This window comes from Mauremys reevesii, unplaced genomic scaffold (assembly GCF_016161935.1).
Source record: "Mauremys reevesii isolate NIE-2019 unplaced genomic scaffold, ASM1616193v1 Contig70, whole genome shotgun sequence".
NCBI classification, from domain to species: Eukaryota; Metazoa; Chordata; order Testudines; family Geoemydidae; genus Mauremys; species Mauremys reevesii.
Genome location: NW_024100885.1, coordinates 129,374 through 268,932, shown reverse-complemented (window position 1 = coordinate 268,932; position 139,559 = coordinate 129,374). Strand labels below are relative to the sequence as shown.

Here is a 139,559-nt window from a genome sequence, read left to right as displayed (position 1 = left end):
ACAGTGGGCAGCCCCTGCGTGAACCCAGAATACAGGGAGGGCAAAGACAGCTTAATGCCCGGCCCCCTGTTCGCCCACAGGAACAGAGTAACTGGCCCTCGGGAGCCGATGTTAACAATATTCTACCACAGCAATGAACTGGGCTGGAACGCTTCCTGATTGATTATATAACATTTAGATTCTGTTAGCGCCTGGAGGCCAAGCAGCTCAGGGACCCTTTGTGTCAAGGACAGGCCCTGCTCCAGAAAGCTCACTGTTAAATGGTGCACAAACTACGGTTCTGATTCTCAGTCTCTTTTTTTCCCCAGTGGAATTGGCTCCAGAATTGGGTCCTCTTGAAAACATCTCGTCTGAGGTTCAGGGACAAGTGAGTGGTGAAGACCCGACGGAGGATGTGCCTGACAGCCCTAAAGAAGAGGACACTTCTGTTTGCCTGCTGGATTGGGAGGTATTGTATTCTGTGGCCGTTCGGGGAGCTGGGTGCCAGGAATGGGCTTTAGTGGTCGGCAGAGTGGATTGAAGTCAGTGGCGTTACAATGATCTACACCAGCCGAGGATCTGCCCTTTGAGTCCACTAGGGACGTCACCAGTGTAAATCAATTTTGTGGGAGGTGATAAGATACTTCATGTGGCCCTTAGAAATGTTAGCGTAAGGTTGAGTGAAAGTCAGTATTTCTGTTTGATAGTTCCACATTTGTTTTCCTCTTGAATCGAGACAGTCAAAATATCGAATTTTTTTTCACCAAATGGAAAGTTCTGAAAAATTTTCATTTGGAAATCTCCAAACGTTTCGCGTCAGTTTTGACATTAAATTGCATCTGCCTTTGACTGCAGTGCCTCATGGGAACTGTAGTTTGGGTGTTTCATGCCCCCATTCTCCCTTATGGGCCTGATCCTCTTTTTGGACTACGTCTCATGATGCACCATGTGGCTCAGTCAGAGGGGGGAATGCAGTGCCTCATGGGAGATGTAGTCCAACCAAGGTGCCTGGCCCATAGGTGAGAACATGGGCATGAGGCAACTGAACTACAGCTCCCATAAGGAATCAAAGCATGGTAGGAAGATGCAGTTCAATGTCAAACTGACTCAAAATAAAATGTTTTGATTCAATTCACCAAACAGAAGTGGTTCAAGTTGGGTCAAACCAACCCAAAACAAAATATTTCATTGTGATTTCCCAATAGAAAATTGAAATATAATGTAGATAGAAAATTCCCAACCAGAGGTACCAAACAATGTATAATTTCCTATAACAATTGACCTGGGAATAGAGATGCAGATCACAAGGGGATCTCCATAGAGTGACTTGTTTTCTTTCCCTTCTAGGATGACAAACTCAACTCAGACAGGTAAGTGTCTTCTCCTCTCTGTCACACACATACTTCACTACAGGGTGGATCCAATGCTCTTGAAATCAACATGAGTCCTTCCATTGACACCAGTGAGCTGTGGGTGAGCCCTACGTTGGAAAGAGGTGTTAGGAATTGATTGAGGATAGGACTGCTCCAGCACACAGTGGCTAAGAGGGTCAATCCATAGGGTCTTCCAAACCTCTAATTCCTATATAAATCATAGCTCATCCATCCTTCCTGTACCAAACCTGGACAATTCAGGTTCATTCCCTACAGTCTGTTCTCAAGGGCTTTGTCCAGTTGGACTTCTGTAATGGGGCTCCGATCCCTTCTCCCGGAGAGATGATTCCTCACCAATGTGCCAAGAATTCCCATCTCACCACACACGCTTTCCTGTTACTTGTATACTCCCTCCTACTCTTAAACAATACTTTTATGCCATAGAATCATAGAACTGGAAGGGTCCTTGAGAGGTCGTCTAGTCCAGTCCCTTGCACTCAAGACAAGACTAAGGATTATCTAGACCACCCCTGACAGATATTTGTCCAACCTGCTTTTACAAATCCCCAATGATGGAGTTTCCACAACCTGCCTAGGCAATTTATTCCAGTGCTTAACCACCCGGACAGTTAGGAAGTTTTCCCTAATGTCCAACCTAAACCTCCCTTGCTGCAATTTAAGCCCATTACTTCTTGTCCTATCATCAGAGATTAAGAAAAACTATTTTACTCCTCCTTGTAACAACCTTATATACTTCAAAACTTATTTCATATCCCCTCTCAGTCTTCTCTTCTCCAGGCTAAACAAACCCAGTTTTTTCAATCTTCCCTCATAGGTCATGTTTTCTAGACTTTTAATCATTTTTGTTGCTCTTCTCTGGACTTTCTCCAATTTGTTCACATCTTTCCTGAAATGTGGCACCCAGAACTCGACACAATACTCCAGTTGAGGCCTAATCAGCACGGAGTAGAGCGGAAGAATTACTTCTCGTGTGTTGCGTACAATAATCCTGCTAATACATCCCGGAATTATGTGATTCTGCAGTATATTATAAATAAAATGCAAAATTTCAATCATTCCCATAGAAAATTTTGACAAAATCAACACAGTCCTGTAAAATACTTTGATTTTGTTGAATCAGCATTTTCCAGGTTGTTCAGTTGGAAAACTTTTGACCAATTCTACTTATGTCCCTTCCCTGCACTGCTGAGTCTTGCTGGATGCACAACTGGCCTTAACCTTTTGGAGTGAACAGGTTTTTCAGCCTCTCACATACTTTGGTTGACTGCATGAAACAACGTAGATCTAGTTGAAAAACGGGGTAAAAATTGTGTGTGGCAGGGGATTGCTCTGGGACTTTTTTTTGTCAACATTCCAAGCAAAGTTTTCATCAAGTCTTTAAAATATTTTGACCAGCTCTAAATTTAATTGAAAATTGGGAGGAAAACAACAAACGTCATCAATTCTCCCCTGACCCCCCCCCCCCCACACGCACACTTTATTGTCAAAATTTGAATTCTCAACCAGCTGTCACAGAATAAGAAATAACAGGAATGTATCTATGTATTTTTTTTTCTCTACAGCTGTCAGAAGCAAGAAGCTGTCCCTACTGAGAGACAGAATAATGTAACTGACTTCATAAATGTTGAGCCAGAGGGAGACGTAGGTAATGATCTTTGGGGTATTTTGGTACTAAATTGTTATGCTGAAAGCTGCTAATGGTTCCCATCAAGTGAGTCTTTGATCCAAAGACAATCACAGACCTTGTTTGCCAAGCACCTTCCTTCAGGCTCAACAAAAGGAGCAATCAAGTCCCTTTATGAAGTGGAGAGATGCACATAATTGTAGGCATTGTCCATGGGATTAGGCACCTGGCCCTCCACAGCTGAACTGTGTGAGCTGAGGGCTTCCCTGTTTGCAAACACAGGGACTAGCAAGCATATCGGTTGCAGCCTGGGTGTGCTGGAAGCAGGAAACTTGGAGAAGTGAGAGTGACCCTGAGAGGGAGCAGAGAGACAGAGCTTTCTGGGCACGGAGCTCGCTGGAGGGGCAGACATGGGGATTTCTGAGCAAGGAGAAGGCCTGCTGCTGTTTGTTGCTACAGTGTTTGGAGAGACAGGACTGTGGGAGCCTTCTTTGTAAACAGACAAGATTAATTATCTCCAGCTTTTATCCAGGGCTGTACAAAGGAGGTCACGATCATTATATGATTTTATAGCTGGGGAAACTGAGGAACAGAGTTTTGAAGTGACTTGTCCAAGGTCACCTGACAGGCCACTATAGGGTGATCAGACGTTCCGATTTTATTGGGAGTGTCCCAATATTAGGGGCTTTGTTTCCTATGGGTATGTCTACACTGCGAAGTTGTCGACAAAACTTTTGTCTTTCACGGGTACTTAAAGCCCCTCCGCAAAAGACAAAAGTTTTGCGGACGTAAGTGGCAGTGTGAACGCAGCTTTGTCGGCAAGAGTGCTCTCCTGCTGACAAAGCTAACACCGCTCATGGGTCTGGAAGTATTTTTGTAAGCAAAAGTGACAACAAAGAGCGTTTACACGTGCTGACTTTTAGCGACAGGGCTGTGTCAACACAGCCGTGTCGTCTACACCACGCAGTTTTTAGCAAGCCCTATTACCCTTCACGCCCCCATCCCAATTTTACACTCTTGTTATCTAGTCACCCTAGGCCAGTAGCAGCTCCAAGAATTGACCCTAGGTGGTGGTCGAGGGCGCTCTCCGATAAGCCACACCGATTGCTCCGTAGTGCATCTGACTTGTATCATTGATTTCTCCTCCTCCTAACGGAAACATCACTCCAAGCCCACGAATATTGGTATATCGCTCAGGCCAAAGGAGCCACCATATTTACTGATGTCGAATAAGACATTTCACAGGTATAAGGACTAAGGAGAGCGCAATTACCCGTTTAGTTCAGTACCTCCCTCCCCCTAGGCAGGGCCTATCACCTCCCCCTCTTCACTAATAGCTGGGTCAGGGAGGCTGATCTTTGCACAAATAGCTAAATACTTGCTTTACAAATGTTTGTTTTAGATGCTGAATATTTAGTGTCTGAGCCTGTTCCAGACATTTCATTCATGAGTGGGGGTGGTACCTTAAATCTGCTTGACAAGAAACGGGTGGGACATCGTGGTCCAGGTAAGCCCTTTTCTTCTGTATATTGCAGAGTTTTATTTTGTATTATAATTGCTCCCCCACACGCAAGTCAGCAGTGGGTCTTGAACTTGGGATCTTCAGCACTAAGGCCCTGTCCTGCAAAGCTCTCAGGCACATGCGTAACATTAGCCTTGGCAGAATTTGATTTTTGTTTTTTTATGATTGTGGTGGATGATATCGATGTTTATTTTTAAGCATTTTTAAAATTTTAATCCATTTTTAAATTTCCGTGTTGCGGGAAACGATGGGGCAGTCAGACACTTAGTGAATGTAGGTGCTGAGACCAGAGGCGACACGTAACTGTTGATAGTGTGTGGTGGGGGCACAATTTAAAAGCTGGGGGTCACATGACCACCCCACACGTTGCCTCTTTTGCACTTAGCTGTAAGGGGGTGGAGCGTGGACAGGCAGCCTAGATGTACCTACATTTAAGATGCAAGACAGGCACAGTGCAGTCCTCCTATAGGCTCTGCAACCTTCCCTTCCCAGCTCCATCCCTGAAGATCTGGGAGGAGGGTCATGCCTGCCCATGGCACTCATGAAAATCCTGAGTGGGTTAAAGACCCCCTGAGCCCACAGAAGGTCAAAGTGGGTGGGGAATGGTCAGAGCCCTGCCTCTGCGAGGGGAGAGGGGAGACTGTCCCAATTTCAAAGCAGGGTTACTTCTAGAAACGGGTCAGGCTTCGTGGTGGTGGTGTCTTAACTTTACGAGGCTGGTTTGTCCATCTCTTCTGCTTCAGGGCTAAAGGCAGCTTCTAACTAATGGGGCCAGGAATTGTCCCTGGGGGCACCTTGTTGTCTCAGATCTCCTACCGCGGGGTCTTGCAGCTGGTGTCGGCCGTGGTCAGAGATAGGACACCAGGCGAGATGGACCTGATAGTCTGATCCATCTGGCAGTTCCTATGTTCCTATCCCCAGTGACCCACCTTTACCTCTAGAGCAGCCCAGTGAGTATTGTTGGCTTGTTCTTCTTTTTTAGGTCACTGGTTTGACTCCAAGCTCAGGAGACGTGGTGCATGGAAGATCGTAGCTGCTGTCGTAGCTGCAGTTCTACTTGCAGTTCTCCTTACCGCGGTGATTGCTTGGTCAGGTGAGTGTGTAACCCAGCTCTGTGCTTTCCATTCCGACCTAGAACTGTCCCGATGACGTGCCCTGACCTCTCTGGCGTCACGCATATCAGCTGCCTGCAGTTACTTACAAGGCCACAGCCTCGCTGCGGGGCCTCCTGCTCCTTCTATTGCCAGTCCAGCCAGAACAGAGCCTCAGAGGGTTAAACGTGCACAATCAGAGCAATATAGAGACCACTGGTCTGATCCAGTCTGTGCCCCGCCTCTGTGAAGTCCTCTTGCATCGTATGTTTACAGCCAGGCAACAGTGACACCTAGCGATTGATTATCTAAACTGCATGCTAAAGGCAGGGCTGTCAAACTCTTTGGCAGAAGAGAGCCAAATGCCATTTTTAATTATGGTCTGTAACTGGTCTCTCAATGACATCAGTGGTAGGTCTGAACAGAGATCGAGGTGGAATCTGGCCTTTTTGTACTAACTAAGCACTTGATTATTCTCATGCTGTATTGCTAAGTCAGTCACTTACTGCCACATTCAGCAGCACTGAGCGGGGGAACTTGCTTTTCTCTGGTTTCAGAGCAGGAGCCGTGTTAGTCTGTATCCGCAGAAAGAACAGGGGTCCTTGTGGCACCTTAGAGACTAACACATTTATTTGGGCATAAGCTTTCGTGGGCTAGAACCCACTTCATCAGATGCTGTAGCCCACGAAAGCTTCTGCCCAAATAAATGTGTTAGTCTCTAAGGTGCCACAAGGACCCCTGTTCTTTTTGCTTTTCTCTGGGACCCTGTTGCTGTTCCTGCTCTTTGTTGCTTTTCCTCTCCCATCCTCTTTTCTGTTTCCCTTCCTCTTCCCTGTTGTTTTTCTGCTCCTTTCCCCTCTGCAATTCCTCCCCTGCAGCAGTTCAGATCAAAAGAACCCAGGGGTGGTTCTTCGAGCGCTGTCCCTGTGAGTGCTCCGCTCCAGGTGACGGTGCGTCCCGGCGCTGTTGATTGGAGATCTTCAGTAGCAATGCCTGGTCAGGACACACGTGCTCAGCTGCTGTCTCGTGGTCTTGTTAGAGTCTGTCTAGGAGTGCGGTTCCCATACCCCCCCCTCAGTTCCTTCTCTACCGTCCTCGGCTGAAGACCGGACTCGGGGCAGTGCTGATCCTCTTCCCTGTTCTCTGAAGGAAACGAGTACAAAGACATAGAATTAGAAATAGTTATTGCACTATTAGAGCCTCACTCCCACACAGCAGATTCCTCGCTATCATACACATGCTCTCTGTTCGTCCCGGGATACAGGCAAGAATTTGCCTACAGCTCCTTGGACACATGGCAGCCACCACCTTCGTGGTCAAGTACGCCAGGCTGCACATGAGATGTCGTCAGGGCTGGCTCAACGCCAACAACAAACCCAGCAGACACAGCTTCTGTATGACGCTAACTCCTCCAGCCAATGTTCTAGCTTCCCCACAATAGTGGACACGACCAGAGAACCTCTGCATGGGCGTTCCCTTCCAGCAACTCTCCCCAATGCTCATGCTCACCACGGACGCTTCCCTGATCAGTTGGGGAGCACATCTGGGGGGGACACACGGCACAAGGCTGCTGGTCCGTGCCTGAGACGCGTCTGCCCATAAATCTCCTAGAGCTCAGAGCAGTAAGACAAGCCTGCCTTCACCTTCTCCCCGTCATAAAAAACAAATCTATCCGGGTCCTAACGGACAATACAGCATGTATGTTCTACATCAACAGACGGGGGAGCACGATCGCACTCCCTATGCATGGAGGCCATCCGGTTATGTAACTGGTGCATACAACACCACATAGAAATTACCGCTTCATACCTACCCAGATGTCACAACACTACCGCCGACACTCTTAGCTGACACTTCTCCAAAGAACATGAATGGGAATTACATCCCACGATACTACAACAGCTCTTCTCCCACCGGGGCACCTCGTCGATAGACCTCTTTGCCACAACCCAGAATTGCAAATGCCACCTATTTTGCTCCAGAGCGGGACTTGGGACTGCATCCCTAGGAGACGTGTTCCTCATCCTGTGGAACAACTCTCTCATGTACGTCTTTCCACCGATCTCTCTGATACACGGGGTCCTGTGCAAGATCAGAGACGACAAGTCCCGGGTTATACTTATTGCCCCTGCTTGGCCAAGACAGACATGGCATCCTTACCTGCTCCATATGTCCATCCGTTCTCCACAGACTCTCCCCAACAGACCAGATCTGCTTTCTCAGGACAACGGCCGGCTTCTTCACCCGCAGCTCCAGAAACTCCACCTGACAGCTTGGTTCCTTCATGCTTCCAGAACCACGAACTAGCCTGTTCTGAGCAAGTCCGGTATGTCCTGCTGCAGAGTAGAAAAGACTCCACCCATAAGACTTACCTGCAAAAGTGGAAACGCTTCTCCATGTGGTGCTCCCATAAACACTTGACACTCCATACCGGGACAGGTCGTGTGAATAAATCTGGTAGATGGGCATTTTCGCTGTACAGTCCAGGGGGTTCTGTCACCCGACCTGATTTCAGAGTGGGAGCTTGACGTTGATTTGGGGCTCGTTTCTCTCTCTATAAATCTCACCCTGTTTTATTGCTGATGCTTTTAGTCCCTCGCAGCAGCCACCAGACATTCTGGAGCCTGTGTCTGAAGGGTTCTTGCCCTCTGATTCCCAGCGGATACAGAGGTGGGGTGGGAGAAAGATGCTCTTACCGCTTTTTACTTTTCAGCGTCAAAGGCCAGTGTGACTCCTCCCGACAGCCCTGCCGCCTGCTGCCCTGAAGAGTGGATCGGGTACCAAGGAAAATGTTACCTTTTCTCTGAGGATGAAGCAGACTGGACCTCGAGCCAACATTTCTGCTCTTCCCACGGTGCCTCCTTGGCTTGGCTTGACACCCGGCAGGAAAAGGTGATGAAATAAAAAAATGATTTTCAGTACAAATTAAAGTTGTCTCAGCCCAGGAGGAAAAAGAGTAAAACCCCTTTGAATGAGGCAGCTGCTAACGTCCAAAACAGGGCGAAGCCATTTCTGAATGCAAAATAAAAATTATACTTATTTGCTCTGTAACAGTGAGACTCAACTCAGATCAGGGCCCCGTCATGCCGGGTGCTGCCCAGACACACAGGGAGAGACAGTCCCTATGGTCGTGAGCTACACTCTAAATATGCACAACAGACAGAGGAGATTATTATCCCCATTTTACAGATGAGCGACTGAGGCCCAGGGGGAATATGGGCAGGCTCTTTGAAAGGGCTCAGGGTTGGCCTTATCTATACAGGGAGAGAATATCGGGCACTAGAACAGTCCAGCAGGCAAAGGAAGAGGAAGACCCAGAGGTGTTGACACTAGATACAGTCAACCTGGAAGAAAGGCACAACATTCTGTCAGTGGTTAATTACCCCTGGGAGCAGCTTCTAGAGGGAGGTCGTGGATTCTCCGTCCCTTGCAGTCTTTAAATCACGTGTGGGTAACTTTCTGACTGACACACTCTAGCTCACCCAGAAGTTAGGGGCTGGATGCAGGAGTCACTGGGTCACTCCTGGTCCTTGTTGTGCAGGAGGTCAGGCTGGGTCATCTGATGGTCCCTTTCGGATCTAGGGTCTGAGTTCTCTGTGATGCAGAGGCCCTGTCACGCTGCCCTGCCTTAGCATCAGGGAGAATCAGGCCCTGTGACTCTGAGGAGGGAGGGAAGGATGAGTCCCAGAGGGTCGGTTCATAATGTCTATTTCCCCTTTACATTCTTTAACAGGATTTCTTGATGCGACACAAGGGCTACCTTGATCCCTGGATCGGCCTCAGGCGGGAACTGGGCCAGCCCTGGAAGTGGCCCAATGGCTCAGTATTCAACCACCCGTGAGTCACTTTCTGTTCACTCCCGTGGGTCACAGGCAGCTGTGGTGGGGGCTCCCCTGTCTGTGGGTCGGTTCTGAATTCCCAGCCCTTGCTGTGGGACGGATGGAGACCCCCCTACAGTCCTGGGGGAGGCAGGAGTTCCCCCGGAAATCACTCCAGCACCTTCACTGGCAAATGCCCAATCCCAGTGCCCCTCCGGCATCAGTCAGAGCATTTCCTTCCCTTTGGGCTCTGGCTGATTCTCAAAGGCCTTGCAGGCTCACAGAGACCAGAGCTGCTCCCTTAGCAGGAAGGATGGACCAGTGGTTACAGCGCTGACCTGACACTAGGAGACCTGGGCTTAATTCTTTGCTCTGCCACAGACTCCTTGTATGACCTTGATGTCATTTTCAGGTTGACCTGGAATTATTCATTTTTTTTTTTTTTTTTTTTTGGAATCGCCAGTGAACTGAAAAATCCATTATTCACCCTCTACACGTAATGGCCTCCTACACAGGGGTCAATTTCATCCTCTCGGAAACCCTCTGAGACGAGAAGGAAGGGTCTGATCCCTGACTGATTGTAGCTTCGTTGCTCTTATGTTTTTGCAGGGTTGAAACAGGAGGAGGAGGAGGAGAATGCGCCTATATGTACCAGATCACTATCAGCAGTTCAGAGTGCTACAGACGGAGGAACTGGATCTGTAGCAAACCTGATGAGTTTGCAAAGAGAAAGATTGCTTAAGAACTAGGAACATGGGCCATTTTTATTTCACTGCTTCCTGGGGTACCAAGAAAAAGACTTTTTTGGTTTTTGTTTTTCCCTGTTTGGTTTGTTACTCTCACAATGTTGGGAAATATGCTGTTAAATCTTGTCTCCCCAGTGTGAAGCTGATGCAAATGAGAACAGAATCAGTCCTGCTAGTCTTGTACATTTCTATCCCTTAACCCACTTCTAGCACACAGTGAAGCAAAGGACAGAGCTACCTAATGTAACCAAACAAGCCCTTCCCAGAGCTCCCCTCTCCTGCATCATGCATGCCAGAGGCGGAGTGCTGGGACCGGCTTGATCCCTCAGGAGACGAGAAGAGATCCTGGCTCACCAAATTACCAGACGTCCCTCATCCTCCAATTCCACTTCCTTGTCCACCACTTCGTCCTTCGGGTTGAGTCAGCCGGCTTCTGACTCCAGCCACCCCCTGCCCAAAGTACCTATGGGGCTCTCGGGCGGAGGTGAGGTCACTGCTGAGGATGACGTCCAGCTCCTTGTAGAAGTGGCAGGTCTTTGGCGCAACACCAGAGTGACAGTTCACGTCCCTTGCCTGCCTCAGCTCCTTTATCTTCGCACGGCACTGCTGTGTGTCCCATTCGTGGCCCTTCGTGGAGCGGGGCTGGAACTGCAGTTTCCTCTCCCCACAGACCCAGCAGATCCAACAATTCCAGTGTATCTAAGTGTGAGTGTTTGGTGCATGGAGCCACCATGTGATGTGAGCTCTCTGCACCATCCTCAGCAGTGACTAATAACTAGTGCAGTGACAGCGCTGAGCCAGGGACTGAATGGAAGTGGGGGTGCAGGGTCACCTGGGGTGGGGGCAGGGGCTGCAGGGCCACAGGGGGATGGGTTGGAGAACTCCAGGGACACATGGGAACAGGGTAGATGTGTCTGACTGAACGGAAGAGGCTCAGGGTCTGCATGGGGGAGATTCCCCAACTTCCTAACAATCCCTGCCCCCCTCCCCCAAAAGAAACTGTTCCGTAATTCTCCCACCCACACCCAACAACCCTCCAGGTTCCCAGTGTGGAGGCCAAGAAATGATTAATAAAGGTTTGAAGAGATCTTAATGTATGTTAGCTAATTTAGCAGGAGTTAGACTGTGATCCTAACTGCTGTGAGATATGTAGAAATAAGATAATGTGGTACAGAGTGAATTGTGTGAAAAGTCATTACGACCTTGTAAAATGCAGTCTTGTTTTTGTTCTAGTATTGAAGACAAATAAGATAGCGAATAGGCTTATGTATAAACAAATGCAAATGTTTTCCTTTAATGACTCCAGGATTGATAGCCATTGTCTATTACAAAGGTATAAATGATTGTTATGATTGTTTACTAATTGAGAGAGATCCGTCCGGGACTAGGGGCAACCCAGTTTCCTATGACACTCTCTCTCCCTCTTGTGAGCACTAGAGAAAGTTAATAAAGTATTTGATTTTGCTGTACCCAAACAAAAAGCGAGAACTTAGTTTTTCTTCGACACCTCCCAGGGTCCTTCCCTCTCCCTTAGCTCCTCCCTGACCCCCCCAAGCCTTTGCACTGCTTCTGAGGGGTGCAGGAAATACGGTTCTGCATTGTAGCTTGAATGAATTACTGAAAGTTCGGTATTAATATGCCTAGTAAGGAAACTATTGGTCCAAAAAAACTTTCTGATTTTTTTATTTGTATTGTTACAGACATAATTGCTGACAGATTTATTTGAAATAAATTACCAAAATAATTGAAACGGGTGTGATTATATTATCTTGACAAATAAAATACGTGGAATTTTGCAGAATTTTAGAATATGGTGCACAGAATGTTTATTTTTTTGGTGCAGAATTCCCCCAGGAGCAGTTACAGCGATATAAGCCACTTGTGTGTAGAGAAGCAAACCAGAAGTGAGGAGAAGAGGTGATGACAGAGAGCACTGAGCGTGCCTGTTTGGGTGAGAGGCAGGAGAAGTAGCTGATAGTCAGTGGATGTTAATTAAGGTGACAGCAGGGCACTGACACCACAAGGCATTTAGACTGAATGTCATTTCCTGGGAGAACTCGGGTCAAGCTGGGGGCAGTTTTCCTCAAGTGGCAAAGTTATAAGGGCCAGTGGCAGATTACAGCAAAGGCCGATGGGGCCCGGGCCCTGCAGGAGCAGCCAGACCTCTGCCTCCTGCCCCTCTCCTCCTGCCCCGCTCCTCCTCTCCCCCTGAGGCCCCGCCTCCAGCCCAGCCCACAGCTTGTGGGTCAGGGTGGTGAGCAATTTTCCCCTGCCCCCAGGCAGAGCTGGCTGAGTGACTCGGGGAGCCCCATGCTAAACTGGCCCGAGCCTCCCCCCTGCCACGCACGGCATAGAGCTCGCTCACCCAAGCCCCTCGCCCTGGCTCCCAGCCGCCCCAGAGAGGGACAAGCCCCTCCGGGTGCCCAAGTGGGCGGAGCCGCTGGAGCCTGTGCCTGCCCCCCAGAGGTCACGGCACAGGGCAGGAAGTATAAAAGCCCAGCCCCAGGGCTCAGAAGGGGCTGGACCGCCGGAGAGGCCGGACGCTGGTGCCCCAGCTCCCGCTGGGGAGACTCCCGCCGCCTGCGACTGCCCCGAGGACTGGCCGTACCCGCTGAGGCCGGACGCCGCCGGAGGAGCCGGTCAGCCGGAAGGGACCCAGAGCAGCTGCCCAGCACACCGCCGGCAGAGTGCCCCGAGGAGCCCGTGGTGCTAGACACCGACCAGACGCCAGAGGAGCCAGTCAGCCGGAAGGGACCCAGAGGCGCTGCCCAGCTCACCGCCGGCAGAGTGCCCCGAGGAGCCCATGGTGCTAGACGCCGACCAGACGCGGGTACTGCTAGAGGGGGGTCGGAAGTGGCTCGGGGGCAGCCGACCCCAGTCTGGCTGCGGCACACGCAGTGGAGTGGGTGGGTCTGCGTCCCCCCTGCCACCCCACTCCCGGGTGGCATCTCCCCCTCGCCCCGACACTCAGGACCGGGGCCTGGGCATGTTACTGAACTCTGTGCTCTGCCCCTGCCCCACCAGGCGAATTCCCCGACTCACCGGACATGGGCAGTGAGGCGGCCTGGCCCCCAGCCACCCCAGAGGGGGGCGACCCCAACAGCACACGCCTACAGGGACATACGCTCATCCTAGGCCAGGGGTCCCCAAACATTCTCAGTTGTGCCCCCAGCTTACCAGGTCTGCGCCCCCCCCCCCCCAGGAGATGCCCCTGTAGTTGGGGGCTGTGACTTGGGTGTGGCCGGGAGCAGAGCCACAGCTGGGGCTGGAGGCAGGGCTGGGGTGGGGCCGGAACAGAGCTGGGGGCAGGGCTGGGCCCACTGTGCTCCCCGCAAACGTTCCTCCCTGCCCCCCATGGGTTGTGCCCCACAGTTTGGGGAGCACCACCCTAGGGTGTGGTAAGAGCCACCCAGGGAGCTTGGGCAGCTGTGAGGAGCCCCTGACCCTGCACCTGCCTTGGGTGGGGGCCTGGGGGCCCAAGAGCAGCCCCCGGCCTGTGTCCCTGCCCTCCAGGGAGCACCGCCCCCAGCAGGGAGAGGGCCCAGGGCTCCCCACAGTGATCTGGGCTCCCTGGACAGCTCTTACCATGGCCCGTCTTCTGGCCAGGCCAGGGGGCGGGAGACCTTGGGGGATGGGGGAGGGGAGCAGGGGGCAGGGCCCCATGGCAGGGGAGGATGTGAGGGGCCCAAATGTTCTTTATACCTAGGGCTCCAATAAATCCTAATCCGCCTCCGATAGGAGCTGTATTTTGATTGATTGATTGATTGGCCTGTTTGTAATCTTTCCCAGGTTGGAGTTTTGAACAATTAGAGTGGGAGAGAAAAGAATTAGAACCCACACCACTACCACCAATCCTAAACTTCATTCAGCTAATTACAATCAGAGATTTCAAATAAATTAAATAACTACGATGGGGGGAGGGAATGGAAAGGGGAGAAAAGGAAAAAAACAAAAATCCAAAATTTTGTAATGGTTGAGGTTAGAAAAACAAAATGAACATTTTAGTTAGAAGCAAAGCAAAATTTAGTTAGGCTGATTTTCTAACAAGTAGGTCCTAGATTTGGGATTTTTGTTTGCCCAGTTTGATACTCTGCAAAAAGACCCAATTTTTAGAGGGCGGGTAGGCGTTCCGCAGCTCCTTCACTTTGACCCTGCACTGCAGTGTCCCGGTCACGGCCCCTTTCCGTCAGCATCGTGAAATCCGTCCGTAGGCATCATAATTCCTATGGCTGGAGCGCAGCTGGGACCGGACAGCCTCCTCTCCCCAAATGCTGATGTGGTCCAGCAGCTCGGTATTGCTCCAAGCGGGGGATCGCCTGGTGCGTGGAGCAGGCATGGTGGCCAGTGTAGATGGGGTCTGGGGGTTAGGTCGGTATAGCTACATCTCTCAGGGATATGGATTTTTCACACCCTGGAGTAACAAGCTATACAACAGTAAATTCTAGTGTAGACCAGGCCTAAGTAATTCCTAACTTGTTCTTTCCTTATTTTAGCTGCCAATCTCACTCCATTTACATGATCTTCACTATGTTAGTTGTTGGATTGTTAATTTAATTATTTAGATAACTCCAAGGAAGTTTTGAAATGTTGCAACATACAGTAATAATCACATCTGTTATTATTTGTATTAGAAATGGATCTGATTAGACTGAGAACACCAGAATGTTGGCGAAGTTCCAGTCCCAATCAAACTAACATTGCGACTCTGATCTATTTCTAATTCACATCAGATCCTGTTTTGAATTTATTAAAATAATAATTTCTAACTATGATGGCTGAAGGAAAGTACCGTATAATGGCATAGTTTGGGCATAATTCTGCCAACACTGTTGGCCTCTACAAAGTTTTTGTGGGCGTGGAATGAGGGATTTTATGATCGGCTCTTTTATTTGGAAAATGCTTGTATCTCTTCAGTGACTTGATTTACTTAATGCTGTTTAGGACAGCAGGGGGAAATATTTGTTTAAAGTCCAATCTGTACAAAGGTAGGAGTTCAATATAGTCATTATTTTACGTCTATATCTCCTTATGTTTTCTCCTTTCCAGAACTGAAGGATCCCAGGCCCAGCGAACACATTCACATCAGATCAGGCAGGAGGCAGCTGGTGCAGGAAGGGCGGAGACCAGCTTCAATCCGGGATAGAGACATTGCTAAGCGAAGTGAAAGTGAAAGTTACTTTCCTCTTTCTTGTAGGTGCCATGGCCGCAAAAGGGGGGATAGAAGAGCTGCAGGAGGCTGTGATCTGTTCCGTTTGCCTGGCTTATTTTAACGATCCGATGATTCTCAAGTGTGGACACAACTTCTGCCGACCCTGCATCACTCAGTACTGCAAGGAGTCCAAAACCTCACCCCCGTATCGCTGCCCTCAGTGCAGGGAACCCTTCCGGGAAGGGGAGTTTCAGCCTAACCGGGTGCTCAGGAACGTGGTGGAAATAGCCAAAAAAATCCCAGCGCCAAGCGGGGAGCGAGCGTGTGAAAAACATAAGGCGCTTTTGCAACTCTTCTGTGAAGTGGATCAAACCCCGATCTGCCTGGTGTGCAGAGAGTCCCGCAGCCACAGAGACCACCCCGTGCTTCCTATCGAGGAGGCAGCCCAGGATTACCAGGTAATTTTTGCATCTCGGAAATAGAAAACCAGCAAGGTCCTAAAACGAGCTTCCTACAGTCACAAGGGAGAGAAACAAGGGATTTCATACAGGAAGATGCTGAGGAGACACGTTTTTAAGGCCTGCTCTGCATATAGTTTTGGTACTGATCTGTGCTGGGGGGGGGGATTTATTTTTTTAACGAGTTATGTCAGCAACCCCCCAGTGCGGATACAAGTTGTGCTGGTATAAAGGTGCCTGATGCCAGGAAGGCCTGTTCCCCTTTCCATACAGGACTAGGCGATACACCGTTATAGAGGTGTAACTACACCCACGCCAGCAGGGCCGTACGGCTGTAATAGCACCAGGATGTGTAAAGCAGGGTATGACTTGTGCACCCTAGAGCGAGGGCATCCCCTGTGCAGGGGGAAATCCATGCAGGGGGCAGGAAACTCCCCCGTTCCAGCTCACACAGTTTCCTTTTACTCCTTGCAGGGTGGGGGCAGCAGGGTTTGCTTCTCATACAGGATGGACATCGGCTGGGGGCCTGGCCCATTCCAGCAGATTGCTTGAAATCTGCGGCGGCAGGGGCAGGGCACCCATATTTTCAAAATGAAGATCCAGGGTCCTGTTTTCCGGGGGAAGGAGGGGGAGGATCAGGGAGGAGAACTCGTCGGCTTCGGGAACTGGGGAAGGATTATGTCTGTTCCTTGCCGTCTTTTCCTCCCCAGCCAAGCAACACCCCCCTTGCTCCCTCTGGTCCCCCTCCATAGTAAAACCCGAGCCACGTTAAATATCCTTTCTAGCAGGGAGTCTTGAGAATCTCACTGATGTACCGTAATCACTGAGGTTGCAGGGCTCAAGCTCGGCTGCCCTTTTTGGGTAGGGGGTGGGGCGGTAAAGAATTAAAGCTGCCACGTGCCCCCAGTGTCTGTGTGTCACTGGGTTAGATCTGTTTGGACGGTGTCCCAGTGACTCATCTCACTGACTCTCCCCGACATTCTCCGGCAATCCCAGCGCTTAGTGGGGAGGGGGGGGGGTCAGGAATGATTATGCGTAGGGGGAGGGAGGGGAGATTATTTCTCACGCCCACTTAGAAATGCCAAGGCCGGTGATATATCAAAACATGCCCTGGATGAGAATGTGGTTCGGAGACTGCTCAGAAAAGTCGCAGTGAGCATGAGCGGAGTGTGAACACCTGTGCAGTGAGGAGTGAAGCCTCCGTCCAGCCCGTCCTTAGCTCAGTTTCCCTGTCCGGGAGGCCTAGATTCACAGTATTTACTTAGGTGCCTAAACCCCAGTTGGAGCCTCCACTGCAATTCACAAAACTCCTGCTGAGCCCTGGAGGTGCCTAAACTCCCTCGGCGTCTGTGTGTTCAGTAACTAGTTCCCTCAGCACCTGTGTTTCTGCTTCTGGCCCTGCTCACTGCATCCCGATGCCCGTCTCCCACCTGAGCCCCAGGGAAGATCAGTGTTAGGGCACCGAACTCCTGTGTGGGGCCTGGCCTGGTAGGTGGCCTGAGGCCCCTCAGGTGAGCTCACACACAGAGAGCTCTCCCTTTAGCCCAGTGTTTAGAGCACTCATCTGGGACATAGGAGGCCACAGGTTCAAGTCCCTCTTCCACCTGGTGAGGAGAAGGGATTGGAACAGGGACCTGCCACCTCTCTATGGGATGTTCCTGTTGATGCTGTTCCACTGGGGATAAATACTGAGTCATTTGTGGGAGAGAGAGAGACCGTGAGCGTGAGAAGGACTGTACAGTCATGTGGCTAGAGCTCTCACCCATTTTATTATGCATTTAATATTCTTGAAAATATAAATAAATGGGGAAAAACCCTCCAAAGGCAACCGAAACTAAACCCGTTTTTCTTTTGTTAGGAACAAATTCAGAGACATTTGGAGAGTCTGAAAAAAGAGAGAGACGAGATTCTGTCGTATAAATCGAGTGGGGAAAATACAAGCCAGGAACTGCTGGTAGGTGCCGTTCTTACTCAGAGGCAACCGTGCACTGGGACGTTATTGATACTCTGCTTAGTCTAAGGGAAGAAGAACAGTGAGAAACATCTTCCCTTCCATGGAAGATTATTGCTTATTTATTCTCCTTGTAAAGAAAAACTGTTCGGCTTTAATCGAGTGTAAACAGGAAAATGGAGCATTAAGGAAAGAATTTTAATAACCCAAATATTTTTCCATTGATAATGTGAATATAACTTGTTTAGCTGACAGTAGTTTCTCCTTTAGTCTTTCAGCTAGAGCTGGTCGAAATTTACCAACCACAAAAATGTCCTGTAGCAAAATGGGATTTAGTAGAAAACACTTTTTTTTCCCCTGGGAAACTGTCTTTTGCAAATAAATAAATAAATAAAAATCAGTTTTTTGAAAGGAAATTTCAGAATGAACAAAATGTTTATTTTCATTTCAAATTGAAGTTTTCATTTTGCTTGTAAAAAGCTGAAAATTTTTCAAAATTGTAAATGTTTTTTATTGCTTTGTTTCCCCATTTACTCCTTTTTGCCACTGATACAATCACATGAATAATTTCCAGGTTTTTTCTCCTAGTTTTTCCTTTTTCTTTTTGACAATTTTTCTAAAATGGGAGAACTTTTGAAGAGTTCCAGACAGAATGGAATAAAAGGAACAAGTGGGGTGGTGGAAATGGACATTATTTTATCACATTTTAGAAAAAAGGGGAAACAGAAATGTGAATTTTTTCAAGTTATTTCATGATATTTTTCAAACAAATTAAAAGTCCCATTTTGAACACTGAAAAATGGAAACAACTTTGACATTTCAAAAATTTTTGCAAATTCCTCCCCCAGTTTTTGGCTTTACTGTCAACAGACAGAACTGTTGGCATATGAGCCTGTTTGTGAACCTGAGATAGAATTTTGGGGTGGACTTGTGATACTCTGATATCCTCACTAATGTGTGTGAAGGACAAAGGACAAAGACACGGTGTGTGGCTTCTGCCTGGCTGGCTGGGTTTGTTAGTATAATGGGAATGGATATGAACAGATAAAGTGTTACAGGGTAGGTGGGAGTGTAACATGAGGACACACACTGGAAGGCTGCCTGGCTCCTCTCTCAAGCCAAGGTCAAGCACAACCTCACTCCTCATCCCTCCCGTGGGGAACAGAAGAAATGGGATGAGGACCCCAGACTCAAGATCCTCCAGAACGGAACAGGACCATAAGTTGTAAGGGGTGTGACTAGGGGCGCGCACTGCAGGTATATGTGGACCTGCTAAGAAGGAGGAATGGGGAACGGGGACACAGGCAAGGCTCTGCGGCGTCAGAGCCAGGAAAGGGGACGCGGGGTGAAGGCTCTGTGGCATCAGAGCTGGGAAGGGCGATACGGGGTGAAGAGCTCTGGATATGCTGGCGTGTGGAGCTCTGGATATCCTTGCTTGGAACTAACCCCAGTAAGCGTCACATTTCCTGCACTTTGGACTTTTGGTCTCCTGCTTTCTGTCTGCGAGACAAGAACCAGGGGAGGGGTTAAGGGAAACCCTCGAACAATAACCACAACAGAACAGTGCAGGCAGCCGCTATAGAAATCTGCTGCCCGGAGAAGGCTGGTCACTTAACACCTGACCAAACCCTGCTGAAGTCATTGGAAAGACTCCTGTTGATTGTGGTGAGCTTTGGAACAGGCCCTAGCGATAGCGCTGCTGGACGTTGCCATGAAGATGATCTGGGTTCGAAATATGATATAAGTTTCTTGCTCCTGGGGTACCAGGTGCTAGAGAGCTCCAGAAAGAGCATGACTTGGTGGGCTTCTGTCCCGTTCACACGCACGTTTCTAAGTGCCCTACAAACTCAGATTTGCACCTGCAAATGGGTGTCTTGCCAGACACCCAATTTGTGCTCAGAATCCCTGTGTGGGTTAAAATTGGAGATTTATGATGTGACCAAATGTTTGTATCCTAAACTGTGCATTCAAAACTCGTCAGAGCAATTGTTGGGGCTCTGATTTTGAAGCCAGTTTTAGAAACACGGCCCTATTCATCTAGCACTTCTGAGTTTGGGTTCTACTGTTTGCTCCCCAGAAGTAATCCTTGCCTGTCCCATTCTGGATCCCACACCTGCTGTCCTTCCTGTTATTTGAAGGATCTGGTTTTCTAGAGACCACTGATAACAAAATATCCTAATAATGCAAGATAGATTCATAGTCTAACCACCAGTTAGGGTTCCTCAGAATTCATTGGAAAATCATCTGTCTGCTGAGCACAGAGTTTGTTCTCCATAACATATCAGGAGTTAAATTCTACGGGGTTGCAATGACATGCTCCCATGTGCATACACAAGGCTATAAAATGTCCCATAACTCACTCCATGGTCCTGTCCTTGACCCATGATTTCTCTGTTTCTATCTCTTCATTTCAGAAACAGCTAAAAACTGGGAGGCAAAAGATTGTGGCTGAATTTCAGCAACTGCGCCAGTTTTTGGAGGAACAAGAGCGACTCCTGCTGGCCCAGCTGGAAGAGCTGAATAAGGAAATTGAAAAGAGGAGGGATGAATATGTTGCCAAACTATCTGAGGAACTATCCTCTTTCAGTTCCCTGATCAGTGAGATGGAGCAGAAGTGCCAGCTGCCAGCGAGTGAATTCCTGCAGGTGAGATGGTGTTAGAAACACCCCAGAACCTTTCTCAGGGCAAGAAAGTCTCCTAAGCCTTCACTTTTGGAGTGTAGGAGTGTGTGACGTTCCCCTGGTGTTATCTGGACCAGTGATCTGCTAGGTCACTCCAGTCCTCGACTCTGGGATCCAGCCTTACCCTGCTCTGCTGTGAGACCCCCACTCCTGGGCTGTTCACGCACAGCCGCTGGCATGTAAGCTGCTCTCAGCTACGTGAGGGAGCACTTTTGGCCAGCCACTGCTTGGATTGTGCAACCGAATGACACTAGCCAATATCTCTGGTCCCAGACACAACCCTAGGAACCTCCATCTTACAGTGTCCAGTTAAACTCGTTGTTCTCCCTGTCTCAGAATGCAAGAACAAAGAGAAATTCAATAAAATTACAAGGTGATAAATTAAAAAACTGATCCATTGAACACTTTTTTTCACACATCACGTAATTAGACTGTGGAACTCATTGCCACTGGATGCTGTTGAGACCAAGCATTTAGCAAAACTCAAAGTGAGAGGATATTTCTGTGGATAACACAATATCCAGAGTGATGCTTCATTGCTTCAGCCAGTTGCTTAAAGAGAAGGATGAGAATGTGGGGGCAGATTCTTACACCTTCCTCTGAAGCATCTGGCACTGTCCACCTTTCGAGACAGAATAGTGATTAGATGGACGTCCAGTCTGAGCCAGTCTGGCATTTCCTGTGTTCTAAACACTAACACCAAAAGATGAAAGATGGAACCAGTCTTTAATTATAGAAATAGCTAAGATTGAGGCTAAGATTGCATTTAAAGCCTGATTTTGCCACTTTTCCTACATATCACAAAAAGGGAAAATATTGGCCTTAAAACTGATACATGGGGTCTGAGGCTGTGGTGATTTTCTCTGCCAGAACTGAAGTTAGACAGGGAAGCTGTTCATTACTTATGGCAGCCTGAACGTGTAAGTAGTCGTTAGAATTCCAAAAGCCTTCTGATTTTATTTTTCAAAAAAAGGCTCTAACTAGCGAGAAAAAAAAAAAGAAAAAAAAAAAAAGAAAAGGGAAAAAACAGGTGAGAAGTAAAACGTAGCATCCTGGATGTCTCTAGCTGATATCTAGGGTCAGATTCTATATTGCGACCAGTATCTGCTGTGGGCAGCATTCTTCACTCCTCAGGTGTCCTGCATTGATCCTGGGGTGTAGGATAGTGATTGGCCCTGTGTTACTCTGTACCCCACACCCACTGCTCTCACCCAGCCCCACCTTCCTGTGCATGTCAGAGTGTTTGTGGGCAAGTGGGGAGAGAGTTTATAGCATGGGGGCATCCCTCCCTCTGGCCCCACTGGAGTCTGCAGGAGGGGATCTTCCCCACACCTGTGAGTGTTAGGAGGATCCTCGTTCAGCACATCACAAGACTGAGCCCTCTGGTCCCATGTGCCGGGTGGTTATGCAAATATCACTACACAGAGAGCCTGTGTGCCTCTGTATATAAACTTCTTGGGCCCAGCTCCTGCAGTCAGAGCACTTCCCCGAAAGAGCAAAGGCAGCACATTGAATGTTTTTCTTTGCATTAATAAGTAACAAATAATTTCTCTCTGAACTTCCAACTGTAAAGACCAAGTGAGTCCCCTGCAGAGCAGGAGGGATCCTTAGTGTGAGAGCTGGGACTGAATTTCCTTTTCTCTCTCCCCTCTAGGACATCAAAGGCACCTTGAGCAGGTAGGTGGCTCCTTCTCACTCTCCCTTTCACTTCCCAGGGCAGGGAAGGGATTTTGGACATGAGACCTGGCTCCCCACGGCCCAGCAGTGCAGAGTGTGGGGCTGGTTCCCAATCTCCCTCCGTTACATCTAATCTCGGGGCTGTTGTGATTGTGACCAGACTCCAGAATAGAACAGCCTGAGAAAAGAGTGATTGACCCACAGACAGGGGTGTTGTTTGTAGTGTGGCTGGTGGAACGGAGACCTCAGGAGATCGGGGATGGAGAATGGGTCTCTCATTTCTAGGTCATAGACTCCAAACCCCACCCAGGTTGGTAGGGATGGAAAGTCAGGGCCAGCTGATGACTGTTCAATGAGCTGTTTGTTAATTGTTTCTAATTGTGCAGTGAGCTCTAGCCGTGTGCTGGGCGTGGCAGGAGATACGATGGAAGAGACGTTCCCTGCTCTGAGGAGTTTATAACGTGCTGTTATCAGTAGCGCTATGGCAGTGCCTGGAGGCTCAAGGCAAAACCAGGGCCCAACGTGCCGGGTGCTGCACAGACACAGACAGAGACAGTCCCTGCCCCAGGGAGGTTACAGTCTAAATAGACACAAGAGACACAGGGCAGAGGGAGGAAGGATTAACATCAGTTGAAAGGAACATTCAATGGAGACAAAGTGCTGCACGTTGGGAGGAAAAATCAAACCTACAACTAGGAAATGGGGAATCACTGGGGAGGCAGCAGGACTGCGGGAAAAGCTCTGGGGGTGGCAGTGGGTCACACAGTGAAGGAGGCGGCAGTGAGATGCTCTTGTGAAAAAGGCAGATGTCACTGTGGGATGCTGTCCCAGGTTGCTGTATTCACCGCAGGTGCTGCCCCCTCCTGGCTGCTCTGGGGATTAGCTCTTCCAGGGCCAACCCCTCCCCTGGCGTCTCTCCCCCGTTGTGTCTCTCTCACTCTGCAGCCTCATCTCTCCCCCCAGGAGCTGCAGCTTCCTCTGCGTGTCTCAGCCCCCAGCCAGGTCACTGAATGGTTCCCCTGCTGGGGGGCAGAGTCTCGCTGGCCCCACTGCCCAGGCAATGCCGCTCCAGCCGGGGCTGGGTGGGGAACTCGAGCCGCCCACTGCTCCAGGGTCCAGCCCAGGGATCCTGCCACATGCAGGCACCGTCTGCTCCTCCCTGGGCTGCTCCCCACTCCCCTCCCACAGGCCTTCGTCTCCCCCCTGCTCTCTGACGGGGGTTAGACCAGGTGACCCTGGCAGCCCCCTCTGGCCCTGTGAGTCTAACACTCCCTCCCCCAGGGCCCGGCTCCCAGCAGCCTGTTCTCTGCCTGGGCCCTCTCCTGCCCTGTCGAGTGCACAGGGGGGCTGCAGACTCCTCACTGCAGCCATTTCTGCTGCCACCTTCCTGGCTTTGCACGAGCCCAGCCCCCACCTGCTCAGCTGAGCTTCATCGTCCAGCCAGGGGTCACTGCTCTGGCCTGAACCCCCCGTGTGTGGCCTGTCTCCCCAATCTCCTCGTCCTTCCTTCACCCTTTCCGGGGCTGATGTGGGGTGAGCACGCAGCACAGGTGTGTTAACAGGAGTGTCAGGGTCAGACACAGGAGGACGTTGTTCCCCCCTTCTCGCCACGGGGAGGCCTCAGCTGGAATCCTGTGTCCAGTTCTGGGCACCGCCCTGTGAGAAGGACGTGGAGAAATTGGGGAGAGTTCAGAGCAGAGCAACAGAAGTGACCCGAGGTTTAGACTGGACGAGCTGTGAGGAAGGTTGCAATAAATGGGTGTGTTCAGTCTAGAGAAGAGGAGACTGAGGCAGGGCCTGATAACAGTCTCCAGATCTGCCTGAGGCTGTTCTGCAGCGAGCGGTGACCAGTTGTTCTTCACGTCCCCTGAGGGCAGAACAAGGAGGAATCGGTTTAATTGGCCACAAGGGAGATTTACATCAGTGTGACGGGGTCCCGGGGCGCAGCCTGGCCTGTGGCACTGCTGAGCCCCCCAGATCCCCAGCCTGGGCTGCCTCTCGCCCCGTGATGCTGATGTCGAGCTACAGGCCTGACAGGCCCTGCGCTGACACAGACACCTGCGGGCAGGGACCCGCCCGGCCGTGTTACATGGCTCATCCCCCAGCCATTGACGAACCAGCAATAGAAGGCGCCAGCCAGTTCCCCCAGCTCCAGCCCTGCCCCCCAGAACTGCACCGACTCCCACTGCTCCCGGCTCCCTGGGCAGTGCCGGTTCATTCAGTCATTTGCCGTCCCCCAGTGCGGGGTGGACACACACTGGCCTTTGTGTGTGTGTGAGAACCCCGGAGCTAGTGGACTGACCATCGTATGTATCCAAAGAGCTAGATAAGAACATAAATTATCTTTGAAATGGGTTAGTGGGTCTCACTCCAGGTCCTGGTACGATGGGCATCTACATCACCACAAGGATTGTCACTAATTATCTCCCTTCCATGAAGTGCAGGATACGTCAGGATCCTGCTTCCACACTCACAATATCAGCGGGGAGCCGTGTTCGTCTGGATCTGTAAAAGCAGCAGAGAGCCCTGTGGCACCTTGTAGACTGACAGACGTATTGGAGCAGGACGAAGTGGGGATTCGCCCACGAAAGCTCATGCTCCGATACGTCTGTTAGTCTATCAGGTGCCACAGGACTCTTTGCTACACTCACAATACAAGACCGAGGGGACGTTCAGTGCAGCTGAAAGGCAGCTAGTGTAAAGCTGGGGGCGGGGGGGAGAACGGTGGAAGCTGATCTGTGGGGCTGCTGCTGGGTGCTGAGCACCCACTATTTTTGTTCCACGGGTGCTCCAGCCCCGGAGCCCCCACAGAGTCGGTGCTGACGTGTGTCAGGTCCTTAAACTTCACCCAGTTATTCCTGTGCTCAGCCCAATAACTTATATTTGACTAAATCCTAATGTGTGTTGACTAAAGCACCTTCCAGAAAGCCAGTCAGTCCTGATTTACCGACATCAACAGACAGTAACACCTGAGGCTGCCTAGAAGTGGGGGGGCCATTGGTGCCCAAACCATGGCCCCACCCCTGCTCCGCCTCTTCCCTGAGACCCCACCCCTCACTCCTCTCCATCCCCTCCCCCATCACTCACCTTTCAGGCAGGTACCCAGGCAGAGAGCAGAGCTCGCCCACCTTTAAAAGTGATGGGGCCACGGCCCCCCTGTTCTGGTGCCCTGTCAGGAGATGGAGAATCCACCACTTCCCTGGGCAGTTTCTGCCAATGGTTAATGCACCCGCACTGCTAACAATGTCTGTCTGATTCCCATGGGCATTTCTCTGCCTTAGGCTTCCAGCCATTGGTCCTTGTGCTGCCTTTGTTTGCTAAACTGAGGAGCCCTTTAGTGCCAAGTCTGTTCTCCCCAGGACGGTTGTCCCGGAGGGTGGGGGGAGTCAGGGCCCTGCACCCACCACTTCCTGCGATTCACCGTGACTCTCACCCAGCCAGTAGAACAGAAGGTTTATTGGGCGACAGGAACACGGCCCCAAACAGAGCTTGTAGGTACAACCAGGACCCCTCAGTCAAGTCCTTCTGTGGGGCTGGGAGCTTAGACCCCAGTCCTGGGGCTCCCTCCGTTTCCCCAGCCAGCTCTAAACTGAACCCCGCTCCCGCCGTCTCCCCCAGCCTCCCCCCAGCTCCTTCTCCAGCCTTTGGCCCGTTTCCTGGGCAGAAGGTGTCTCCTGGCCCCAAACCCTCTCCTGGGCTCTCATGTTACGCCCAGGTATCTTCCCTCAAGGAACGTCTCCCATCCCCAATGCAGACAGTCCCAGTGAAACTCCCTGCAACATTCCCAGGTCAATGCTCCCAGTCCCTGCTGCGTCACATCGGCATTTATACCCCATACTCAAGTGCCAGGGATCTCTCAGGACAAGGCATTTTCACCAGCCCTCACATCAGATTTGTGGGTCTTCTCTGCACCGGCTTCACATTTTCAACGTCCATTTTAAACTGGGGACCCCAGAACTGGATGCAGTTTTCCAGTATCGGTCTCACCAAAACGAAGGGGAAACTTGTAGGATCAAAGCTGGGATTGGATCTGTTCCTGGGGCAACAGAGAATTTAACCTCCAGGGTCTGCTGAGCTACAGCCATTCACTAGAGTAAAATACATGTTAGTAAAACACAAACATGACCGAACTCCACAGCGAGTAACACTGGGTTGTTCTTCAGATGCGAGAGGGAGAAGTTTCAGAACCCAGTGGCCTTTTCTTCTGAACTGAAATGGAGACTCTGGGAATCTTCTCAAAGAAATGCATCTCTGGAGACCAGAATGAAGGAATTCACAGGTAATAACCAGTCACCTGAGAAATTTTCTCACCTATGTTACAGTGATAACTGACAGAGCTGGGGAAATCTCTTGGGGACAATGATTGTGGATGGAGATCGTCAGGTAATCATTTGGAAGCTATGAATTCCCTACCCAGCTCTCAGTACGGCCCACACACACTGGGTTAGGGGGCTGCATTCGGACCCCCTGGGGGTTTCCTTTCTTAGCAGCTGTGAACATTAACCTGAGCTTGAGCTTCCTGCTGAATTCACTGTTTCAGGAGTATGTTTGTTTGGATTTTTTGTCTGCAAGGCCTCCGGTGTCACCACAGTCCCTCTCTTGCTTCAGAGCAGGGCTGGGGAACCTTTTTTCTATCACGGGCCATTGAGCCACAGAAAAAATCAGTCGCTGACCACTCACCTGCAGGGGGACAGAGAGGGGGTGTGGAGGCTCGGGGCTCCCCCCCCGCAGCAGGCCGAGCTGGCGTGCGTGGCTCCAGCCGCGCAGGGATTGCAGAGGCAGTGGCGCTGGAAGAATTTTTACAGTGGGGGAGCTGAAAGCCAGTGGTCCCCAAACATTTTACCTGACACCCCTGTTACCCCATCTGTGCCCCCTCTCCCCAGAGCGGGGACCAAGACTGGGCCGTGGCTCCGGGAGGGGAGGGGCAGGATGGGGTAAGGGGGCTGAGGCTGGGACCACACCTGGGGGCTGGGGCAGAGTCCTGGGTACGGGGCCAGCAAATGGGATCCCCCCACGTTCCTAGTTCCCGCAGCTCTTCGCAGAGGTAGGTTCCCCACCCCTGCTTTAGAGATTCTCCACCTTTTACCCTCCTGAGCTGGAGAGAATGAGACCCCCAAAGGATGAGCCAGATTTACTGAGTACTAATGATTGAATGCTAATCAGTGACACAGTATCTGTGTGTTGGTCTGGCTGTGAATGATGTGTTGGTTTCAGAGGGTTTCTCTACACAGCAATTAAACACCTGTGACTGGCCTGTGTCTGCTGACTCACGAGGTTCGGGCTCGGGCTGGAGCCTGGCTCTGCGACCCTCTCCCGTCACAGGGTCCCACAGCCCAGGCCTTTGCCCAAGCCCCAGCATCTACCCCGCAATGAAACAGCCCCAGTGCCTGAGCCCTGTGACCCCACGCCAGCTGTCATGGGCCAGCCACAGCTGTGTAATTGCTGGTAAAACATCTCTGGTCTGCCATGTCACCTTAGGTCGGGTCCTTAGTTTTTAATGTTTGGGGTTATTTTTTAGTGAGGTGTGGAATAGGTAATAATTGGAGATATACCAATCTCCTAGAACTGGAAAGGACTTTGAAAGGTCATCAAGTCCAGCCCCCTGCCTTCACTAGCAGGACCAGTTTTTGCCCCAGATCCCTAAGTGGCCTCCTCAAGGGTTGAGCTCACAACCTTGGGTTTAGCAGGCCAATGCTCAAACCACTGAGCTATCCCTCCCCCCTGATTTGCATGGCTGGGTTGAATGGTTTGTACTGGCCTGAATTGCACTTAACCTACTTCACTAGAACTTCATAAAGTTTGTTTTCTTTTCATTTTGCTTTTGTGTTAGAACATTAGGGATATATTCACATTGTTAAACACGACAACCTGACATTTCCTCTCTTTCACCCATTTCTTCCTCTAGACTCACTCTCGTCTAGACAGCGATTTGACAAAGGTAAATTTCTCCTATCAAAGGGGGAGTGAAAACTTTCCTATGAATTATGGTGGCTCATTGACAGCACCATAGTTCAGGTTTCTTTTCACTTTTGCATTTGACAGGAGCTGAGCAACATATTCCTGGTGGCTGCCCAGATCTTTCCTAAAAACAGAAAAGTCGATTCTTTTCTCTGTTAGAATTTAGAATTTGTAACTAGCGGTTGGGTTACCCAGATGGGCTGGGGTGCGGGAGAGGGGGCGAGCAGTGGATCTCCGCAGAGATCTAAGAGTTTAAAAATGAGCCTTTTGGAAAGTCAGAGAGGAACATCTCACCTCATTCTCAGAACTCTTTATGCGCATACATCACATCCCCTGGCCATATTATTAGTATTAGCAAATGCACAAGTGTTACAATGAAGAATGGGAAAATCCAACATACAAAAATAGACATTTCTGTTTTCTCTCTACTTTATAGGTCAAAAGAAAAAATGTTAAAAATGTCAGAAGGGGTTCGGTAGACATCACCTGTTCGCAGACAGGCCAACTCTCATGAATGAATCGTGAGAGATGTGATTTCTCAGTAAAATTAAGCCTCGCTCATGATCTCACCATAGAGCCGCGGCTTAAAAAAAAATCCCGACATTTGAGAGCTCTAAAAATTAGGCTGAATTTTACTTAGAAATCCTGTCAGGTGCCCTGGGCGCGGCTGGGGCTCCCGCTGTCACCCCCCCAGTGCGGCTGCTCCCCTGCCAGCCTGGGAAGTGGGAGGGGGCCCCCACTGCAGCCCCCAGGCCTAGGCAGGGTGAAGGGCCCTAGGAGGAGCAGAGGTGGGGCTGGGAGGCGTTATTATGGCCTGGGGGCTGCAGGGGCCTGAAGTGATTGGGGCTGATGGGCTGGGGGGGCGGTAGTGCTGGGGGGTTCTGCGCCGCGAGGGTGCGGGCTGGGAGGGTGAACTGAGGGCGGTGGGGGAGGGGTGCTGAACTGATGGGGGGTGATGATGGGGCTGGGGGACTGAATTGAGGGGGTCGGATGGGGACAGAGCTGATGGGGGCTGGGGACAGGATTAATTGCTGGGCAGGAGATGGGCAGATGGGGGGTGAGAGCTCCTGCAGCAGGAGCCAAAATCCCCTTCTCCAGGACATGCGGGAGAGTGGGCAGCACTGACTGTCACATGCGCAGCCCTGGGGAGGGGCCAGGGGGGTTCAAACATCAGGCGACTGAGCTAAAACCCACAACAGAATCCTTTAAAATGTGCTGATTGCTGGGCCCTGTGATCTGCTGGGAGCCTCCTGTGCTGCCAGGGTCTCTGATCACGTCTGTGGGGAGAGGTGTGGGCAGGTGGGGAAGGTTCCAGGGCCTGACTGTCAGGCCCGTTCGTGCTGCTCTGTCAGAGCAAAGGGGCCTTGATGTGCCTGGAAACAGACCCCAGAAAATAGCTCCGGTGCCAGGGAGCCCCCCCCCCCCCGTCCATGTGAAGTTGGCACAGGGGCTCCACAGCAACTGTGCCCCCAGCCGTTATTGTAGCAGTGGGCTGGGGCCATGCTGGGGGCCAGGGCCGGCCCTAGGGGGTCCAGGGCGGAAGTGACAGATTCGTCTCTTCTGGGACCGACCGCACCAGCCAATCGCACCAGCCCGCGGGGCCCCCAAAGCGCAGGGCCCGGCGCGGTCGCCCCGATTCGTCCTCCCCAGGGGCGGCTCTGCTGGGGGCACAGACAGGAGGCATCACACTCTGGCTGCTCTCTGCTTCGCAGCCCTGAGGCCCCTGGAGCGAGGGGCCAGGCAGACTGAAGGAAGGACAAAGGTGGCTTAAACCAGCTCCCTCTGACCCCCCTCGTCTCCCCCCCAGCACAAGGATGGAGTCACTGAGACTCCGACTCGGGGTCTGGGGCCTGGCTCAGCCGAGCTGATCCTTTCGCTCTGTCCCTGAACTGGCTCTGTCAGGGTGTGAATCCCCCCGGCCCATGGCTGAGATCTCAGCGCTGCTCCCCGTGCAGAGCTGGGTAAATCCGGGAGGGGGGAGGTTGCCTGGTTCACTCCCCAGCTGGGGCAGGTTCTGTCACCGACACGATCAGACCCTGCCCCAGGGCTGAGCTCTGCCCCTCACGCTCTGATTCTCTCTCTGCAGCGAACGTGACTCTGGATCCAGACACGGCACATCCCCACCTCATCGTGTCTGCGGATCGGAGAAGTGTGAGATGGGAACGCACACGGCAGCACCTGCCTGAGAACCCTGAGAGATTTGACACTGAGCCCTGTGTGCTGGGCTGTGAGGGATTCACCTCGGGCCGACACTACTGGGAGGTGGAGGTGGAGGTGGGGAGGGGAGTCTGTGCTGTGGGGGTGGCCAGAGAGTCTGTGAGCAGGAAGGGACGGATCAGCTTTACCCCTGAGCAGGGGATCTGGGCTGTGGAGAGCAGGGAGGATCAGTACTGGGCTCACATGTCCCCTGCACAGAGCATCCCCTTCCCCCCGAGCCGGGGACCCCGCAGGATCCGGGTGTATCTGGACTATGAACGGGGGCAGGTGGCGTTTTTCGATGCTGGTACCGGGGACCCGATCGTCACTTTCCCGCCGGCCTCTTTCGCCGGGGAGAGAATCCGCCCGATCTTCCTCTGGGCTCTTGGGAGTGTGCGGCTCCTCTAGCCCCCCTCTATGGCCGGGGCTGAAGGTGGGTGACGCTCTACCCGCAGCTCTGTGGCTGTGGAGGTCTGTGTGTGGCGCTCTAGGATCAGTCTCTGTGCTCCTGGGAGGCCAACTCCGGGGGGGGGGGGGCGAGGGCTGGTCTGAGTGGCTCTGGGAGCTGTAGTTCCCTGGTGAGCTCCCTGCCTACAGAGCCAGCCCTGGAGCAGGGGAAGAACTACATTTCCCAGCATTCCCTTGGCCACGACCCACTGGAAAGGAAGGGGAGGGCCTTACGCTGCAGCCTGTGCTGTGAGTGGAGAGTTGCACTGTGAATGGGGAGGGATACAGTATTTTAACATTCAAAAACAGGACACTCCCTGGGGAGGGAAGCCCCACCCTGCCACCATCCACTCCCTCCAACTGCCCCCCACAGAAACCCCAACCCACCCAACCCCCCTGTCCCCTGATCACCCCCTCCCGGGACCCCTGCCCCTAACTGCCCCCCCGGGACCCCACCCCTATCTAAGCACCACTGCTCCCTGTCCCCTGATTGCCCCCTCTTGAGACCCCCCCAACTTCCCCCAGGACCCCACCCCTACCTGTCCCCTGACAAACCCTGGGACGCCCATGCCGATCCCACCGCTGCCTGTCCCCTGATTGCCCTCCTGAGACCCCCAACTTCCCCCAGGACCCCATCCCCTATCTGTCCCCTGACAAACCCCTGGGACGCCCATGCCGATCCCACCGCTGCCTGTCCCCTGATTGCCCCTCCTGAGGCCCCCAACTTCCCCCAGGACCCCACCCCTACCTGTCCCCGACAAACCCCTGGGACTCCCATGTCTATCCAACCGCTGCCTGTCCCCTGACTGCACCCCTGACCCATCCCACCCCCTTCTCCCTGCCCCTGACTGCCCCCAAACCTCCACCCCATCCAACGCCCCTACTCCCTGTCCCTTGACTGCCCCGCTCCCGGAACCCCTACCCTTCTCCAACCCCCGAGCCCCCTTACCATGCCACTCAGACCAGCGTGTCTGGCTCTGTGCAGCTCCAGACACGCTGCTGCCTACATGCTGCTGTGGTCCCCCGCGGCACCCACAGCCGCCCCCCCCCCACCCCGCACAGACACCCAGCACCTGCCTTCCAGATTTGAGCACCTCACAATTCAGGAGGGCTCAAGCTCAGTTTGGGCAGCTGTTACTTCATTTCTCCCAAATCAAATACACGGATCCACTGTAACTTGCTGTAGAAAAAGTAGGATAAAATTGAGCAAGAAATGCCTCCCAGGGGTTATCAGGACTGGAATTGCTATTTTCAACAGCCAGTGCCTTTTGTTTGTTTGTTTGTTTAAAAGGAAGACAGTGATATTGGATTGGCAAATTCCCCAGAGAAAGAAAGAGTGGAACAAAACAATAATAAAGGCACCTCAACTTTTCCTCATTTATGGAGGAGAGTCTTATAATCTGCATCCAGATCTCCTCCAATCCCACCAGCTGAAAATTGTTCCCCTTGACTGCAGCTCTGTAACCATATGGGAACCAATCCTGTCTGTGTTCTGGGCACATCCAAAATTCCTGCTGAATGACCCGCCCTGGGAGCGAGTTACCAGTGACCCAGGGCTGCGGCGGACGGAGGGTGCAGGTGGGGGGAAAAGGGGAAGCTCAGAGCTGGGGCAGCACAGGGTGTGTGTGGGGGAGAGCCCAGGGCTGGGGTGGCAGGGGTGGGGTTGTGGGGAGCCCAGAGCTGGGGCGGCGGGGGGGAGAGCCCAGGGCTGGGGCGGCGGGGGGGTGGGGGAAGGGGAGAGCCCAGGGCTGTGGCAGCAGGGGGTTGTGGCGAGGAGCCCAGGGCTGGGACGGGGGGCAGCCAAAAATTATTTTGCCTGGGGCGGCAAAAAACCTGGAGCCGGCCCTGCGGCTACCCCCTGATACTGGGAGGAGGAAGGAAGGCCTTATCTGCAAGCTCTTTGAAGCAGGGATCTGTCTGCAAACTCCGAAGCCCAGTGTCAATGTGCTCCAGGGCTTGTACTCTACACATCGACGGTGTACTGGGTGCTTCCGTCTTGGAGCTGGAAGACGTGGATGGTGTTTGCTCCTTCCCCAGACATGAACCCCAGCCCCGCCCGTCGCTCTTCACCACCATCTTGGTGTTGTCCTGGATGCACTGGGACTCTCTGGAGAACCCATTCTGTGCCCGCTCCAAGCAGGACTTCAGCCCTTTGGTCATCTGCAGGCAGCCGACCTCCCGGCTGATCGTCAGCAGCGCGTGGTCCAGACACTCCTCCATGGGGCGAGAAAGGCCACCCAGGGACGCCAACCGATTCCGCACCGTGGCGATGTTCTACACGCTCAGCACCTCCGGGCGGGTGGAAATCGAGGCACAGGGATCCATCATCGGTCCCTCGTGCCAGTCCCAGGTGCCGGTGGAGAACGGTGGTGGATGGAGGCTTGGTAACTAACACACTAGCTCTGAAAGTGGGAGAGGAAACAGGTCAAGGGGTCTGAGATCTCCCTTTGAGGCACAGCTGAGATGAGTGTGTGGAGGACTCAGCCTCGTTGGGGGAATGGAGCTGGTGGAAAATGAAACGTTGGGTCTGATTTCAGTTACACTGGAGCAATTCCACTGGCTTCTGGATTTACACCAGAGTCACTGAGATCCGAATCTGGCCCTGATCTCCATCCCTAGGACTCCTGAGTTCTAACCTGTCTCTGGAAGGCCAGGGGGGTCTGGTGGGTTGGAGCAGGGAAGGATGGGGGAGTTGGGAGCCAGGACTCCTGGGTTCTGTTGGGATTTGTCTACACCTGAGGCCCAATTTGAATTAAGTCCGGGTGCAAACGTGAAACACAGTTGCTCTTCCTGACTCCGCCTAGGCCGCTGTCCCTGCAGAATCGCTCCACGGTTCTACAAGCCCGTTTCTCCTCCCCTGCCCCGACGGGCGACAGAAACCAGGAGGAGTCTGTTACCCTTGACGGGGAAATGGAAAGTTAAGGGCGGCCGGGGAGTGCGGGGGGGCTTGGCTACACCCTGAGGGATTTGGAAACAGCAACTGCCTGGCCAGAGACACAGGGAGGCGGGGGCCCTCGTCCATTTCTCTGGCTCTGCCTGTCCTGGTACATTAGGCACTGGGAGGGGGGGTAAAGGTGGCATCTCAGGGCAACGGAGGAGCTGGGCACAGGGTTGGGGTCTCCTCACTCCTGACCCACAGCCCCTGCTAGCCCAGCCTTGCCCCCCCCAGCCCTGCCGGTGCCCCTCACTCCCAACCCACAGCTCCCTGCTAGCCCAGCCTTGCCCCCCCCAGCCCTGCCGGTGCCCCTCACTCCCGACCCACAGCCCCCTGCTAGCCCAGCCCTGCCCCCCCAGGCAAGCCGGTGCCCCTCACTCCCGACCCACAGCCCCCTGCCAACCCAGCCCTGCCCCCCCAGCTCTGCCGGTGCCCCTCACTGCCGACCTGCAGCCCCATGCAGAGCTAGGCTGGGCTAACAGGCAGCTGCGGGTCGGGAGTGAGGCACTGGCAGAGCTGGGGGCAGGCTGGGCTGGCAGGGGCTGCGGTCGGGAGTGAGGGGCACTGGCAGGGCTGGGGGGCAGGCTGGGCTGGCAGGAGCTGCGGGTCGGGAGTGAGGGGCACCGGCAGAGCTGAGGGGCAGCGGGTCGGGAGTGAGGGGCACCGGCAGAGCTGGGGCAGGGCTGGGCTGGCAGGGGCTGCGGGTCAGGAGTGAGGGGCACCAGCAGAGCTGGGGGGCAGGGCCGGGCTGGCAGGGGCTGCGGGTCGGGAGTGAGGGGCACCGGCAGAGCTGGGGGGGCAGGGCTGGGCTGGCAGGGGCTGCGGGTCGGGAGTGAGGGGCACCGGCAGAGCTAGGGGGGCAGGGCTGGGCTGGCAGGGGCTGCGGGTCGGGAGTGAGGGGCACTGGCAGTGCTGGGGGGAGCCCTGGGCTGGAGGGGGTCGGGGGTCAGAAGCTGGGACGGAGCCTCCCGGCCTTACGGCTGCTCCTGTGTCCAGCGGAGTCTGAGTGGGGGAATCGGGGTCCCTGTGAGATGATCCCTCCGGAGCAGGGACTGAACCCAGCCCCCTGCGTCCAGCCCGTTTCCTCCTCGCACGGTGACCTGGTGCCTGGCCCTGGCACCGGCCCAGCTCTCAGCACAGATCTGGGGCTGCCCCGTCCCAGCCCGGGGGCCGGGCCCAGGCTCCCTCCCCTGGGGTCTGTGTCCGGAGGGGCTGGGCTGGGGGGACGGTCACAGCCGGGGGCTGCTGGGGCGGGTCAGCCCCGCGTGGAGCCAGCCCAGCCCCCCCCCAGCTCTGAGCGCCGGTGACACGCGGCGATGGTTTGATGCACAAAGGAGCCGCTGACCCGGCGGGAACGAGCCCCGGGCGGCACCGGCCCGAGCAGCGCCCGGCCCCGGCGCGCGTGGCACAGCGGGGCCGGGGGGGGGCTCAGCCCCAGAGGCAGCTGCATTTGCTCCGGAACCCACCGAAGGGGCCGGGAGCCCCCGAGCACCGGGGCTGCTGAGCCGGCCGGGCCGGGAGCCGGGCCCGTAACTGCCCGGCCGGGCCCTGGGCTGAGCCGGCGGGAGAAGCCGGGAGCCGAGGGGGGAGGGGCTGGAGCCACGCGTGTCACGTGCCGCTGCCCACGCCGCGGGTGGGACCCGGCCCGGTGTCCCAGCTGCGGGAGGGTCGCGCCCGGGCCGGGCCGGACCCGCTCAGCCCCGGGGCGGGAGCCGCAGCGGGTCAGGCCCGGCCCGGGACGCCCCGCCAGGCCCGTGCGGCTCCCGCCCGCTGGCGCCGCCGCTGCCCCGCGGCTGCTCCGCCCGGCCCCGGGCGCCTCAGAGCGGCTTAGCCGGGGCCCGGCGGGCTCGGGCGGCCCCGGGCGGGATCACGGGCGGGGCCGGGCGCTCCGGGCGCTCCGGGCTGAGCTCCGCTCCCTCCACTCGGCGCGAGCTCCCAGCTCCCCCCCCTGAGTGCGCGGCTCGGGGGGGCGGTGAGGGTACAGGGATCAGGCTGGGTCGGGGATTCTGAGGGGGGCAGTCGGGGCAGGAAGTGGGTGGGGTCGGATGGGGCAGGGCCAGGCTGTTGGGGGGGCCCAGCCTTCCCCACCCTACAGCTCGTTCAGCAGTTTGGGGCTGGCAGAGGAGCCGAGCTCTGAACTTCTCCATTAGGGCCACCGGCCCTGTCACTGCTCACATGACAAATTCTAGTCTACCGGTACATTGAATTCAGTGCCACAGGGAGATTCCTGTCAGGGGAGAGCAGCTTCATTTCAAATTAGCCGGGGGGGGGGGGGATCACAGGAGAAGAGCAATATCCTGCACCCCCGACCTCCTTCCCAACCTACCAAGGGAGACACCTCCCTCCCCCGCATTCCCTGAGGCTCCAGAGGGGTTAATTCGGTGGTTCTCAAACTTCTGTACTGGTGACCCCTTTCACATAGCAAACCTCTGAGTGTGACCCCCTTATAAATTAAAAACACTTTTTACTATATTTAACACTAGTATAAATGCTGGAGGCAAAGCGGGGTTTGAGGTGGAGGCTGACAACTCGCAACCCCCAGTAATAACCTCGTGTCCCCCTGAGGGGTCCTGAGCCCCAGTTTGAAACCCCCTGGGTTAATTTAATGATAGCACCCTGTGTCCATTCACATCTGTGGAGCCAGTCTCTAGGAAACAGATGCATTCATGGAGGTTAAGTCTATTCATGGCTATTAGCCACACCGGGTAAGGAATGGTGTCCCTAGCCTCTGTTCATCAGAGGGTGGAGATGGATGGCAGGAGAGAGATCACTTGATCATTGCCTGTTAGGTTCACTCCCTCTGGGGCACCTGGCATTGGCCATTGTCAGTAGACAGGATACTGGACTGGGCTGGATGGACCTTTGGTTTGACCCAGTCTGGCCATTCCAAAGTTATGGAGACCGATATGAGTCAAGGAACACAGCAGAGTATCAGAGCCCTGGAAAAGTCTCTGACTGGATGGGCTCAGGCATTTGGTCACAAGCTGAGGTGGTTCAAAAGTTTTGTTTTGGTTTTTTTTTAAGCAGAATTTTTGTATTGTTTCTTTAAACCATCAAACGCGGCAAGCAGCAGATATTTGGCCACACACTTCCGAAACCCCAGACCATGTTCAGGTTTTGGCAGCCTAATTTCAGCTTTTCAATTAAAAAAAAAAAAACCACAACAAATTTTGAAGGAAAGCAGACATTGTCCGTGATTTTTTTCTGCTTTTTCAAAACCCCTAGTTTTCGATCCAGAAAAACTTTTTCTGGAAAATATTTGTCCAACCCTTTTAATGACCTTTAGTGGCTTTTAGCACTAGCTGGTGCTGAGAACCAGGGATACCTTGTAAAGAAGTTTTCTCAAAACTGGGTTTGTGCTGAGATGCGGAAGGTTTATTTTCCCCAGGGCCGCCCGTGGGTGCGGAGCAAGTGGGGCAATTTGCCCTGGACCCCCCAGGACCCCCCACTAGAATACAGTGTTCTATAGTATTGCGATTTTTGTATGGAAGGGGCCCCTGAAATTGCTTTGCCCCAGGCCCCCTGCATCCTCTGGGTGGCCCTGGGCCAGAAGCAGAAACACGGGTGCTGAGGCAACTAGTTACTGAACACACAGACGCCGAGGGAGTTTAGGCACCGACAGGGCTCAGCAGAATTTTTGTGAATTGCAGTGGAGGCTCCAACTGGGGTTTAGGCACTTAAGTAAATACTGAGAATCTAGGCCTCCCGGACAGGGAAACTGAGCTAAGGACGGGGCTTGATTGACGCTTCACTTCCTCACTGCACAGGTGTTCACACTCCGCTCAGGCTCACTGCGACTTTTCTGAGCAGTCTCTGAACCACATTCTCAGCCAGGGCACATTTGTATATATCACCGGCCTTGGCATTTCTAAGTGGGCCTGAGAAATAATCTTTCCCCCTCCCCCTACGCATAATCATTCCTGACCCCCCCACTAAGCACTGGGATTGAAGGAGAATGTCGGGGAGAGTCAGTGAGATGAGTCACTGGACACCGTCCAAACAGATCTAACCCAGTGACACACAGACACTGGGGGCATGTGGCAGCTTTAATTCTTCCTTACCCCCCACCCCCTACCCAAAAAGTGCAGCCGAGCTGCTTGAGCCCTGCAACCACAGTGATTACGGTACATCAGTGAGATTCTCAAGACTCCCTGCTAGAAAAGATGTTTTAATGTGGCTCGGGTTTTACTATGGAGGGGGAAGAGAAGGAGCAAGGCGGGTGTTGCTTGGCTGGGGAGGAAAAGACATCAAGGAACGGACATAATTCTTCCCCAGTTCCCGAAGCCGGCGTGTTCTCCTCCCTGATCCTGCCCCCGGAAAACAGGACCCTGGATCTTCATTTTGAAAATATGGGCGCCCTGCCCCTGCCGCCGCAGATTTCAAGCAATCTGCTGGAATGGGCCAGGCCCCCAGCCAATGTCCATCCTGTATGAGAAGCAAACCCTGCTCCCTCCACCCTGCAAGGAGTAAAAGGAAACTGTGTGAGCTGGAACTGGTGGCGTTTCCTGCCCCCGCAGGGATTTTTCCCTGCACAGGGGATGCCCTCGCTCTAGGGCAGGGGTTCTCAAACGTTTGTCCTGGTGACCCCCTTTCACACAGCAAGCCTCTGCGTGTGACCCCCCCTAATAAATTAAAAACACTTGTTTATATCTTTAACACCATTATAAAGGCTGGAGGCAAAGCGGGGTTTGGGGTGGAGGCTGACAGCTCCTGACCCCTCATGTAATAATCTCATGACCCCCTGAGGGGTCCCAACCCCCAGTTTGAGAACCCCCGCTCTAGGGCACACAAATCGTACCCTGCTTTACACATCCTGGTGCTATTACAGCCCTGCTGGTGTGGGTGTAGCATCAGGCACCTTTATACCAGCACAACTTGTATTCGCACCGGGGGGGTTTGCTGATATAACTGTTAGAAAGAAAAGAAAAAAAATCCCCTCCCTCCCCAGCACAGATCAGTACAAAAACTATATACAGAGCAGGCCTTAAAAACATGTCTCCTCAACATCTCCCTGTATGAAATCCCTTGTTTCTCTACCTTGTGATTGTAGGAAGCTAGTTTTATGACGTTGCTGGTTTTCTATTTCTCAGCTGGCTCTGTTCTGATTGTTCCAGCCTGTCTGGCCTGGGATGCCTTCCAAATGCAAAATTTACCTGGTAATCCAGAGCAGCCTCCTTGACAGGAAGCACGGGGTGGTCTCTGTGGCTGCGGGACTCTCTGCACACCACACAGATGGGAGTTGTTGATCCACTTCACAGAAGAGTTGCAAAAACTCCATGTTTTTCACACGTTTTCTTCCCTCTTAGGTCTGGGATTTTTTTGGTTATTTCAGCTACATTCCTCAGCTGCTGGTTAGGCTGGAATCCCCCTTCCCAGAACGGTTCTCTGCACTGAAGGCCAGGGCTGCTCGGGCGGGGAGGCGAGAGGGGGGACAATTTCCCCTGGGCCCCACAGGGGCCCCCACAAGAATATCGTATTCTATAGTATTGCAACTTTTTTTATGGGAGGGGCCCCCAAAATTGCTTTGCCCCAGGCCCCCTGAACCCTCTGGGCAGCCCTGCTGAGGCAGGGATATGGAGGAGGGAGGTTTTGGACTCCTTGCAGTACTGAGTGATGCAGGGTCGGCAGAAATTGTGCCCACACTTGAGAATTACCATGTCATTACAATAATCCCAGCAAACTGAACGAAGAACAGCCTCTTGGAGATCTTTTTCCTGTCTTCTCGAGGCCATGGCACCTACTAGAAAGAGGAAAATTAGTTTAACTTTCACTTTGCTCAGAAATGTGTCTATCCCCGATTGAAGCTGGCCTCCATGCTCCCTGCTGCAGCTGCCTGCCTCCTGCCTCCTTGCTGATCTGTTGTGAATGTGTTCGCTGGGCCTGGGATCCTTCAGTTCTCGATAGGAGAAAATATAAGGAGATAGGAGAGAGGTATATAAAATAATGAATATATTGAACTCCATCTGTACAGATTAAACTTTAAACAAATATTTCCCCATGCTGTCATAAACAGAATTAAGTCAGTCAAGTCACTGAAGAGATAAAAGCATTTCTAAATAAAAGAGCTGATCATAAAATCCCTCAACTTTATAGAGGTCAATAGTATTGGCAGAATTATGGCAAAAATATGCCATTATACGGTACTTTCCTTCAGCCATCATAGTTAGAAATTTCAAAACAGAATGTGATGTGAATTAGAAATAGATCAGAGTTGCAACGTTAGTTTGATTGGGAGTCTAACTTTGCCAAAGTTCTCGATCTAATCAGATCCATTTCTAATACAAATAACAGATGTAATTACTGTATGTTGCAACATTTAAAAACTTCCTATCAATTATCTAAACAATTAAATTAAAAATCCAGAACTATAGAGTGCCACATTAAATCAGCTTCTTAATTTATTTGGAACATTCAACTACATTCAGTATTGCCAACATCATGTATTCAAAAATCATGAATAAGCTCTAAAAAAAAAAGAGATTAAAAAAATGTATTTTTTTTTAATTTTACTTGTGTTTACTGAGCCATTAGATAACACTTGCGTTGTGTTTTCAGCAGAGGTGGTTGAAACAGAATTTCTGTTCCATGGGAAGTTCTGACATTACAAAATGTATTTTGATTCTGAATCAGAATTTAAAAAATTGAAATTTCCCATTAAATGAAAATGTTGGGAAAAATTATTTTGGGTCAGTCAACACATTTCATTTTAATGAACTCAAAATATTTCATTCTGCTTTTGACTTAAAAAATAAGATAAAATTTCAAAATAAAAAGATGTTTTGAAACAAAACTGTGAACCGACCCACTCTGAAATGTCAAAAGGAACATTTCAACAATTTTGATCTGAAACTCAAAAAGAGTCACACAAAAAGTGGAATGTAGGTCAAATTATGAAGGATGAATATAAAAAAAACAACACAAGCCCATAGGGATAAAATTAGGAAGGCTAAGGGCATGGTTACACTTGCAGATGTTGAGCGCTTTTTGTTAAACCAGCCTTCGGAAAGCGCGGTAGGGAAAGCGCTGCAGTGTGTCCACACAGACAGCTGCAAGCGCACGGGCGTGGCCATATTTGCTGCACTTGCAGCGGCATTGGGAGCAGTGCATTATGGGCAGCTATCCCACAGAGCACCTCTTCCCATTCTGGCGCTGTGGCTTGTGGGAAGAGGGTGGGGGGTGTGCGGCATTCTGGGTCCTGTCCTAACGCCCTGTGATGAATTGGTTCGCATCCCAATAATTCCTGTGCTTCCGTCCACATTTGGCACCGTCTTTCAACGTTTTTTATACTGCGCGCTCTGTCTTCCCTTTCGGTCTGTGGGACTGGATCCTGAACTGCTGAGGAATATGCTGACGAGTCTCGCCAGCACATCACGTTTGGCAATCGAGTTACTTCTTGAGATCCAAACTGACAGTGAGGACTCCGGCGATGATATCGACACGAGATTCCTTGTGGCATTCATGGACATGCTCAGCACCGTGGAAGGCCGCTTTGGGGCTTGGGAAAGAAGCACTGAGTGGTGGGATCACATCGTCATGCAAGTCTGGGATGATGAGCAGTGCCTGCAGAACTTTTGGATGAGAAAAGCCGCTTTCATGGGACTGTGTGAGGAGCTCGCCCCCACCCTGCAGCGCAGGGACATGAAATTGAGAGCTGCCGTGCTGGTGGAGAAGCGGATGTCTATTGCATTCTGGAAGCTGGCAACTCCAGACAGCCACCGATCGGTCGCTAATCAGTTTGGAGTAGGAAAATCAACCGTTGGAATCGAGTTGATGCAAGTTTGCAGGGCCGTTAATCGCATCCTGCTCAGACGAACAGTGACTCTGGGTAACGTGCATGACATTGTGGCTGGCTTTGCACAAATAGGTTTCCCTAACTGCGGAGGGGCGATAGATGGGACACATATTCCACTTCTGGCACTAGCCCAACTAGCCTGAGTACGTTAATCAGAAGGGGTATTTCTCTATGGTTCTCCAGGCGCTTGTGGCTCACCGTGGGTGCTTCATTGACATTAACGCAGGCTGGCCCGGAAAGGTGCATGACGCACGCATCTTTCAGAACACTGGCCTGTTCAGGAAGCTGCAAGCTGGACTTTTTTCCCAGTCCAGAAGATCACCGTAGGGGAAGTCGAAATGCCCATTGTGATCCTTGGAGACCCTGCTTACCCTTTAATGCCGTGGCTCATGAAACCCTACTCAGGGAGTCTTGACAGCAGCAAGGAGCAGTTCAACAACAGGCTGAGCAGGCGCAGAATGACGGTGGAGTGAGCTTTTGGCCGTTTAAAGGGCCGCTGGTGCTCTCTGTATGGGAAGCTGGACCTGGCCGATGACAACATCCCCACGGTTATATCTGTGTGCTGTACTCTCCATATCATTTGTGAGGGGAAGGGGAAAGATTCGCTCAGGCATGGAACTTGGAGATTCAACACCTGGAGGCTGAATTTGCACAGCCAGAGAGCAGGGCTATTAGAGGGGCCCAGCGCGGGCCTGCAAAGATTAGGGATGCCTTGAGGGAGCAATTTGAGGGTGAAAGCCACCAGTGACGTTTGGTGCCCTGCACGGGAGTGAAGTGCAGTGGTTCCAATGTTAGTAGGAATCTGTGTTTGCTAAGCTGATTTGCAGTGCCTGTTGCTTTCCTGGGCTAAGGCATCTTTTTCTTTATGCAATAATAATGTTTTCAAAACCAAAAAATCCATTTATTGAAAAGAAAGACAACTGCTTGGGAAACGGAAAGGGCAAGGGGGTGGGGAATGGCACAATCACACATTTGTGTATGTCCTATTATCCTACTCGGCCTTCCTGCCTGGAGTGCTGTGCAATGAGTGCTGCACTTCAGGCTGGCTGTACTGCATGGTGATGGCGATAAGAACCAGGATGTTGGGGAAAATGGGTTGGCGGTGACATGGGGGCACAAGGGAAAGTGTTGTGAGACAAGGGCTGCAGGGGGCGCGGTACTGCTCCGTCTGCATGGCTACGAGCGCCTGCATCGAGTCCGCTTGGTGCTCCATGATGCTTATCAGCCGATCCCTGCTTTCTAACTCACAACACGGCCACACTGGCCAGGCACGTAGAGCGCTCTGACTCCGCGGCTAGAGCGCTCCTGGTTCTCCACCTCGGTGAGTGTAATAACGTTTGATGCGCCCCCCGCTGGAGCGCCACGGAGCCAGTGTGGACGCCCTGGTCTGTTAATGCGCTCTGATCGGCCTCCAGAAGTGTCCCACAATGCCTGTTCTAGCCACTCTGGTCATCACTTTGAACTCTACTGCCCTGCCCTCGGGTGTCCAACCATCAGACCCACCCTTTAAATTCTCTGGGGATTTTGAAAATCCCCTTCCTGTTTGCTCAGCCAGGAGTGGAGTGCTCTCAGGGAATCCTTCCAGGTGACCATGCCTCCACGTGCCAGGCGATCCTCAGTATGGAGCAATGGCAAGGTGCTGGACCTCATCAGTGTTTAGGGGGAGGAAGCTGTCCAGTCCCAGCTGTTTCAAATAAATTAAAAAGTGGATTGAACATGGCACTCTGTAGTTCTGGATTTTTAATTTAATTGTTTAGCTAACTCGTAGGAAGTTTTAAAATGTTGCAACATACAGTAATAATAAAATTACATCTGTTATTTGTATTAGAAATGGATCAGCTTAGACTGAGAACACCAGAACTTTGGCAAAGTTCCAGTCCCAATCAAACTAACATTGCGACTCTGATCTATTTCTAATTCCCATCAGATCCTGTTTTGAAATTTAAAAAATAATTTCTAACTCTGATGGCTGAAGGAAAGTATAATGGCATATTTTGAACATAATTCTGCCAATACTGTTGGCCTCTATAAAGTTTTTGGGGGCATGGAATGAGGGATTTTATGATTGGCTCTTTTATTTAGAAAATGCTTGTATCTCTTCAAGAAGGAGTCTGGTGGCACCTTAAAGACTAACAGATTTATTTGGGCATAAGCTTTCGTGGGTAAAAAACTCACTTCGTCAGAAAGCTTATGCCCAAATAAATCGTTAGTCTTTAAGGTGCCACCAGACTCCTCGTTGTTTTTGTGGATACAGACTAGCACGGCTACCCCCTGATACTTGTATCTCTTCGGTGACTTGATTTACTTAATTCTGTTTATGACAGCATGGGGAAATATTTGTTTAAAGTCTAGTCTGTACAAATGTAGGAGTTGAATATAGTCATTATTTTATCTCTCTCTCTCCTATCTCCTTTATATTTTCTCCTTTACAGAACTGAAGGATCCCAGGGCCCAGCGAACACATTCACAACAGATCAGCAGGCTGCTGCAGGAAGGGCGGAGGCCAGCTTCAATCTTGGATAGACACATTGCTGAGGAATATGAAAATGAAACTTACTTTCTTATTTCTCCTGGGGTGCCATGGCCGCAAGAAGCCAGGTAAAAGATCTCCAAGAGGCTGTGATCTGTTCCATTTGCCTGGCTTATTTTAACGACCCGGTGATTCTCAAGTGCGGACACAACTTCTGCCGAGCCTGCATCACTCAGTACTGCCAGGAGTCCGAAACCTCCCCCCGGTATCGCTGCCCTCAGTGCAGAAAACCCTTCCGGGAAGGAGAATTCCAGCCCAACCGGGAGCTGAGGAATGTCGTTGAAATAGCCAAAAAATTCCCAGAGCCAAGTGGGGAGAGAGCATGTGAAAAACATGAGGCGCTTTTGCAACTCTTCTGTGAAGTGGATCAAACCCCGATCTGCCTGGTGTGCAGAGAGTCCCGCAGCCACAAAGACCACCCAGTGCTTCCTATCGATGAGGCTGCTCTGGATTACAAGGTAAGAATTAGTCATTTTTTCATTTGGGAGATATCCCAGCCCAGACATGCTCTAACAATCAGAACAGAGCCAGCTGAGAAATGTAAAACCAGCAACGTCATAAAACTAGCTCCAGAAAATGACACGGTAGAAAAGCAGAAGAGATTTTATATGGGAAGAAAGTTGTTTGTAAGGCCTGCTCTACATACAGTTTTTGTACAGATCTGTGCTGGAGAGGCGCGGATTTAAAAAAAAAGTTATATCAGCAACGCCCCGGGGTGTGTGGGGAGGGCGAGGGGGTCAGGAATTGGTTATGTGTAGGCGGAGGGGAGGGAATTATTTCTCACGCCCACTTAGAAATGCCAAGGCCGGTGATATATCAAAACACGCCCTGGATGAGAATGTGGTTCTATGAGACTGCTCAGAAAAGTCGCAGCGAGCATGAGCGGAGTGTGAACACCTGTGCCCTGAGGAAGTGAAGCCTCCGTCCAGCCCGTCCTTAGCTCAGTTTCCCTGTCCGGGAGGCCTAGATTCACAGTATTTACTTAGGTGCCTAAACCCCAGTTGGAGCCTCCACTGCAATTCACAAAACTCCTGCTGAGCCCTGGAGGTGCCTAAACTCCCTCGGCATCTGTGTTTTCAGTAACTAGTTCCCTCAGCACCTGTGTTTCTGCTTCTGCCCATGCTCATTGCTGCCTCGCTCAAGGCAGCTAGGTGCCCGTCTCCCACCTAAACCCCAGGGAAGATCAGTGTTAGGCCACCTAACTCCTGTGTGGGGCCTAGCCTGGTAGGTGGCCTGAGACCCCTCAGGTGAGTTCACACACAGAAAACTTCCCTCATCATTTTTAGCCCAGTGTTTGGAGCACTCACCTGGGACATGGGAGACCACAGGTTCAAGTCCCTCTTCCACCTGGTGAGGAGAAGGGATTGGAACAGGGACCTGCCACCTCTCTATGGGATGTGCTGAGGTGGGGTTCCCTCCATCTCTCCTGCTGAAGCTGTTCCACTGGGGATAAATACTTAGGCCTTGGCTACATTTGCAAGTTAGGGCACCCGGGGCTGATTTAATGCGCTCTAACTCCCGACGCGTCCACACTGGCAGGCACTTAGAGCACCTGGACTCTGCGGCTGGAGCACTCCTGGTAATCCACCTCCACGAGAAGCAGAGAGCTTGCTGTGCCCCGGCTGGGTGTCAGCGTGGACGACATGTTGGCCTCCGGAAACATCCCGTAATCCCCTGAAGCCAAGTGGCCACTCTTGTAGGGTTACCATACATCTGTATCTTCCCAGACATCTCCGGCTTTTTAGTCCTTAAATTGCCATCCAGGGAGGGAATTTTTAAATATCTAAAAATGTCTGGGAAAATACGGACGTATGGTAACCTTAGGTAACATGAGGGGAAGGGGACCCCGAGTGGCTGCAACTTGCAACTCCCAGGTTCAGGTCGTTGGCCGTAGGGGTCGGCGCCACGAAGGTTTCCTGCCAAGCCAGCCAGATGGCGATGGTCAGGAACATTTCCCGGGAACCCCACGGTCACAGCAGCATCCCTCCTAGTCCTGCGGGCTGGGAACGGGTCGGGGGGGCTCTCTGCGCGCTGCCGGCACCTGCAAGCCCCGCTCTGCGGCTCCGGCAGCTCCCATTGGTGCTTTTCCCTTTTCTCTGGGAGCCACAGAGCTCGCGCTTGTGGCGGTCACACACTCTGCCCCCAAACGCACAGTCTCTCCCCCAACATACACACAACGCACTCCCTGTCACACTCCACTCCCCCCCCCATTTGAAAAGCACGCTGCAGCCACTTGCACTCTAGGATCGCTACCACAATGCACTGCTCTCTGTGGCGTTGCAAGAGCTGCAAATGTGGCCATGCACTGCGCTTGCAGCTGACAGTGTGAACACACGGCAGCGCTTTTCCTGCTGCTGTCTCGGAGAGCTGGTTTAACTCCCAGAGCTCTGCCCTTTGGGAGTCATTTGCAGGAGAGAGAGAGAGAGAGACCGCGAGCGTGAGAAGGACTGTACAGTCATGTGGTTAGAGCACTCGCCCATTTTATTATGTATTTGAGAGTCTTGAAAATGTAAATAAATGGGGGAAAAACCCTCCAAAAACAACCGAAACTAAACCAGTTTTTCTTTTGTTAGGAACAAATTCAGAGACATTTGGAGAGTTTGAAGAAAGAGAGAGACGAGATTCTGTCGTATAAATCGAGTGGGGAAAAAACAAGCCAGGAACTACTGGTAGGTGCCGTTCTTACTCAGAGGCAACCGTGCACTGGGACGTTATTGATACTCTGCTTAGTCTAACGGAAGAAGAACAATGAGCAACATCTTCCCTTCCATGGAAGATTATTGCTTATTTATTCTCCTTGTAAAGAAAAACTGTTCTGCTTTAATCGAGTGTAAAGAGGACAATGGAGCATTAAGGAAAGAGGTTTAATAATCCAAATATTTCCATTGATAATGTGAATGTAATTTCTTTAGCTAACAATAGTTTCTCCTTTAGTCTTTCAGCTAGAGCTGGTCGAAATTTACCAACCACAAAAATGTCCTGTAGGAAAGTGGGATTTAGTAAATAAATAAAAATCAGTTTTTTGACAGGAAATTTCAGAATGAACAAAATGTTTATTTTCATTTCAAATTGAAGTTTTCATTTTGGTTTTAAAAAGCTGAAATTTTTTCAATATTTCAAATGTTTTTATCCCTTTGTTTCCCCCATTTCTTCCTTTTTGCCACTGATACAATCGCATGAATAATTTTCAAGTTTTTTCTCCTAGTTTTTCCCTTTTCTTTTTGCCAATTTTTCTAAAATGGGAGAACTTTTGAAGAGCTCCAGAGAGAATGGAATAAAAGGAAACAATGGGGTGGTGGTGGAAATGGACATTATTTTATTACATTTTAGAAAAAAGGGGAAACAGAAATGTGATTTTTTTTTCAATTTATTTCATGATATTTTACAAACAAATTAAAAGTTGTTCCATTTTGAACACTGAAAAATTGCAAAAAAAATTTTGAAATGTAAAAATTTTTGCAAATTCCTCCCCCAGTTTTTGGCTTTACTGTCAAAAGACAGAGCTGTTGGCATATAAGCCTGTTTGTCAACCTGAGATAGAATTTGTGGGTTTGACTTGTGATACTCTGACATCCTTACTAATGTGTGTGAAGGACAAAGGACAAAGACGCTGTGTGTGGCTTCTGCCTGGCTGGCTGGGTTTGTTAGTATAATGGGAACGGATATGAACAGATAAAGTGTTACAGGGTAGGTGGGAGTGTAACATATGAGGACACACACTGGAAGGCTGCCTGGCTCCTCTCTCAAGCCAAGGTCAAGCACAACCTCACTCCTCATCCCTCCCATGGGGCACAGAAGAAGTGGGATGAGGACCCCAGACTCCCGACCCTCCAGAACGGAACAGGACCATAAGTTGTAAGGGGTGTGACTAGGGGCGCGCACTGCAGGTATATGTGGACCTGCTAAGAAGGAGGAATGGGGAACGGGGACACAGGCAAGGCTCTGCGGCATCAGAGCCAGGAAGGGGGACGCGGGGTGAAGGCTCTGTGGCATCAGAGCTGGGAAGGGCGATACGGGGTGAAGAGCTCTGGATATGCTGGCGTGTGGAGCTCTGGATATCCTTGCTTGGAACTAACCCCAGTAAGCGTCGCATTTCCTGCACTTTGGACTTTTGGTCTCCTGCTTTCTGGCTGCAAGACAAGAACCAGGGGAGGGTTAAGGGAAACCCTCGAACAATAATCACAACAGAACAGTGCGGGCAGCCTCTATAGAAATCTGCTGCCCCGGAGAAGGCTGGTCACTTAACACCTGACCAAACCCTGCTGAAATCATTGGAAAGACTCCTGTTGATTGTGGTGAGCTTTGGAACAGGCCCTAGCGATATCGCTGCTAGATGTTGCCATGAAGAAGATTTGGGTTCTAAATATATTTCTTGCTCCTGGGGTACCAGGCGCTAGAGAGCTCCAGAAAGAGCATGACTTGGTGGGCTTCTGTCCAGTTCACATGCACGTTTCTAAGTGCCCTGCAAACTCAGATTTGAATATGCAAATAGGTGTCTTGCCAGCCACCCAATTTGTGCTCAGAATCCCTCTGTGGATAAAATTGGAGATTTATGATGTGACCAAATGTTTGTATCCTAAACTGTGCATTCAGAACTCCTCAGAGCAATTGTTGGGGCTCTAATTTTAAAGCCAGTTTTAGAAACACGGCCCTATACATCTAGGTGTATTTTGTGGGGAGACTTTGTTCCCCAGTTCAAGTCTAGCGCTTCCAAGTTTGGGTTCTACTGTTTGCTCTGTAATCCTTGCCTGTCCCGTTCTGGATCCCACACCTGCTTCCTGTTATTTGAAGGATCTGGTTTTCTAGACACCACTGATAACAGAATATCCTAATAATGCAAGATAGATTCATATTCTAAACACCAGGTAGGGTTCTTCAGAATTCATTGGAAAATCATCTGTCTACTGAGCACAGAGTTTGTTTTCCATAAAATATCAGGAGTTAAATTCTATGGGGTTGCAATGACATGCTCCCATGTGCATACATAAGGCTTTATAAAATGTCCCATAACTCACTCCGTGTTCCTGTCCTTGACCCATGATTTCTCTGTTTCTATCTCGTCATTTCAGAAACAGCTAAAAACTGGGAGGCAAAAGATTGTGGCTGAATTTCAGCAACTGCGCCAGTTTCTGGAGGAACAAGAGCGACTCCAGCTGGAAGAGCTGGAAGAGCTGAAGAAGGAAATTAAAAAGAGGAGGGATGAATATGTTGCCAAACTATCTGAGGAACTATCCTCTTTCAGTTCCCTGATCAGTGAGATGGAGCAGAAGTGCCAGCTGCCAGCGAGTGAATTCCTGCAGGTGAGATGGTGTTAGAAACACCCCAGAACCTTTCTCAGGGCAAGAAAGTCTCCTAACCCTTCACTTTTGCAGTGTAGGAGTGTGTGACATTCCCCTGGTGTTATCTGGACCAGTGATCTGCTAGGTCACTCCAATCCTCGACTCTGGGAGGGAGCCTTACCCTGCTCCGCTGTGAGAACCCCCACTCCAGGGCTGTTCACGCACAGCCGCTGGCATGTAAACTGCTCCCAGCTACGTGAGGGAGCACTTTTGGCCAGCCACTGCTTGGATTGTGCAACCGAATGACACTAGCCCAGAGGTCGGCAACCTTTCAGAAGTGGTGTGCCAAGTCTTCATTTATTCACTCTGATTTAAGGTTTCGTGTGCCAGTCACACATTTTAATGTTTTTAGAAGGTCTCTTTCTATAAGTCTATAATATATAACTAAACTATTGTTGTATGTAAAGTAAAAAAGGTTTTTAAAATGTTTAGGAAACTTCATTTAAAATTAAATTAAAATGCAGAGGCCCCTGGACCCGTGGCCAGGACCCAGGCAGTGCGAGTGCCACTGAAAATCAGCTCGCGTGCCGCCTTCGGCACTCATGCCATAGGTTGCCTACCCCTAGACTAGCCAATATCTCCGGTCCCAGACACAACCCTAGGAACGTCCATCTTGCAGTGTCCAGTTATGCTCGCTGGACACTGCAAGCTTATATGAGTTCGTCAGTTTAACAAAGAAATTGGTATGTACCAGGCTGGTTATCCCAAGGGGAGTTTCTGACACGCTTCTAACCAAACGCACTGCTTCAGGTAGAATAAAGCAACAGATTTATTAACTACAAAGATAGATTTTAAGTGATTATAAGTCAAAGCACAAGAAGTCAGATTTGGTCAAATGAAACAAAAGCAAAACACATTCCAAATTGATCTTAACACTTCCAGTGTCCTTACAAACTTAGATGCTTCTCCCCACAGGCTGGCTGGTTGCCCTTCAGCCAGGCTCTCCCCTTTGATCAACGTTTCAGTCGCTTGATGTGGTGTCTGTAGATGCAGGTGGTAGAGAGAGGAAGAGCCTGGCAAACGTCTCTCCCTTTTATCATGTTCTTTCTTCCCTCTTGGCTTTGCCCCCCAGTGTCCTAAGCCAGTGTCCTTGGTTCCTGTGAGGCTGGGCTGGGGATGTCCCATCCCTGCCCTGATGAGGTGTGAACTGCCCCTCTGCTCCTGGGTTTTGCTTGGGCTTGTTTTAAGCCACGAGGACACATTCTCAGCCATATGACTATATACATAAACTTACAACCTATAACATCACTGTAACAACAATGCTCAGTGCATCATGAGCCTTCTGAAGACACCCGAGATGACAAACTTTGCACTGGATACCCCACAATCATATCATAAGGATGAACATGGTTATGCAGGGTGTTCCCCCGAGGTACAGAGCATCACAGAGTGAAAGGTCAGAACATACAGTATTGCTAAAATATACATTATTTTTCTTTAAGGGCTTGATAAAATGCCCATTAAAGTTAATGAAAATATACTTCTGGGGTACAATGGGCATAGGATCAAGTCCTAAATGAAAAACATTCTTCATCTGAATTCTAGTTAGAGAAGGCTCCTCCAAAAATGGCAATCTCTGAATTCTGTTCTCCCTGTCTCATAATGCCAGAACAAAGGGAAATTCAATAAAATTAGGTGACCAATTAAAAAAGTGATCCAATGAACACTTTTTCACACATCACATAATTAGACTGTGGAACTTATTGCCACTGGATGTCGTTGAGACCAAGGATTCAGCAAAACTCAAAAAGTGAGAGAATATTTCTGTGGATATCACAACATCCAGAGTGATATTAAACCTCATGCTTCATTGCTTCAGCCAGTTGCTTAGAGAGAAGGATGAGAATGTGTGAAGCAGTCTTTAATTATAGAAATAGCTAAGGTTGAGGCTAAGATTCCATTTAAAGCCTGATTTTGTCACTTTTCCTACATATCACAAAAAGGGGAAATATTGGCCTTAAAACTGATACATGGGGTCTGAGGCTGTGGTGATTTTCTGTGCCAGAACTGAATTTAGACAGTGAAACTGTTCGTTACTTATGGTAGCCTGGACATGTAAGTAGTCGTTAGAATTCCAAAAGCCTTCTGATGATTTTATTTTTCAAAAAATGCCTCTAAATAGCAAAAAAAAAAAAAAAAAGTTAAAAAAAAAGAAGGTGAGAAATAAAAAGTAGCTTCCTGGACGTCTCTAGCTGATATCTAGGGTCAGATTCTCTGTTGCGCCCATTATCTCCTGTGGGCAGCATTCTTCACTCCTCAGGTGTCCTGCATTGAACCTGGGGTGTAGGATGGTGATTGGCCCTGTGTTACTCTGTACCCCACACCCACTGCTCTCACCCAGCCCCACCTTCCTTTGGATGTCAAGAAGCCCACAGGACAGGCCCTCAGAGTGTTTGTGGGCGAGTGGGGAGAGAGTTTACAGCATGGGGGCATCCCTCCCTCTGGCCCCACTGGAGTCTGCAGGAGGGGATCTTCCCCACACCTGTGAGTGTTAGAAAGATCCTCATTCAGCACATCACAAGACTGAGCCTTTGATTCCATGTGCTGGGTGGTTATGCAAATGTCACTACAGGAAGAGCCTGTGTGCCTCCGTATACAAACTTCCTGGGCCCAGCTCCTGCAGTCAGAGCACTTCCCCGAAAGAGCAAAGGCAACACATTGAATGTTTTTGTTTGTGTTAATAAATAACAAATAATTTCTCTCTGAACTTCCAACTGTAAAGACAAAGTGAGTCCCCTCCAGAGCAGGAGGGATCCTTAGTGTGAGAGCTGGGACTGAATTTCCTTTTCTCTCTCCCCTCTAGGACATCAAAGGCACCTTGAGCAGGTAGGTGGCTCCTTCTCACTCTCCCTTTCACTTCCCAGGGCAGGGAAAGGATTTTGGACATGAGACCTGGCTCCCCACGGCCCAGCAGTGCAGAGTGTGGGGCTGGTTCCCAATCTCCCTCCGTTACATCTAATCTCGGGGCTGTTGTCATTGTGACCAGACTCCAGAATAGAGCAGCCTGAGAAAAGAGTGATTGACCTACAGACAGGGGTGTTATTTGTAGTGTGGCTGGTGGAACGGAGACCTCAGGAGATCGGGGATGGAGAATGGGTCTCTCATTTCTAGGTCATAGACTCCAAACCCCACCCAGATCGGTAGGGATGGAAAGTCAGGGCCATCTGATGACTGTTCAATGAGCTGTTTATTAATTCTTTCTAATTGTGCAGTGAGCTCTAGCCGTGTGCTGGGCGTGGCAGGAGATACGATGGAAGAGACGTTCCCTGCTCTGAGGAGTTTATAACGTGCTGTTATCAGTGGTGCTATGGCAGTGCCTGGAGGCTCAAGGCAAACCAGGGCCCAACGTGCCGGGTGCTGCACAGACACAGACAGAGACAGTCGCTGCCCCAGGGAGGTTACAGTCTAAATAGACACAAGAGACACAGGGCAAAGGGAGGAAGGATTAAAATCAATTGAAGGGAACATTCAGTGGAGACAAAGTGCTGCACGTTGGGAGGAAAAATCAAACCTACAACTAGGAAATGGGGAGTCACTGGGGCGGCAGCAGGACTGTGGGAAAAGCTCTGGGGGTGGCAGTGGGTCACACAGTGAAGGAGGCGGCAGGGTGATGCTCTTGTGAAAAAGGCAGATGTCACTGTGGGATGCTGTCCCAGGTTGCTGTATTCACCGCAGGTGCTGCCCCCTCCTGGCTGCTCTGGGGATTAGCTCTTCCACGGCCAACCCCTCCCCTGGCGTCTCTCCCCCGTTGTCTCTCTCTCACTCTGCAGCCTCGTCTCTCCCCCCAGGAGCTGCAGCTTCCTCTGCGTGACTCAGCCCCCAGCCAGGTCACTGAATGGTTCCCCTGCTGGGGGGCAGAGTCTCGCTGGCCCCACTGCCCAGGCAATGCCGCTCCAGCCGGGGCTGGGTGTGGAGCTCGAGCCGCCCACTGCTCCAGGCTCCAGCCCAGGGACCCTGCCACATGCAGGCACCGTCTGCTCCCTCCCTGGGCTGCTCCCCACTCCCCTCCAACAGGCCTTCATCTCCCCCCTGCTCTCTGACGGGGGTTAGACCAGGTGACCCTGGCAGCCCCCTCTGGCCCTGTGAGTCTAACACTCCCTCCCCCAGGGCCCGGCTCCCAGCAGCCTGTTCTCTGCCTGGGTCCCCTCCTGCCCTGTCGAGTGCACAGGGGGGCTGCAGACTCCTCACTGCAGCCATTTCTGCTGCCACCTGCCTGGCTTTGCACTAGCCCAGCCCCCACCTGCTCAGCTGAGCTTCATCGTCCAGCCAGGGGTCACTGCTCTGGCCTGAACCCCCCGTGTGTGGCCTGTCTCCCCAATCTCCTCGTTCTCTGCTTCCTTCACCCTTTCCGGGGGCTGATGTGGGGTGAACACCCAGCACAGGTGTGTTAACAGGAGTGTCAGGGTCAGACACAGGAGGACGTTGTTCCCCCCTTCTTGCCACGGGGAGGCCCCAGCTGGAAAACTGTAAAAGCAGCAGAGAGCCCTGTGGCACCTTGTAGACTGACAGACGTATTGGAGCAGGACGAAGTGGGGATTCACCCACGAAAGCTCATGCTCCAATACGTCTGTTAGTCTATCAGGTGCCACAGGACTCTTTGCTACACTCACAATACAAGACCGAGGGGACGTTCAGTGCAGCTGAAAGGCAACTAGTGTAAAGCTGGGGGGGCGGGGGGGGAGCGGTGGAAGCTGATCTGTGGGGCTGCTGGTGGGTGCTGAGCACCAACTATTATTGTTCCACGGGTGCTCCAGCCCCGGAGCCCCCATAGAGTCGGTGCTGAGGTGTGTCAGGTCCTTACATTTCACTGTTATTCCTGTGCTCAGCCCAATAACTTGTATTTGACTAAATCCTGAAGTGTGTTGACTAAAGCACCTTCCAGAAAACCAGTCAGTCCTGATTTACCGACATCAACGGACAGTAACGCCTGAGGCTGCCCAGAAGTGGGGGGGGGGGGCCCACTGGTGTCCAAACCATGGGCCCACCCCTGATCCGCCTCTTCCCTGAGACCCCGCCCCCTGCTCACTCCTCTCCACCCCCTCCCCCATCACTCACCTTTCAGGCAGGTACCAAGGCAGAGAGCAGAGCTCTCCCACCTTTAAAAGTGATGGGGCCACGGCCCCCCTGTTCTGGGGCCTCTGTCCAGAAATGGAGAATCCACCACTTCCCTGGGCAGTTTCTGCCAATGGTTAATGCACCCGCACTGCTAACAATGTCTGTCTGATTCCCATGGGCATTTCATAGAATCATAGAATCATAGAATTCAAGATCAGAAGGGACCATTATGATCATCTAGTCTGACCTCCTGCAAGATGCAGGCCACATAAGCCGATCCACCCACTCCTGAACTAATTCTCTCCCTTGACTCTGCTGTTGAATGCTCCAAATCGTGATTTAGAGACTTCAAGTAGCAGATAATCCACCAGCAAGCGACCCCTGCCCCATGCTTCGGAGGAAGGCAAAAAACCTCCAGGGTCACTGCCAATCTACCCTGGAGGAAAATTCCTTCCTGACCCCAAATATGGCGGTCAGCTGAACCCCGAGCATGCGGGCAAGACTCTCCAGCCAAACCATCTGGAAAAGATTATATCATACCATTGACCCATTGTACTATTTACCAGTGTGGCCCTTAATTGACCTATTGACTAAGCCCGTTATCCTATCATACCATCTCCTCCATAAACTTATCTAGCTTAATCTTAAAGTCATGGAGGTCCTTCGCCCCCACTGTTTCCCTCGGTAGGCTGTTCCAGTATTGCACTCCCCTGATGGTTAGAAACCTTCGTCTAATTTCAAGCCTGAATTTCCTGACTGACAATTTATATCCGTTTGTCCTCGTGTCCACATTAGCACTGAGCTGAAATAATTCCTCTCCTTCCCTGGTATTTATCCCTCTGATATATTTAAAGAGTGTGATCATATCTCCTCTTATCCTTCTTTTGGTTAAGGAAAACAAACCGAGCTCCTCAAGTCTCCTTTCATACGAAAGGCCTTCCATTCCTCGGATCATTCTAGTGGCCCTTCTTTGTACCTGTTCTAGTTTGAATTCATCCTTCTTAAACATGGGAGACCAAAACTGCACACAATACTCCAAATGAGGTCTCACCAACGCCTTATATAACGGGACTAGCACCTCCTTATCCCTACTAGAAATACCTCGCCTAATGCAACCCAAGACCGCATTAGCTTTTTTAACGGCCACATCACATTGCCTACTCATAGTCATCCTATGATCAACGAGGACTCCTAGGTCCTTCTCCTCCTCCGTTACTTCCAACTGGTGCATCCCCAGCTTATAACTAAAGTTCTTGTTAGTCATCCCTAAATGCATAACCTTACACTTCTCACTATTGAATTTCATCCTGTTACTAATACTCCAGTTTACAGGGTCATCTAAATCTCCCTGGAGAATATCCCGATCCTCTTCCGAATTGGCAATACCCCCCAACTTGGTGTCATCCGCAAACTTTATCAGCCCACTCCTACTCTTGGTTCCCAGGTCAGCAATAAATAGATTGAATAAAATCGACCCAAAACCGAGCCTTGAGGAACTCCACTGGTAACCCCCTCCAACCGGACAGTTCCCCTTCAATACTACCCTCTGCAGTCTCCCTTTAACCAGCTCCTTATCCACCTCTGGATTTTCATTTCGATCCCCATCTTTTCCAATTTAACCAGTAATTCTTCATGCGGTACCGTATCAAACGCCTTACTGAAATCCAGATATATTAGATCCACCGCATTTCCCTTGTCTAAAAATCTGTTACTTTCTCAAAGAAGGAGATCAGGTTGGTTTGGCACGATCTACCTTTCGTAAATCCATGCTGTAATCTATCCCAGTTGCCATCGGCCTCATGCTCCGGAACCACTCTCTCTTTTAAGATTTTTTCCATGACTTTGCATACTACAGATGTTAGACTAACAGGCCTATAGTTCCCCGGGTCACTTTTTTTCCCCTTCTTGAATATAGGAACTACATTAGCTAATCTCCAGTCAGTCGGTACAATCCCCGAATTTAGGGATTTATTAAAGATTATCGCTAACGGGCTAGCAATATCCCTCGTCAATTCCCTTAATATTCTAGGGGTACGTCTACACTACGGGACTATTCCGAATTTGCATAAACCGGTTTTGTAAAACAGATTTTATAAAATCGAGTGCGCGCGGCCACACTAAACACATTAAATCGGTGGTCCGAGGCTAGCGTCGATTTCTGGAGCGTTGCACTGTGGGTAGCTATCCCATAGCTATCCCATAGTTCCCGCAGCCTCCCCCGCCCCTTGGCATTTCCGGGTTGAGATCCCAGTGCCTGATGGGGCAAAAATCATTTTCGCGGGTGGTTCTGGGTACAGCCTCACCCCTCCCTCCCTCCCTGACAGCGGCAGACAACCGTTTCGCGCCTTTTTTGCTTGGTGAACCGTGCAGACGCCATAGCACAGCAAGCATGGACCCTGCTCAGCTCCATACCGCAATCGTGGATGTTTTAAACACCTCGCGCACTCTCGTGCAGTATATGCTGAACCAGGACCTTCGAACCGAGGCGAGTAAGAGGCGGATACGGCAGCGGCGATGACCGTGATGAGGACGTGGACACAGAATTATCTCACACCGCGGGCCCCGGCGCTTTGGAGATCCTGATGGTAATGGGGCAGATTCTATCCATTGAACGCCGATTTTGGGCCCGGGAAACAAGCACTGACTGGTGGGACCGCATAGTGTTGCAGGTGTGGGACGATTCCCAGTGGCTGCGAAACTTTCGCATGCGTAAGGGCACTTTCATGGAACTTTGTGACTTGCTTGCCCCTGCCCTGAAACGCCATAATACCAAGATGAGAGCAGCCCTCACAGTAGAGAAGCGAGTGGCGATAGCCCTGTGGAAGCTTGCAACGCCAGACAGCTACCGGTCAGTCGGGAATCAATTTGGAGTTGGAAAATCTACTGTGGGGGCTGCTGTGATGCAAGTAGCCAAAGCAATCACTAAGCTGCTGCTACGAAAGGTTGTGACTCTGGGAAACGTGCAGGCCATAGTGGATGGCTTTGCTGCACTGGGATTCCCTAACTGGGGGGGGGGCGATAGATGGAACCCATATCCCTATCTTGGCACCACAGCACCAGGGCACCCAGTACGTAAACCGCAAGGGGTACTTTTCAATGGTGCTGCAAGCACTGGTGGATCACAAGGGACGTTTCACAAACATCCACGCGGGATGGCCAGGGAGGGTTCATGACGCTCGCGTATTCAGAAGCACTACTCTGTTTAAACGGCTGCAGCAAGGGACTTACTTCCCAGACCAGAAAATAACAGTTGGGGATGTTGAAATGCCTGTCGTTATCCTGGGGGACCCAGCCTACCCCTTGATGCCATGGCTCATGAAGCCATACACAGGCAGCCTGGACAGTGGTCAGGATCTGTTCAATTACAGGCTGAGCAAGTGCAGAATGGTGGTGGAATGTGCATTTGGCCGTTTAAAGGCTCGCTGGCGCACATTACTGACTCGCTCAGACCTCAGCCAAACCAATGTCCCCTATGTTATTGCTGCTTGCTGTATTCTCCACAATCTCTGTGAGAGTAAGGGTGAGACCTTTATGGCGGGGTGGGAGGCTGAGGCAAATCACCTGGCCGCTGATTACGCGCAGCCAGACACCAGGGAGATTAGAAGAGCACACCAGGAAGCGGTGCGCATCAGAGAAGCTTTGAAAACGAGCTTCATCAATGGCCAGGGTACAGTGTGACTGCTGTGTTTGTTGATGAACACCCAACCCCTTGATTGACTCAGTCCCTGTAAGCAACTCCCCTCCCCTTCGAGTACAGCTTACTTATGCAAATAAAGTCACTCTCATTTAAAAGCATGAATTCTTTATTGATTCATTATAAAATGAGGAGAGAAGTAAGGGTGTGCTTTGGGAGGAGGAAAGGAGGGATGGAGAAGGCCATTAAAAAAAAATTCAGAGTAACGGCATCCTTCTGGTTGGGCTGTCCACGGGGGTGGAGTGGGCGGGTGCACGGAGCCTCCCCCCACGCGTTCTTACACGTCTGGGTGAGGAGGCTAAGGAACATGGTGAGGGGAGGGTGGTTATACAGGGCTGCAGCGGCACTCTGTGATCCTGCTGCCGTTCCTGAAGCTCCACAAGACGCCGGAGCATGTCAGTTTGATCACGCAGCAGCCCCAGAGTTGCATCCCGCCACCGCTGATCTTCCTGCCGCCACCGCTGATTTTCCTGCCGGTCTTCCTGCCGCCACCTCTCATCTCGGTTGTCCCTCCTGTCCTCACGTTCATCCCTCCTGTCCTCACGTTCACTGGCCTCTTTCCTGTAATTTGAAACCACGTCCTTCCACTCATTCAGATGAGCTCTTTCATTGCGTGTAACTTCCATAATATCCGAGAACATCTCATCTCGCGTCTTCTTTTCCTCCGCCTTATCTGTGCTAGCCTTTGGGATGGAGGAGGGACGCTTGAAAATTTGCAGCTGCATGAGGGAGATAAATATTTAGAAAGATACATTTTACAGAACAATGGTTATACTCTTTCACAGTGAAAAGCACTATTCACCTTACATAGCACATGTGATTTCCCTACAAGGTCGCATTTTTCATCTTAATAGTGACTGCTTGCATCTCTGGGGTTACAGATCTCAGACACAGGTCCAGGCATCAGGATTCAGCTTGCATGCGGCCATGGTAAGCCACTGTCTCAGTGATTTACCCTCCCCAACGCATGGCTAATACCACGCTAGCTCCCTGCTAATCAACAACCTTCCCCCTCCCCCCCACCCACTGCTTGTCCGGTAGCTTGGGGAAGATCGCCTCGCCGGTGACCAAACAGAAAAGATCATCGGCATTTCACTCCCCTCCCCGCTTCGCTACGTGCAGGAAAGTGGTTTTTTTAAGCTGCTGCATTCCACGAACCCAGTAGAGAAATGGCCACCCCCCTTACTTAAATTCCTGATTTTTAACCAGGTTATCCTGAACGATATCACTTTGCTGACGATAACAGAACAAGATAAAGAGCGGATGCTTCTTGAATGCCAGCAGTCACCGGGACCATACGCTGCGATGCTTTGCCACGCAATGATACCTGATTACTTGCTACATGCATGGCATGGTAAAGTGTCCTACCATGGTGGGCGGAACAAGGCTGCCTTGCCCAGAAACCTTCTGCAAAGGCTTCTGGAGTACCTACAGGAGCGCTTCATCGAGATGTCCCTGGAGGATTTCCTCTCAATCCCCGGACATGTTAACAAACTTTTCTAAGTAACTATACTGTCTGCGAATGCATCCCAAGTCCTCTGGGCAAATCAATCATTAAAAAAGGCTTGCTTAAAAAACACTGTTTGCTATTTGCAAAGGTACACTCACCAGAGCTCCCTTCCAGGGCGTCATTCTCTGGAATAGTTGCTTGTGAGGGCTGGGAGCAGGGTAATTCCGTCAGGGTGATAAAAGCTCCTGGCTGCTGGGGTCACGGATTGCTGTGTGCTCTCTGCAGGTCTTCCTCTTCTTCTTCCTCTTCATCTTCCCGTCTGCATAATCCTCAGACATGGCAGAGATTACAACCCCACCTCGGAATCCACGGTCAGGGTGGGGTACTTGTGGCGCAGCCCCCTAAAATTCCATGCAGCTCATCATAGAAGCGGCATGTTTTTCGACCTGCCCCGGACCTTCCGTTTGCTTCTTTGGTTTTCTGGTAGGCTTGTCTGAGCTCCTTAACTTTCACTCTGCACTGCACGGAGTCCCTGCTGTGGCCTTTAGCCGTCATAGCCTTAGAAATTCTTTCAAATACTTTTTCATTTCGTCTTTTGGAACGCAGTTCTGTTAGCACTGAATCCTCTCCCCATATAGCGATCAGATCCATTACCTCCCGAGCGGTCCATGCTGGGGCTCTTTTTCGATTCTCAGGAGACAGCATTGTTAACTGTGCTGATGAGCTGTGCGTGGTCACCTGTGCTGATGAGCTGTGCGTGGTCACCTGTGATGATGAGCTCTCCACGCTGTCGAAGCAGGAAATGAATTTCAAAAGTTCGCGGGGCTTTTCCTGTCTACCTGGCCAGTGCATCCGAGTTGAGAATGCTGTCCAGAGCGGTCAGTGGTGCACTGTGGGATAGCTCCCGGAGGCCAATACCGTCGAATTGCGGCCACACTAACCCTATTCCGATATGTTAATACCGATATTAGCGCTACTCCTCTCGTCGGGCAGGAGTACAGAAACCGATTTAAAGAGCCATTAAAATCGATATAAGGTGCCTCCTAGTGTGGACGGTTGTGGCGTTAAATCGGTTTTACGCTCCTAAAACCGATTTAAACGCCTAGTGTAGACCAGGCCTAGGATGAAGATTATCCGGGCCCCCCGATTTACTTCCGTTAAGCTGTTCAAGTTTGGCTTCTACCTCAGATACCGTAATGTCTACCCCCATATCTTCATTCCCATCGGTCCCTCTATCACTATTCCTTAGCCCTTCATTAGCCTCATTAAAGACCGAGGCAAAGTATTCGTTCAGATATTGTGCCATTCCAAGATTATCCCTAATCTCCACCCCGTTTAAAGTTTTAAGCGGTCCCACTTCTTCTTTCTTGGTTTTCTTCCTATTTATATGGCTAAAAAACCGTTTGCTATTGGTTTTAATCCCCTTCGCTAGGTCCATCTCCACTCGTCGCTTTGCCTTTCTCACAGCTTCCCTGCACCCTCTGACCTCAATAAGGTAGGTTTCCTTGCTGATCCCTCCCATTTTCCACTCCTGGTACGCTTTCTGTTTTTTCTTAATGACCCCTCTAAGACGCTTGCTCATCCAGCTCGGTCTAAAACTGCTACCTATGAGCCGTTTCCCCCTTCTTTTGGGATACATGCCTCTGACAACTCCTGCAACTTCAACCTGAAGTAACCCCAGGCGTCATCTGCCCTTAGATCCCTAAATATGTTAGCCCAGTCCACTTCCCTAACTAGTCGCCTTAATTTAGTAAAGTTAGCCCTTTTGAAATCGTACACCCTAGTCTCAGATGCACTATTGATTATCCTCCCATTTATTTGGAAACGAATTAGCTCATGATCACTCGAGCCAAGGTTGTCCCCTACAACAATTTCCTCAACAAGGTCCTCGTTACTCACCAAAATCAAATCTAAAATGGCATCCCCCCTCGTCGGTTCAGCAACCACTTGATGAAGGAATTCATTAGCTATCACGTCTAGGAAAAGCTGAGCTCTATTATTATTACTAGCATTTGTTTCCCAATCTATATCCGGGAAGTTAAAGTCCCCCATGATCAAGCAGTTCCTATTAGTGTTTACCTCCTTAAAAACATTAAAGAGCTCTCTATCCGTCTCCAAGCTAGATCCTGGCGGTCTATAGCACACCCCAATCACTATCCCGGGTGAGGCTCTGGTAGTTTTCTTCCCCAATGTGACCATTGCCCAAACAGACTCTGTATTGTCCATTGCATTGCTAGTTATCTCATTACATTTCACCTCATTATTGATATACAGTGCTACTCCCCCACCTTTACCTTTGCATCGGTCTTTCCTAAACAGCACATACCCTTCCATACCTGTACTCCAGTCATGGCTACCGTTCCACCATGTTTCGGTTATTCCTACGATATCCGGTTTCAATTCCCGGACCAGGAGCTCCAGTTCCTCCATTTTGTTACCTAAGCTTCTCGCATTGGTGAACAAACATCCTAATTTTTCCTGTTGGGCTCCTCTCACTCTTTTCACCCAACTCGGTAGGGACACAGTACTTCCAGTATGACTTATAGATCTAGTATCCGTCCCCCCCCTCTTCCTTACACGTAACCGCCCCCCTCTGGCTATATCTGTTGTTATCTTGTTGCCCTCACTCCCAATGTATAAATTTGGCGTGGAGAGCACCAGGACCTCTCCCGACCGTCTCCCCCCAGTGTCTAGTTTAAAGCTCTTTTAATCAGATGAGCCAGCCTCCCTCCTAGAAGTCTACTTCCTTCCCTACTTAGGTGGAGCCCATCCCTTGAGAACAGTTGTCTGTCCCCAAAAGCCTCCCAGTGCCCATACATCCCAAAGCCCTCCTTGTAACACCACTCCCTCAGCCAACTATTAATCGTCACGATCCTCTCACCCCTTTGGCGCCCTTCCCTAGGGACAGGTAGAATCCCACTGAAGATCACCTGAGCCTCAATTTCCTTGAGCGTCTTACCCAACCTGGCATAGTCTCCCTTGATCCTCTCTAGCGAGAATCTAGCCGTGTCATTCGTTCCTACATGAAGGATGATCAAAGGGTTCTTACCCGCTCCTCTTAGGATCCTTTTCAACCTCAGGTCCACATCCCGTATTTTAGCACCCGGTAGACAGCACACCCTTCTGTTCTCCGGATCGGCCCTGGTCACAGGCCTGTCCAACCTTCGTAGTATGGAATCCCCAATAACGTAGACCTGCCTTTGCCTGGGGACAGCACGGTCCTCTAACATATCCCCTGTTCCCCCTGGTTGCAAGCTCCTTCCATTCCTATCATCCCTTGTGGTTCCCCTTAAGCCATCCTGTATCCTCCCTGGGCCCACACTTGGTGCTACCTCCATCGACTCCTCCCCTTTTTCTATGGGACTGGCCGCTCGTCTCTTTTTCTTTGGCCTCCCACTGTCAGCTACCACTTGCTGTACCCCTTCCTCATTCTCCAAACCTTCAAACCTGTTCCTTAGCTCAATTTCCCCCTCACTGGCTCTTCTTTTCCTTGGCCTGCTTCTCACGGTCACATGCTTCCACCGCCCATCTTCCTCCTCTGGTGGTCCCCCCTCCTTGGCCTCAGCCCCTGCTCCCCCCTGTGCCCCTGGGCATTCCCCTTCAGTTACTGCTTGCCATTGCTCCATCAGCCTCTCAAACCCCCTTCTATTCTCTATCAGGGTTTCTACCTGCAGCTCTAGGCCCTGGATCTTTTCCTCCAGCAGCTCTATTAGGCGACATTTCATGCATATATAGTACTGTTCTGGGTCCCCTGCTAGGACCAGGTACATACCACAGCTGCTGCATGCTCTCATCCTTGGTGTGTCCTCTGCTGCTTGGCTCATGGCTGCTCCTGTCTTGGCTCCGCTTGGTGTTCTTACCTGGGGAGCACGGTGCTGCCCCTTCCACCTCCCCCTGCCAACTCCCACTGCCTTCTCTTCAATTTCTCTGCCTTCAGCTTCCAGCCATTGGTCCTTGTTCTGCCTTTGTTTGCTAAACTGAGGAGCCCTTTAGTGCCAAGTCTGTTCTCCCCATGACAGTGTTTATACCCCACACTCAAGTGCCAGGGATCTCTCAGGACAAGGCATTTTCACCAGCCCTCAAATCAGATTTGTGGGTCTTCTCTGCACCTGCTCCACTTTTTCAACGTCCATTTTAAAATGGGGACACCAGAACTGGATGCAGTTTTCCAGTCTTGGTCTCATCAGAATGAAGGGGAAGCTTGTAGTGTCCAAGCTGGGATTGGACCTGTTCCTGGGGCAACAGAGAATTTAACCTCCAGGGTCTGCTGAGCTACAGCCATTCGCTAGAATAAAATACATGTTAGTAAAACACAAACATGACCGAACTCCACAGCAAGTAACACTGGGTTGTTCTTCAGATGCGAGAGGGAGAAGTTTCAGAACCCAGGGGCCTTTTCTTCTGAACTGAAATGGAGAATCTGGGAATCTTCTCAAAGAAATGCACCTCTGGAGACTATAGTGAAGAAATTCAAAGGTAATAAACAGTCACCTGGGGGATTTTCTCACCTATGTTACACTGATAACTGACAGAGCTGGGGAAATCTCTTCAGGACAATGATTGTGGATGGAGATCGTCAGCTAATCATTTGGAAGCTATGAATTCCCTACCCAGCTCTCAGTACGGCCCACACACACTGGGTTAGGGGGCTGCATTCGGACTCCCTGGGGGTTTCCTTTCCTAGCAGCTATGAACATTAACCTGAGCTTGAGCTTCCTGCTGAATTCACTGTTTCTGGAGTATGTTTGTTTAGATTTTGTCAGCAAGGCCTCCGGTGTCACCACAGTCCCTCTCTTGCTTCAGAGCAGGGCTGGGGAACCTATTTTCTGTCACGGGCCATTGACCCACAGAAAAGAATCAGTCGCTGACCACTCACCCACAGGGGGACAAAGAGGGGGTGTGGAGGCTCGGGGCTCCCCCCGCAGCAGGCCGAGCTGGCGTGCGCGGCTCCAGCTGCGCAGGGATTGCAGAGGCAGTGGCGCTGGAAGAAATTTTACAGTGGGGGAGCTGAAAGCCAGTGGTCCCCAAACATTAAACCTGGCACCGCCCTTAGCCCTGTCTGTTCCCCCTCTCCCCAGAGCGGGGACCAAGACTGGGCCATGGCCCCAGGAGGGGGGGCAGGATGGGGTAAGGGGGCTGAGGCTGGGACCACACCTGGGGGCTGGGGCAGAGTCCTGGGTGCAGGGCCAGCAAATGGGAACCCCCCGTGTTCCTAGTTCCCGCAGCTCTTCGCAGAGGTAGGTTCCCCACCCCTGCTTTAGAGATTCTCCACCTTTTACCCTCCTGACCTGGAGAGAATGAGACCCCCAGGGCTGCCAGGAAGGATGAGCCAGATTTACTGAGTACTAATGATTGAATGCTAATCAGTGACACAGTGTCTGTGTGTTGGTCTGTCTGTGAATGATGTGTTGGTTTCAGAGGGTTTCTCTACACAGCAATTAAACACCTGTGGCTGGCCCGTGTCCACTGACTCCGGCTCAGGAGGTTCGGGGTCGGGCTGGAGCCTGGGCTCTGCGACCCTCTCCCGTCACAGGGTCCCGCACCCCAGGCCTCTGCCCAAGCCCCAGCATCTACCCCACAATGAAACAGCCCCATTGCCCCAGCCCTGCGAGCCCAAGTCAGCTGTCATGGGCCAGCCACAGGTGCGTAATTGCTGGTAAAACATCTCTGGGTCTGTCATGTCACCTTACGTCGTGTCCTTAGTTTTTAATGTTTGGGGTTATTTTTAGTGAGGTGTCGAATGGTTTGTACTGGTCTGAATTGCACTTAACCTCCTTCACTAGAACTTCATAAAGTTTCTTTTCTTTTCATTTTGCTTTCGTGTTAGAACATTAACAATGTGAATATATCGCTAAACACGACAACCTCACATTTCGTCTTTTTCACCCATTTCTTCCTCTAGACTCTCTGTCGTTTAGACTGTGGTTCTGCAAAGGTAAATTTCTCATATCAAAGGGGGAGTGAAAACTTTCCTATGAATTATGGGGGCTCATTGGCAGCACCATAGTTCAGGTTTTGTTTCAATTTTGCATTTGACAGGAGCTGAGCAACATATTCCTGGTGGCTGCCCAGATCTTTCCTAAAAACAGAAAAGTCGATTCTTTTCTCTCTTAGAATTTAGAATTTGTAACTAGCAGTTGGGTTACCCAGGTGGGCTGGGGTACGGGAGAGGTACGAGCAGTGTATCTCCGCAGAGATCTAAGAGTTTAAAAATGAGCCTTTTGGAAAGTCAAAGAGGAACATCTCACCTCGTTCTCAGAACTCTTTATGCGTATACATCACATCCCCTGGCCATATTATTATTATTAGCAAATGCACAAGTGGTACAGTGAAGAATGGGAAAATTCCACATACAAAAATAGACATTTCTGTTTTCTCTCTACTTTATAGGTCAAAAGAAAAAATGTTAAAAATGTCAGAAGGGGTTAGATAGACGTCACCTGTTCACAGACAGGCCAACTCTCATGAATGAATCGTGAGAGATGCGATTTCTGAGTAAAATTACGCCTCACGCATGCGATAGAGCTGTGGCTGAAAAAAAATCCCGACATTTGACAGCTCTAAAAATTAGGCTTAATGTTACTTAGAAATCCTGTCAACTGCCCTGGGCACGGCTGGGGCTCCCGCTGTCACCACCCCAGTGCAGCTGCTCCCCTGCCAGCCTGGGAAGTGGGAGGGGGGCCCCCACTGTAGCCCCCAGGCCTAGGCAGGGTGAAGAGCCCCAGGAGGAGCAGAGGTGGGGCCCGGCTGCAGGGGGCCTGAAGTGATTGGGGGGCTGATAGGCTGGGGGAGGGGTTGTTTTGCTGGTGGGTTCTGAGCAGAGGGTGAGTGCTGGGAGGGTGAACTGAGGGCGGTGGGGTCGGGGTGCTGAACTGATGGGGGGTGATGATGGGGGCTGGGGGACTGAATTGAGGGGGTTGGATGGGGGACAGAACTGATGGGGGCTGGGGGACAGGATTAATTGCTGGGCAGGAGATGGGCAGATGGGGGGTGAGAGCTCCTGCAGCAGGAGCCAAAATCCCCTTCTCCAGGACATGCGGGAGAGTGGGCAGCACTGACTGTCACATGCGCAGCCCTGGGGAGGGGCCAGGGGGGTTCAAACATCAGGAGACTGAGCTAAAAACCACAACAGAATCCTTTAAAATGTCCTGATTGTTGGGCCCTGTGATGTGCTGGGAGCCTCCTGTGCTGCCAGGGTCTCTGGTCACGTCTGTGGGGAGAGGTGGGGGCAGGTGGGGAAGGTTCCAGGGCCTGACTGTCAGGCCCGTTCGTGCTGCTCTGTCAGAGCAAAGGGGCCTTGATGTGCCTGGAAACAGACCCCAGAAAATAGCTCCGGTGCCAGGGAGGCCCCCCCCCTCCGTCCGTGTGAAGTTGGCACAGGGGCTCCACAGCAACTCTGCCCCCAGCCGTTATTGTAGCAGTGGGTTGGGGCCAGGCTGGGGGGGCCAGGGCCGGCCCTAGGGGGGTGCGGGGAGGAAGTGACGGATTCGTCTCTTCTGGGACCGACTGCGCCAGCCAATCGCAGCAGCCCGCGGGGCCCCCCAAAGCGCAGGGCCCGGCGCGGTCGCCCCGATTCACCCTCCCCAGGGGCGGCTCTGCTGGGGGCACAGACAGGAGGCATCACACTCTGGCTGCTCTCTGCTTCGCAGCCCTGAGGCCCCTGGAGCGAGGGGCCAGGCAGACTGAAGGAAGGACAAAGGTGGCTTAAAACCAGCTCCCTCTGACCCCCCTCGTCTCCCCCCCAGCACAAGGATGGAATCGCTGAGACTCAGACTCGGGGTCTGGGGCCTGGCTCAGCCGAGCTGATCCTTTCGCTCTGTCCCTGAACTGGCTCTGTCAGGGTGTGAATCCCCCCGGCCCAGGGCTGAGATCTCAGCGCTGCTCCCCGTGCAGAGCTGGGTAAATCCGGGAGGGGGGAGGTTGCCTGGTTCACTCCCCAGCTGGGGCAGGTTCTGTCACCGACACGATCAGACCCTGCCCCAGGGCTGAGCTCTGCCCCTCACGCTCTGATTCTCTCTCTGCAGCGAACGTGACTCTGGATCCAGACACGGCCCATCCCCAACTCATCCTGTCTGCGGATCGGAAAAGTGTGAGATGGGGAGACACACAGCAGGACCTGGCCGACTACCCTGAGAGATTTGACACTGCGCCCTGTGTGCTGGGCTGTGAGGGATTCACCTCGGGCCGACACTACTGGGAGGTGGAGGTGGAAGTGAAGGGGAGGAGGGGAGTCTGTGATGTGGGGGTGGCCAGAGAGTCTGTGAGCAGGAAGGGACGGATCAGCCCTAACCCTGAGCAGGGGATCTGGGCTGTGCGGTGCTGGAGGGATCAGTACTGGGCTCTCACGTCCCCTGGGCAGAGCATCCCCTCCCCCCCGAGCCGGGCGACCCGCAGGATCCGGGTGTATCTGGACTATGAACGGGGGCAGGTGGCGTTTTTCGATGCTGGTAGCGGGGACCCGATCGTCACTTTCCCGCCGGCCTCTTTCGCCGGGGAGAGAATCCGCCCGTTCCTCTGGGTTGCTCTTTGTAGTATGCGGCTCCTCTAGCCCCCCTCTATGGCCGGGGCTGAAGGGGGGTGATGCTCTACCCGTAGCTCTGTGGCTGTGGAGGTCTGTGTGTGGCGCTCTAGGATCAGTCTCTGTGCTCCTGGGAGGCCAACTCTGGCGGGGGAGGGGGTCCCACCAAGGAAGGAGGGAGCCCCCCTGTGGGAGGGACCCAGCCGAGCGCCAAGGAGAGACCCCCCACCTGGGGAGGGGAGCGGGGGGAGGCCTGGCTGAAGGGGCTGGTGGGAAGGGAGGGGGACGGGTCTGGCTGGGGGAGGGAGAGCAGGGGAGGGGGCCGGCTGAAGAGGGGGCTGGAGGGGACAGACCAGAGGGCAAACCAGGCGCCAGGCGGGGAGAGGTTCCCAGGAGACCAGGGGCAGGTGTCGCAGGGGAAGCAGAGCTGAGCAGGGAGGACCCAGCTGCACAGACAACGTCCTGCCCCTTGGCTTGGGGCGCACAGAGGCTGGGGACCCGTCAGGCCCCCCAGGGTTCCCCCAATCAGAGCCCAGGACTGGAGTCCTCTGCTCCCCTCCAGCGGCTCTTCCAGCTGCGTTAGCAGGACACTGGGTGGGGGGTTCGGACTGACGAGCTCCTAAGCGCCCGGGGGGCAGCGTTTGAGTCTCGACAACTGTTGACAACTGTGCCCACTTCCACCTTAATTGAATTGGCTCGTTAGCACTGAGCCCCCACTCGGTACGGCAACTCCCCTCTGTTCACGTGCTGTGTGTTTATACCTCCCCCCTGTATGTTCCACTCCCTGCAGCCGATGAAGGGGGTTTAGCCCACGAAAGCTTCTGCCCAATAAACGTGTTGGTTTCTAAGGTGCCACAAGGACTCCGCGCTGTTTTTCCTGGGACACACTAACACGGCGACCGCTCTGAAACCCTCTGAGATCTGTGGTTCCTGACACAAGGGAGGATCCGACACTGATCTGTGGGACGGGGTGGGGCTGCAGGCTCTGGGAGTTTGGGGTGGGAGGGGGCATGTGGGGTGGGGTGCTGGCTATGGGAAGTAGTTTGGGGTGGGAGGGGTATGTGGGGTGGGGTGCAGGCTCTGGGAGGGGGTGGGGTGCACTCCCGACCTGCAGCCCCATGCAGAGCTAGGCTAGGCTAGCAGGCAGCTGCGGGTCGGGAGTGAGGGGCACCGGCAGAGCTGGGGGGGCAGGGCTGGGTTGGCAGGGGCTGCGGGTCGGGAGTGAGGGGCACCGGCAGAGCTGGGGGGGCAGGGCTGGGTTGGCAGGGGCTGCGGGTCGGGAGTGAGGGGCACCGGCAGAGCTGGGGGGGCAGGGCTGGGCTGGCAGGGGCTGCGGGTCGGGAGTGAGGGGCACCGGCAGAGCTGCGGGGAGCCCTGGGCCGGAGGGGGTCGGGGGTCAGAAGCTGGGACGGAGCCTCCCGGTCTTACGGCTGCTCCTGTGTCCAGCGGAGTCTGAGTGGGGGAATCGGGGTCCCTGTGAGATGATTCCTCCGGAGCAGGGACTGAACCCGGCCCCCTGCGTCCAGCCCGTTTCCTCCTCGCGCGGTGACCTGGCGCCCGGCCCTGGCAGCGGCCCAGCTCTCGCCACAGATCTGGGGCTGCCCCGTCCCAGCCCGGGGGCCGGGCCCAGGCTCCCTCCCCTGGGGTCTGTCTCCGGAGAGGCCGGGCTGGGGGGACGGTCACAGCCGGGGGCGGCTGGGGCGGGGCCGCCCCGCGTGAAGCCAGCCCAGCCCCCCCCCCCCCCCGCAGCGCTGAGCGCTGGTGAAACGCGGCGATGGTTTGATGCACAAAGGAGCCGCTGACCCGGCGGGAACGAGCCCCGGGCGGCACCGGCCCGCAGCAGAGCCCGGCCCCGGCGCGCGTGGTACAGTGGGGTGTGGGGGGGTCTAACCCCAGAGGCAGCCGCATTTGCTCAGGAAACCACCGAAGGGGGCAGGGAGCCGCCTGAGCACCGGGGCTGCTGAGCCGGCCGGGCCGGGAGCCGGGACCAGAACTCCTCGGCCCGGCCTTGTGCTGAGTCGGTAGAAAAAACCAGGAGACGAAGGGAGAGATGCTGGAGCCACGCGTGTCACGTGCTGCTGCTCACGTCGCGTGTGGGAACCCAGGCCCGATGTCCCCACGCTGGTGATGTTCGCGCTCCGAGCGCCTCTCCAGGGCGGCGCAGGGCAGGACCCGCTGCACCGGATCTGCACAGCCCAGGGTGGGCGAGCGCCGTCCTGCAGGAGCCCAGCACCGGGGGGCAGGAGCCGCAGCGCGGGGTCAGGTCTGGCCCCAGGGACGTCCTCGCCAGGTCACCATGTTGCTACCACCCGTCGATCCAGCGCCGCCTGCTGCCCCAGCAGCCTCCTCCCACGACGTCTCCCGGGCGCGTCAGAGCGGCTGAGACGGGGGCACCCTGCAGGCTCGGTGCAGCCCCAGTCGGGTTCACGGGCCCATGTGCGGGGTCGGGCAGGGGCAGCCCCTCTGCTCCCTGCTGCCTGCCCGGGGCCGCTGGGTGTGAGGCAAGGGCGGCCCCAGACTGGGCGAAGCACCAACGTGTCGCTGCCCCGCCTCCTGCAGCCCTTCACCGGCCTCCTGCGGAGTCCCAGGCTCCTCGGTCCCCAGCCCGGCGGGAGCAGGGGCGCTGCCCGGGGACCGAACGCCGCAGCCGCCTCCACTGACCAGAGTTGCCTGCGCACACACCGGCCCCTCGGGTCTCCAGAGCCTCTTTGTAGCGCTGGGTCACAGGACGTTAATGAGGGGCCATCGGGGAGAAAACATCCTGGTTTTAAGGCGGTGCAGTGGGGCGGCTGCCTGAGAGCAGGGGACTGGGACCGGGACCTGGGGAAGGGTGAAGGGAGCTGGGTCGCTCCAGCCTGGGCACCCCCCGGCTGCAGGCCTTGGCGAGGGCCGGAACAGGGACTGGGGTTGTGGAGGTGCAGCCAGGTCCTAGGCAGGGGCAGCTGGTCCAACCCCCTTGCCGATGATGAGCGGCCATCACAGGCTGCCGTCGGCCCCAGGGAGCGGGGTCGAGATGGTGACTGGCCGCAGCCACTGAGTCAAGGTGGGTTTAGAGGGTTGGGGGTTCCCCTGGGAAGGGAGACCCAGATCTGGGGGTTACTGCAGGGGGCAGAACCCAGGGGCAGCCCCCCAAGGGAAACAGGCACTGGGCTCTGGGAGGGACACGGGGCCAGCGGCAGGCGAGACACCGGCCTGCAGAGGGGGCTCCGTGCTGGCAAAAGAGCTAATTCCTGGACGACCAGCAGGAGGCGCCGCGCCGGTGAGTGGTTGCATCGCTGCAGGCGGGTTCGGCTCAGATTGTTGGAGAGGTTTCTCGAAGGACGTGTGAAAGGAGGCCCGTTCCAGGGAGAACCGCAGCGCCCAAGGACCTTAGACACTCCGTGTCGATGGGAGAGCCGCGGGTCGGGCTGCTTTTGGAGTTGGTCAGTGATTTGGGGCTATTAATGCGGTAGAAATCTGGCAACACCAACTCCCTGGCCCGGGGGGGAGGCAGAAAACCAGAGGAGTCTGGATGAGCCTTGACGTGGAAATCGAAAGTTAGGGGCCATCGGGAGAGGCTGGGGGGAGTGTCCTGGCAATGCCCTGAGGGTTCAGAAACAGCAGGTTATGGCCAGAGGCCCGGGGAGGCAGGGCCCAGGTGAGTGTGTCTGTCTGTCCCGTTACAAGCCGCCAGCACTGGGCGGGGAGTTGGGTCCAAGGGGGCAGGGCTCTGGGGGGCCGGGGTTGCTGGGGGGGATGAGTACAGGGCACTGCAGGGAGCCAGAGGGTTGGGGGCTGTGTGTGGGGGGCCAGGTTCAGGGTGCTGGGAGGAAGGTGGGGACTTGGGGGGATTGAGTACAGGGTGCTGGGGGAAATCGATCGTGGGCTCTCAGCTCCCCCATTGCGCCACAGCGGAGATGAGTTTGTGCAGGACTCAGCCTCGCTGCAGGAATGGAGCCGGTGGAAAAGGAACCGTTGGGGCTGCTTTTTCCTTTACTTATGCTGAAGTAAGCTGGTTTCTGGGTTTACATCGGGGACCCTGAGATCAGAGTCTGTCTCTGATCACCATCCCTAGGACTCCTGGGTTCTCTCCCTGGCTCTGGGAGGGGAGTGGGGGCTAGTGGTTAGCTTGGGGGGGGGGGCTGGGAGCCAGGACTCCTGGGTTCTATCCTGGCTCTGGGAGGACAGTGGGGGGTCACCCCAGTCATCCCAGGGTGCTGAGCCCCCCGGCTGCCTGAACACACTACTGCTCAGAGGTGCTGGTTGGGTGCCTGAGCTCGGGGGGGTCTGATCATCTCTCATCTACCCCCTGGGCAAGGGGAAGCCCCTGATCGTGTGTGTGTGTGTGTGTGAGTCTGTGTGTGTGTGTGTGTGTGTGTGTGTGTGTTCGCTCTTGGGACTAAGAGGGACCCGACATCAATCCAGGCTCTCCGAATCTTTCTGCACAAGTCTCTCATATTTCAAACTTGTAAGTAACAGCCAGGCAAGGTGGGTTCCTTGATCTTTGTTTTCTCAACTTGTTTTCTCAAATGTTCCTTTGCTAGAGGCAGGTTTATCCCTGTTTTGCTGTAACTTGGAACCTAAGGCTAGAGGGGGTTTCTCTGGGCTCTTTGAATCTGATTACCCAGCCCCCCATGTCCTGTACCCAACCTAATCGGCCCAGCACCCCATAACTCCTCCCCCCACAGCCCCCGCCCCACTTCTGCGGGGTGTTGTCCGATGTCACCAGTGTGGTGCTCTGCTCTTGTTGGACGATAACGGTCGGCTGCGTGTGTGTGTCCCCTCTGGGTGCTGCCCCGGCTCTGCAGAGAACCCCCAATGGCCTCTGCTAAGGTCCGAAGGCCCCGGCCAGGTTTATTGTCAAAGGAAGCACAGGAATGGTTCCCCGCAGACGCTACCGGACATACCCTGACAATGGACCGGCTCAGTCAGTGGCGGGACTCTCCACTGCCCCCTAGGCTGGACAAAGACACCGCCCCGGGGTGAATTCTTACCCACCGGTGCACACACGTTCCACCTCCCTCCTGACACGCTGAGGTGCAGCCCCTCTACGGAGCCAGGTGCCGCCTCTCACCTGGTACAAGTTGGTTCAAACAAAACAGCCCCGTCCATCATATCACTCTCCTGCCCCCGGCTTTAGCCTGGGTCAGCCTGGTCCGTGTTATCTGCGCGGAAAGTGCCAGTAGCCGAGTTTTCTGACACGTTTATATCTCTAGTGCCCAGGACCTTTTCGGGATGTGTCTCTTTGCAGCATCAGCCCTTCCCTTGCCAGCGTCTGGGAGCAGGGCCTGCCTCTGGCTCACGGCTTCGCTTTGCTTTGTGTTAGCAAAGTCTGGACCATGACTTTAGCTCAGGCCTCAGGCCTCCTACCGGGCCTCGGATACCAAGGATTATATCTTAGGGCCTCCTCTTACGACACCAGAGGTGGGCAAACTATGGCCCATGGGCCACATCCGGCCCACGGGACCGTCCTGCCTGGCCCCTGAGCGCCCGGCTGGGGAGGCTTCCCCCAGCCCCTCCCCTGCTGTCCCCTCTCCCCTGGAGCCTCAGCGCTCCAGCCAGACAGGCAGCTCTGAGCAGCACCGCAAGGGGGCCAGGGGGTTGCATATGGGGGAAGAGGGTCTCGGGGGGGGCAGACAGGGAACGGGGGTAAGGGGGTTGGATAGGGTGTGGAGTCCCAGGTGGCCTGTCAGGGGTCGGGGGTGGATAGGGGTTGGAGCAGTCAGGAGACAGGGAGCAGAGGGGTTGGATAGGGGTGGGACCTGGGGGTGATTAGGGTCGGGGCGGTCTCGGGAGGAGGCGATCAGGGGACAGGAAGGGTCAGGGATTCTGAGGGGGCAGTCGGGACAGGGAGCGGGGGTTGGACAGAGGGTGGGGTCCCGGGGTGTTTAGGGGCAGGTGGTCTCTGGAGGGGGTGGTCAGGGGACGAGGAGTGGGAGAGGGGTTGGATGGGTCGGGGATTCTGAGGAGGGCAGTCAGGGGATGGGGAATGGGGGTTGGATAGAGGGTGGGGTCCTGGGGTCTGTCAGGGGTCAGGGGTGTGGATAGGGGTGGGGGCAGTCAGGACAGGGGTGGATAGGGGCAGGGTCCCAGGAGGGGCGGTCAGGCGACAAGGAGTGGTGGGGTTTGAAGGGTCAGGGATTCTGAGGGGGCAGGGATTCAGGGGATGGGGAATGGGGTTTCTGGGCGTGCGGCTAGGGGCCGGGCAGTCAGGATGGGGGTTGGATGGGGTGGGGTCCAGGGGTGCTCAGGTGACAAGGAACGGGGGGGTTGGATGGGTCGGGGGTTCTGAGGGGGACAGTCAGGGCGGGAAGTGGAAGGAGGTGGGGGCCAGGCTGTTGGGGGGGGGGCACAGCCTTCCCTACCCAGCCCTCCATACAGTTTTGCAACCTTGATGTGGCCCAAAAGTGTGCCCACCCCTGGACTACACCGTCTATGGCAGGGTCATGGGGGGACGGTAGCCCAGCCCCCGGTGAGATGGCCCAGCTCCCCCTCCCCACTGTAAATTGGCCCAGCCTCAGTTTACCCCGACCCAGCTGACCCAGCTGTCAAACATCAGCCCCACCCAACATCTGTTCAAATTTCCTGCTTCATCCTCCCCTCCCTTCCCTATTACCGGGGCACTGCCAGGGGCGCCTGAACAGAGGGACCAGAGGGCCGTAACCCCATGACTTTTTTCCTGCCTTAAGAGCGAGCGATGTGGGGAGGAGACAGAGAGGAGCAAGTGGGGTGCGGGCGTAGGGGAAGGGGCAGAGGGGACAGGGCCAGTGGTTCCCCCACTTCTAGGAAGCATCCGGCTCTCCTGCTCCTCGCTGCCCGGGGGAGAGGCAGGCTGCGAGAGGGGAACTAATGAAGTTGTGGCCTGGTTAAAACTTGCCCCCTGCGGCCTCGGCGAACACGCCTGTCGCTGCCCCGCGTTCGGGACCAGCCTGTGTCTGAATTCTCGGTGATAACGTCGTGGGTCGTTGCAGGATTCCAGCCAGAGAGTTTCTGCTTTTCTCTAGCATCTCGGCGCATCTGCAGTGAACCCACCGGAAAGTGAAAGGGGAAATAGTCCCAGCTGGGGCGGGTCTGAAGCCTTCAGCCCGTGGCGCGCTGGAGGAGCCGGAAGAACGGGGGGAGATTCGCTGCCGGCTGCCCCCAGTAAGTAGCTCTGATGTTTCTCACGTTTTCCTCTCTCCTGGCTCTTGCTCTGGTTCCCTGCAGGGCCCCGGGGCTGGCGCGGGGGTGAAACCCACGAAGGGCCCTTCCGATGATCTCGCCTGCGCAGCACAGGGCAGGAAACTCTCCCCCGGGATCCCGGCATGCAGCCCGCGCTTTAGACCGGGGGGTTCTCAAACATTTGTCCTGGTGACCCCTTTCACACAACAAGCCCCTGAGTGTGCCCCCCCCAATGAATTAAAAACACTTGTTTATCTATTTAACACCATTGTAAATGCTGGAGGCAAAGCAGGGTTTGGGGTGGAGGCTGACAGCTCACGACCCCCCACGTAATAACCTCACGACCCCCCGAGGGGTCCCGACCCCCAGTTTGAGACCCCTGCTCCAGACAGGCCGGAGTGTGGTGAACACATGGTTTTATTTCTGGGAGCAGAGATGGAGCCCCCCATCTCCCCCGTTCCCTGTGGCTGGCGCTGCCACCCCCAAAGCAGGGTGTTCCTCCTCCCAGGCAGGAACCAGCTTTTCTGCTCCCTGGGGCCACGTGGGGGCGCAAGGTCACATGATACTGAGCCCGCCTCCGCCCCCCCCAGGAGCTGCGCAGCCCGGCTGAAAAGAGAAGCTGCTGCTCAGCTCCCTGGACTCTGCAGCTGGACACCCCCTCTGGGTCCTAGTGCTGGTCGAGCTCCCTTCTGTGCACTGGGGGCCATCCTTCATCTTGTGCAACAGTGAGTGCCCGGGGTGGGGCAGGGGGCAGAGGCAGTGGGAAAGGAAGGGGGTGGGATGGGGAGGAGATGGAGCAGTGGGGGCGGGGCAAGAGAAGGGGATGGGGGAACTGGGGGCAGAGGGGATGGGGGGGCCCAGCATGCGGATCTTGGCAGCAGCTGGGGCTCCCCGGTTAAGCAGGCCCATCAAACCCTCCCCCTGACAAGCCCCTGTGACAGTGCTGCCCGTGGGAGCCCGCTGAGGTCACTCAATCAGGGTGAACTGCAAACAGAACAGGGCAGACAAACCCCAAATGCTGGTGGATCTTCCAATACTTAGATTTACCAACCAGCACAAAACAGCGTCTGTATCACCTCACTGGTTACTCAGAATCCAAACCCCGCAGTTCCCTTGAAGTGCCCAGCCTCTGGCCTCCATCCAGACACATACGTCAGATCCGATGCTGATTCCTGAAAATCTGATCTCATCATATAAAAGAAAAGGTTCTTCTAATCCCAAAGGATCAGCCACACACCCAGGTCCAATTATAACTTAGATCTTACCCAAGATACACGCCACAGCCAATTCTTACTAACGAAACTAAAATTTATTTACAGGAAAAGAGAGAGTGTTGGTTAAAAGATCACTATACAGACAGACTTCAATTCAATTCTTAAGGTTCAGACACAGCAGAGATGAGTTTGTAGTTGCCAAAAGTCCTTTGAGAAACAGTCCAGAGGTTACAGTCCAATGTCCATATTCAGGGTGGCTCCAGTCAGTGACTGGGGATCTCAGTCCTTGTGGCTTAAGGTTTCCCCCTCTTGAAACCCAAAACAGATCTGAGATGAAGCAGGATCGTGTCCCAGGGTTTTTATACATTTCCAGCAGCCTTTCGGCCTGAGAAAACAACAGGCTTAATTAACTCCTTCTCTCAAACATCCTGGCCATTAGCACAGGCTCATTTATCCATTAAACAGTCAGATACAGTTTATCACAACCTTCAGAGAGACACAGAGACAATAATATTATTTCACTCAAGTGTCATCATAAATGTTAATATTCCTGTTTTGATCTTTCAATTGAAGCTCTAGCGATAGACCAGACTTGTTTGCTGACATCCCAAGACCTGAGCAAACATCTCCCCTTCTACCCCTAGCAATGCGGCTGCATTTCTAAGCTCTGTTCATTGACAGATCTTCCTAACCAGTCCTCAAGGTTCACCCCTGGGTCAGGTCAGTCTGGTAGGTAATTAACTCTTTCTGGCCCTGTCACCTTTCAATGAGATCTTATATCACACTCATAATGTCACAGCCCCCACCTCCCCTGCATCTGTACCACCCTGATGAGCCCCCCAGACACCCTCCCCACTGAGCCCCAACCACCTGCATCTGGACCCCACCCAAATGAACCCCACTTCCCCTGCACCCAGACACCCCCCCAGCTCCAACCACTTTCACTTGGTCCCCCCTGCAGACTCCCATTGCCCCTGCACCTGGCACCTCCCTGTGCATCCAGATCCCCACTGAGCTGCCTGCCCCCAGACTGCCCCCCACAGAACCCTCTTACCCCTCCCCCCCCGATCCCTCTTACCCCCACCTGGATCCCCCACACTAAGTCCCTCTGCACTCGGATCCTGCTGCCAGGCTGAGCCCCTGCCCACGCCTGGGGTGCCTGGCACAAGAGGGGCAGGGCCCCAGGGTGTGTGTGGGGCAGGCCTGGCCCTTGTGCTGGGTCAGGGTCAAGTTCAGCCTCACTGCCCAGTCCCTGTCCCGGGGGAGGTGGGGGGGCTGCAGGGATCTCCCACCTCCATGCAGCCAGGGAGGGCGCCGGGCGTAGGGATCTGTGTGGGAGGTCTCTGGGCAGGGGGGTGCCGGGCATAGGGATCTGTGGGGAGGTCTCTGGGCGAGGGGGCGCTGGGATCTGTGGGGAGGTCTCTGGGCGAGGGGGCGCTGGGATCTGCAGGGGAGGTCTCTGGGCGAGGGGGCGCTGGGATCTGTGGGGAGGTCTCTGGGCGAGGGGGCGCCGGGTGCAGGGAACATGAGGCAACGTACACGTAGGAAAGGCCTGTTTCCTGTGCAACGTTCACAGTCAGACCATTTCCGAGAACAGGGAAATGAAACTAAATTCTTCTCTCCTCTGCAGAAGCAGGCAAGCGGCCATGGCTGCTGCGAATCCAGCACAACAGCTCCTAGGTGAACTGAAATGTGCGGTGTGTCGAGATTATTTTAAAGATCCAGTGTCTCTAGATTGTGGGCACCATTTCTGCCAGGGCTGCATCACTCAGTGCTGGGAGGGATTGAGTACAGACTTCCACTGTCCTGAGTGCAGAGAAACCTTCTCCCGGAGAAACCTCAAACCAAACAGACAGCTGAGGAATATTGTAGAAGCTTCCAGAAAACTGACCCTGGAGCCAGCAAAAGAACCAGAAGTTGGGACAGTGTGTGAAAAACACCAGAGGGCTTTAGACGTCTTCTGCCAAAAGGATCAAACACCCATTTGTGTGGTTTGCCACCTGTCCCGAGATCACAAAGGACACCCTGTAGTTCTCATAGAGGAGGCTGCTGAGGATTACAAGGTAAGAAATCATGGGACGGTGTAAAAGCTGGAATGGCCAGGAACTGCTTTTTAATAAAAAAAAATTAAGGCAAAAAATGGTGGATACGGTTAGACCCCCTTATGAACAATATTTTACCAATGAGAACAAAGTTCTAACACACTGTTATTAATCTGTTCTGGCCCCAAACCATATTTAACACCAATAAGGACCCAGAAAAGTCAGCTCTGAATTGCCCAGGGGCGGAAATATACAACCTACAGCCCAGGGCTGTCACAGTGGAAGTGCTGCCGACCTGGGACACAGATTCTGCTAGGAATGAAAAAACAACTTTTGTGCATGTGTTGTGCACTTGTCATGAATCAGCGCAGCCACGGGAACTGCTGGATCTTCCTGAAAAACGGCACATGAAGGGGGACAAGAAAAGTCTCCTGGCTGAAACGTGGCATATGAACAAGTGTAGTTGGCTTCAATATTGTCACCGCTGAAAAAATACCAGTAACATCTGGAAGGTCCCAACTTGCAGAGTTTTCAGGGACCCAGCAGCACTGACACACAAACCCTTCCAGGGGACAGTGAAGGTCTTAGACATCACTGAGCATTAGGACTGATTCTGCTTTTCTGTTTTTCATACATTATTTTTTATTTCTTGTGTAGTTTTGAGAAGAGTCTCTCTCATACGTGCAGCTGAGACATTAGAATCTGTTATTTTTCACGGGTAATTTTTAGATAGGCCTAAATGTTTCTGCTCCACAACTTTTGACTCTTATATGACCATGAGATATCAAGGGATATTTTCTCATATTCCTATAGGGCACACATGGGTCAGGTGTTTGTTTCATCTTGTCCCAAATAAGGAACAATCACTTTGTCCACGTTTCCATCAAGAACTTCATATCTGTATCAGTGACAAAAAAAACCATCTCTATCGGTCAGTCTCTGGAAATATCTCTTTCTTACCAGAGGCTCCCCCATTAGGAGAAGATGTCTTCCTCTGTGGATCCATTTGTATTGATCTCACCTCCTGTATTGTGTGAATCACTTTGGTCCCCAAGCGGTTTTGGAACTGTGTGTTCCAGGTCCTTTTTTGTGTTCAGATAATGGCTCTCAGTAAGAAAGGGTTAATCATGGCGTGTAATTAGCCAGTTCTCATGCATAAAATATTATTCTGAAGTGTCTGTAACAGTATCCAGGGCTGGCTTTAGGCACCAGCAAAGCAAGCAGGCGCTTGGGGCGGCACATTTGCAGGGGCGGCATTCAGGCCATCCTTTTTTTTTTTTTGCTTGGAGGCCGGCCATAGTGCCCCATAACACTCACTTCATCCTCTCTCACAACCCTGCAGAAGTGGAGCCAGGGAGCAATCCGGATCCAGCATGGGAGCTGAGAACTGGGACCCTGGGAACTGTAGTTCTGTGGTTAGCTCCCTGCCTAGAGACCCTGCCCTGGAGCAGGGAAAGAACTACATTTCCCAGCATTCCCTTGGCCACTATCAGCAGGAAAGGGAGGGGGAGGGAGTGCGGTAGCTGAGACCTCATGCTGCAGCTTGCTGTGAATGGAGAGCTCGCTGCTAGAAGGGTGGCCCTGTGAATGGGGAACAAGTGTGCCCAAGCAGAGATCCCCTTCAGAAGACTTCCCCAGACTGGCTTAGGGATACTGGTGTGACCTCACCTGGCAGCCCCCAAAGAAGGAATTGGGGGGACTAAATGGACAGGGCCCCTCTCTAGCTGAAGCCTAGCAAGGGAGGTACGTGGATCCCACTAGAATTTAAAATGAAAAGTGAGGGAGGGGAGGCTTGACTGGACCTGGGCAGCTCTAGATACAGCACCAGGCACGTAGGAGGATTTCCACTGCTGAGCCATGAAAGCAGAAATTGACTTTTCCTTTCCAGATTTAGCTAATATTCAGAAAGGGAATCTAGCACCTGCCTTCCAGATTTGAACACCTCACAATTCAGGAGGGCTCAAGCTGAATTCGGGCAGCTGTTACTTCATTTCTCCCAAATCAAATACACTGATCCACTGTAACTTGCTGTAGGAAAAGTAGGATAAAATTGAGCAAGAAATGCTTCCCAGGGGTTATCAGGACTGGAATTGCTATTTTCAACAGCTATTGCCTTTTTTTCTTCTTCTTTTTTTTTTTAAGTTTTATTTGCTTAAAAGAAGGACAGTGAGATTGGATTGGCAAATTCCCCATAGAAACAAAGAGTGGAACAAAAGAATAATAGACACCTCAATTTTTCCTCATTTATGGAGGAGAGTCTTATAATATGCATCAGATCTTCTCCAATCCCACCAGCTGAAAATTGTTCCCCTTTGCTGCAGCTCTGTAACCATATGGGAACCAATCCTGTCTGTGTTCTGTGCACATCCAAAATCCCTGCTGAATGACCCGCCCTGGGAGCGAGTTACCAGTGACCCAGGGCTGAGGCGGCAGGAGGGTGCAGGTTGGGGGGAGAGCCCAGGGCTGGGGTGGCAGCGGGGTGCGGGTGTGGGGAGGGCACTGGTGGGGGGGAAAGGGAGAGCCCAGAGCTGGGGCAGCAGGGGGGAGGGGAGAGCCAAGGGCTGGGGTGGCAGTGGGGTGCGGGTGGGGGGAGGGCACTGGTGGGGGGGAAAGGGGGAGCCCAGAGCTGGGGCAGCAGGGGGTGGGGAGAGCCCAGGCCTGGGGCAGCAGGGAGGTGCGGGGGGAGAAGGGGAGCCCAGGGCTGGGGTAGGGGGCAGCCAAAATTTTTTTTTTGCTTGGGGCTGCAAAAACCCTAGAGCCGGCTCTGACAGTATCCACTGTTGGGTTTTTTTCAACAATTTCATTTATTAAGATGTTTCTGGCATATTTCTGTTCCTTGTGTCTCTTCGGCACTGAGCGTTCTGGGCAGTTTTCTTTATAAAGCCGGATGGAGCTTGGAACGGGCCCCTAAAGGTGGCTTCAGCAAAGGTTTCCTGTAGTGTTGTTCTCAGTTAGTTGTATGACGTGTACAGTCGCAGGCCGTGACAGGTTTAGCAAGCCAGGCAACAACTCACATGCCTTAGGCAGTTCAAAATGGCGTCCTCCATGCGGTGTAAACATGATCTCGCATGCACTGTGTGTGAGGTCCTGCTGTGAGAAGAACAAAATAGTGTTGTACGTCGGGGCTGGAGGAATCATCCCGCGTGTCGGATCCAGCCTGCAGGCCCCGAGTCAGACAGTGCACAGGCGGTCAGGCATGCAATGCAGGCTTGCATTTACAGCTGGCACACCACTGTATGGGAATCATGTTGGTCCCTTGTGCCACCTCAGAAAAAATAGTTATTTTTTGCCTGTAACTGGCACCTGAAGGTGGATTCACAAAAGGTTTTCTGCGGGACAGCGTTCAGCGTAGCAGCCATGTTAGTCTGTATCTGCAGAAAGAACAGTTCTTTCTGTGCGATGGCGTTATTCTCAGTGAGTTGTATTATGCGTATAGTTTTGGTCCCATGAGCCACTTCAGAACTGTGTTTTCTGGGTCCTTTTGGGGGATAAAAAAGAGGTTCTGGGCCAGATCAGGTAAATGGCGATGTTCTATTAGTCTGTCCTTATGACCAAAATGTTGTTCTTAAATGTCTGCCACAGTATCTGCTCTTTTTGGCAACAATTTTATTTATCAAAATGCCATTCCTGTGTCTCTTCAGAACCGTGTGTTCTGTGCAGCTTTAGTAATAAAGCTAATTGTTACCCAGAATGTCCCATCAAAGATAAATTACCTGGGTCTCTCATTAGCATTATGTATTCTCATCTCTATGTACAATATGTAATAATTTCCTATACCTGTGCAACTTCAGAACTGATTGTTCCAGGTCCCTATTCTAGCACTAGAAAAGGTTCAGAAAAGGGCAACTAAAATGATTAGGGGTTTAGAGAGGGTCCCATATGAGGAAAGATTAAAGAGGCTAGGACTCTTCAGTTTGGAAAAGAGGAGACTAAGGGGGGACATGATAGAGGTATATAAAATCATGAGTGATGTTGAGAAAGTGGATAAGGAAAAGTTATTTACTTATTCCCATAATACAAGAACTAGGGGTCACCAAATGAAATTAATAGGCAGCAGGTTTAAAACAAATAAAAGGAAGTTCTTCTTCACGCAGCGCACAGTCAACTTGTGGAACTCCTTACCTGAGGAGGTTGTGAAGGCTAGGACTATAACAATGTTTAAAAGGGGACTGGATAAATTCATGGTGGCTAAGTCCATAAATGGCTATTAGCCAGGATGGGTAAGGAATGGTGTCTCTAGCCTCTGTTCGTCAGAGGATGGAGATGGATGGCAGGAGAGAGATCACTTGATCATTGCCTGTTAGGTTCACTCCCTCAGGGGCACCTGGCATTGGCCACTGTCGGTAGACAGATACTGGGCTAGATGGACTTTGGTCTGACCCGGTACGGCCTTTCTTATGTTCTTATGTTCTTATGTTCCTATTGGTGTTAAAAAGTGGCTCTGGGCTGGAATGGGTTAACAAAAACATGCTGCTAATCAGTTCTTATTCCTAAACTACTGTCCTCAAGGGAATGTGCTATTTGTATAAATGTTGTCCCTTTGCCACTTCAGAACTGTGTATTCCTGGTTCCTATTAACATTCAAAAACTGGCTCTGGGCTGGAACGGGTTAATAACTGTGCTAGTAATGGGTTCTCAGTGGTAAAATATTGTCCACAAGGTCTTTTTGGGTTTTTTTGGTGTTTAACTCATTTTGGCTCAAAACCATATCTTAATGACAATGTTACTGCGGGGAGAATTCTGCTCACAATATTTTAAAATTCTGCAAATTTTATTTGTCAAAATAACACAATACAATCACACCAGTTTCCATTTATTTTTTTTAATTTATTTCAAAACACCTGTCAGCAAGTCTGTCTGTAACAATACAGACACACACAATTTTTCCCCCAGGGGTAGAGAGTTAAAGAAACCCCGATAACAGCCCAGTTCCTGCTTCTCTGCCTCCTCCCTGCCAGAGCCCAGCCGGGGGGCCAGACACTCACAGCCCGTCTCCCCCAGAGCCCAGGGATCCAGAAGGAGAAACAGCCTCATGCGGGGTCCCGGAGTTTCCTGCTCGCTGCTGCCCCCTTCCTGCCCTCGGGGTGGGCTGGCAACCGCAGCAGCTGCTGGGAACACTCCCGTTCCCTCCCCCTGGGATTGTCTCTGTTTGAGATCTGGGCTCTGCCAAGTCCAGCAGCCCCTAGTGGTGGCCCACATCTCTGCAGCCCATTTCTGGGGGGGAAAAGGAAATTTTCGGTGCCCAACATTAATTTCTGCAAAATCCTGCATTGCGCAGCGGCACTGAATTCCCCCAGGAGCACAATGTGTTACGAGTCTGTTCTCATCACTAAAATATTGTTCTTAACTGTCTGTAAAAGCACCTGCTGGGTTTTGCAACAATTGTATTGACTAAGATGTTGGTCTGGGCCTTTCTGGCTCGTTCCAGCTTTTACACCATCCCTATATTTCTAGACACGCACCCTGCAGTGCTGCCTCCCGCTAGGCATCCAGACGCCGAGTTCCCGCCTAAGCCCTAGAGCGATTCACAGTCTGGAGGAAGACAGGTGTTCGGCTGCCTAGGTAGAGGGTGAGGCCCAACCTGGTAGGTGGCCTCTAAACACACCTGCCAGATCAGGCCCCACAAGCTGGTACACACAGAGGCAGCCTCCCTCCTGACTTTTAGCCCAGGGGTTAGGGTGCCCACATGGGAAGTAGGTTCACTGGTTCAAGTCCCTCCTCCACCTGATGAGGAGAAGAGATTCAAACAGGGATCTGCCATCTCTCAGGGGAGTGCCCTACCCATGGGTAGTGTGGTGTGGGGCTCCCTCCCTCTCCCCTGGAGAAGCTATTGAACTGGGGATAAAGAGTCATTTGGGCCAGAGAGAGAGAGACCACAAGCGTGAGACTGACTGTACAGTCGTGGTTAGAGCACCCACCATTTTATTATGTATTTGATATTCTTGCAAATGTAAATAAATGGGGGGGGGGGGAATCCTCCAAAAACAACCAGAACTAAACCAGTTTTTCTTTTGTTAGAAACAAATTCGGAGCCGTTTGGAGATTTTGAAGAAAGAGAGAGAGGAGATTCTGACATTTAAATTGAGTGGGGAAAATAAAAGCCATGAACTGCTGGTAGGTGCCGTTCTTACTCTGATGCAGATGTGCACAGGGACATTATCAATCCACGGCTTAGTCTGAGAGTCATCAGAGGAATAGTGAGTAACACGTTCTCATCCGTGAAAGATGATCACTTCTTTCTTCTTATTGTAAAGAAAAACTGTTCTGCTTTAATTGAGAGTAAGCAGGAAAATGCAGCATTAAAGAGAGTTATCGTAATCCAAATATTTTCACTGATAATTAGAGTGTAATTTGTTTACTTAACAGTAGTTTCTCCCTTAGTCTTTCAACTAAAGCTGGTTGAACATTTTCAACCAAAAAAAGCTTCCACACATAAAAGGGATTAGTAGAAAACAACTTTTTTTCCATGGGGAAAAAGTCACTTGCAACAGATTTTTTTCAATTTTTTGACAGGAAATTTCAAAATTAAACATTTTTGTGTCATTTCAAACTGAAATTTTCATTTTGCTTTTAAAAAGCTGAACATTTTAAAAACTTTCGTGTTTGTTTTTTATCTCCTTTCTCTTTTTATTCCTTTTTTCTACTGCGTGCGCTAAAATGAATAACTTCCAGGTTTTTTTCCCCCTTAGTTTTTCCTTTTTCTTTTTGCCACTTTTTCAAAACTGGGAGATCTTTTGAAGAGGTACAAAGAGAAAGTACTAAAAAGAAAAACGGGGGTGGGGGGGGGGAATGAATGTTAGGGGGCTTATTCCTTCACCCTCTCACTTCCCTGGCCCTTCTCACATGAACAGAGAGAAACAATACCCGAAGTCCAAAGGTGCAAACAATTTGATGTTTATTGGGGTGAACTTCCAGCAAGCACAATTCCAGTTTCCTTCCTCAGTGTCCCCCTTCCCAGCTCTGATGCCACAGAGCCTTGCCTGTGTCCCTGTCCCTGTTCCCATTCCCCCTTAGCAAAACATGATCCCTGTTTCCCCATCTGCAGTCCCTGTTCCCATTCCCCACCCTCCTGATTGACTGCAGCCTATATAGTAAAACCTGAGTTTTGCTTAGCTATTCCTTAACCAATCATTTTACTGAAATTTAACTAACCAATCCTAACATATTGTAACATAATTATCTAACCAATTATATCCCACCACCTTAATTGGTTTACACCCAACAAAATTAATTATACAGCAGACAGAAACAGTCACAGAACCAGACAGAGGTTATGTAGACAAACAATAGGAAAGTAAAAACTACAGTAATAAAACAATACAGAAATAAAAATTTCACATCCTAGCTATTGATAAGTGAATTCTTGCCAGACAGGATGCCATCAAACTAAGTTTCCTTTTACATCTTCTAGGCTCTTCCCTTTTTCTGGAGTTGACAGGAATATCAGGGCAGGATTGTATTCCTAATAGCCCAATAGCACCTTATTTCAATGTGACTAGTTGGGAATGTGAGGATGTGACCAGACACTTCCCAGCTTATGGCTGCCTTTGCTGCTTAGCTGAAGGCCTTAGCCTAAGAACCAGGCCTTAGGCTGTCACGCTAAAAAAAGGCCATTACACATACAGACAGTGGTTTTAATTCTTTCTTTTATACCTCTATAACTAGCTAAGTAATAAAAATACACCTACATTCTTAAACTATAGGCCTTTGCAGATAGGCCTGAATATCTATATACTAACAATGAACATTATTTTGTTCCATTTTGAGAAAAGGGAGAGAAAAATTTGACGTTTCAAAACTGACTTCAACATATTTTTTAAAGAAATCAAAAAGTTCCATTTTGAAAACAGAGAAATGGAAACAACTTTGAAATTTCAATTATTTTTGCAAATTCCCCCACCCCACAGTTTTTTAGCCAGCTGCACTCTGGCCAGCTGTGGTTATCTCTGTTGGAATCAGTGCAGCTGCTCTGGGAATCTCCTGCCCCAGAGGAGAAGGTTCACTTAGTGCCTAAAACAAAGCACAAGGACATCATTGGAAAGACTCCAGGTCAGTTCAGTGAGCTTTGGAACAGGCTCTGATTGGTATCACTGCTAGACATTGCCATGGAGAAGATCTGGGTCCAAATCTGGTCCGATTTCCTGGCTCCTAGGGTATCCGGGGCCAGAGAGGGCTCCAGAAACACCATGAATTCATGGGCTTCTGTCTAGTTCACACGCACTCAGTCCTAAGCAACCTGCAAACTCAGATTTGCATGTGTAAAAAGGGGTCTTCCCGGTAGCCCAATTTGTGCTCAAGGTACCTGTGTGGCTTAAAATCCAATATTTATGGTGGGCCAAATTTTATGTATCGAAAACTGTTTTCAGAACTCATGAGAGCAAATGATGGAGCTCAAATTGTAGTACTTTTTTTTTAAATGCCCTTTGTCTCTATGTATTTTCTGGTCAGCATCTGTTCCCCAGTTCAAGACTAGTGCTTCTTAGTTTGGGTTCTGCTGTTTCCTCTACTAAAATAATCCTTGTCAGTTCAGTTCTGAATCCCACACCTGCTGTGCTTCCTGTTAGAAGCTTTTCTAGAAACCACTGATCACAGATTATCTAAATCATATAAGAAAAATTCATATTCTAAACCCCAGTTAGGACTCTTGAAAATCTATTGAAAAATCTTCTGTCTACAGAGCATAGAGTATGTTCTCCATAAAATGTCAGAAGTTAAATTCTGTGGCGTTGCAATGACATGCTGCCACATGAATAAAATGTCCCATGACTCACTCCGTAGTCTTGTCCTGGAGCTGTGATTTTCCTGTTTGTATCTCATCATTTCAGAAACAGCTAGAAACTGAGAAGCAGAAGATTGTGTCTGAATTTCAGCAACTGCACCAGTTTTTGGAGGAACAAGAGCGACTCCTGCTGGCCCAGCTGGAAGAGCTGAAGAAGGAAATTGAAAAGACGGGGACTAAGTATGTTGCCAAATTGTCTGAGGAACTATCCTCTTTCAGTTCCCTGATCGGTGAGATGGAGCAGAATTGCCAGCAGCCAGCGAGTGAATTCCTGCAGGTGAGATGGTGATAGATACACCCCAGAACCTTTCTCAGGGCAAGAAGGTCTCCTAACCCTTCACTTTTGGGGTGTAGGAGTGAATGGTCAGAACATACATATTGCTACAATATACATTATTTTTCCTTAAGGGCTTGATGAAATGTCCATTAAAGTCAATGGAAATGTACTTCTTGAATACAATGAGCATTGGATCGAGACCTAAATGAATAGTAATTCTTCTTTTGAATTCTCGTGGGAGAAGACTCCTCCAAATATAGCCAACTCCACACTCTGTTCTCCCTGTCTCATAATACCAGAACAAAGGGAGATTCAATAAAATTAGAAGGTGACAAATTCAAAACCGATCCAATAAATGCTTTTTCACACATCACGTAATTAGACTGTGGAACTCATTGCCAACGGATGTCGTTGAGACCAAGCATTTAGCAAAACTCAAAAGTGATCAGATATTTATATGGATAACAAGAATACGCAGAGTGACATTAAACCTCATGCTTCATTGCTTCAGCCAGTCACTAACTGTTAGAGAGAAGGATGAGAATGTGGGGGTCAGCTTATCTTACACCTTCCTCTGAAGCATCTCGCACTGTCCACCTTTGGAGACAGAATAGTGATTAGATGGACGTCTGGTCTGAGGCAGTCTGGCATTTCCTGTGTTCCAAACGCTAATGCCAAAAGATTAAAGATGGAACCAGTCTTTAATTATGGAAATAGCTAAGACTGAAGCTAAGATTCCATTTAAAGCCAGATTTTGCCACTTTTCCTATATATCACAAAAAGGGAAAATATTGGTCTTAAAATTGATACATGAGGTCTGAGGCTGTGGTGATTTTTCTGCCAGAACTGAAGTTGATAGGGAAGCTGTTCGTTACTTATGGTAGCCTGGACGTGTAAGTAGTCGTTAGAATTCCAAAAGCGTTCTGAAGATTTTATTTTTCAAAAAATGCCTCTAACTAGCAAAATAAAAGAAAAAAAGGCGAGAAATAAAATGTAGCATCCTGGACATCTCTAGCTGGTATCTAGTTCTGAAGTTGCACGGCTATAGAAAATTATTACATATTGAACATGGAGGTGAGAATACATAATGCTAATGAAAAACCCAGGTAATTTATCTTTGATGGGGCATTCTGGGTAACAATTAGCTTTATTACTAAAGCTGCACAGAACACGCTGTTCTGAAGAGACACAGGAATGGCAATTTAATAAATAAAATTCTCTGTTGCGCCCAGTATCTGCTTTGGGCAGCATTCTTCACTCCTCAGGTGTCCTGCATTGAACCTGGGGTGTAGGATGGTGATTGGCCCTGTGTTACTCTGTACCCCACACCCACTGTTCTCACCCAGCCCCACCTTCCTGTGGATGTCAAGAAGCCCACAGGACAGGCCTTCAGAGTGTTTGTGGGCGAGTGGGGAGAGAGTTTACAGCACAGGGGCAGCACAGCCTGGGGGCATCCCTCCCTCTGGCCCCACTGGAGTCTGCAGGAGGGGATCTTCCCCACACCTGTGAGTGTTAGGAGGATCCTCGTTCAGCACATCGCAAGACTGAGCCCTCTGGTTCCATGTGCCGAGTGGTTATGCAAATATCATTACACAGAGAGCCTGTGTACCTCCGTATACAAACTTCCTGGGCCCAGATCCTGCAGTCAGAGCACTTCTTAAAAAAGAGCAAAGGCAGCACATTGAATGTTTTTCTTTGCATTAATAAGTAACAAATAATTTCTCTCTGAACTTCCAACTGTGAAGACAAGGTGAGTCCCCTCCAGAGCAGGAGGGATCCTTAGTGTGAGAGCTGGGACTGAATTTCCTTTTCTCTCTCCCCTCTAGGACATCAAAGGCACCTTGAGCAGGTAGGTGGCTCCTTCTCACTCTCCCTTTCACTTCCCAGGGCAGGGAAGGGATTTTGGACATGAGACCTGGATCCCCACGGCCCAGCAGTGCAGAGTGTGGGGCTGGTTCCCAATCTCCCTCCGTTACATCTAATCTCGGGGCTGTTGTCATTGTGACCAGACTCCAGAATAGAGCAGCCTGAGAAAAGAGTGATTGACCCACAGACAGGGGTGTTATTTGTAGTGTGGCTGGTGGAACGGAGACCTCAGGGGACTGGGGATGGAGAATGAGCTTTTCATTTCTAGGTCATAGACTCCAAACCCCACCCAGGTTGGTAGGGATGGTAGGCGGGGAGGGATAGCTCAGTGGTTTGAGCATTGGCCTGCTAAACCCAGGGTTGTGAGTTCAATCCTTGAGAGGGCCACTTAGGGATCTGGGGCAAAAATTGGTCCTGCTAGTGAAGGCAGGGGGCTGGACTCGATGACCTTTCAAGGTCCCTTCCAGTTCTAGGAGATTGGTATATCTCCAATTATAAAATAAAAGATGGAAAGTCGGTGTCATCTGATGACTGCTAAATGAGCTGTTTGTTAATTGTTTCTAATTGTGCAGTGAGCTCTAGCCATGTGCTGGGCATGGCAGGAGATACGATGGCAGAGACGTTCCCTGCTCTGAGGAGTTTATAACGTGCTGTTATCAGTAGCGCTATGGCAGTGCCTGGAGGCTCAAGGCAAACCCAGGGCCCAACATGCCGGGTGCTGCACAGACACAGACAGAGACAGTCCCTGCCCCAGGGAGGTTACAGTCTAAACAGACACAAGAGACACAGGGCGGAGGGAGGAAGGATTAAAATCAATTGATGGGAACATTCAGTGGAGACAAAGTGCTGCACGTTGGGAGGAAAAATCAAACCTACAACTAGGAAATGGGGAATCACTGGGGAGGCAGCAGAACTGTGGGAAAAGCTCTGGGGGTTGCAGTGGGTCACACAGTGAAGGAGGCGGCAGGGTGATGCTCTTGTGAAAAAGGCAGATGTCACTGTGGGACGCTGTCCCAGGTTGCTGTATTCACCGCAGGTGCTGCCCCCTCCTGGCTGCTCTGGGGATTAGCTCTTCCAGGGCCAACCCCTCCCCTGGCGTCTCCCCTCTCCCCCCCCCCTTGTCTCTCTCTCACTCTGCAGCCTCGTCTCTCCCCCCAGGAGCTGCAGCTTCCTCTGCGTGACTCAGCCCCCAGCCAGGTCACTGAATGGTTCCCCTGCTGGGGGGCAGAGTCTCGCTGGCCCCACTGCCCAGGCAATGCCGCTCCAGCCGGGGCTGGGTGGGGAGCTCGAGCCGCCCACTGCTCCAGGCTCCAGCCCAGGGACCCTGCCACATGCAGGCACCGTCTGCTCCCTCCCTGGGCTGCTCCCCCCTCCCCTCCCACAGGCCTTCGTCTCCCCCCTGCTCTCTGACGGGGGTTAGACCAGGTGACCCTGGCAGCCCCCTCTGGCCCTGTGAGTCTAACACTCCCTCCCCCAGGCCCGGCTCCCAGCAGGCTGTTCTCTGCCTGGGTCCCTCCTGCCCTGTCGAGTGCACAGGGGGGCTGCAGACTCCTCACTGCAGCCATTTCTGCTGCCACCTTCCTGGCTTTGCACGAGCCCAGCCCCCACCTGCTCAGCTGAGCTTCATCGTCCAGCCAGGGGTCACTGCTCTGGCCTGAACCCCCCGTGTGTGGCCTGTCTCCCCAATCTCCTCGTTCTCTGCTTCCGTCACCCTTTCCGGGGGCTGATGTGGGGTGAGCACCCAGCACAGGTGTGTTAACAGGAGTGTCAGGGTCAGACACAGGAGGACGTTGTTCCCCCCTTCTCGCCACGGGGAGGCCTCAGCTGGGATCCTGTGTCCAGTTCTGGGCACCGCCCTGTGAGAAGGACGTGGAGAAATTGGGGAGAGTTGAGAGCAGAGCGACAGAAGTGATCCGAGGTTTAGACTGGACGAGCTGTGAGGAAGGTTGCAATAAATGGGTGTGTTCAGTCTAGAGAAGAGGAGACTGAGGCAGGGCCTGATAACAGTCTCCAGATCTGCCTGAGGCTGTTCTGCAGCGAGCGGTGACCAGTTGTTCTTCACGTCCCCTGAGGGCAGAACAAGGAGGAATCGGTTTAATTTGCCACAAGGGAGATTTACATCAGTGCGACGGGATCCCGGGGTGCAGCCTGGCCTGTGGCACTGCTGAGCCCTCCAGATCCCCAGCCTGGGCTGCCTCTTGCCCCGTGATGCTGATGTCGAGCTACAGGCCTGACAGGCCCTGCGCTGACACAGACACCTGCGGGCAGCAATAGAAGGCGCCAGCCAGTTCCCCACAGCTCCAGCCCTGCCCCCCAGAACTGCACCGACTCCCACTGCTCCCGGCTCCCTGGGCAGTGCCGGTTCATTCAGTCGTTTGCCGTCCCTCAGTGTGGGGTGGACACACACTGGCCTTGTAAGCTGAGAACCCCGGAGCTAGTGGACTGACCATCGTATGTATCCAAAGAGCTAGATAAGAACATAAATTATCTTTGAAATGGGATAGTGGGTCTCACTCCAGGTCCTGGTACGATGGGCATCTACATCACCACAAGGATTGTCCCTAATTATCTCCCTTCAGTGGTGTACGGGATATACGTCAGGGGATCCTGCTTACACACACTCACAATATCAGAGCTGTAGCCGTGTTAGTCTAGATCTGTAAAAGCAGCAGAGTCCTGTGGCACCTTGTAGACTGACAGACGTATTGGAGCAGGACGAAGTGGGGATTCGCCCACGAAAGCTCCTGCTCCGATACGTCTGTTAGTCTATCAGGTGCCACAGGACTCTTTGCTACACTCACAGTACAAGACCGAGGGGACGTTCAGTGCAGCTGAAAGGCAACTAGTGTAAAGCTGGGGGGGGCGGGGGAGCAGTGGAAGCTGATCTGTGGGGCTGCTGCTGGGTGCTGAGCACCCACTATTTTTGTTCCACGGGTGCTCCAGCCCCGGAGCCCCCACAGAGTTGGTGCTGACGTGTGTCAGGTCCTTAAATTTCACCCAGTTATTCCTGTGTTCAGCCCAATGACTTGTATTTGACTAAATCCTGACGTGTGTTGACTAAAGCACCTTCCAGAAAGCCAGTCAGTCCTGATTTACCGACATCAGCAGACAGTAACACCTGAGGCTGCCTAGAAGTGGGGGGGGTCAGCGGTGCCCAAACCCTGGCCCCACCCCTGCTCCGCCTCTTCCCTGAAACCCCGCCCCCTGCTCACTCCTCTCCGCCCCCTCCCCCATCACTCACCTTTCAGGCAGGTACCCAGGCAGAGAGCAGAGCTCGCCCACTTGTAAATGTGATGGGGCCACGGCCCCTCTGTTCTGGTGCCCATCCACAGATGGAGAATCCAGCACTTCCCTGGGCAGTTTCTGCCAATGGTTAATGCACCCGCACTGCTAACAGTGTCTGTCTGATTCCTATGGACATTTCTCTGCCTTCAGCTTCCAGCCATTGGTCCTTGTGCTGCCTTTGTTTGCTAACCTGAGGAGCCCTTTAGTGCCAAGTCTGTTCTCCCCGTGACGACGTTTATACCCCACACTCAAGTGCCAGGGATCTCTCAGTGCAAGGCATTTTTACCAGCCCTCAAATCAGATTTGTGGGTCTTCTCTGCACCGGCTCCACTTTTTCAACGTCCATTTTAAACTGGGGACAGCAGAACTGGATGCAGTTTTCCAGTATCGGCCTCACCAAAACAAAGGGGAAACTTGTAGGGTCCAAGCTGGGATTGGACCTGTTCCTGGGACAACAGAGAATTTAATCCTCCAGGGTCTGCTGAGCTACAGCCATTCACTAGAATAAAATGCATGTACATGTAAGGGGACTGTTGCCCCCTTACTAACATTCAGTGGGGGTGTTTTGGCTGCTAGCTCCCAGCACTAAAAGGGGAGGGATTGATGGCAAATCAGGACCCTGAGACTGACAGTCCCCAGGAACAATGGCAAGAGGCCAATGCTCCAGGTCAGCCTGATTGACAGGGCAGGCCGGCTAATCAGGGAGACAGAAGGCCAGGGTGGGTCCCGTCCTCCGTGTGAGCAGGAATGTGCCTGAGTCAGACAGAGTGGGGCCGAGCTAAGGAGAAAGCAGGGGCCCAAGCTGAGCTGGAGAGCAGAGCCAGGCCAGATCCAGAGGGGCCAGAGGCACAGCGCAGAGAGAGCAGACCCTGTGCTGGGAGCAGAGCTGCAGCCAGAGAGCCAGAGGCACAGCCCAGGGGAGCAGATCCTGTGCTGGGAGCGGAGCTGCAGCCAGAGAGCCAGAGGCACAGCCCAGGGGAGCAGATCCTGTGCTAGGAGCAGAGCTGCACCCACAGAGCCACAGGCACAGCCCAGGGGAGCAGATCCTGTGCTGGGAGCAGAGCTGCAGCCAGAGAGCCAGAGTGTGGTGAGCAACTGGGGCCAGCCAAGGGGGGGAACCTTGGTAAAAGGGCCCAGCGCAGGAAGACACCCCAGCCAGGGGTCCATGCAGGCCAGGCTGGGAGGGGGATCTTAACCTGACTGGGGGGCTGGCACTGGGAAGAAGGATCCCACCACCCAAAGCCCGGAGGTGTGTGGTCACCACCATTTCAAGTGTCCCACCCACAGCATCCCTGCAGCACAGCCAGGGCCTGAGAAGGAGGCCTGGGGCCTACAACGAACAGACTGCAAAGTGCCTTGATGTCCAGAGACATTGTTTGTAATGTTCCCTGCCGCAGAGCAGGGTGATGTGTTTCCCTGTGTTGGGGACTCGAACCCCAACAGCAAAGTTCGTTGTCTGACCGCAGAGAGACAGGCAACACCAGCAAGGTCCAAAACAAAAGCTCTTTATTGACAAGTGCACGTGTCAGTAAAGAACTGCTCGTATCCGAAGAGAACCAGCAGCCTTTACAGCTTAGTACTAGCCTATATAGACAGTTTTATTACGTCATAAATTATTCACTTCACACAACCCATATCCCACCCCCCTTTGGTTAGTAACAAACCCTAATAACAAAGCACATCTGTCTTTCTTTATAATGTAAGCAAGTTGTGATGCCCCAGCAACTTTCTTATCAGCATAGTTGCCAAGCAGCAGACACTGGAAGACAGGAGTTAACGCAGCTGGTAACTTGAGGAATGCACCTCCCTTTCTTATCTCACTTTTTCCCAGGGCTTTATGAAACATGCTGACTTCAGTCAGATTGGCATAACTGGTTTTTGTGCTACATCTTTATTCAGGCCTAACAATCCCCCCTTTGTCCCTAGAGGACCAACGGGACTCTTGGGACAACAAATGATCGCTTGGCAGGGCACAACCGGGTTACGTTTCTTCAGTTGCAGACGAAGCTTTAAATCGCCTTCAGGGTAACAGGTCATTGGTCTGGGGCACTGACTATAAATCAGTTAGGTATACCATGTGGTTTAATTTCCCAGATGTCTCGGTAAATAATTCAGTCCCACATGCATCCTCCCCATGGACCCGGCAGGATCTGGTATGTGGGAGCCCACCCACCCTAACCGGTCCAAATGCTTGGAAGGAGCACTGTAAATGTTCACACTTCCACCCAGAAAGTGTCCAAGCATGTTTTCCTGACCACAGATCAGATGGTACTCCTGTGTGTCTGTAAGGGCAGTGGGCCAAGTCCAGTGCTCAGGATCAATTTAAACATAGTAGATTCCACTGCAATGCCTTCCCAGCCTCAGTGATATTCAATACCATCTCTGTCAGTAACTTCTGGGTCATAGAACTAAGGGTGGAAATGACATGTAACTCAACAACTCCAGCCTGTACTTAAGATAGCTGAGCTGCAAAAATAAGGCTATTGGCCTTTTCTAGTCGGCCCAATTTCTTATCATGTTCTTGGCCTTTAAGAATATTCCAAATGGCTGTGTACCATTGGCCCCTAGACCACAGGGATTTGGTCAATTCTCTTTCTTTCCAGAGGAAATAACCCAGGCCCTCTGTTGTGCTAATCTAATGGCAGCCCCTTGTGAGCAATCTGGGTATGTAGAAGTGATCTAAAAACTGGATAAGGACAATGTTATTCAAAATGCAATTAGGAAGGGCAATACATACTGAAGGATTTATCCAAACCACAGGGCGCAGCCTGTGGAATAAACACCAAAATCCAATTAGTATCACATTGCCAAGCATGGGTCCCACACAATTTTTTTTTCTTTTTCTGCCAGTGTATAATTCTTTGTTTCTTCACCAGGGTCAGTTCTCAATGTCCTTTTTAGTCAGGAATTCCTGGACTTTGGCAATGTCAGTGGAGTGAGTGTTCCTCCTTTCCCGAAGCAGTCGTAGTTCAGCATTCTACAGGGAAAAGATTATGAGTACATCACCCTGTAATGGTTTTGCTTCTTTTAGAAAAATTCAAAGGCACAGGAGATTTGTCTGTGGACAAGGGAGAGGTTTAACCAGCACGTCACCTTGTCCTGTTTTCCCTGCTTTTACCAGAAGACACAGTAAAACTAAAAAAAGAAATAGGCTAATCATCAGTAGGAGAATTCTTCTGAGGTGGAGGGGTCTTTTTGCAGTAAGAATCATGGGTCCAGGCAGTCAGTCTTTGGCACTTCACAGCGGTGTTGGTGGTTAACAGGACTTGGAAAGGGCCTCTCCAGCGTGGAGCCAAGGCAGTCTTTCGTTGATGGACCGTTACAGCGAGCCCGTCTCCTGGTTCCAAGGAGTGACAGGGTTGCACAGGATCCTTCGGTAGTGTTTCCTTCACCTGTGTATAAAAAGACTTAACACATTTCATTAGTGCCTGACAATACTTAAGTATTATGTTATCCATCAAATGAATGGTCATCTGAGCTAGGGTTAGTGGGGGTACAGCTGGTAGTCGCATTGGGCGTCCTGGCAAAATTTCATGAGGGCTGAGTCCAGTCTTTCGATTGGGAATGGCTCTCATACTCATCAGTGCCAAAGGAAGGGCATCTGGCCACTTTAAGTTTGTCTCAGCACAAATCTTGGCCAGTTTATTTATTTTTTTTAAATCCCGTTCTGGCGTTCCACTGTCCCAGCAGACCATGAGTTGTGAGGGCAGCGAAGGTTGTGTTGGATCTGCAAAGCTGCACATAACTCCTTGACAAGCTGTTCAGTAAAATCAGTTCCACGATCACTGTTGATACTCACAGGGATGCCAAAACATGGTACAAATCTTTAAGCAAAATTTCACAACAGTCCTGACATCTGCTTTCCTGCAGGGAAAAGCTTCAACCCAAGTGGTAAATACATTAACTAAAACTAATACATATTCATACCTACAACATTTAGACATTTAAATAAAATCAATCTGAATATCTACAAAAGGTCCCCAAGGAGGAGGGTGGGCTGCCCATTGCACACCAATCTCGTTTAACTGCAGCAACCATCCTCCCCTTCCTTGGTAGTCAGCCAAGTCTTAACTGTGAGCGGTGTCCTTGACGTCTCATCTTTAAACCAAGCATGTTAACAATTTTTTCTCAGTCAACTTGTCCTTTTTCCTTTTCCCTCCTCGGCTTTTTTTTTTTTGTAACCTACAAAAGAAACTTTTACTTTTTACTTATGCACCTTTTGTTAACAATGAACACATACACATTGCTGTTTTACAGTACCTTAGTGTTATTATTTAATATATGCCACATATACCCTTTAACTAAAATAACCTTATTACAGAGCTTTAAAACAACAAACCAGGACAAGCACACCCACTTTGATGAGTTCATTCAATACAAACTCTAGTTCAATAGCTTCCCACCATCCCCAGCTCTCTGGCTAGCAGTCTAAGGTAGCCAGGAGGATCCCATGTACAATATGGGGAGTGGGTTAACTTTTCATGTCCTTGCTTCCAAAGACTGTTGGTATGCAAATTCTAATAACAATTTTCAATGAAAAGATTTGGCCAATAAAATTTCTTTCTCTTACTTAAGAAAATGTATAAGACTTTAGTATATCACATTTTTCTGATGTATCCAAACACTTTGTATTCTAAGTTGAACAAAACAAATATCTGCATTTCAATCCAACACTGCAGCTTGATTTTAAATCAGACCATCCCATAAAAATATTAAACACATCAATTCTGGCCACAAGACAAACACCACAAGACAGAACATAGAACAAAAAACATAATTTTTACTGTGCCATCAAATCATGGTACGTTGAATGCTGTTCAGCTGGCATCAGTTTTCTTTAATTATCTGAAAGACAAAAACAGAGGGTCTACCCCTTCTGGGCAGTCAATTATTACTTAAAATATACAAATACTCCTGTTGATTTTAGGCAAAACAGGGGAATTACCCCATATTAATTAGATAATTTGCATTAACACAGATGCTTTCTGGCTTGCTTTTTACTTGTAACTCCTGCTTGTAAACACTGAAAGAAAACATCATCACTCACAGTGCGCTTAGAGCCTAATACAATTTTAATTACATAGCACTGTATACGTTCTTCAGCTAATTTAAGGAAATTGTTCATAGCCAAATGATTACAATCTAAGAATTTCTTTGCCTGAATTTATTTACAAACATTTCAAAGACACCAAGAACTTTTCTCTTTAGTACATTTACAAAGTTCAACTGCTGTTCCCTCCAGCAACTAAAGAGTTAACTTTTCACTCTCCTTTAAATCACTTGATTGTCTCCTAACAGCCACTTATTAATTCAGATTGCCATTTCAAATATCCTTTTGAGTATTTTAAATCCCCATGCTTATAGTCACTTACTCCTTCCTGTCACTACACCCTGAAAAGTTTTCAACCTGTTTTCCAATTTCTCTGTCTGTTGCCTGCTCGCCTGGGCCCGATCCTGTTTTCCTCGCTGAACCGTCACTACAAGTGTAGCCAGGAGGGTGGGCTTCGTAACTAGCCCCCACCCTTCTGGTCTTTGCCCTAAAACATTTTTATGTACAAGACTACCCGAGTCCTCCCTTGTGAGGCTTGCCACCTAGGCAAAAATGCATAGCTCATTGGCGTTTAACTATTCAATTTCCTCTTGTAGCAAACACACTGCTGTTACGGCGTATGCTGAGCACAAATGGTTAAATTTTAACAAGTCCCTGAAGGACTGGTACTTGCTTAGCCAGGGCTTCCTTTTCTAACTGGAAGTCCTGTCTCAAGGCCTGCAACTTGCCCTAGCGCAGGTTTGAGTTGCCGCCTGGTTCATGATCTATGCCTTTAATTGCTCAATTCCAGTTATCAAGTACACATCTCTTCCCTTTTCTCCAACTACTCTATTGCCCAGTCCTGCTACGACTGGGGTAGATCCACCTGCCACCCTTCCGGTCAACCAGGGTGGAGAGAAAAATGCTAAACCCCTCTCCAGTTCTCAGACTCACTGCAGCTGAGAGTGGGCTCACCTTTAATCATGCAATCCTCAACATATAACACCAACCGTACCAAACAAAACAAACATAAAATAACAAGGGTAAAACAAATAGATGGTGTAAATTCTGCAGGGCTCCCCCATTCTCAATTGCTCACCAAACTGTGACAAATTTCTGTTACCAATTTATGCCTCATGTCAGGTGATCAGACTGACACTGCAGGACATTGGGGAAACACACCATATAATCAAATTTTAAAGCTTCATTAGAAATAATAAAACAACAATGAAGAGTGTTGGGAACACTCCCACATTACTCAGGAAGAACATGAATGCTTCAACCCTTAAGCCACTTTAATACTCACACATGTCCAAACTGGCCACGTCTATATAACGTTCAGAGAAGGGGAATAGGTAGACGGGAGATTATCCTGTATGCAGCTTGTTCAGAATTTCCAACATGCTCCCGCTCTCGGGAGAGCTGTTCTTTACACCCTGGAATCTCCTGCGGTGTCTCTTTCAGAGATTCCAGTTCAGATTCCAGCCTGTGGCTTCTCCAGTTTCACCAAGTCAAGCTGAATTTCAAATTAACCCGTTCCTAGACAAATTGCTCACACTGTGTCAGAGGCTTTTCTTTGGTGATTAAAAGCTCCTTTGAGATATATGATCTTATCTAGATTGAAGGTACCTTCTAATGGGCATTGTTTAGATAGATTTTCATGCGTGTAAAGATTCCAATTCTCTAAATACCTGCAGGTTTTAAGACCATAATGTACGTACATATAATATGCTGGGGTACCCTTAGGGGGTGAGGTGGAATATTTAGACTGTCCCCCATTTTCCACTTACACACACACCAAAGCCATTATTTCCTATTACCACGATGCATCTTATCTTGCTGCACAGTCAATAAATTCAGATGGCGTGAGCCCAACAGAGACAGACGTCCCCACGGACAGTCTTCCTCCCAGTGTGGCTCTGGGGCATATGCTGGGGGATTTTTTTTTTACAAGAGCTTTCCATACAGCTTTAAACATACAGCTCCAAAAGCTACCCAGTTCCAGAAATCTTCTTTCAATTTTTAAGTATTAGAGACAATGGGGCGTCCCCCAGGCACTTACTGCCAACTTGTCCCATTTGATAAGGGGACTCTAACCCCCCTTCCCCGCGTCGAGGTAAAGGGACTCTAACCCCCACCTCCCGCGTCGAGCGCTCACTTACCTCTCCAGGGGACTCGAACACCTGGACTGGGACTCAAACCCAGGCTGGGACTCTAACCCAGACTACTTGGATCCTGTGCAAACCTGGACTGGGACTCTAACCCAGACCTGGACTGGGATTCTAACCCAGACCTAAGTTGTCAGGGACTCAAACCCCGACAATCTGCACTGGGACTCTAACCCAGGCAACCTTGACTCTACTCAACAGGTAGGTGGATGTTGCTGGATTTCTACGAGCTACAGCTGGTTCACAGAACTCGCCTTATCGCCAACGCAGAGATCAGATTACCAGGCAAGGCTCCTCTAAACCAGAGGATGCGCGCTGCGTTGCCTCAGAGTCTGATCCCCCGCCGGAGAGTCAGACAAAGTCCCGACCGGAGTCGCCAAAGATGTCGGGGACTCGAACCCCAACAGCAAAGTTCGTTGTCTGACCGCAGAGAGACAGGCAACACCAGCAAGGTCCAAAACAAAAGCTCTTTATTGACAAGTGCACGTGTCAGTAAAGAACTGCTCGTATCCGAAGAGAACCAGCAGCCTTTACAGCTTAGTACTAGCCTATATAGACAGTTTTATTACGTCATAAATTATTCACTTCACACAACCCATATCCCACCCCCCTTTGGTTAGTAACAAACCCTAATAACAAAGCACATCTGTCTTTCTTTATAATGTAAGCAAGTTGTGATGCCCCAGCAACTTTCTTATCAGCATAGTTGCCAAGCAGCAGACACTGGAAGACAGGAGTTAACGCAGCTGGTAACTTGAGGAATGCACCTCCCTTTCTTATCTCACTTTTTCCCAGGGCTTTATGAAACATGCTGACTTCAGTCAGATTGGCATAACTGGTTTTTGTGCTACATCTTTATTCAGGCCTAACACCTGTAACCGTTCCCATTTATTCTTATTCTTTTCTTTAAATTGATTGTTAAGTAAACAACTTGTATTTGCTTTAAATTGTCTGGAATAATCAGTGGGTCAGGGAGGTGCCCAGTGCAGAGAGGGTACCCCGGAGTGGGGACACCTTAGCCCCTGTCCTAGGTGGCCACAGCAGGGTTGGGGGTTGAGCCCCCCAGGAATCCTGGGCCCAGTCTTGTTGGGGCTACGAGAACTCTGCCAAACAGGAGAGTCCTCAAGGGCAGGGAGGCCTCTGGGTAAAGGAAGTGGGAGCGAGGACTCAGATCCTTTTGCTAGCCCACTTCACCGGGGTAGCACAGAAGCCAGGAAAGTTCCCCACAATAGCGGGGCCATTCCCCCGCTTACATTAGTAAAACACAAATATGACCGAACTTCACAAGGAGTAACACTGGGTTGTTCTTCAGATATGAGAGGGAGAAGTTTCAGAACCCAGTGGCCTTTTCTTCTGAACTGAAATGGAGAATCGGGAAATCTTCTCAAAACTCTGCAGTTCTGGAGACCATAGTGAAGAAATTCAAAGGTAATAAACAGTCACCTGGCGATTTTCTCACCTATGTTACACTGATAATTGACAGAGTTGGGGAAATCTCTTAGGGACAATGATTGTGGATGGAGATAGTCAGCTAATCATTTGGAAGCTATGAATTCCCTACCCAGCTCTCAGTACGGCCCACACACACTGGGTTAGGGGGCTGCATTCGGACTCCCTGGGGGTTTCCTTTCTTAGCAGCTGTGAACATTAACCTGAGCTTGAGCTTCCTGCTGAATTCACTGTTTCTGGAGTATGTTTGTTTGGATTGTTTGTGTGCAAGGCCTCCGGTGTCACCACAGTCCCACTCTTGCTTCAGAGCAGGGCTGGGGAACCGTTTTTTTATCACAGGCCATTGACCCACAGAAAAAATCAGTCGCTGACCACTCACCCGCAGGGGGACAAAGAGGGGGTGTGGAGGCCGCGCAGGGATTGCAGAGGCAGTGGTGCTGGAAGAATTTTTACAGTGGGGGAGCTGAAAGCCAGTGGTCCCCAAACATTTTACCTGGCACCCCCCTTACCCCTGTCTGTGCCCCCTCTCCCCAGAGCGGGGGCCAAGACTGGGCTGTGGCTCTGAGGGGGGCAGGATGGGGTAAGGGGGCTGAGGCTGGGACCATACCTGGGGACTGGGGCAGAGTCCTGGGTGCGGGGCCAGCAAATGGGAACCCCCCGCGTTCCTAGTTCCCGCAGCTCTTCGCAGAGGTAGGTTCCCCACCCCTGCTTTAGAGATTCTCCACCTTTTATCCTCCTGAGCTGCAGAGAATGAGACCCCCAGGGCTGCCAGGAAGGATGAGCCAGATTTACTGAGTGCTAATGATTGAATGCTAATCAGTGACACAGTGTCTGTGTGTTGGTCTGTCTGTGAATGATGTGTTGGTTTCAGAGGGTTTCTCTACACACCAATTAAACACCTGTGGCTGGCCCGTGTCCGCTGACTCCGGCTCAGGAGGTTCGGGGTTGGGCTGGAGCCTGGGCTCTGTGACCCTCTCCCGTCACAGGGTCCCACAGCCCAGGCCTCTGCCCAAGCCCGAGCATCTACCCCGCAATGAAACAGCCCCAGTGCCCCAGCCCTGCGAGCCCACGTCAGCTGCCATGGGCCAGCCACAGGTGTGTAATTGCTGGTAAAACATCTCTGGGTCTGTCATGTTACCTTAGGTCATGTCCTTAGTTTTAATGTTTGGGGTTATTTAGTGACGTGTGGAATGATTTGTACTGGTCTGATTTGCACTTAATCTCCTTCACTGGAACTTCATAAAGTTTGTTTTCCTTTCATTTTGCTTTTGTGTTAGAACATTAACAATGTGAATATATCCCTAAACACGACAACCTGACATTTAGTCTTTCCCCCATTTCTTCCTCTAGACTCACTCTCGTCCAGACAGCGGTTGGACAAAGGTAAATTTCTCGTATCAAAGGTGGAGTGAAAACTTTCCTATGAATTATGGGGGCTCCTTGGCAGCACCATAGTTCAGGTTTTGTTTCAATTTTGCATTTGACAGGAGCTGAGCAACATATTCCTGGTGGCTGCCCAGATCTTTCCTAAAAACAGAAAAGTCGATTCTTTTCTCTATTTGAATTTAGAATTTGTAACTAGCGGTTGGGTTACCCAGATGGGCTGGGGTGCGAGAGAGGGGGCGAGCAGTGGATCTCCGCAGAGAGCTAAGAGTTTAAAAATGAGCCTTTTGGCAAATCAGAGAGGAACATCTCACCTCGTTCTCAGAACTCTTTATGCGCATACATCACATCCCCTGGCCATATTATTATTATTAGCAAATGCACAAGTGGTACAGTGAAGAATGGGAAAATCCAACATACAAAAATAGACATTTCTGTTTTCTCTCTACTTTATAGGTCAAAAGAAAAAATGTTAAAAATGTCAGAAGGGGTTCGGTAGACATCACCTGTTCGCAGACAGGCCAACTCTCATGAATGAATCGTGAGAGATGCGATTTCTCAGTAAAATTAAGCCTCACTCATGATCTCACCATAGAGCCGTGGCTGAAAAAAAAAATCTCGACATTTGAGAGCTCTAAAAATTAGGCTGAATTTTACTTAGAAATCCTGTCAGCTGCCCTGGGCGCGGCTGGGGCTCCCGCTGTCACCACCCCAGTGCGGCTGCTCCCCTGCCAGTCTGGAAAGTGGGAGAGGGGTCCCCACTGTAGCCCCCAGGCCTAGGCAGGGTGAAGATCCCCAGGAGGAGCAGAGGTGGGGCTGGGAGGCTTTATTATGGCCTGGGGGCTGCAGGGGGCCTGAAGTGATTGGGGGGCTGATGGGCTGAGAGGGGGCTGTATTGCTGGTGGGGTCTGAGCAGAGGGTGAGTGCTGGGAGGGTGAACTGAGGGCAGTGGATAGGGGTGCTGAACTGATGGGGGTGATGATGGCGCTGGGGGACTGAATTGGGGGGGTTGGATGGGGACAGAGCTGATGGGGGCTGTGGGACAGGATTAATTGCTGGGCAGGAGATGGGCAGATGTGGGGTGAGAACTCCTGCAGCAGGAGCCAAAATCCCCTTCCCCAGGACATGCGGGAGAGTGGGCAGCACTGACTGTCACATGCGCAGCCCTGGGGAGGGGCCAGGGGGTGCAAACACCAAGAGACTGAGCTAAAACCCACAACAGAATCCTTTAAAATGTCCTGATTGCTGGGCCCTGTGATCTGCTGGGAGCCTCCTGTGCTGCCAGGGTCTCTGATCACATCTGTGGGGAGAGGTGGGTGCAGGTGGGGAAAGGTTCCAGGGCCTGACTGTCAGGCCCGTTCGTGCTGCTCTGTCAGAGCAAAGGGGTCTTGATGTGCCTGGAAACAGACCCCAGAAAATAGCTCCGGTGCCAGGGAGCCCCACCCCCCCCGGTCCGTGTGAAGTTGGCACAGGGGCTGCACAGCAACTCTGCCCCCAGCCGTTATTGTAGCAGTGGGTTGGGGCCAGGCTGGGGGCCAGGTCCGGCTCTACGGGGGTGCGGGGTCCGGGGCGGAAGTGACAGATTCGTCTCTTCTGGGACCGACTGCGCCAGCCAATCGCAGCAGCCCGCGGGGCCCCCCAAAGCGCAGGGCCCGGTGTGGTCGCCCCGATTCGCACTCCCCAGGGGCGGCTCTGCTGGGGGCACAGACAGGAGGCATCACACTCTGGCTGCTCTCTGCTTCGCAGCCCTGAGGCCCCTGGAGCGAGGGGCCAGGCAGACTAAAGGAAGGACAAAGGTGGCTTAAAACCAACTCCCTCTGACCCCCTTCATCTTCCCCCCCAGCACAAGGATGGAATCACTGAGACTCAGACTCTGGGGCCTGGCTCAGCCGAGCTGATCCTCTCGCTCTGTCCCTGAACTGGCTCTGTCAGGGTGTGAATCCCCCCGGCCCAGGGCTGAGATCTCAGCGCTGCTCCCCGTGCAGAGCTGGGTAAATCCGGGAGGGGGGAGGTTGCCTGGTTCACTCCCCAGCTTGGGCAGGTTCTGTCACTGACACGATCAGACCCTGCCCCAGGGCTGAGCTCTGCCCCTCACGCTCTGATTCTCTCTCTGCAGCGAACGTGACTCTGGATCCAGACACGGCCAGTCCCTACCTCATCCTGTCTGCGGATCGGAAAAGTGTGAGATGGGTAGACACATGGCAGGTCCTGCCCGACAACCCTGAGAGATTTGACACTTGGACCTGTGTGCTGGGCTGTGAGGGATTCACCTCCGGCCGACACTACTGGGAGGTGGAGGTGGAGGAGGAGGGGGGAGTCTGGGCTGTGGGGGTGGCCAGAGAGTCTGTGAACAGGAAGGGATGGATCCGCTTTACCCCTGAGCGGGGGATCTGGGCTGTGCTATGCAGTGAGGATCAGTACTGGGCTCTCACGTCCCCTGAGCAGAGCATCCCCTTCCCCCCAAGCTCAGCACCCCGCAAGATCCGGGTGTATCTGGACTATGAACAGGGCCAGGTGGCGTTTTTCGATGCTGGTACCGGGGACCCGATCGTCACTTTCCCGCCGGCCTCTTTCGCCGGGGAGAGAATCCGCCCGATCTTCCTGGTTGTTGATTGTAGTGGGGTTGGTGTTAGTGTGCGGCTCCTCTAGCCCCTACCCCCCGATCTCTATGACCCTGGAGGACTCAGCCCCCCCCCCTCCGCTCCTGGGCTGAAGGGGGGTGATGGTCTACCCGGAGCTCTATGGCTGTGGAGGTCTGTGTGAGGCGCTCTAGGATCAGTCTCTGTGCTCCTGGGAGGCCAACTCTGTGTGGAGTGGGGGGGTCCCACCAAGGAAGGAGGGAGCCCCCCTGTGGGAGGGACCCAGACGAGCACCAGGGAGAGACCCCTCAACTGGGGGGGAGGGGAGAGCAGGGGGGGAGCCTGGCTGAAGAGGGGGCTGGAGGGGACAGCCCAGAGGGCAAACCAGGCGCCAGGCGGGGGAGGTTCCCAGGAGACCAGGGGCAGGTGTCGCAGGGGAAGCAGAGCTGGGCAGGGAGGACCCAGCTGCACAGACAATGTCCTGCCCCTTGGCTTGGGGTGCACAGAGGCTGGGGACCCGTCGGGCCCCCCAGGGTTCCCCCAATCAGAGCCCAGGACTGGAGTCCTCTGCTCCCCTTCAGCGGCTCTTCCAGCTGCGTTAGCAGGACACTGGGTGGGGGGTTCGGCCTGACGAGCTCCTAAGCGCCCTGGGGGCAGCGTTTGAGTCTCGCCAACTCTTGAGAACAGGCCACTTCCACCTTAATTGAATTGGCTCGTTAGCACTGAGCCCCCACTCGGTCCGGCAGCTCCCCTCTGTTCACGTGCCGTGTGTTTATACCTCCCCCCTGTATGTTCCACTCCCTGCAGCCGATGAAGGGGGTTTAGCCCACGAAAGCTTCTGCCCAATAAACGTGTTGGTCTCTAAGGTGCCACAAGGACTCCGCGCTGTTTTTCCTGGGACACACTAACACGGCGACCGCTCTGAACCCCTCTGAGATCTGTGGTTCCTGACACAAGGGAGGATCCGACACTGATCTGTGGGCCAGGGGGTGGGCGTGTTTGGCAGGGAGTTTGGGGAAAGGGTGCGGTGCAGGCTCTGGGAGGAGTTGGGGGGTGGGATGGGGTGCAGGCTCTGGGAGGCAGTATGTGGGGAAGGGGTGGGGTGCAGGCTCTACAAGGGAGTGTGGGGCTGGGAGGGGGTATGTGGGGCGGGGTGCAGGCTCTGGGAGGGGTTGGGGTGGGAGGGGTATGTGGGATGGGGGTGCAGGCTCTGGGATGGGGTTGGGGTGGGAGGGTATGTGGGGTGGGGTACAGGCTCTGGGAGGGGTGGGGGCAGCGCTACCTGGGGCTCCAAGGCGGGGCAGGGGGGCCTCCATGTGCTGCTGCCCCCAGGCACAGCCCTGCAGTTTCCCATTGGGTGCAGGGGCACTTGGGGTGCCTCATCCCGGGGCCTCAGGGAGGGGCCGGCAGACGCGTGGAGCTGGGTCCCTGGGGGGGGAGAGCACTGTGGGGGGGGCAGCGGGTGGGGCCACTTGGCCCCGAAACTGCTGGAGCCCCACGGGCCACATTGGGGAGGCTCGCGGGCTGCGGGTGGAATTTGAGCCCCCTGCAGTAGCACATGATGGGGCGGGGGGGGGGCGACGGGATGAAGAGGGAATGCAGGCTGGCCCCACTGATTAGGTGCCACTGACATGGACCCTGGAGCAGAGGGGGAAGAAGAAGTGATGGGAGTGTTGGTGTCACTAGGCATAAATCTAGGTAACTCGGGAGACTGGCTCTGGGCCTACGTGAACCCAAGTACCTCTCTGTGAAGCGCGTCTGTTCGCCTCACTAAACGTTTGTAACTCCCGCGCTCTGTGCTGACTGCTGGCAGCTGCTGCAAGGCCGGTTGGCACTAGATGCAGCCAATACTAGATACGATGGGCGGAAAGCAGATGCTGTCATCAAGGTTATATGCATGAGAAAATACTCCCCACAGTGGGAAAAGTACAGAGAAAAAGAAACAAAGGCTGTTGAAAATAGCAATTCCAGTCCTGAGAACCCCTGGGGAGCATTTCTTGCTCAATTTTATCCTACTTTTTCTACAGCAAGTTACAGTGGATCCGTGTATTTGATTGGGGAGAAATGAAGTAACAGCTGCCAGAACTGAGCTTGAGCCCTCTTGAATTGTGAGGTGTTCAAATCTGGAAGGCAGGTGCTGGGTGTATGTGCGGGGCGGGGGGGGGGGGGGAGCTGTGGGTGCCGCGGGGGAGCACAGCAGCATGTAGGCAGCAGCGTGTCTGGAGCTGCACAGAGCCAGACACGCTGGTCTGAGTGGCTCTGGGAGCTGTAGTTCCCTGGTTAGCTCCCTGCCTATAGAGCCAGCCCTGGAGCAGGGAAAGAACTACATTTCCCAGCATTCCCTTGGCCACGACCCACTGGAAAGGAAGGGGGGGACCTTATGCGGCAGCGTGTGCTGTGAATGGAGAGTTGCGCTGTGAATGGGGAGGGATACAATATTTTAACATTAAAAAACAGGACACTCCAGGGGGAGGGAAGACCCACCCTGCCACCATCCACTCCCTCCGACTGCCCCCCACAGAAACCCCAACCCGTCCAACCCCCCCATCCCCTGATCACCACCTCCCGGGACCCCTGCCCCTAACTGCTCCCCCGGACCCCACCCCTATCTAAGCACCACTGCTCCCTGTCCCCTGATTGCCCCCTCCTGAGACCCCACCCCCTACCTGTCCCCTGACAAACCCCTGGGACTCCCATGCCGATCCAACCACTGCCTGGCCCCTGACTGCCCCCCTGACCCATCCAGCTCTGGGCTTCCCCTTTTCCCCCCACCTGCACCCTCCTTCTGCCGCAGCCCTGGGTCACTGGTAACTCGCTCCCAGGGCGGGTCATTCAGCAGGAATTTTGGATGTGCCCAGAACACAGACAGGATTGGTTCCCATATGGTTACAGAGCTGCAGTAAAGGGGAACAATTTTCAGCTGGTGGGATTGGAGGAGATCTGGATGCAGATTATAAGACTGTCCTCCATAAATGAGGAAAAGTTGAGGTGCCTTTATTATTCTTTTGTTCCACTCTTTCTTTCTCTGGGGAATTTGCCAATGCAATATCACTGTCTTCCTTTTAAACAAATAAAACTTAAAAAAAAAAAAAAAGAAGAAAAAAAAGGCACTGGCTGTTGAAAATAGCAATTCCAGTCCTGAGAACCACTGGGGAGCATTTCTTGCTCAATTTTATCCTACTTTTTCTACAGCAAGTTACAGTGGATCAGTGTATTTGATTTGGGAGAAATGAAGTAACAGCTGCCCAAACTGAGCTTGAGGACTCCTGAATTGTGAGGTGTTCAGAGCTGGAAGGCAGGTGCTGGGTGTATGTGCGGGGCGGGGCTGTGGGTGCCATGGGAGCACGGCAGCATGTAGGCAGCAGCGTGTCTGGAGCTGCACAGAGCCAGACACGCTGGTCTGAGTGGCACGGTAAGGGGGCTAGGGGTTGGAGAAGGGGTAGGGAGTTCCGGGGGGGCAGTCAGGGGACAGGCAGCAGGGGAGGTTGGATGGGGCGGAGGTTTGGGGGTAGTCAGGGGCAGGGAGAAGGGGGTTGGATGGTTCAGGGGCAGTCAGGGGACAGGCAGCGGTGGGATCGGCATGGGAGTCCCAGGGGTTTGTCAGGGGACAGGTAGGGGGTGGGGTCCTGGGGGGAAGTTGGGGGGGTCTCAGGAGGGGCAATCAGGGGACAGGGAGCAGTGGTGCTTAGATGGGGTGGGGTCCTGGGGGCAGTTAGGGGCAGGGGTCCCGGGAGGTGGTGATCAGGGACGGGGTTGGATGGGTTGGGGTTTCTGTGGGGGGCAGTTGGAGGGAGTGGATGGTGGCAGGGTGGGGCTTCCCAGTGTCCTGTTTTTTAATGTTAAAATACTGTATCCCTCCCCATTCACAGTGCAACTCTCCAGTCACAGCACAGGCTGCAGCGTAAGGTCCTCCCCTTCCTTTCCAGTGGGTCGTGGCCAAGGGAATGCTGGGAAATGTAGTTCTTTCCCTGCTCCGGGGCTGGCTCTATAGGCAGGGAGCTAACCAGGGAACGACAGCTCCCAGAGCCACTCAGACCAGCGTGTCTGGCTCTGTGCAGCTCCAGACACGCTGCTGCCTACATGCTGCTGTGCTCCCAAGCGGCACCCACAGCCGCCCCCCCCCAATGATACTGCATTGGCAAATTCCCCATAGAAAGAAAGAGTGGAACAAAACAATAATAAAGGCACCTCAACTTTTCCTCATTTATGGAGGACAGTCTTATAATCTGCATCCAGATCTCCTCCAATCCCACCAGCTGAAAATTGTTCCCCTTTACTGCAGCTCTGTAACCATATGGGAACCAATCCTGTCTGTGTTCTGTGCACATCCAAAATTCCTGCTGAATGACCCGCCCTGGGAGCGAGTTACCAGTGACCCAGGGCTGCGGCAGACGGAGGGTGCAGGTGGGGGGAAAAGGGGAAGCCCAGAGCTGGGACAGCACAGGGTGTGTGTGGGGGAGAGCCCAGGGCTGGGGCGGCGGGGAGGAGAGCCCAGGGCTGGGGTGGGGGTGGGGAGGAGAGCCCAGGGCTGGGGCGGCAGGGGAGAGCCCAGGGCTGGGGCAGCGGGGAGGGAGAGCCCAGGGCTGGGGTTGGGGTGGGGAGAGCCCAGGGCTGGGGCGGCGGTGGGGGGGGAGGGGAGAGCCCAGGGCTGGGGTAGCAGGGGGTTGTGGCGAGGAGCCCAGGGCTGGGACGGGGGGCAGCCAAAATTTTTTTTGCCTGGGGCGGCAAAAAACCTGGACCCGGCCCTGCGGCTACCCCCTGATACTGGGAGGAGGAAGGAAGACCTTATCTGCAAGCTCTTTGAAGCAGGGATCTGTCTGCAAACTCCGAAGCCCAGTGTCAACGTGCTCCAGGGCTTCTACTCTACACATCGATGGTGTACTGGGTGCTTCCGTCTTGGAGCTGGAAGACGTGGATGGTGTTTGCCCCTTCCCCAGAGATGAACCCCAGCACCCGCCCGTCGCTCTTCATCACCATCTTGGCGTTGTCCTGGATGCACTGGGGCTCTCTGGAGAACCCATTCTGTGCCCGCTCCAAGCAGGACTTCAGCCCTTTGGTCATCTCCCTCCAGCAGATCATCTTGACCATCACTTTGTCCAGGTTCTGCAGGCTCAGCACCAACATCCCGCTGGGTAACTTCTCTACTGGACTGTTAAAGCTGGGGAGCGGCACTTCATAGCAGGGCACCCCATGGCCGTAGGAGACCTGGATGTTGCTCTCGCCCTGGCCTGAGACAAACACCAGCTGCTGCCCCTCGCAGCGGGTCACCAGCCGGGCGTTCTCCTACAGGCAGCCGGCCTCCTGGCTGATCGTCAGCAGCGTGTGGTCCAGACACTCCTCCATGGGGCGAGAAAGGCCACCCAGGGACGCCAACCGATTCCGCAGCTTGGCGATGTTCTCCACGCTCAGCACCTCCGGGCGGGTGGAAATCAAGGCACAGGGATCCATCATCGGTCCCTCGTGCCGGTCCCAGGTGCCGGTGGAGAATGGGAGTGGATGGAGGCTTGGTAACTAACACACTAGCTCTGAAAGTGGGAAGGGTCATGGGGTCTGAGATCTCCCTTTGAGGCACAGCTGAGATGAGTGTGTGGAGGACTCAGCCTCGCTGGGGGAATGGAGCCGGTGGAAAATGAAACGTTGGGTCTGATTTCAGTTACACTGGAGCAATTCCACTGGCTTCTCGATTTACACCAGAGTCACTGAGATCCGAATCTGGCCCTGATCTCCATCCCTAGGCTCCTGAGTTCTAACCTGTCTCTGGAAGACCAGGGGGGTCTGGTGGGTTGGAGCAGGGAAGGATGGGGGAGCTGGGAGCCAGGACTCCTGGGTTCTGTTAGGGTTTGTCTACAGCTGAGGCCCAATTTGAATTAAGTCCGGGTGCAAACGTGAAACGCAGTTGCTCTTCCTGACTCCGCCTAGGCCGCTGTCCCTGCAGAATCGCTCCACGGTTCCACAAGCCCTTTACTCCTCCCCTGCCCAGACGGGCGACAGAGACCAGGAGGAGTCTGTTACCCTTGACTAAGGGCGACCAGGGGAGTGCGGGGCGGGGGCTTGGCCAGGTGAGCCCCAGCAGCTCTGAGCGCCGGTGACACGCGGCGATGGTTTGATGCACAAAGGAGCCGCTGACCCGGCGGGAACGAGCCCCGGCGGCACCGGCCCGAGCAGCGCCCGGCCCCGGCGCGCGTGGCACAGCGGGGCCGGGGGGGCTCAGCCCCAGAGGCAGCTGCATTTGCTCCGGGACCCACCGGAGGGGCCGGGAGCCCCCGAGCACCGGGGCTGCTGAGCCGGCCGGGCCGGAGCCGGGCTCGGAACTGCCCGGCCGGGCCCTGGGCTGAGCCGGCGGGAGAAGCCGGAGCGGAGGGGGAGGGGCTGGAGCCACGCGGGTCACGTGCCGCTGCCCACGCCGCGGGTGGGACCCAGCCCGGTGTCCCCGCGGGAGGGTCGCGCCCGGGCGCCGCTCCGGGCCGGGCCGGGCCGGACCCGCCAGCCCCGGGGCGGGAGCCGCAGCGCGGGGTCAGGCCCGGCCCCGGGGACGCCCCCGCCAGGCCCCGTGCGGCTCCCGCCCGCCGGGCCCGCGCCGCCCGCTGCCCCCGCGGCTGCTCCCGCCCCGGCCCCGGCGCCTCAGAGCGGCTGAGCCGGGCCCCGGCGGGCTTGGGGCGGCCCCGGGCCCACGGGCGGGGGGGGCCCTCCGCTCCCGGCTACTGCCCGGGGCCGCTGGGGGGGGGCAAGAGACCAGCGGAGGCCCCGCCCCCGCCCCCGCCCCTGGCGTCTCAGCGCGTCCAACAGCGCCCCGGGCAGCGCCGCAGCGAGTCTCTGATGGGCCCCTGAGCCCCGCTCCCTCCGAGCCGCGCGGGCAGGGGGCGGGGCTGCGAGCTCCGGGCTGAGCTCAGCTCCCAGCCCCGCCCTCTCCCCACGCGGCTCTGGGCGGGAAGCTCGTGGACGCGCTGAGGCTCCGCGTGAGGGGGCGCCGGGGTAAGGGCCGGGGTTGGCTAAGGGGCAGGAGTCCCGGGTGGGGCGGTCAGGGGACAGGGAATGGGATGGGGTTGGGTTGGGGGCGTTCCGGGGGGGGGTCTGTCGGCTCAGCAGGGGTGGATGGGGTTGGGGAGCAGGGGTGTCCCGGGTGGTGGTGGTGGTGGTTGGGGTCTCTGGGGATGGTGAGGGGACAGGGATGGGGCTGGGTCGGGGATTCTAAGGGGGGCAGTCGGGGGCAGGAAGCGGGTGGGGGTCGGATGGGGGCAGGGCCAGGCTGTTTGGGGGGCGCAGCCTGCCCCACCCTACAGCTCACTCAGCAGTGTGAGGCTGGCAGAGGAGCCGAGCTCTGAGCTTCTCCCTTAGGGCCACCGTCCCTGTCACTGCTCACATGCCAAATGATGGTCTGTGTTTAATTTCAGCGCCACAGGGAGATTCGTGTCAGGGGAGGGCAACTTCATTTCAAATTAGCCACGGGGGGAGGGATCACATGAGAAGAGCAATATCCTACACCACCTACCTCCTTCCCAACCTACCAAGGGCGACCCCCCCCTCTACATTTCCTGGGGCTTCAGAGGGGTTAATTCAGTGGGTCTCAAACTTCTGTACTGGTGACCCCTTTCACATAGCAAACCTCTTTAAATTGAAAACATTTTTTTATATATTTAACACTATTATAAATGCTGGAGGCAAAGCAGGATTTGAGGTGGAGGCTGACAGCTCACGACCCCCAGTAATAACCTCGTGTCCCCCTGAGGGGTCCTGACCCCCACTTTGAGAACCCCTGGGTTAATTTAATTTTAGCACCCTGTGTCCATTCACATGCATGTGCTATTTTGAGCATTTCAGTTTTCACAACATAGACTCATCCCAGATTCTGGAACAAGCTCAAACGCTCAGTTTGTGGAGTATGTACATAAGCTATGTTAAAGACAAACCCACAGTAACCATGTCCAGTTTGTGAGGGACCACATGGAGCCAGTCTCTAGGAAACAGATGCATTTATGGAGGTTAAGTCCATTAATGGCTGTTAGCCAGGCTGGGTAAGGAATGGTGTCCATAGCCTCTGTTCGTCAGAGGGTGCTGATGGATGGCAGGAGAGAGATCACTTGATCATTGTCTGTTAGGGTCACTCCCTCTGGGGCACCTGGCACTGGCATTGTCAGTAGACAGGATACTGGGCTGGGCTGGATGGACCTTTGGTTTGACCCAGTCTGGCCATTCTTATGTTCCAAAGTTATGGAGACCGATATGAGTCAAGGAAGCCAACAGAGTATCAGAAACCTGGAAAAATCTCTGACTGGATGGGCTCAGGCGTTTGGTCACAAGCTGAGGTGGTTCAAAAGTTTTGTTTTGTTTTTTTTAAACAGATTTTTTGTATTGTTTCTTTAAACAATCAAACGCAGCAAGCAGCAGATATTTGGCCACACACTTCTGAAACCCCAGACCATGTTCAGGTTTTGGCAGCCTAATTTCAGCTTTTCAATTAAAAAAAAAAAACACAACAAATTTTGAAGGAAAGCAGACATTGTCCGTGATTTTTTTCTGCTTTTTCAAAACCCCTAGTTTTCGATCCAGAAAAAGTTTTGACAGAAAATATTTGTCCAACCCTTTTAATGACCTTTAGTGGCTTTTAGCACTAGCTGGTGCTGAGAACCAGGGATATCTTGTAAAGAAGTTTTCTCAAAACTGGGTTTGTGCCGAGATGTGGAAGGTTTATTTTTCCCAGGGCCGCCCGTGGGTGCGGAGCAAGTGGGGCAATTTGCCCTAGACCCCCCAGGACTCCTCACTAGAATACAGTGTTCTATAGTATTGCAATTTTTTTATGGAAGGGGCCCCTGAAATTGCTTTGCCCCAGGCCCCCTGCATCCTCTGGGTGGCCCTGGGCCAGAAGCAGAAACACAGGTGCTGAGGGAACTAGTTACTGAAAACACAGACGCCGAGAGAGTTTAGGCACCGACAGGGCTCAGCAGGAGTTTTGTGAATTGCAGTGGAGGCTCCAACGGGGGTTTAGGCACTTAAGTAAATACTGTGAATCTAGGCCTCCCGGACAGGGAAACTGAGCTCAGGACGGGCTGGACGGAGGCTTCACTTCCTCCGTGCACAGGTGCTCACACTCCGCTCATGCTCGCTGCGACTTTTCTGAGCAGTCTCCAAACCACACTGTCAGCCAGGGCACGTTTTGATATATCACCGGCCTTGGCATTTCTACGTGGGCCTGAGAAGTAATCTTCCCTCCTCCCCCTACGCATAACCAATTCCTGACCCCCCCACTAAGCGCTGGGATTGCCGGAGAATGTCGGGGAGAGTCAGTGAGAGGAGTCACTGGGACACCGTCCAAACAGATCTAACCCAGTGACACACAGACACTGGGGGCATGTGGCAGGTTTAATTCTTCTTTACCCCCCGCCCCCTACCCAAAAAGTGCAGCCGAGCTGCTTGAGCCCTGCAGCCACAGTGATTACGGTACATCAGTGAGATTCTCAAGACTCCCTGCTAGAAAAGGTGTTTAACGTGGCTCGGGTTTTACTATGGAGGGGGAAGAGAAGGAGCACGGGGGGTGTTGCTGGCTGAGAAGGAAAAGATGGCAAGGAACAGACATAATTCTTCCCCAGTTCCCGAAGCCGGCGAGTTCTCCTCCCTGATCCTCCCCCTCCTTCCCCCGGAAAACAGGACCCTGGATCTTCATTTTGAAAATATGGGCGCCCTGCCCCTGCTGCCGCAGATTTCAAGCAATCTGCTGGAATGGGCCAGGCCCCCAGCCATTGTCCATCCTGTATGAGAAGCAGACCCTGCTGCCCCCACCCTGCAAGGATTAAAAGGAAACTGTGTGAGCTGGAAGGGGTGGGGTTTCCTGCCCCCGTGGGGATTTTTCCCTGCACAGGGGATGCCCTCGCTCTAGGGCAGGGGTTCTCAAACGTTTGTCCTGGTGACCCCCTTTCACACAGCAAGCCTCTGCGTGCGACCCCCCCCTAATAAATTAAAAACACTTTTTTATATCTTTAACACCATTATAAAGGCTGGAGGCAAAGCGGGGTTTGGGGTGGAGGCTGACAGCTCCTGACCCCTCATGTAATAATCTCACGACCCCCCGAGGGGTCCCAACCCCCAGTTTGAGAACCCCTGCTCTAGGGCACACAAATCGTACCCTGCTTTACACATCCTGGTGCTATTACAGCCCTGCAGCCCTGCGGGCGTGGGTGTAGCATCAGGCACCTTTATACCAGCACAACTTGTATTCGCACCGGCGGGGGGGGGGGGGGGGGTTGCTGATATAACTGTTAGAAAGAAAAGAAAAAAAATCCCACCCCTCCCCAGCACAGATCAGTACAAAAACTATATATGGAGCAGGCCTTAAAAACATGTCTCCTCAACATCTCCCTGTATAAAACCTCTTCTGTTTCTCTGCCTTGTGATTGTAAGAAGCTAGTTTTATGACGTTGCTGGTTTTCCACACTTGAGAATCACCATGTCATTACAATAATCCCAGCAAACTGAACGAAGAACAGCCTCTTGGAGATCTTTTTCCTGTCTTCTCGAGGCCATGGCACCTACTAGAAAGAGGAAAATTAGTTTAACTTTCACTTTGCTCAGAAATGTGTCTATCCCCGATTGAAGCTGGCCTCCATGCTCCCTGCTGCAGCTGCCTGCCTCCTGCCTCCTTGCTGATCTGTTGTGATGTGTTCGCTGGGCCCTGGGATCCTTCAGTTCTCGAAAGGAGAAAATATAAGGAGATAGGAGACAGGTATATAAAATAATGAATATATTGAACTACCTCTGTACAGATTAAACTTTAAACAAATATTTCCGCATGCTGCCATAAACAGAATTAAGTAAGATCATAAAATCCCTCAACTTTATAGAGGTCAACAGTATTGGCAGAATTATGGCAAAAATATGCCATTATACGGTACTATACTTCAGCCATCATAGTTAGAAATTTCAAAACAGAATCTGATGTGAATTAGAAATAGATCAGAGTTGCAACGTTAGTTTGATTGGGAGTCTAACTTTGCCAAAGTTCTCGATTTAATCAGATCCATTTCTAATACAAATAACAGATGTAATTACTGTATGTTGCAACATTTAAAAACTTCCTGTCAATTATCTAAACAATTAAATTAAAAATCCAGAACTATAGAGTGCCACGTTAAATCAGCTTCTTAATTTATTTGGAACATTTGTGATGATGCGGTTCTGGTAGGACCCAACTGAGAGTGCCAATTCAGGACCAATTGCTCAAACAGGGCAGTCACAGCCCTAGGCTGGGGTTTTTCCACCTCTAAGGCAAACCAAACCAGCCAGACAAGAAGGATTTCGGTTTCACCCCATTGGCAACCACAAGTCACACGAGCAATTTCCATAGAAACTCCAGTCTCCCAGTATCACCACCAGTGCCACTCGTCCTGGGGATGAATGGTTATGAAAACTAACACCCCAATAAAAGAAAAAGGTTCTCTCGATCCCAAAGAATCAAGCCCCAGACCCAGGTCAATATACACATCAGATCTTACCCACAAATCACGCTGTTGCCAATCCTTTAGAATCTAAAATCTAAAAGTTTATTCATAGAGGGAAAAAGGTAGAGATGAGTGCTAGAATTGGTTAAATGGAATCAATAACATACAGTGATGGCAAAGTTCTTAGTTCAGGCTTGTAGCAGTGATGGCGTAAACTGCAGGTTCAAATCAAGTCTCTGGAGAACATCCCCCGCTGGGATGGGTCATCAGTCCCTTGTGTAGAGCTTCAGCATGTAGCAAAGTCCCTCCAGAGGTAGAAGCAGGATTGAAGACAAGATGGAGATGAGGCATCAGCCTTATATAGGCTTTTCCAGGTTTAAGAACCTCTTTGTCCTTACTGTGGAAAATTACAGCAAAATGGAGTCTGGAGTCACATGGGCCAGTCCCTGCACTTTGCTGAGTCACAAGGCGTGTCTGCCTTCTCTCCATGGGTCAATTGTGTAGCTGATGGTCCTTAATGGGCCATCCAGCAGACTAAGCAGAGCTAACACCAACTTGTCTGGGATGTTTCCCAGAAGCAGAGCACCAACTTGAAATACAGACAGTATAAAGCCAATATTCATAACTTCAACTAAAAATGATACATGCACACGGACAGCATAATCATAACCAGCAACCCATAACCTAGTCTTAGACACCTTATATGACCCCCTTTATCTAAAATTTGGTGCCACTACAGGACCTTGGTTGCAACCCATGTTCTATATGGTCCCGATTTATATCAATAACGTCACAACATTCAATTACATTCAGTATTGCCAACACCATGTATTCAAAAATCATGAATAAGCTCTAAAAAAAAAAAAAAAGAGAGAGAGAGGAAGATTAAAAAAAATGTGTTTTTTTTTTAATTTGCCTTGTGGTTACTGAGCCATTAGATAACACTTGTGTTGTGTTTTCAGTAGAGGTGGTTGAAACAATTTCTGTTCCATGGGAAGTTCTGACATTTCAAAATGTATTTTGATTCTGAATCAGAATTTAAAAAATTGAAATTTCCCATTAAATGAAAATGTTGGAAAAAATTATTTTGGGTCAGTCAACACATTTCATTTTAATGAAACCAAAATATTTCATTCTGCTTTTGACTTAAAAAATAAGATACAATTTCAAAATAAAAAGATGTTTTGAAACAAAACTGTGAACCGATCCACACTGAAATGTCAAAAGGAACATTTCAACAATTTTGATCTGAAACTCAAAAAGAGTCACACAAACAGTGGAAAGTAGGCCAAATTATGAACGATGAATATATAAAAAAAAACAACACAAGCACATAGGGATAAAATTAGGAAGGCTAAGGGCATGGCTACACTTGCAGATGTTGAGCGCTTTTTGTTAAACCAGCCTTCAGAGAGCGCGGTAGGGAAAGCGCTGCAGTGTGTCCACACAGACAGCAGCAAGCACATGGGCGTGGCCACATTTGCTGCACTTGCAGCGGCATTGGGAGCAGTGCATTATGGGCAGCTATCCCACAGAGCACCTCTTCCCATTCTGGCGCTGTGGCTTGTGGGAAGGGTGTGTGGGGGGCATTCTGGGTCCTGTCTCAACGCCCTGTGATGAATCGGTTCGCATCCCAATAATTCCTGTGCTTCCGTCCACATTTGGCACCGTCTTTCAACGTTTTTTATACTGCGCGCTCTGTCTTCCCTTTCGGTCTGTGGGACTGGATCCTGAACTGCTGAGGAATATGCTGATGAGTCTCGCCAGCACGCCACGTTTGGCAATCGAGTTACTCCTTGAGATCCAAACTGACAGTGAGGACTTGTGACATTTATGGACGTGCTCACCACTGTGGAACGCTGCTTTGGGGCTTGGGAAAGAAGCACTGAGTGGTGGGATCACATCGTCATGCAAGTCTGGGATGATGAGCAGTGCCTGCAGAACTTTTGGATGAGAAAAGCCACTTTCATGGGACTGTGTGAGGAGCTCGCCCCCACCCTGCGGCACAAGGACATGTAATTGAGAGCTGCCGTGCTGGTGGAGAAGCAGGTGTCTATTGCAACCTGGAAGCTGGCAACTCCCGACAGCTACCGATCGGTCGCTAATCAGTTTGGAGTAGGAAAATCAACCGTTGGAATCGTGTTGATCCAAATTTGCAGGGCCATTAATCGCATCCTGCTCAGACGAACCGTGACTCTGGGTAACGTGCATGACATTGTGGCTGGCTTTGCACAAATGGGTTTCCCTAACTGTGGAGGGGTGATAGATGGGACGCATATTCCACTTCTGGCACCAGCCCAACTAGCCTCTGAGTATGTTAATCAGAAGGGGTATTTCTCTATGGTTCTCCAGGCGCTTGTGGCTCACCGTGGGTGCTTCATTGACATTAACGCAGGCTGGCCCGGAAAGGTGCATGACGCACGCATCTTTCAGAACACTGGCCTGTCCAGGAAGCTGCAAGCTGGACTTTTTTCCCAGTCCAGAAGATCACCGTAGGGGAATTCGAAATGCCCATTGTGATCCTTGGAGACCCTGCTTACCCTTTAATGCCGTGGCTCATGAAACCCTACACAGGGAGCCTTGACAGCAGCAAGGAGCAGTTCAACAACAGGCTGAGCAGGCGCAGAATGACGGTGGAGTGAGCTTTTGGCCGTTTAAAGGGCCGCTGGCGCTCTCTGTATGGGAAGCTGGACCTGGCCGATGACAACATCCCCGCGGTTATATCTGTGTGCTGTACCCGCCATATCATTTGTGAAGGGAAGGGGAAAGATTCGCTCAGGCATGGAACTCAGAGATTCAACACCTGGAGGCTGAATTTGCACAGCCAGAGAGCAGGGCTATTAGAGGGGCCCAGCGCGGGGCTGCAAGGATTAGGGATGCCTTGAGGGAGCAGTTTGAGGGTGAAAGCCACCAGTGACGTTTGGTGCCCTGCACGGGAGTGAAGTGCAGTGGTTCCAATGTTAGTAGGAATCTGTATTTGCTAAGCTGATTTGCAGTGCCTGTTGCTTTCCTGGGCTAAGGTATCTTTTACTTTATGCAATAATAATGTTTTCAAAGCCAAAAAATCCATTTATTGAAAAGAAAGACAACTGCTTGGGAAACGGAAAGGGCAAGGGGGTGGGGAATGGCACAATCACACATTTGTGTAAGTCCTATTATCCTACTCGGCCTTCCTGTCTGGAGTGCTGTGCAATGAGTGCTGCACTTCAGGCTTGCTGTACTGCATGGTGATGGCGATAAGAACCAGGATGTTGGGGAAAGTGGGTTAGCGGTGACATGGGGGCACAAGGGAAAGTGTTGTGAGACGAGGGCTGCAGGGGGCGCGGTACTGCTCCGTCTGCATGGCTACGAGCGCCTGCATCGAGTCCGCTTGGTGCTCCATGATGCTCATCAGCCGATCCCTGCTTTCTAACTCACAACACGGCCACACTGGCCAGGCACGTAGAGCGCTCTGACTCCGCGGCTAGAGCGCTCCTGGTTCTCCACCTCGGTGAGTGTAATAACGTTTGATGCGCCCCCCGCTGGAGCGCCACGGAGCCAGTGTGGACGCCCTGGTCTGTTAATGCGCTCTGATCGGCCTCCAGAAGTGTCCCACAATGCCTGTTCTAGCCACTCTGGTCATCACTTTGAACTCTACTGCCCTGCCCTCGGGTGTCCAACCATCAGTCCCACCTTTTAAATTCTCTGGGGATTTTGAAAATCCCCTTCCTGTTTGCTCAGCCAGGAGTGGAGTGCTCTCAGGGAATCTTTCCAGGTGACCATGCCTCCACGCGCCAGGCGATCCCCCGTATGGAGCAATGGCGAGGTGCTGGACCTCATCAGTGTTTGGGGGGAGGAAGCTGTCCAGTCCCAGCTGAATGTAGTTGAATGTTTCAAATAAATTAAAAAGTGGATTTAACGTGACACTCTATAGTTCTGGATTTTTAATTTAATTGTTTAGATAACTCATAGGAAGTTTTTTAATGTTGCAACATGCAGTAATAATAAAATTACATCTGTTATTTGTATTAGAAATGGATCTGATTAGATTGAGAACACCAGAACGTTGGCAAAGTTCCAGTCCCAATCAAACTAATGTTGCAACTCTGATCTATTTCTAATTCCCATCAAATTCTGTTTTGAAATTTAAAAAATAATTTCTAACTCTGATGGCTGAAGGAAAGTATAATGGCATATTTTGAACATAATTCTGCCAATACTGTTGGCCTCTATAAAGTTTTTGGGGGCATGGAAAGAGGGATTTTATGATTGGCTCTTTTATTTAGAAAATGCTTGTATCTCTTCAAGAAGGAGTCCGGTGGCACCTTAAAGACTAACAGATTTATTTGGGCATAAGCTTTCGTGGGTAAAAAACTCACTTCGTCAGAAAGCTTATGCCCAAATAAATCGTTAGTCTTTAAGGTGCCACCAGACTCCTCGTTGTTTTTGTGGATACAGACTAGCACGGCTACCCCCTGATACTTGTATCTCTTCGGTGACTTGATTTACTTAATTCTGTTTATGACAGCATGGGGAAATATTTGTTTAAAGTCTAGTCTGTACAAATGTAGGAGTTGAATATAGTCATTATTTTATCTCTCTCTCTCCTATCTCCTTTATATTTTCTCCTTTACAGAACTGAAGGATCCCAGGGCCCAGCGAACACATTCACAACAGATCAGCAGGCTGCTGCAGGAAGGGCGGAGGCCAGCTTCAATCTTGGATAGACACATTGCTGAGGAATGTGAAAATGAAACTTACTTTCTTATTTCTCCTGGGGTGCCATGGCCGCAAGAAGCCAGGTAAAAGATCTCCAAGAGGCTGTGATCTGTTCCATTTGCCTGGCTTATTTTAACGACCCGGTGATTCTCAAGTGCGGACACACCTTCTGCCGAGCCTGCATCACTCAGTACTGCCAGGAGTCCGAAACCTCCCCCCGGTATCGCTGCCCTCAGTGCAGAAAACCCTTCCGGGAAGGAGAATTCCAGCCCAACCGGGAGCTGAGGAATGTCGTTGAAATAGCCAAAAAATTCCCAGAGCCAAGTGGGGAGAGAGCATGTGAAAAACATGAGGCGCTTTTGCAACTCTTCTGTGAAGTGGATCAAACCCCGATCTGCCTGGTGTGCAGAGAGTCCCGCAGCCACAAAGACCACCCAGTGCTTCCTATCGATGAGGCTGCTCTGGATTACAAGGTAAGAATTAGTCATTTTTTCATTTGGGAGATATCCCAGCCCAGACATGCTCTAACAATCAGAACAGAGCCAGCTGAGAAATGTAAAACCAGCAACGTCATAAAACTAGCTCCAGAAAATGACACGGTAGAAAAGCAGAAGAGATTTTATATGGGAAGAAAGTTGTTTGTAAGGCCTGCTCTACATACAGTTTTTGTACAGATCTGTGCTGGAGAGGGGCGGGATTTAAAAAAAAAAAGTTATATCAGCAACGCCCCCGGGGTGTGTGGGGGGAGGGCGAGGGGGGGTCAGGAATTGGTTATGTGTAGGCGGAGGGGAGGGGAATTATTTCTCACGCCCACTTAGAAATGCCAAGGCCGGTGATATATCAAAACACGCCCTGGATGAGAATGTGGTTCTATGAGACTGCTCAGAAAAGTCGCAGCGAGCATGAGCGGAGTGTGAACACCTGTGCCCTGAGGAAGTGAAGCCTCCGTCCAGCCCGTCCTTAGCTCAGTTTCCCTGTCCGGGAGGCCTAGATTCACAGTATTTACTTAGGTGCCTAAACCCCAGTTGGAGCCTCCACTGCAATTCACAAAACTCCTGCTGAGCCCTGGAGGTGCCTAAACTCCCTCGGCATCTGTGTTTTCAGTAACTAGTTCCCTCAGCACCTGTGTTTCTGCTTCTGCCCATGCTCATTGCTGCCTCGCTCAAGGCAGCTAGGTGCCCGTCTCCCACCTAAACCCCAGGGAAGATCAGTGTTAGGCCACCTAACTCCTGTGTGGGCCTAGCCTGGTAGGTGGCCTGAGACCCCTCAGGTGAGTTCACACACAGAAAACTTCCCTCATCATTTTTAGCCCAGTGTTTGGAGCACTCACCTGGGACATGGGAGACCACAGGTTCAAGTCCCTCTTCCACCTGGTGAGGAGAAGGGATTGGAACAGGGACCTGCCACCTCTCTATGGGATGTGCTGAGGTGGGGTTCCCTCCATCTCTCCTGCTGAAGCTGTTCCACTGGGGATAAATACTTAGGCCTTGGCTACATTTGCAAGTTAGGGCACCCGGGGCTGATTTAATGCGCTCTAACTCCCGACGCGTCCACACTGGCAGGCACTTAGAGCACCTGGACTCTGCGGCTGGAGCACTCCTGGTAATCCACCTCCACGAGAAGCAGAGAGCTTGCTGTGCCCCGGCTGGGTGTCAGCGTGGACGACATGTTGGCCTCCGGAAACATCCCGTAATCCCCTGAAGCCAAGTGGCCACTCTTGTAGGGTTACCATACATCTGTATCTTCCCAGACATCTCCGGCTTTTTAGTCCTTAAATTGCCATCCAGGGAGGGAATTTTTAAATATCTAAAAATGTCTGGGAAAATACGGACGTATGGTAACCTTAGGTAACATGAGGGGAAGGGGACCCCGAGTGGCTGCAACTTGCAACTCCCAGGTTCAGGTCGTTGGCCGTAGGGGTCGGCGCCACGAAGGTTTCCTGCCAAGCCAGCCAGATGGCGATGGTCAGGAACATTTCCCGGGAACCCCACGGTCCACAGCAGCATCCCTCCTAGTCCTGCGGGCTGGGAACGGGTCGGGGGGGCTCTCTGCGCGCTGCCGGCACCTGCAAGCCCCGCTCTGCGGCTCCGGCAGCTCCCATTGGTGCTTTTCCCTTTTCTCTGGGAGCCACAGAGCTCGCGCTTGTGGCGGTCACACACTCTGCCCCCAAACGCACAGTCTCTCCCCCAACATACACACAACGCACTCCCTGTCACACTCCACTCCCCCCCCCATTTGAAAAGCACGCTGCAGCCACTTGCACTCTAGGATCGCTACCACAATGCACTGCTCTCTGTGGCGTTGCAAGAGCTGCAAATGTGGCCATGCACTGCGCTTGCAGCTGACAGTGTGAACACACGGCAGCGCTTTTCCTGCTGCTGTCTCGGAGAGCTGGTTTAACTCCCAGAGCTCTGCCCTTTGGGAGTCATTTGCAGGAGAGAGAGAGAGAGAGACCGCGAGCGTGAGAAGGACTGTACAGTCATGTGGTTAGAGCACTCGCCCATTTTATTATGTATTTGAGAGTCTTGAAAATGTAAATAAATGGGGGAAAAACCCTCCAAAAACAACCGAAACTAAACCAGTTTTTCTTTTGTTAGGAACAAATTCAGAGACATTTGGAGAGTTTGAAGAAAGAGAGAGACGAGATTCTGTCGTATAAATCGAGTGGGGAAAAAACAAGCCAGGAACTACTGGTAGGTGCCGTTCTTACTCAGAGGCAACCGTGCACTGGGACGTTATTGATACTCTGCTTAGTCTAACGGAAGAAGAACAATGAGCAACATCTTCCCTTCCATGGAAGATTATTGCTTATTTATTCTCCTTGTAAAGAAAAACTGTTCTGCTTTAATCGAGTGTAAACAGGACAATGGAGCATTAAGGAAAGAGTTTTAATAATCCAAATATTTCCATTGATAATGTGAATGTAATTTCTTTAGCTAACAATAGTTTCTCCTTTAGTCTTTCAGCTAGAGCTGGTCGAAATTTACCAACCACAAAAATGTCCTGTAGGAAAGTGGGATTTAGTAAATAAATAAAAATCAGTTTTTTGACAGGAAATTTCAGAATGAACAAAATGTTTATTTTCATTTCAAATTGAAGTTTTCATTTTGGTTTTAAAAAGCTGAAATTTTTTCAATATTTCAAATGTTTTTATCCCTTTGTTTCCCCCATTTCTTCCTTTTTGCCACTGATACAATCGCATGAATAATTTTCAAGTTTTTTCTCCTAGTTTTTCCCTTTTCTTTTTGCCAATTTTTCTAAAATGGGAGAACTTTTGAAGAGTTCCAGACAGAATGGAATAAAAGGAAACAATGGGGTGGTGGTGGAAATGGACATTATTTTATTACATTTTAGAAAAAAGGGGAAACAGAAATGTGATTTTTTTCCAATTTATTTCATGATATTTTACAAACAAATTAAAAGTTGTTCCATTTTGAACACTGAAAAATTGCAAAAAAAATTTTGAAATGTAAAAATTTTTGCAAATTCCTCCCCCAGTTTTTGGCTTTACTGTCAAAAGACAGAGCTGTTGGCATATAAGCCTGTTTGTGAACCTGAGATAGAATTTTGGGTTTGACTTGTGATACTCTGACATCCTTATTAATGTGTGTGAAGAACAAAGGACAAAGACGCGGTGTGTGGCTTCTGCCTGGCTGGCTGGGTTTGTTAGTATAATGGGAACGGATATGAACAGATAAAGTGTTAGAGAGTAGGTGGGAGTGTGTGGGAGTGTAACATATGAGGACACACAGTGGAAGGCTGCCTGGCTCCTCTCTCAAGCCAAGGTCAAGCACAACCTCACTCCTCACCCCTCCCATGGGACACAGAAGAAGTGGGATGAGGACCCCAGTTGTAAGGGGTGTGACTAGGGGCGCGAACTGCAGGTATATGTGGACCTGCTAAGAAGGAGGAAGGGGGACGCGGGGTAAAGGCTCTGCGGCATCAGAGCCAGGAAGGGGGATGCAGGATAAAGGCTCTGCTGGCGTGTGGAGCTCTGGATATGCTTGATTGGAACTAACCCCAGTAAGCGTCACATTGCCTGCACTTTGGACTTTTGGTCTCCTGCTTTCTGTCTGCGAGACAAGAACCAGGGGAGGGTTAAGGGAAACCCTCAAACAATAACCACAACAGAACAGTGCGGGCAGCCGCTATAGAAATCTGCTGCCCGGAGAAGGCTGGTCACTTAACACCTGACCAAACCCCACTGAAGTCATTGGAAAGACTCCTGTTGACTGTGGTGAGCTTTGGAACAGGCCCTAGCGATATCGCTGCTGGACATTGCCATGAAGATTATTTGGGTTCGAAATATGATGTAAGTTTCTTGCTCCTGGGGTACCAGGCACTAGAGAGCTCCAGAAAGAGCATGACTTGGTGGGCTTCTGTCCAGTTCACATGCGCACGTTTCTAAGTGCCCTGCAAACTCAGATCTGAACATGCAAATAGGGGTCTTGCCAGACACCCAATTTGTGCTCAGAATCCCTGTGTGGATTAAAATTGGAGATTTATGATGTGACCGAATGTTTGTATGCTAAACTGTGCATTCAAAACTCGTCAGAGCAATTGTTGGGGCTCTGATTTTGAAGCCAGTTTTAGAAACACGGCCCTATTCATCTAGGTGTATTTTGTGGGGAGAATCTCTTCCCCAGTTCAAGTCTAGCACTTCCGAGTTTGGGTTCTACTGTTTGCTCCCCAGAAGTAATCCTTCCCTGTCCCGTTCTGGATCCCACACCTGCTGTCCTTCCTGTTATTTGAAGGATCTGGTTTTCTAAACACCACTGATAACAGAATATCCTAATAATGCAAGATAGATTCATAGTCTAACCACCAGTTAGGGTTCTTCAGAATTCATTGGAAAATCATCTGTCTGCTGAGCACAGAGTTTGTTCTCCATAACATATCAGGAGTTAAATTCTGTGGGGTTGCAATGACATGCTCCCATGTGCATACATGAGGCTTTACAAAATGTCCCATAACTCACTCCGTGTTCCTGTCCTTGACCCATGACTTCTCTGTTTCTGTCTCATCATTTCAGAAACAGCTAAAAACTGGGAGGCAAAAGATTGTGGCTGAATTTCAGCAACTGCGCCAGTTTCTGGAGGAACAAGAGCGACTCCTGCTGGCCCAGCTGGAAGAGCTGAAGAAGGAAATTGAAAAGAGGAGGGATGAATATGTTTCTAAACTATCTGAGGAACTATCCTCTTTCAGTTCCCTGATCAGTGAGATGGAGCAGAAGTGCCAGCTGCCAGCGAGTGAATTCCTGCAGGTGAGATGGTGTTAGAAACACCCCAGAACCTTTCTCAGGGCAAGAAAGTCTCCTAACCCTTCACTTTTGCAGTGTAGGAGTGTGTGACATTCCCCTGGTGTTATCTGGACCAGTGATCTGCTAGGTCACTCCAGTCCTCGACTCTGGGAGCGAGCCATGCCCTGCTCCGCTGTGAGAACCCCCACTCCAGGGCTGTTCACGCACAGCTTCTGGCATGTAAGCTGCTCTCAGCTAAGTGAGGGAGCACTTTGGCCAGCCACTGCTTGGATTGTGCAACCGAATGACACTAGCCCAGGGGTCGGCAACCTTTCAGAAGTGCTGTGCCAAGTCTTCATTTATTCACTCTGATTTAAGGTTTCGCGTGCCAGTCACACATTTTAATGTTTTTAGAAGGTCTCTTTCTATAAGTCTATAATATATAACTAAACTATTGTTGTATGTAAAGTAAAAAAGGTTTTTAAAATGTTTAAGAAACGTCATTTAAAATTAAATTAAAATGCAGAGGCCCCTGGACCAGTGGCCAGGACCAGGCATGCGTGTGCCACTGAAAATCAGCTCACGGGCCGCCTTCGGCACTCATGCCATAGGTTGCCTACCCCTAGACTAGCCAATATCTCCTGTCCCAGACACAACCCTAGGAACGTCCATCTTGCAGTGTCCAGTTATGCTCGCTGGACATTGCAAGGTTATATGAGTTTGTCAATTTAACAAAGAAATTGGTATGTACCAGGCTTGTTATCCCAAGGGGAGTTTCTGACACGCTTCTAACCAAACGCACTGCTTCAGGTAGAATAAAGCAACAGATTTATTAACTACAAAGATAGATTTTAAGTGATTATAAGTCAAAGCACAAGAAGTCAGATTTGGTCAAATGAAACAAAAGCAAAACACATTCCAAATTGATCTTAACACTTTCAATGTCCTTACAAACTTAGATGCTTCTGCCCACAGGCTGGCTGGTTGCCCTTCAGCCAGGCTCTCCCCTTTGATCAACGTTTCAGTCGCTTGATGTGGTGTCTGTAGATGCAGGTGGTAGAGAGAGGAAGAGCCTGGCAAACGTCTCCCTTTTATCATGTTCTTTCTTCCCTCTTGGCTTTGCCCCCCAGTGTCCTAGGCCAGTGTCCTTTGTTCCTGTGAGGCTGGGCTGGGGATGTCCCATCCGTGCCCTGATGAGGTGTGAACTGCCCCTCTGCTCCTGGAGAGTTTTGCCTGGGCTTGTTTTAAGCCACGAGGACACATTCTCAGCCATATGACTATATACATAAACTTACAACCTATAACATCACTGTAACAACAATGCTCAGTGCATCATGAGCCTTCTGAAGACACCCGAGATGACAAACTTTGCACTGGATACCCCACAATCATGTTATAAGGATGAACATGGTTATGCAGGGTGTTCCCTCGAGGTACAGAGCATCACAGAGTGAAAGGTCAGAACATACAGTATTGCTAAAATATACATTATTTTTCTTTAAGGGCTTGATAAAATGCCCATTAAAGTTAATGAAAATATACTTCTGGGGTACACTGGGCATAGGATCAAGTCCTAAATGAAAAACATTCTGCATCTGAATTCTAGTTAGAGAAGGCTCCTCCAAAACTGGCAATCTCTGAATTCTGTTCTCCCTGTCTCAGAATGCCAGAACAAAGGGAAATTCAATAAAATTAGGTGACCAATTAAAAAAGTATCAGAGGGGTAGCCGTGTTAGTCTGGATCTGTAAAAGCAACAAGAATCCTGTGGCACCTTATAGACTAACAGACGTTCTGCAGCATGAGCTTTCGTGGGTGAATACCCACTTCTTCGGATGCAAGAAAAAAAGTGATCCAATGAACACTTTTTCACACATCACATAATTAGACTGTGGAACTCATTGCCACTGGATGTCGTTGAGACCAAGCATTTAGCAAAACTCAAAAAGTGAGAGAATATTTCTGTGGATATCACAACATCCAGAGTGATATTAAACCTCATGCTTCATTGCTTCAGCCAGTTGCTTAGAGAGAAGGATGAGAATGTGTGAACCAGTCTTTAATTATAGAAATAGCTAAGGTTGAGGCTAAGATTCCATTTAAAGCCTGATTTTGTCACTTTTCCTACATATCACAAAAAGGGAAAATATTGGCCTTAAAACTGATACATGGGGTCTGAGGCTGTGGTGATTTTCTGTGCCAGAACTGAAGTTAGACAGGGAAACTGTTCGTTACTTATGGTAGCCTGGACATGTAAGTAGTCGTTAGAATTCCAAAAGCCTTCTGATGATTTTATTTTTCAAAAAATGCCTCTAAATAGCAAAAAAAAAAAAAAAAAAGTTAAAAAAAAAGAAGGTGAGAATAAAAAGTAGCTTCCTGGACGTCTCTAGCTGATATCTAGGGTCAGATTCTCTGTTGCGCCCAGTATCTGCTTTGGGCAGCATTCTTCACTCCTCGGGTTTCCTGAATGGAACCTGGGGTGTAGGATGGTGATTGGCCCTGTGTTACTCTGTACCCCACACCCACTGTTCTCACCCAGCCCCACCTTCCTGTGGATGTCAAGAAGCCCACAGGATGGGCCCTCAGAGTGTTTGTGGGCGAGTGGGGAGAGAGTTTACAGCATGGGGGCATCCCTCCCTCTGGCCCCACTGGAGTCTGCAGGAGGGGATCTTCCCCACACCTGTGAGTGTTAGAAAGATCCTCATTCAGCACATCGCAAGACTGAGCCTTTGATTCCATGTGCCGGGTGTTTATCCACATGTCATTACACAGAGAGCCTGTGTGCCTCCGTATACAAACTTCCTGGGCCCAGCTCCTGCAGTCAGAGCACTTCCCCGAAAGAGCAAAGGCAACACATTGAATGTTTTTGTTTGTGTTAATAAATAACAAATAATTTCTCTCTGAACTTCCAACTGTAAAGACAAAGTGAGTCCCCTCCAGAGCAGGAGGGATCCTTAGTGTGAGAGCTGGGACTGAATTTCCTTTTCTCTCTCCCCTCTAGGACATCAAAGGCACCTTGAGCAGGTAGGTGGCTCCTTCTCACTCTCCCTTTCACTTCCCAGGGCAGGGAAGGGATTTTGGACATGAGACCTGGCTCCCCACGGCCCAGCAGTGCAGAGTGTGGGGCTGGTTCCCAATCTCCCTCCGTTACATCTAATCTCGGGGCTGTTGTCATTGTGACCAGACTCCAGAATAGAGCAGCCTGAGAAAAGAGTGAGTGACCTACAGACAGGGGTGTTATTTGTAGTGTGGCTGGTGGAATGGAGACCTCAGGGGATTGGGGATGGAGAATGGGTCCCTCATTTCTAGGTCATAGACTCCAAACCCCACCCAGGTTGGTAGGGATGGAAAGTCAGGGCCATCTGATGACTGTTCAATGAGCTGTTTGTTAATTGTTTCTAATTATGCAGTGAGCTCTAGCCGTGTGCTGGGCGTGGCAGGAGATATGATGGAAGAGACGTTCCCTGCTCTGAGGAGTTTATAACGTGCTGTTATCAGTGGTGCTATGGCAGCGCCTGGAGGCTCAAGGCAAACCCAGGGCTCAATGTGCCGGGTGCTGCACAGACACACAGACAGAGACAGTCCCTGCCCCAGGGAGGTTACAGTCTAAAGAGACACAAGAGACACAGGGCGGAGGGAGGAAGGATTAAAATCAATTGAAGGGAACATTCAATGGAGACAAAGTGCTGCACGTTGGGAGGAAAAATCAAACCTACAACTAGGAAATGGGGAATTCACGGGGGAGGCAGCAGGACTGCGGGAAAAGCTCTGGGGGTTGCAGTGGGTCACACAGTGCAGGAGGCGGCAGGGTGATGCTCTTGTGAAAAAGGCAGATGTCACTGTGGGATGCTGTCCCAGGTTGCTGTAGTCACCGCGGGTGCTGCCCCCTCCTGGCTGCTCTGGGGATTAGCTCTTCCAGGGCCAACCCCTCCCCTGGCGTCTCCCCCCGTTGTCTCTCTCTCACTCTGCAGCCTCATCTCTCCCCCCAGGAGCTGCAGCTTCCTCTGCGTGACTCAGCCCCCAGCCAGGTCACTGAATGGTTCCCCTGCTGGGGGGCAGAGTCTCGCTGGCCCCACTGCCCAGGCAATGCCGCTCCAGCCGGGGCTGGGTGGGGAGCTCGAGCCGCCCACTGCTCCAGGCTCCAGCCCAGGGACCCTGCCACATGCAGGCAACGTCTGCTCCCTCCCTGGGCTGCTCCCCCCTCCCCTCCCACAGGCCTTCGTCTCCCCCCTGCTCTCTGACGGGGGTTAGACCAGGTGACCCTGGCAGCCCCCTCTGGCCCTGTGAGTCTAACACTCCCTCCCCCAGGGCCCGGCTCCCAGCAGCCTGTTCTCTGCCTGGGTCCCTCCTGCCCTGTCGAGTGCACAGGGGGGCTGCAGACTCCTCCCTGCAGCCATTTCTGCTGCCACCTTCCTGGCTTTGCACTAGCCCAGCCCCCACCTGCTCAGCTGAGCTTCATCGTCCAGCCAGGGGTCACTGCTCTGGCCTGAACCCCCCGTGTGTGGCCTGTCTCCGCAATCTCCTCGTTCTCTGCTTCCTTCACCCTTTCCAGGGCTGATGTGGGGTGAGCACCCAGCACAGGTGTGTTAACAGGAGTGTCAGGGTCAGACACAGGAGGACGTTGTTCCCCCCTTCTCGCTACGGGGAGGCCCCAGCTGGAATCCTGTGTCCAGTTCTGGGCACCGCCCTGTGAGAAGGACGTGGAGAAATTGGGGAGAGTTCAGAGCAGAGCAACAGAAGTGACCCGAGGTTTAGACTGGACGAGCTGTGAGGAAGGTTGCAATAAATGGGTGTGTTCAGGCTAGAGAAGAGAAGACTGAGGCAGGGCCTGATAACAGTCTCCAGATCTGCCTGAGGCTGTTCTGCAGCGAGCGGTGACCAGTTGTTCTTCACGTCCCCTGAGGGCAGAACAAGGAGGAATCGGTTTAATTGGCCACAAGGGAGATTTACATCAGTGCGAGGGGGTCCCGGGGTGCAGCCTGGCCTGTGGCACTGCTGAGCCCCCCAGATCCCCAGCCTGGGCTGCCTCTCGCCCCGTGATGCTGATGTCAAGCTACAAGCCTGACAAGCCCTGCGCTGACACAGACACCTGCGGGCAGGGACCCGCCCGGCCGTGTTACATGGCTCATCCCCCAGCCATTGACGAACCAGCAATAGAAGGCGCCAGCCAGTTCCCCCCAGCTCCAGCCCTGCCCCCAGAACGGCACCGACTCCCACTGCTCCCGGCTCCCTGGGCAGTGCAGGTTCATTCAGGCGTTTGCCGTCCCACAGTGCGGGGGGGACACACACTGGCCTTGTAAGCTGAGAACCCCGGAGCTAGTGGACTGACCATCGTATGTATCCAAAGAGCTAAATAAGAACATAAATTATCTTTGAAATGGGATAGTGGGTCTCAGTCCAGGTCCTGGTACGATGGGCATCTACATCACCACAAGGATTGTCCCTAATTATCTCCCTTCAGTGGTGTATGGGATACGTCAGGGGATCCTGCTTCCCACACTCACAGTACAAGACCGAGGGGACGTTCAGTGCAGCTGAAAGGCAACTAGTGTAAAGCTGGGCGGGGAGCGGAGCGATGGAAGCTGATCTGTGGGGCTGCTGCTGGGTGCTGAGCACCCACTATTTTTGTTCCACGGGTGCTCCAGCCCCGGAGCCCCCACAGAGTCGGTGCTGACGTGTGTCAGGTCCTTAAACTTCACCCAGTTATTCCTGTGTTCAGCCCAATAACTTCTATTTGACTAAATCCTGACGTGTGTTGACTAAAGCACCTTCCAGAAAGCCAGTCAGTCCTGATTTACTGACATCAACAGACAGTAACACCTGAGGCTGCCTAGACGTGGGGGGGGGCCCCCACTGGTGTCCAAACCCTGGCCCCACCCCTGCTCCGCCTCTTCCCTGAGACCCCCACCCCCTCCTCACTCCTCTCCGCCCCCTCCCCCATCACTCACCTTTCAGGCAGGTACCCAGGCAGAGAGCAGAGCTCCCCCACCTTTTAAAAGTGATGGGGCCACGGCCCCCCTGTTCTGGTGCCCTGTCCAGAGATGGAGAATCCACCACTTCCCTGGGCAGTTTCTGCCAATGGTTGATGCACCCGCACTGCTAACAATGTCTGTCTGATTCCCATGGGCATTTCTCTGCCTTCAGCTTCCAGCCATTGGTCCTTGTTCTGCCTTTGTTTGCTAAACTGAGGAGCCCTTTAGTGCCAAGTCTGTTCTCCCCGTGACGGTGTTTGTACCCCACACTCAAGTGCCAGGGAGCTCTCAGGACAAGGCATTTTCACCAGCCCTCACATCAGATTTGTGGGTCTTCTCTGCACCAGCTCCACTTTTTCAATGTCCATTTTAAAATGGGGACCCCAGAACTGGATGCAGTTTTCCAGTATCAGTCTCGCAAGAATGAAGGGGAAACGTGTAGGATCCAAGCTGGTATTAGACCTGTTCCTGGGGCAACAGAGAATTTAACCTCCAGGGTCTGCTGAGCTACAGCCATTCACTGGAGTAAAATACATGTTAGTGTTAGGTAAAAAGCAAGTCCTACTCACCTCTCCAGCACCCGAGTTTGTGCGGAGTTGGTATAGGGCTCAGAGATCTGTCAGAGACCAGACAACAATTTGTTGATCAACGGGCTCACACCATCCTTAGCTTAAGAGCAAAGCTTCGGAGTAAGTGTGGCAAGTTTATTAGGGGTGAGCATCAATGTTTATACACAGAAGTAAACAAAGTGATTAACAGATCATAATGGTCATGCATAATCAATCAAGATTCTACAGGATAAAACAGGTTAAAATGTAAATTGGAGAAGACAAAAGAGGAGATGGCTACTTATGGCTACTTATTGGGAGGGGAAGGGTCATGAGTAGTTCGCAGGTCAAAGCTTTTGATTAAAAGTTTCAGACAGAGACATGTAGTCTGAGTTAAGTTTCAGTTCATAAAGAGTTCAGACTCAACATTAGTAAAACACAAACATGACCGAACTCCACAGCGAGTAACTCTGGGTTGTTCTTCAGATGCGGGAGGGAGAAGTTTCAGAACCCAGTGGCCTTTTCTTCTGAACTGAAATGGAGAATCTGGGAATCTTCTCAAAGAAATGCACCTCTGGAGACCATAATGAAGGAATTCACAGGTAATAACCAGTCACCTGGGGGATTTTCTCACCTATGTTACACTGATAACAGACAGAGCTGGGGAAATCTCTTCGGGACAATGATTGTGGATGGAGATCGCCAGCTAATCATTTGGAAGCTATGAATTCCCTACCCAGCTCTCAGTACAGCCCACACACACTGGGGTAGGGGGCTGCATTCGGACCCCCTGGGGGTTTCCTTTCTTAGCAGCTGTGAACATTAACCTGAGCTTGAGCTTCCTGCTGAATTCACTGTTTCTGGAGTATGTTTGTTTGGATTGTTTGGCTGCAAGGCCTCCGGTGTCACCACAGTCCCTCTCTTGCTTCAGAGCAGGGCTGGGGAACCGTTTTTCTATCACAGGCCATTGACCCACAGAAAAAATCAGTCGCTGACCACTCACCCGCAGGGGGACAAAGAGGGGGTGTGGAGGCCGTGCAGGGATTGCAGAGGCAGTGGCGCTGGAAGAATTTTTACAGTGGGGGAGCTGAAAGCCGGTGGTCCCCAAACATTTTATCTGGCACCCCCCTTACTCCTGTCTGTGCCCCCTCTCCCCAGAGCGGGGGCCAAGACTGGGCCATGGCCCCGGGAGGGGAGGGGCAGGATGGGGTAAGGGGGCTGAGGCTGGGACCACACCTGGGGGCTGGGGCAGAGTCCTGGGTGCGGGGCCAGCAAATGGGACCCCCCCGCGTTCCTAGTTCCCGCAGCTCTTCGCAGAGGTAGGTTCCCCACCCCTGCTTTAGAGATTCTCCACCTTTTACCCTCCTGAGCTGGAGAGAATGAGACCCCCAGGGCTGCCAGGAAGGATGAGCCAGATTTACTGAGTACTAATGATTGAATGCTAATCAGTGACACAGTGTCTGTGTGTTGGTCTGTCTGTGAATGATGTGTTGGTTTCAGAGGGTTTCTCTACACAGCAATTAAACACCTGTGACTGGCCCGTGTCCGCTGACTCCGGCTCAGGAGGTTCGGGGTCGGGTTGGAGCCTGGGCTCTGCGACCCTCTCCCGTCACAGGGTCCCAGAGCCCAGGCCTCTGCCCAAGCCCCAGCATCTACCCCGCAATGAAACAGCCCCATTGCCCCAGCCCTGCGAGCCCACGTCAGCTGCCATGGGCCAGCCACAGGTGTGTAATTGCTGGTAAAACATCTCTGGTCTGTCATGTCACCTTAGGTCATGTCCTTAGTTTTTAATGTTTGGGGTTATTTTATAGTGAGGTGTGTAATGGTTTGTACTGGTCTGAATTGCACTTAACCTCCTTCACTAGAACTTCATAAAGTTTGTTTTCTTTTCATTTTGCTTTTGTGTTAGAACATTAACAATGTGAATATATCGCTAAACACGACAACCTGACATTTCGTCTCTTTCACCCATTTCTTCCTCTAGACTCACTCTCGTCTAGACAGCGATTTGACAAAGGTAAATTTCTCCTATCAAAGGGGGAGTGAAAACTTTCCTATGAATTATGGAGGCTCATTGGCAGCACCATAGTTCAGGTTTCTTTTCAGTTTTGCATTTGACAGGAGCTGAGCAACATATTCCTGGTGGCTGCCCAGATCTTTCCTAAAAACAGAAAAGTCGATTCTTTTCTCTGTTTGAATTTAGAATTTGTAACTAGCGGTTGGGGTAACCAGATGTGCTGGGGTACTGGAGAGGGGGCGAGCAGTGGATCTCCGCAGAGATCTAAGAGTTTAAAAATGAGCCTTTTGGAAAGTCAGAGAGGAACATCTCACCTCATTCTCAGAACTCTTTATGCGCATAGATCACATCCCCTGGCCATATTATTAGTATTAGCAAATGCAGAAGTGGTACAGTGAAGAATGGGAAAATCCAACATACAAAAATAGACATTTCTGTTTTCTCTCTACTTTATAGGTCAAAAGAAAAAATGTTTAAAATGTCAGAAGGGGTTTGGTAGACATCACCTGTTCGCAGACAGGCCAACTCTCATGAATGAAGCGTGAGGGATGCGATTTCTCAGTAAAATTAAGCCTCGCTCATGATCTCACCATAGAGCCGCGGCTTAAAAAAAATATCCCGACATTTGAGAGCTCTAAAAACGAGGCTGAATTTTACTTAGAAATCCTGTCAGCTGCCCTGGGCGCGGCTGGGGCTCCCGCTGTCCCCACCCCAGTGCGGCTGCTCCCCTGCCAGCCTGGGAAGTGGGAGAGGGGCCCCTACAGAAGCCCCCAGGCCTAGGCAGGGTGAAGAGCCCCAGGAGGAGCAGAGGTGGGGCCGTGAGGCTTTATTATGGCCTGGGCGCTGCAGGGGGCCTGAAGTGAGCAGGGGGGTTGATGGGCTGGGGGGGGGCTGTATTGCTGGTGGGTTCTGAGCAGCGAGGGTGAGTGCTGGGAGGGTGAACTGAGGGCGGTGGGGTCGGGGTGCTGAACTGATGGGGGGTGATGATGGGGCTGGGGGACTGAATTGAGGGGGTTGGATGGGGACAGAGCTGATGGGGGCTGGGGACAGGATTAATTGCTGGGCAGGAGATGGGCAGATGTGGGGTGAGAGCTCCTGCAGCAGGAGCCAAAATCCCCTTCTCCAGGACATGCGGGAGAGTGGGCAGCACTGACTGTCACATGCGCAGCCCTGGGGAGGGGCCAGGGGAGTTCAAACATCAGGAGACTGAGCTAAAACCCACAACAGAATCCTTTAAAATGTCCTGATTGCTGGGCCCTGTGATGTGCTGGGAGCCTCCTGTGCTGCCAGGGTCTCTGGTCACGTCTGTGGGGAGAGGTGGGGGCAGGTGGGGAAAGGTTCCAGGGCCTGACTGTCAGGCCCGTTCGTGCTGCTCTGTCAGAGCAAAGGGGCCTTGATGTGCCTGGACACAGTCCCCAGAAAATAGCTCTGGTGCCAGGGTGCCCCCCCCCCCCCCCCCCGTCCGTGTGAAGTTGCCACAGGGGCTCCACAGCAACTCTGCCCCCAGCCGTTATTGTAGCCGTGGGCTGGGGCCATTCTGGGGGCCAGGGCCGGCCCTGGGGGGGTGCGGGGCGGAAGTGACGGATTCGTCTCTTCTGGGACCGACTGCGCCAGCCAATCGCACCAGCCCGCAGGGCCCCCAAAGCGCAGGGCCCGGCACGGTCGCCCCGATTCGCCCTCCCCAGTGGGCGGCTCTGCTGGGGGCACAGACAGGAGGCATCACACTCTGGCTGCTCTCTGCTTCGCAGCCCTGAGGCCCCTGGAGCGAGGGGCCAGGCAGACTGAAGGAAGGACAAAGGTGGCTTAAAACCAGCTCCCTCTGACCCCCCTCGTCTCCCCCCCAGCACAAGGATGGAATCACTGAGACTCAGACTCGGGGTCTGGGGCCTGGCTCAGCCGAGCTGATCCTTTCGCTCTGTCCCTGAACTGGCTCTGTCAGGGTGTGAATCCCCCCGGCCCATGGCTGAGATCTCAGCGCTGCTCCCCGTGCAGAGCTGGGTAAATCCGGGAGGGGGGAGGTTGCCTGGTTCACTCCCCAGCTGGGGCAGGTTCTGTCACTGACACGATCAGACCCTGCCCCAGGGCTGAGCTCTGCCCCTCACGCTCTGATTCTCTCTCTGCAGCGAACGTGACTCTGGATCCAGACACGGCCCATCCCAAACTCATCCTGTCTGCGGATCGGAGAAGTGTGAGATGGGGAGACAAATGGCAGGACCTGCCCAAGAGACCTGAGAGATTTGACCCTGCGTCCTGTGTGCTGGGCTGTGAGGGATTCACCTCCGGCCGACACTACTGGGAGGTGGAGGTGGAGGTGGGGAGCGGGGGAGTCAGTGATGTGGGGGTGGCCAGAGCGTCTGTGAGCAGGAAGGGATGGATCTGCCTTAGCCCTGAGGAAGGTTTCTGGGCTCTGCGGTGCTGGGCGGATCAGTACCGGGCTCTCACGTCCGCTGTGCAGCGCATCCGCTTCCCCCCGAGCTCAGCACCCCGCAGGATCCGGGTGTATCTGGACTATGAACAGGGGCAGGTGGCGTTTTTCGATGCTGGTACCGGGGACCCAATCGTCACTTTCCCGCCGGCCTCTTTCGCCGGGGAGAGAATCCGTCCGTTCTTCTGTGTTAGTGCTGGTGCGCGGCTCCTCTAGCCCCCACCCCCTGATCTCTATGATCTGGAGGACTCAGCCCCACCATCCACCCCAGGGCTGAAGTGGGGTGATGCTCTACCCTAAACTGATGGTGTTAAATTTGCAGATGAACTGGAGCTCAGCAGTTTCTCTCTGGAGTCTGGTCCTAAAGTTTTTTTGCTGGAGGATGGCCACCTTAAAATCTGCTATTGTGTGGTCAGGAAGGTTGAAGTGTTCTCCTACAGGTTTTTGTATATTGCCATTCCTAATGTCTGATTTGTGTCCATTTATCCTTTTCCTTAGAGACTGTCCAGTTTGGCCGATGTACATAGCAGAGGGGCATTGCTGGCATATGATGGCATATATTACATTGGTGGACGTGCAGGTGAATGAACCGGTGATGGTGTGGCTGATCTGGTTAGGTCCTGTGATGGTGTTGCTGGTGTAGATATGTGGGCAGAGTTGGCATCGAGGTTTGTTGCATGGGTTGGTTCCTGAGCTAGAGTTACTATGGTGCGGTGTGCAGTTACTGGTGAGAATATGCTTCAGGTTGGCAGGTTGTCTGTGGGCGAGGACTGGCCTGCCACCCAAGGCCTGTGAAAGTGTGGGATCATTGTCCAGGATGGGTTGTAGATCCCTGATGATGCGCTGGAGGGGTTTGAGCTGGGGACTGTATGTGATGGCCAGTGGAGTCCATCTGGACCAGACTCCAGAGAGAAACTGCTGAGCTCCAGTTCATATGCAAATTTAACACCATCAGTTTAGGACTAAACAAAGACTGTGAATGGCTTGCCAATTACAGAACCAGTTTCTCCTCCCTTGGTTTTCACACCTCAGCTGCTGGAACAGGGCCCCATCCTCCCTGATTGATCTAACCTCGTTATCTCTAGCTTGCTTCTTGCTTGCTTATATATACACACCTGCCCCTGGAAATTTCCACTGCTTGCATCCGAAGAAGTGGGTATTCACCCACGAAAGCTCATGCTGCAAAACATCTGTTAGTCTATAAGGTGCCACAGGATTCTTTGCTGCTTTCCTTAAATAATAGAATCTCAGGGTTGGAAGGGACCTCAGGAGGTATCTAGTCCAACCCCCTGCTCAAAGCAGGACCAATCCCCAGACAGATTTTTACCCTAGGTCCCTAAATGGCTCCCTCAAGGATTGAGCTCATAATGCTGGCTTTAGCAGGCCAATGCTCAAACCACTGAGCTCTCTCTCCCTGTAGTGGTCTCTGGTATTAGTAGATTATTAAATTGGGCCTCCGGTGCATAGTTTTTATGCTTCATGCCCATGACTTTGTTTTAATTACATAGCTGTTTTCAGTAGGCCACATTTTGGTGTGTTTCCAACTTAAGTTTTTAGAAAGGATGATAAAATACATGTGAACAGGGCAGGCAGGCTGGCCTTTAAGGGGCAGCCCTCCCTGTTATCTGGGGAGAGTGAGGGGGGCTGGGAGCCAGGACTCCTGGGTTCTATCCCTGGCTCTGGGAGGGGACCAACCAGATGGCCTTTCAGTCTCTGTCTGCAACACAACAGCTTTTGAAAGCCACCTCCGATCCATTCCCAAATCCCAGGAAATCTCCCTGTTGATTCTGGTGGAAATTGGAGAACGGGAAAAGCCTGGATTACACTAAGATGAAGCCCAAGGTGCACCCTGCCGGTGGTGCTGGAAGAGGAAGGTCTCTGGTGCTCTCTGCTGCTGTCAGCACAAATGACTCACTAGAGGGTTGTGTAACCTTTGTGAGGGCTGGACTGGGCGGCCCCACAGGCGCTGGGCAAGCTCTTATCCGGCCTTTTTGGCGGGAAACGTTCTGAGGGGACGG

General features: G+C 51.8%; 5 protein-coding genes across 7 annotated transcripts in view; 4 read left to right on the top strand and 1 right to left on the bottom strand.

Annotated features, from left to right (window-relative positions):
* LOC120394631 overlaps positions 1-30,652 on the top strand; it is a 45,077-nt gene extending 14,425 nt beyond the window's left edge. Inside the window, exons 7-22 of the mRNA XM_039518876.1 lie at positions 309-448; positions 1,327-1,349; positions 2,936-3,018; positions 4,400-4,504; positions 5,502-5,612; positions 8,324-8,502; positions 9,344-9,447; positions 10,038-10,164; positions 12,791-13,004; positions 15,369-15,781; positions 17,640-17,735; positions 20,147-20,377; positions 22,068-22,090; positions 26,254-26,369; positions 27,996-28,028; positions 30,135-30,652. Of these exons, the coding sequence (XP_039374810.1) occupies positions 309-448; positions 1,327-1,349; positions 2,936-3,018; positions 4,400-4,504; positions 5,502-5,612; positions 8,324-8,502; positions 9,344-9,447; positions 10,038-10,164; positions 12,791-13,004; positions 15,369-15,781; positions 17,640-17,735; positions 20,147-20,377; positions 22,068-22,090; positions 26,254-26,369; positions 27,996-28,028; positions 30,135-30,652 (2,516 nt within the window). The remainder of the gene's footprint in view (positions 1-308; positions 449-1,326; positions 1,350-2,935; positions 3,019-4,399; positions 4,505-5,501; positions 5,613-8,323; positions 8,503-9,343; positions 9,448-10,037; positions 10,165-12,790; positions 13,005-15,368; positions 15,782-17,639; positions 17,736-20,146; positions 20,378-22,067; positions 22,091-26,253; positions 26,370-27,995; positions 28,029-30,134) is intronic.
* Positions 30,653-37,649: 6,997 nt separating this feature from the next.
* On the bottom strand, positions 37,650-39,358 carry LOC120394630 (E3 ubiquitin-protein ligase TRIM52-like). Its single transcript, XM_039518875.1, has 3 exons — positions 39,234-39,358; positions 38,780-38,876; positions 37,650-38,083 (listed from the first exon to the last, which is right to left on the bottom strand). The coding sequence occupies exons 1-3, from the start codon at positions 39,356-39,358 to the stop codon at positions 38,006-38,008; spliced, it is 300 nt and encodes a 99-aa protein (XP_039374809.1). The 3' UTR covers positions 37,650-38,005.
* Positions 39,359-43,759: 4,401 nt separating this feature from the next.
* LOC120394634 (tripartite motif-containing protein 10-like) lies at positions 43,760-68,146 on the top strand. Its single transcript, XM_039518881.1, has 7 exons — positions 43,760-44,406; positions 46,522-46,617; positions 49,018-49,248; positions 52,091-52,113; positions 63,847-63,962; positions 65,389-65,421; positions 67,511-68,146. Exons 1-7 carry the CDS (start codon positions 43,999-44,001, stop codon positions 68,032-68,034), a joined length of 1,431 nt encoding a protein of 476 aa, XP_039374815.1. The 5' UTR covers positions 43,760-43,998; the 3' UTR covers positions 68,035-68,146.
* A 6,740-nt stretch (positions 68,147-74,886) lies between these two features.
* On the top strand, positions 74,887-105,546 carry LOC120394633 (E3 ubiquitin-protein ligase TRIM7-like). Of its 3 annotated transcripts, XM_039518878.1 has the most exons (9): positions 74,887-75,126; positions 75,735-75,869; positions 77,989-78,421; positions 84,419-84,514; positions 87,226-87,456; positions 89,283-89,305; positions 101,117-101,232; positions 102,604-102,636; positions 104,753-105,546. In XM_039518878.1, exons 3-9 carry the CDS (start codon positions 78,005-78,007, stop codon positions 105,283-105,285), a joined length of 1,449 nt encoding a protein of 482 aa, XP_039374812.1. In that variant the 5' UTR covers positions 74,887-75,126; positions 75,735-75,869; positions 77,989-78,004; the 3' UTR covers positions 105,286-105,546. The 3 variants fall into 3 exon arrangements, with proteins under 3 accessions (XP_039374812.1, XP_039374813.1, XP_039374814.1); XM_039518879.1 differs by lacking the exon at positions 75,735-75,869; XM_039518880.1 differs by lacking the exons at positions 74,887-75,126; positions 75,735-75,869 and adding an exon at positions 76,938-77,078.
* Positions 105,547-121,122: 15,576 nt separating this feature from the next.
* On the top strand, positions 121,123-137,819 carry LOC120394635 (tripartite motif-containing protein 10-like). The gene is made up of 7 exons (XM_039518883.1): positions 121,123-121,815; positions 123,940-124,035; positions 126,375-126,605; positions 129,581-129,603; positions 133,586-133,701; positions 135,084-135,116; positions 137,240-137,819. Exons 1-7 carry the CDS (start codon positions 121,408-121,410, stop codon positions 137,755-137,757), a joined length of 1,425 nt encoding a protein of 474 aa, XP_039374817.1. The 5' UTR covers positions 121,123-121,407; the 3' UTR covers positions 137,758-137,819.
* Positions 137,820-139,559: the final 1,740 nt, after the last annotated feature.

What these genes read in the sequence shown, in the direction of transcription:
- LOC120394630 (XM_039518875.1), bottom strand. Translation starts at nt 39,358, where the DNA reads ATGGCCTCGAGAAGACAGGAAAAAGATCTCCAAGAGGCTGTTCTTCGT. An exon ending in TGCCGACCCTGCATCACTCA is followed by an intron (nt 38,877 to 39,233) that starts GTACTGCAAGGA and finishes TCTTCTGTGAAG; the next exon opens with TGGATCAACAACTCCCATCT. An exon ending in AGGCTGCTCTGGATTACCAG is followed by an intron (nt 38,084 to 38,779) that starts GTAAATTTTGCA and finishes TACTCCTTGCAG; the next exon opens with GGTGGAGGGAGCAGGGTTTG.
- LOC120394634 (XM_039518881.1), top strand. Translation starts at nt 43,999, where the DNA reads ATGGCCGCAAGAAGCCAGGTAAAAGATCTCCAAGAGGCTGTGATCTGT. An exon ending in AAACAAGCCAGGAACTACTG is followed by an intron (nt 46,618 to 49,017) that starts GTAGGTGCCGTT and finishes TCGTCATTTCAG; the next exon opens with AAACAGCTAAAAACTGGGAG. An exon ending in ATCAAAGGCACCTTGAGCAG is followed by an intron (nt 52,114 to 63,846) that starts GTAGGTGGCTCC and finishes GTTGTTCTTCAG; the next exon opens with ATGCGAGAGGGAGAAGTTTC.
- LOC120394633 (XM_039518879.1), top strand. Translation starts at nt 78,005, where the DNA reads ATGGCTGCTGCGAATCCAGCACAACAGCTCCTAGGTGAACTGAAATGT. An exon ending in AGGCTGCTGAGGATTACAAG is followed by an intron (nt 78,422 to 84,418) that starts GTAAGAAATCAT and finishes TTCTTTTGTTAG; the next exon opens with AAACAAATTCGGAGCCGTTT. An exon ending in CAGACAGCGGTTGGACAAAG is followed by an intron (nt 102,637 to 104,752) that starts GTAAATTTCTCG and finishes CTCTCTCTGCAG; the next exon opens with CGAACGTGACTCTGGATCCA.
- LOC120394635 (XM_039518883.1), top strand. Translation starts at nt 121,408, where the DNA reads ATGGCCGCAAGAAGCCAGGTAAAAGATCTCCAAGAGGCTGTGATCTGT. An exon ending in AGGCTGCTCTGGATTACAAG is followed by an intron (nt 121,816 to 123,939) that starts GTAAGAATTAGT and finishes TTCTTTTGTTAG; the next exon opens with GAACAAATTCAGAGACATTT. An exon ending in CATAATGAAGGAATTCACAG is followed by an intron (nt 133,702 to 135,083) that starts GTAATAACCAGT and finishes TTCTTCCTCTAG; the next exon opens with ACTCACTCTCGTCTAGACAG.